This window comes from Macrobrachium rosenbergii, chromosome 5 (genome assembly GCF_040412425.1).
Source record: "Macrobrachium rosenbergii isolate ZJJX-2024 chromosome 5, ASM4041242v1, whole genome shotgun sequence".
Lineage (NCBI taxonomy): Eukaryota > Metazoa > Arthropoda > Malacostraca > Decapoda > Palaemonidae > Macrobrachium > Macrobrachium rosenbergii.
In genome coordinates, this window is record NC_089745.1 from 40520490 (window position 1) to 40639062 (window position 118573).

The 118573-nt window shown below is 38.5% G+C and overlaps 5 protein-coding genes across 11 annotated transcripts in view; 1 reads left to right on the forward strand and 4 right to left on the reverse strand.

The window, feature by feature from the left end:
* Window positions 1-3499, reverse strand: part of LOC136838703 (hematopoietic prostaglandin D synthase-like) — a 25682-nt gene extending 22183 nt beyond the window's left edge. The window contains exon 1 of one of the 2 annotated variants that reach the window (XM_067104106.1): window positions 3271-3499. The gene's annotated coding sequence lies outside the window, so the exon portion shown is untranslated. The remainder of the gene's footprint in view (window positions 1-3270) is intronic. The other variant, XM_067104107.1, reaches the window with a different exon arrangement.
* Window positions 3500-9816: 6317 nt separating this feature from the next.
* On the reverse strand, window positions 9817-27322 carry LOC136838694 (pre-mRNA-processing factor 17). Its single transcript, XM_067104101.1, has 3 exons — window positions 27091-27322; window positions 23637-23853; window positions 9817-14213 (listed from the first exon to the last, which is right to left on the reverse strand). Exons 1-3 carry the CDS (start codon window positions 27241-27243, stop codon window positions 12871-12873), a joined length of 1713 nt encoding a protein of 570 aa, XP_066960202.1. The 5' UTR covers window positions 27244-27322; the 3' UTR covers window positions 9817-12870.
* A 362-nt stretch (window positions 27323-27684) lies between these two features.
* On the forward strand, window positions 27685-67748 carry SCAR (wiskott-Aldrich syndrome protein family member 3 SCAR). 3 transcript variants are annotated; one of them, XM_067104108.1, is made up of 14 exons: window positions 27685-27775; window positions 39571-39699; window positions 40232-40424; window positions 41128-41275; window positions 49882-50035; window positions 53794-53908; window positions 54246-54275; window positions 55800-55958; window positions 57974-58075; window positions 58943-59108; window positions 59240-59424; window positions 61763-62044; window positions 62175-62268; window positions 63362-67748. In XM_067104108.1, exons 3-14 carry the CDS (start codon window positions 40251-40253, stop codon window positions 63529-63531), a joined length of 1779 nt encoding a protein of 592 aa, XP_066960209.1. In that variant the 5' UTR covers window positions 27685-27775; window positions 39571-39699; window positions 40232-40250; the 3' UTR covers window positions 63532-67748. The 3 variants fall into 3 exon arrangements, with proteins under 3 accessions (XP_066960209.1, XP_066960211.1, XP_066960210.1); XM_067104109.1 differs by having other exon boundaries at window positions 27738-27842; XM_067104110.1 differs by lacking the exon at window positions 54246-54275.
* Window positions 36983-37784, reverse strand: LOC136838918 (tigger transposable element-derived protein 1-like). Its single transcript, XM_067104609.1, has 2 exons — window positions 37251-37784; window positions 36983-37033 (listed from the first exon to the last, which is right to left on the reverse strand). Exons 1-2 carry the CDS (start codon window positions 37782-37784, stop codon window positions 36983-36985), a joined length of 585 nt encoding a protein of 194 aa, XP_066960710.1.
* Window positions 67749-70057: 2309 nt separating the features above from the next.
* Window positions 70058-118036, reverse strand: Akt (Akt kinase). Of its 4 annotated transcripts, XR_010853091.1 has the most exons (13): window positions 117849-118036; window positions 114562-114752; window positions 104540-104652; window positions 98559-98730; window positions 97623-97697; window positions 96562-96684; window positions 93908-94099; window positions 93092-93220; window positions 92444-92581; window positions 90053-90217; window positions 79381-79524; window positions 74903-75060; window positions 73236-74664 (listed from the first exon to the last, which is right to left on the reverse strand). XR_010853091.1 is itself a non-coding variant. In XM_067104111.1 (12 exons), exons 2-12 carry the CDS (start codon window positions 114745-114747, stop codon window positions 74965-74967), a joined length of 1533 nt encoding a protein of 510 aa, XP_066960212.1. In that variant the 5' UTR covers window positions 114748-114752; window positions 117849-118036; the 3' UTR covers window positions 70058-74964. The 4 variants fall into 4 exon arrangements, 3 of the variants coding, with proteins under 3 accessions (XP_066960212.1, XP_066960213.1, XP_066960214.1); XM_067104111.1 differs by having other exon boundaries at window positions 70058-75060; XM_067104112.1 differs by having other exon boundaries at window positions 70058-75060; window positions 117744-117866.
* Window positions 118037-118573: the final 537 nt, after the last annotated feature.

The window sequence follows — 118573 nt, forward strand, 5'->3', positions numbered from 1 at the left end:
AGAGAGAGAGAGAGAGAGAGAGAGAGAGCTGTCTGCTCCTTATTCCCAAAGAGAGAGAGAGATATAGAGATTAAACTTACAATCGTGCTAGCCCAATTTCCCTGCCATTGTATGCATATTCTCATAACAGACCAGCTTATACGAGTAAAGTAAATAAATCAAAATAGCAAATGAACTACTAAATATGAATTTTATAAATGACTACCTCTGGAGTGACAACAAAAATGTCGATGTCTTTGTCACCTGGTGTAGTCTCAACATCTCCAGAACTTAAATCCATTGCGTATGGAATGCTAATATTTGTAACCTATAGGTATAGCTCATCAAAGCTAGCTCATCAACGGCAGAGGAAATTGTTCGGAGAATTATTAAAAATTATATACATACATATATATATATATATATAATATATATATATATATATATATATATATATATATATATATATATATATATATATATATTAAATATTGATGAAGGTGAGACCAGGTTAGAAGTAGTAGTTAAGGCAATAAAACAGTTAAACAGTTAAAGAATTTTAAGGCACCAGCAGAGGATGGTTTATTCTCGGAAATGCTTAAAGTGGAGGAGGATGGATTAGTATTTGTCTTGAAGATATTATTCATTGAGATATAGGTGACGGGAATAATACCATTAGTTTGGACGAATGGTGTGATCATTAAAGTTCCAAAGAAAGGAGATCTGAGTAAGTGTGGTAATTGGCGGGGAATCACTTTGTCACCTGTAGCCTTGGAAATTTTCTGTAGAGTAATGTTGAATAGGTTGGAGCCAGTGGTTGATGGTATTCTGAGGGATGAACAGGCTGGTTTTAGAAAGGGACGGGGTTGCAGTGATCAGATCTTCATAGTAAGGCATTTAATACAGCAAGCAAATGAAATGAAAACTCCGTTGAGTGTTTGTTTTGTTGATTTTGAAAAGGCCATTGATAGTATTTCGAGACGGACTATGGGAAAAATCATGAGGCATTATGGAATACGTGAAAAGTATGTGACGGTTATTATGAACATGCATGAGGGCACATCTTGTGAAGTGGTGGTTGATGGGTGTTTGAGTGATCCATTTGAAGTCAAGTCTGGTGTGATTCAGGGTGGCATTCTGTCTCCTCTGTTGTTTGTATTGGTCGTGGATTATGATATGAGAAGGGTTAAAAGAGAAACGGATTCTCTATGGAATTCGACTCCCAGAAAGTGTCACCTAATCCAGATATGCCTAGTTTTCCAGTCCCATGATATTCTTTATGGCCTATCTCCCCTCACATACACCAAGGTCCATATATATCAACCTTGGCATACACTGGACCTCCTAACTGGGCCACGGGTAATGTTCTCTGGGGAGAAAATGTGAAACCTTCTGACCTGGATTATGCTGATGATATGGTTTCGATCTGCGAGGGACCAGAAAAGATGCAGGGTGTGTTGGATTGTCTAGTGAGTGAAGGTCGAAATGTTGGTTTGGTTATTAATAGTGGAAAGACTGAAATCATGAATATGAATATTGAAAATGCACAGGACTGTCTAATTGAAGGTTTGGTCGTAAAGCAAGTGGATAAGTTTAAATATTTAGGTACTTATTTAGATAAGGATGGTTCTCTGAGCACAGAATTTATGGAAAGATTAAAAAAAGGCTCATCAGGCAATGGGAATGCTTAAAAATATTTGGAATAGCAATTTTTCCGTGCATACAAAAATCAAAATTTATAAGGTAATGGGTAGGAGTACTTTGATTTATGGGCATGAGTCATGGTACAGTACAGTGACTTCGGATAATAAATTCTTGGCATTTGAAAATAAGGCGCTGAGAAGAATATTAGGAATTAATTGGAGGGATAGAATATCAAATAACAGAATTAGAGAAGTAACGGGGGTGCAGCCGTCGATGAGTATGTTAGATTCTCACGCTGGAAGTGGCTAGGCCATGTGTATAGAAGACAGGAAGACGAGATACAGGGTGGGTTGTCCGTGGTAGAAGAGGTAGAGGTAGGCCAAAGGAGACCTGGTTGAGACATAGGCGGGAAGCAGGAGGAGAGGTTGGGATCTTGAGGAGTTGCCCAGGACAGAATGTGGTGGCATGGTAGAAGAGGTAGAGGTAGGCCAAAGGAGACCTGATTGAGGACAATGAGGCGGGAAGCAGGAGGAGAGTGTTGGAGAGATCTTGAGGAGTTAGCCCAGGACAGAATGTGGTGGCATGAGTTCATCGGTGAGGCATATATATATATATATATATATATGCATCCTTGTATATATATATGTATATACATGTATATATATATATATATATATATATATATATATATATATATATATATATATATATATGACTCGCTAAGTAGACATATGTGAGCTCATGCTTACGTAAGTCTATCGAATTCATATACTTTCAACCAGAGCTGACTAGACCCATATGCACCATCCCATGTATGTAATATACAATATATATATATATATATATATATATATATATATATATATATATATATATATATATATATATATATATATATATATATATATACAGTATATATATAAAGTGAAATTCTATACCTTATAGGCTACACAAGTCTTTAGTAAATTTATAAAATTGTCCTACGCCAAAACAATTTCCTCGAAGTTGGAATGTAAAGTTTACCTTATCCATCATGGTTTCTACTATGAATACATTCAATATTTTCTAAGAAAAAATATTTTCAATAACGTCAGAAATCATGTGATAAAGCTTAGAATAGTGAGCACTTAGGAGTGGTTTGAACATATGGAAGAATGGAAGAAGATTCATGAGCCTAAAGGAAAGTATGCTTTTTTGATTGAGCATTTCTAACAAAAAATGGTAGGCCTTTCTTCTGAAAAAAAAAAAAGCAGAATCAGCCACCCAAAATCATATGCCATTATTAGTGAATATTTTCTTTACCGGAAGTCACCTCTCCGCGTGAGTAGCTGCTTCCGAGATACGTGAGTGCGTGTGCATGTGTGAATTGAAAACGACTTTGCGTAATTTTGGTCTGAATGCGTACAACGAATGCAGTACAGCAGAAACTAGCGGACATTTTTCGTGTCCGCAGTTTTCATTTCAGAGCAAAATTGTGCTTCTGGGTAGACAAAGCAAGCTCTTTTCATTTAAACCTTTTCTCATGTTTCTTAAAACTACTTAAGTACTCCGATTCAGTTATCTATCGGTCTTTCTAAAAAAGGGTCAAATACGGCTTAAGAAACCTCAGTACATACTGAGAGTCAAGCGTTCATAAGACCTTCTTACCTTTTCTTACTTCTCAGTTAAGTTTGACTCGAGGATCGTTTCTCTAACGGAAGCCCAGCGAAACGGCGATTGGCGACCAGACCCTTAGACTCCCGACGCTCTACTGAGATTTGGCGCCCTCCTTGTGCACTTAGCCGATTGATTTATTTCGAGCAACTCCGGTGAATTCGTATGCAGAGGGACGATCGGGAAGAGCATGCCCAGTGTCATTTTTGGCTGGTACTTTTCCGTATTCCTTCGCATGACGTGAAACCCAAATGTTATTTCCTTCAGGTCATAGAGGAAAGAAAGCTTGGTTTGCTGAGAACATTCGCTAAAAGATAAGAGCGGATTGCATTAGAGCCTTTAATGTCGAAACTCATTTTTTGGGTTTGTGTGTATATCTTTGAACTGTAAAGAAAATCGTTATTGGAACCCCGTGCTAAACTAGAAAAATTCGATGATTTAAATGTGCTCATCTGCGAGATTCTGTATTCATTTACAATTGATAGTAAGCCATTCCTGAAGATAACGCTGTTCAACTAGTCATCTTACCTTTCCGAGGGATAAAAAATGCAAGGGTTCGACCTTTCTCTGTGGAATTCGACTCCCAGGAAATGTCACCTAGTCCAGATATGCCTAGATTTTCCAGTCCCATGATATTCTTTATAGCCTATCTCCCCTCACATACACCAAGGTCCATATAATATATCAACCTTGGCATACAGTACATTGGACCTCCTAACTGGGCCACGGGTAATGTTCTCTCGTATACTGTTTCTCATTTGATAATGGCATTCAAAGAATTTTCAGAAGCAAGGATATATCAAAATTCCCGAAACTGCGTACCCTTCCGCAAACATTAGACAGACTATCATTAAGCTCAGTAAGGAGGTCCAAAGACCTTGGCCAAAAACAAGACTATTTTCACGTAGACACGTTCATGAGTAGGCCTACAATATGTCGTGAATTCCCAGCTGAAGCCAAAACAAGACTATATTTTCACGTAAACACGTTCACGTCGTTGGCTTTTATCTTTAAGGGTTCAAAATTTAGAATATAAAGGATACGTAAGCCCTCACATTTTTCTATTAGAGAAGAATAATTAAGATGATCAGTATACCGCAAGCAAGAAAGAATTAAGAATTCTTGATAGTTATCAAGAAATGCATGAAAATCTTGCGCACATCGGGTGAAAGCTATGTAACTGGATAAAATTAAAACTGTGCTTCCCTTAGATATATTATGTGCGTGCGTGTCTGTGTGAGTAAGGCACATACCTTCATTTGCAATTAAAAATGAGAAGCAGAAATAAGTTACGGACGCCATACTGGCTTGAATTGCTAAACAAAAGATGATGTTGATAAGGTCCTCAAGTGATTTAAATAGCCACTTGAAGGTAGCCTATATTAAAATAACATTTGAGATGAGGATAGCAATGTATATAATAATTTTCCTGAGATAATTACGTAATAGCAAGTAAGAGAAAGGAAAATAACTATACTTTCTTACACGCTTAGACAAAGATACAACAATATTCCTCTAATTTTCTTTTCAGGTTCACGAATAAAACATGGACTTACGGAAGGCTACTCTTCAGCGTAAGCAAACCCTACCGGAAATCGATAAACAACTCGTCATGAAACCTCACTCGGTGGGCGGCGATGCTCTACTTTCATTTATTTTTTTCTTCTTCTTTTTATCTAGCTTACGTCATGACATTTCCTGCGGTTGTTTTGCTTGTGTGTGTGTGTATTTTCTAACAGGTAATCATTGTAACTCACACTGTAACTCACCGTGCTTCTGATGTTTGTATATTTTCCAACAGGCGGTTTCCACTGAATTTTTTTCATGGGTTTTTGGAAAGCTTTGAATAGTCTCAATGGATAGTTCAAAGTCCAAAGGCCCACGCTAGGGTTATAATTAATCACTTCGACCCTTAACCACACTAGCCTCAGGACAAGCGTTCGCGTTGTTATAAGGCATAATTAAGAAAGGGCCATTTGTATGTACATCCCAAGTAGTGATTTGATTAAGTAAATGGCTGTTACTCGACCGTTGGAGTCGAAGCTTAGGTCAAGAAAAAAAACAGCGAAAATCTCTCTCTATGTCGCCCCAACACACACACATACAGATATATATATATATATATATATATATATATATATATATATATATATATATATATATATATATATATATATATATATATATCGTAAACTGATAAATTTATCATTTCTAATGTAAAATCGAAAGCGTTAACAAAAGTAGTCCTCAGTTATTGTTGTTTATTCTATAGTTATTTTAACTCTCAATAGATGTCTTTAGCGCCTTTGTGCCCCGCCCCTGCCCCCGGCAAATCGACGAAGCGATAACGAGCATAAAATTAAATATAAAAAACGTTATGAAACCTCTAAATAGGTAAATTAGCTAATATACTCATGTTTATAATGTGTAATTGCAACAGAACTAAAGTGGAACATAAATATAATTCTTGTCCATCCTGTATGCTATGATTCCCATTTGTTTTGACGTTTCTGTCTTTTAGTCATGTTTCATTTAGTTTTTCCCATAAAGGGAACCTAATCCGTCGAAGATATGTAAAGTTTATTTAAAGATTTATTGTTGTACTCCGTATCAGCTCCAAAATTGACATTTCTTCACTAGGCCCCTGTCTCTCATACTGTATGTAAGGTTCTTCCAGGGAATGAGTAGATTAAAGCAATATAAAAGCGTAACATTGTAAAAAGGCATTTTAAACATAGTAGGCTAAAGTGTAGCGAAGGCTCACCTTAACCAGCTACATTCCTTTATGAGGCGCTAGTATATCCTACCCCTTCAAATGTCAATTTACACACAAGGCGAAACTTTGCTTGGTTTAAAGTCCTCCTAAGATTTTTATATATATATATATATATATATATATATATATATATATATATATATATATATATATATATATATATATATATATATATATATATATATATATATATATATATATATATATATATATATATATATATATACACATACATATATATATATATATATACACATACATATATATATATATATATATATATATATATATATATATATATATATATATATATATATATATATATTTTTATATATATACGCCAGCCACCTCCCACATTATAATTTATATTTTTCTTGGGTAAAACACATCAAAACAAAAAGTTTTATCTCAATACATGACCTTCGCAAATGCTTAATAATATGGAAAAACAATTAATCAAATTACGACTTATAAGATAATACCGGCCCCCCACCCCCCTTCATAGCAAATATGGCAAAATTGTAACCAGTAAACACCCCTAGGTTACGTTAGGTTGGTATTTTTAGGTTCTTTTACTACCCTATCATTCCCTGGCCATTTTTGCATGAAAAACTCAAAATGTTTTTCATGCAAAAATGGCTAGCTGGGACCTTCCGAAATGGCTGGCTGAGTCTTCCGAAAAATTACCAAAGATATATATATATATTTATATATATATATATATATATATATATATATATATATATATATATATATATATATATATATATATATATATATATATATATATATATATATATATATATATATACACACACACACACACACACACACACACACACACACACACACACACACACACATTAGCCTAAGAAAATCTTGTGAAAATATAGATTAGCCAAGGGTACCCTAGACAGACCATGTTGCTTAAGGCTCACAGTCTTAGTCGGTGGCATAAATCTAAATCAGTCTTAGGTTAAGACTGCTGCACGAGATATAGAGTTTATTAATAATTTCCTTTGGTTAAACAATATAGAAAAAGGTATATAGGTTAGATAATTTAAGAAATGTATTGAGATAATGAGAAATTTACTGTTACCCCACTGCTGGTAGAATCGTTAGCTTAATTTCTGTTGGACACGATAGTAAATTGCTCTGAAGTGATTGTAAGGGTTTCAGGTGGAATCCTTGGCTGTTTTCAGACATTTGTTTGTCCAGGAACAATAGAAATTAGTGTAAGAGTAGTTATTGAGCTCCGGCAAATAATTATGTGCCCAGCTAAAGTACTGATGAAATTTGAAGCAGAATCAAATGTTTGTTCGGATCATGTCAAGATTAGCGAACCCACATCATGTTAAGAATAGTGAACCCAATGATCCCCATGTAAAGAATGGCCAACCCTTTCGGGTCCGAACTCAAATTCCACATGAGGGCTAGTACTAAACGGGGCGAAACAGTGATTCATCTACACTGTTTCGCCGTTTAGTACTACCCCCTGGGGGGTCAAATGTATTTCGCCTTGTTTAGTACTAGCCCCTGGGGGATGAAATGTCTGGTACCGAAGTGTTCATGTCTAGAACAGCGAACCCGATTATTCCCATGTAAAGAATAACGAACCCAATAATCTTCTTGTAATGAATAGCGAAGTCTTAAAATGATTCATTTGCTCCTACGGAAATACAAACCATTTTCTTTCGTGTAGGAATATTTTTCGGTAAAGTTTACTGTTGGTCATGAAGGTGAATGGGATAATAACTTCACTCACCTACCATCACTAAAGCACTTTTTCTCTGGTATGCTGGCTAGTCATTGAAACTTGATAACAAGGCAGTTGACTGGTGGTTACCAATAAAGGCAGGAGAGTGGCGGGAATACTGTACCCCCTCACTCACCTGCTGTCCAAAATATTTTCCTCCAGATGCTTTCAAGTGTAGCGATCTCTACTGCACTCTTGCTAGGTAGAGTTATTGGTGAAACCTCATTGTTTGTTTATTTATGAATGCTTTTGCTTTTTCATTAGAAAAATTTTGGTTGGTTGGCGGGGTGGGGGGGATGTGTGAAATACTCACCTGTGACACCTCCAAATCCTTCTGGTTTCCTTCCTTCCCACCCCTGCTTACCGCATCTCTTCACAATCCATCCATCCCCAGTTGGTCATGGTTGGGTACAAGCAAGAAGGTGGGTACTACCATTCTCACTCCTCCAATGACATGCTGGTACACAGGCTGGCCTCTCCCCTAGTCCCACCCTGACATGTATACACAGATGTATCCCTGTGGTGTTCAGCCTTCCATGGGTAACCCCTCCACTGGAGGAAGGGCTGGTATGGGTATCTCTGAGCATGCTCTGTATCCCATCCTAGCCTGCTCTCTTGTGAAAGAGACCTGCTTCCAATCTTGCACCTGTTTTGTCTGAAAGCACCTGGTTGAGCCAACAATACCCTTTTGTTCAGCAATTTTACGGTCCCTGAGCTGGACACGAACTGATGGATGAGGTTCACAGAAGACAGATATCCTTTAGGTACTTAATACTACCTGGGACAATCTGCGTGCCCACTCTCATCCTGCTCCCCACCTGGCCCATGGCTTGCCACTGGCTCGAGGGTTGTGATTGCGTGACAGCATGCATCCCCATTCACTTGTATCCTCTGCTTGTTCAGGCATCAATGGACATACAGAGCCATACAGGTCAGACCAAGGCTTGGAACTTAGTTCTTGGTACAGGTATTCCATGGCCCAGAACCTCAACAGTCCAAGTGTGAAAGGCACTTTTGGGTGATTATTGCACTCAGCTGAATGTATTAATCTTTGAGGGGAGGCTTTTGCAGCTAGCTCCAATCTCGTTCACAGAGCTCACCCTCTGGTGTGCTCCTGAAGCAAGATTGTCTGTTAAATTGCTGTGGTCCCAGCTTGTCTGTGGTGTTCTGTGTCAAGTGAATGGAATGATCTTTGGGTCAGCCAGTTCTTTGTTTTCTAATTGGTTTTGACACCTTCCACTCCCCTCCCTCATTGATGTTCCAAAAGTTTTGATGTGCCAGGGGACTCTAAGACTACTGTACTCCCTTTCAATTGGACTCATTAGTTTGTGGACTGACAAATAACCTCCCTGGAAAGACTCCATCAGAAAGGTAATTCCTTCTCTGCATTGGGGTCAGTAACCATGGAGTCTGTGGCCTGGCTACCTTGTGGCTTGACCTTTGGTTTGAACAAGTTTGCCGACATTGCCTAAGATGCTAAGGCAAATTTGAGGTTGCCGGTGTCAGGAGGAAAGGTGAAGACTTTACCCATCTTGTGGGTAAACTTTGTCCAGAGGAGATGGGACATAGTTCCAATCCGCTTCCCTTGATGGGTTTGCATTGTCTTCAGGCAATAACTGGGTTGCCGTTACGTGTGTTTAACAGGTGTTCCAGTTCTCATATGGGTCAACATCCCTTTATAATTATTCTTTTTGTGCTGGTGACTGCATACCTTACTTGGGGTCAAGTCTACCTTAATGTTAAACTGCATCATCATTCCACAAATCTTGTCATCATTCATTATAGTGGACTTGAGTGAAGTAAGAATGTTAATGGGAATCCTTAAATTTGATCTAGTACAGCTGTATTAGTTTGAAGACTGATACTTTATTTTCTGTTTTCATTTTTTTAAATGTCTACAAGTGTATGGTATAACATTAAAATAAGGTGTTTTTGAGGAGTCCCCATTACAGTTATTAAGTAATTTAACCAGACTATTAACAATCGCTAAAGGATATGCAAATGACTGTTTTACAAACTATTGTATTTACATTCATAAATATTCAAATACACACATTATATAATGTAATTTAATACAAAATTTATATACAAATATGTTCATTTGTACTATATACAATACAGGGGAGTAGTGATGTAGAAAAGTTCTGTAAAATATTAATCTCAAAAACTAAAATAAAGAAAAAATAGCAATATACTCCTTCCTCAATGATAATTTAGAATAAGTTCCAAAGTTTGCCCCCATAGCAAAAGACTTTTTAAATTGTTCCTTGTGCAGTGTTGTGTAGGAATCAGTGTACCCAATTTTTAATTTCACTTAGATGTAAAGTAAGTGTCCACACTCACCTATAACAAAATACTCCTCATGGAATCACAGTTGCCAAATCTTTTGAATCACGTCACAGCACAATTATGGCAATTAAAATACTACACAATACTCTGTCCTTTAAGTTTCAAACATTAAAATGATACATAGTCATAACTGAAACATTTCAAGTTAATCCTGAATTTCCAAAAGCATAAAATATTGTACCGACATTCGTATCCCATTAAACACAGAACTCTGAGTATTAACAACAGCATCACTGATAATGTCAACCGTGTAACTGTAGAAGAGCAAGATTTCTAGACCACTGGTATAACAACTCACCTTATACAGTATTCCAATAGTCACCACCATGGAGTCTACATTAACTATCATCTATACACAATATTTCAGTAAAATACTTGCAAAGCCAAAACATGGCATAAATTTCCACCTGAAATTAAAACTGTCAGTTGCTGTTTCACTGACACAAATACATTACATTCTCTTCAATCAGGTATAAGGTCATGGAAGATTTCAAATAAAGCAATATAAAAGTCTTTTTTACAAAGAAAAGCTTGTAATTAAGATTTATGACAATAAGTACAAAACATCTGTAATAAAAAGAATTGCTTCAATCTATAATCTTGTCCAGTCACTTAAATTTTGGGCCTCTGTGGAATCTCTTTCAATGACAGACCATCTTAGAAAATCTCTCAATAATGGACTGTCTATTAAAGGATAAATTCTGAAAGATTCAAGACCTATTTTTGTTAAAAAAAAAAAAAAAACTCAATTACACATATAATATACAGTACAAAAATAGTAAATGTATGTACATCACTTAGTAAAAAGAACGATAAATGTTCAAAATGATAAAAAGACTGTAACTAAGGGTTCTCAAAATAATGTCAAAATGGATGCATGAGATATACTGTACACAATAGCAATCACAGAGGATTCTTGAAACATACCTATCACAAAGTACATATGGGACTAATGCACATCTTAAACACCACACAATAAAGTGAACCTTAGGCATAAACATGAACTGTTGGCTCCAAACTTCCATCTGGTGTAGGATATACTGAAATATCTAGTAAAACATGTCAGCCTCTTTAACTGATAATGCTTCTGTTTTCACAGCAAAACTATCACGAATATAATTGGTAGTTAAGAGTAATAACCCAACCACAGACCTATGTAGTTTTTAGTAACAAAGTGCTTTGGAAGCTCTTCAAAACTGTAACACAATCCTTTTTGTTCAACAAATAGATTTTCAGTCTACAAATTATAGACATAACTATGTAATAAAGGAAATGATGTAACCACCATGACCAGATCAAATCTAACTATTATTGCTGGTAATTTTTTATTATCTCTAAAACCAGTTACCTATCATAAATGGTAGGCTTGGCAGAATAGTAACTAATCTATTAACAAAGTGGATCACATTATTAGATTGTGGTATTTTCATTTCAGAAAGAATGCCACACTGAAGTAATTTTATCCTGTCTTAGATTTGAACTGGTCAAGTCACACTCGTTTGACCAATGGGTACTTAATAAAAAAAAAAAAAAAACTTGTGAACTTAGTGAAAACAATCTTTTTACGACATTCTAATCATCACTAAAATTTTTCAAAATCTCCAACATTTTCAGTTCATTTAATCATAAGACTTTAAGGAACTGTAATCTACCAAATAAGATCTAATAATTATGTATTAAGAGCAAACCTGAGGGCCAGCCTAATAACAGTTAAGAATGTTATCTCCTTGGTCTGGTTGGACTATTTTAAGTAATGATGGCAATATACTCCATTTCTTAATACACTGCTAAATAACATTCCATTCCAGTTCATCAAACAGCTTCAACTCATGCTTATTTCTTATCTAAGTCAAATTAGAAACATCTTACAATTGCCAAGTTAGTCTATCAGCAGGCACTGTGTGTTATCTAGAGAAATCTAGTAATACTGTAATATTTTTTTTAATTGCAAGTTATTTCACACGTTTCTGAGATCCTAATTTACTTATCATTACCACAACCTAGTTGGTCATAAGAGCTATCAGCTCTGGCTGCTTCATCAATCAACCACCACTTCCTGTAATACCTACTTGGGAAAGGGTCTAGCACCATGTGATTTATGGAAGAGGAATGAAATTTTTTTATTAAGCTACAATATTCGGAATCACTGAACATTATTTTGGCAGTATATTTTCTATATCCTCAAATGTTGATAAGAAAAAAAAGAGAAAAAAAAAAAGGTCAAATGTGAGTAATAAAAAAGGTACAATTGGCTAGCACTAATTAAAAGGCTGTATTATCACCTACTACCCTTACTTAACAAAGGATCTTTTGCTAAAAATAGCATCTTGCACTGGTGTTAACCTCTGTCAATATTTCGAACTTAATACATCAAGAAGAAAGTACAATTCATCTAATGTATAGAGTACATGTTAGCATAACATTGCTTACCCAATAACCTTTCCATTTTTAACCATTCATATGAAAGGCATGATTCCAAAAACTGAAATGTCAGAGATACAAGGAATGTTAGCAAAACAATATTTCAAAACCAAGACCACAGCTCACATTAACATCTGCTATCATGAAACTTTAACGCACGGTTTACAACAAAGCTCAACATACACAATCGAAAAGCAACAAGAATTTGAGATTTAAATCAAGTAGACAATAAAGCATCTTCATAAAAAGATAATTATATTAATCCCAGTATTTTATGAGTCCTATAATTATATTAATCCCAGTATTTTATGAGTCCATCCCATCCAGCAGTGGCTATCTTACTGGTTTCATGTGGATGCCATAATATTCCAATGCAAACATCATCATGAGCTTTCCACTTCTGATACAACTTAGTAGTTTTCCAGTCCCAAACATAAGCTTTGCCATCAGCATCACCAGACACTAAGTAAGACATGTCGGGTGAGAAGTCGAGAGTGCAAGCATATCCAGCAACCATGTGTCCTGTAAAGGTTTTTTTGCGATTCATTTTGAAACGATCTAGGGCAGAGAATATTACAATCTTATTGTCCATACTTTGACACGCCAACCATTTTTTATTTGGAGAAAGTGTCACTGCTGGCATAGAATGCATAGTGGGGTCTGCAATATACTTGAAATCCACTGGAATATCCCACTCCCACACACGTAAACTTTTATCATCTGATGTTGATACAAATCTTCTGTTCTCATCAATAAATGTGATGGAATTGACTGCTCCTAAATGGCGATCATACTCCTGTACGATTTCACCAGTCCTTATATCCCAACACACAATCTTCTTATCTGATGTTCCAGCAACAAAAAGATTTTGTTTATCTTCATCAGGATGAAACTTAACACAGTAAGGGATTTTCCTACTTGTAAATCTAGATACACAATCTCCTGTTTCAGTGTCCCAAAGTTTAATAAACCTATCATACCCTGCTGAAAGGAACTGCTTGCCTTCAATATCAAAGCAAGCATCTCTGACTGCTTGCTTGTGACCCATATATGTTCTAATACAACGACGAGTGTTGTAAACCTCCCAGATTTTAATTTTTGTGTCCATCGAACAAGACAGCATCAAATGTCCTGACCTTGGGAACCATCTTATTGCTGAAACTCCTTTGTTATGTCCTTTCCAAGTATGAATCAACTTCTTGGGCATGAAGCATTTTTCTGGAGGATCTGGGGATTTCAAATTGACTCCCACATCCTGGGGAATGTGCAAGAAAGATCGACCTTGATAATCATATGCATCCTTAATGTGTAATAGTGACTTTTCTTCAATGGGTTTGTCATCTGTTTGCTTTCCTCTTTTCTGTCGTTTGGCCAAAATCTCATCTAAGGCATGTTGCTCTTCCTCTGATGGTCTCATTACTGTCTGTTCATTTTCATACTTGGCCCAAGGCCCTTGGAATCCATCAATGTCACTAGCATCATCGTTTTTATCACGCTTACGTTTTGGTGGTTGATCAGGTTTATGTTTGGTTTCAAATACTGTAATACCTGAAGTTTCCTTTGCTGCAGACACATCACCCACATACCTACGGCCATCGTCAGGATTTCCTGATATAGAGGGATCAATTGCGTAACCTGGAACATACAAAGGCAAATTTACCATACAGTACTTATAAACATTTTCCCCTTAAAAATAAGATTTTTCTGGAATTTTACACTTACATATGTATGTCTATTCAATGTTTACATTAAAAAACTACATTTCAATACAGTATTCCCTAATCTCCTTGTACAACAAATGACAGCCCGATATAATATGATGGTATGAACTATACAGTTACGACATACAGTATATAAAATGTAATGTACAGTATTCTTACTTTTTCAGGATATAAAATGGTATTCCCAAATCTATTCAGTTTAAGATTTCCAGAAGACCGTTCCACCATAGATTCTACAGAGATTGGAAGTCTTTTCTAACTGAAAATGGTATTCTCATAATAAAATTAAGTTTCATATAAACTTACCAAGTAATTACATAGCTATACTTTCCACTCGCACAGCAGTTAAAAATTTGAAGTTCACAGTAGCGATTCATTTGTTTATAGTGTAGGTAAATACCCCATCCTCTATCAGAGAACAATAGGTACAACGTAACAGCAATCGTCACTACCCTTGTGGGGAGGAGGGAGGGCTCTGATCTTGTAATTACTTGATAAGTATATATGAAACTTAATTTTATTATGAAAATACCATTTTCATTTATGTAACTAGTAATTACATAGCTGAATCCCACATTGATAGGTGGTGGGATAAATGGACATACAGTATTCTGTTCCATAGGTGGTGGGATAAATGGACATACAGTATTCTGTTCCAAAAACAATTAGATAAGAGGATGAATTTGCAACATAAAAATCTGTTAGGATTGATAAAATGCTTGTTGTAACCTTCCTGGTAAGAGAGCTGCAGTAGATGATTACTGCCTTGGTCTGTGCTCATCCTGACCTGTAGCAATTTAGCGGAATGGCCGTGATAAGTCCCTACTTTTGAGAGGGGGGCCTTAGAGTGAAGGAGACTTCCAAACACCCATAAAGTAAAACAGAAAAACTGCCCTTGCCCTAGGCACAGTAGCAAAATACAATAGACTCATAAAAAACATTACCAACACCAACAACAATAAAGATTAAAACCATCATACCACTACCACAGACTGGTGGACACTCCGGGTATAAGTACCCCCAGGCTCCCACCCCCCCCCAAAAAAAAAACTAGACACCCAAAATTTCAAGGTGAAGGAGTTACGAATAGGAAGGGTTGCTTCCTATGCTGCCTCCTCCCCCAATACCGAGCCAGCCACTGATAACGGACCTAAGGTACTGCAATTTTCGTACGTTTCAATTTCTTTAAAATAGTGTGAGGCAAAAATGGAATTGCATTTCCAGTATGTCGACTGGAGGATAGTTGACAGCGACATACTATGCTTAAAGGCATATGAAGTGGCAACAGCTCTATCGTGCGCTTTCACCTTAAAGGAAAGTAGGACATCATCTTCCATTTGAGAGTGTGCCTCGATGATGAGACTTCTAAGAAAAAAATTACAGAGCGTCCTAAACAACAGTTTTGAGGTTCTTGACAGAACACCAGAGGCTACTGGCAGGGTCTCTGATTCTCTTTGTCCTGTCTAAATAATAACTCAGCGCCCTCACTGGGCAAAAGGACCCTTTCCTCCTCCTCTGGTCCTAGAATGTCCATGAGGTTTTTAATAGAGAACGAGCATGGCCAGGGATTAGACGGGGACTCGTTCTTAGCAAGGAAGCCAAGTATGAAGGTGCATACAGCACCTCCCTTTGAGAAACTGATGCACTTATCTATAGCCTGCAACGGTGTCCGGACCGTTCGTTACTGGACCGTTTGTACCCGGACATTTCGTTACCGGACATTACGCTACGGGACAGTTCGTTACTAGGACCCTTCGCTACCAGGCCATTATGCTACCAAAAGGTCAAAGTTTTGTCTACTATTATTTTTGTAATTAAATGTTGATCACCTTGTTAATGTAGTTCCTAACTTGAAATACTGAATAGTTGTTAACATAATTACTATTATACATCTTACCTTGTTACTTAAATACTGGATACTATTATACATTTTACTTTGTTACTGTAACTAAACCAACGTATTTCATTTGCTAAGTATCTCTTTTTAAAAGTGACTGAACCCTTAGTCAAGATGCCCAGGACGATTGAATCCAGAAGAAAACAAATCAAGTTGGTGGATGATTTGAATTACATATACTGTAAGCAGAAGGAAAATAGTGATGGGACAAAACAATATTGGATGTGTGAAAATCGGACGTGTAAAGCAAGAGTACACACAAACGTTGAGGAGGATAATTATATATTAATAAAGGAAGTCGGTGAACACAATCTTCTGTAAGAGCAAAATGTGCAAGCAATTAAATCAAAGATAAAGCTCTTGGAACCCAGGACTCTTCACGTACTTTGATTGCTACTGAATTAAAAGAATTTACATGAATGTGCCATAGCTGAACTTCCTTGTCCATCAAATATAAGTAAGTCGTAATATCGCCCGATGGAGGCAAAAGGAAAATAAATCTCCTCCAATTCCACAAATAAGGCATGGTTATCTGATTCCCGAAGACTACGCCAAACTGAGTACTGGGTCATTATTTCTGCAATACGACAGTGGCGAAGACAATCTCGAAAGGATTTTGGTATTTGCATCTGCAGATGGATTAAGTGATTTGAAAAAGTTTAAAGTATGGGCAGGTGATGGAACATTCAAATGTTGTCCAATTATATACTATCAGTTATATACATTGCATATACAAACTAAAGACATAAGTATTCCCCGACTTTTTGCACTACTACCTGATAAAACCGAAGCCACTTACAAGCGCTTTTTTTCTGTAATTAAAGACCTCGTACAAAATCATGAGGCAGATCGCATTGTGGTTCATTTTGAAAAGGCTGTCATTAATTCACTGAAGGCTGTTTTTCAAGAAACAGAAGTTAGCTGTTGTTTATTTCATTTGTCTCAGAATGTTTACAAACATACAGTTCAAGCAGGGTACAAGGAACGATATCATCAAGACAACGAATTTAGTTTAAAAGTGCGCTGTTTCCCAGCACTGGCATTTTACCGCCAAATGACGTTCTTTCAGGGTTTGAGGAGTTGATCGATGATAATGAAATTCCAGAAGAAATAGTTTCGTACTTTTCTACAAATTACATTGGTGGTGAACGAGGCCGGGGATCAAGGAGAAGACGACTAGAACCCCTATTTCTTATACAGTTGTGGAATGTGTATCAGAGGACAGTCAATGAAATGCCCAGGACAAATAACAACTTAGAGGGTTTTCATAGCTCTCTTAGAACTTCAGTTACAAGCTCACATCCAAATATATAGAAATTGATTGATGCCTTGAAAAACGAAGAAGGACTAGCGAGGACAAAAATCATACAAGTAAATTGCGGCAATCTACCTTCAAAGAAAAGAAAGTATAAGAACTCTGAGCAGAGGGTTCTTAATGTTATTAGTCGCTACAACCCTGAATGTAAAATGGATTTTCTTCGAGCTATTGCTCATAATTTGAAGCTATATTAATAAAAACTTTCTTTTTATTTTATAATACATGACTAAACTAATATATGACCAAACTAGTACAGTAAATATTTTTAATATTTCAATTTTATAATAAATATATAGTATTACTATTGTATTATATATAACAAAAATGACAAACTATTATTATTATTATTATTATTATTGTCACATTTATCTAATTAAAAAATATGAGCTCACAACAAATCTAAAAAAAAAAAAACTCTTGGTAGCGTAATGGCCTGGTAGCGAAGGGTCCTAGTAACGAACTGTCCTGTAGCAAAATGTCCGTTAACGAAGTGTCCGGGGACAAACGGTCCAGTAACGAACGGTCCTAGCACCGCCTGCAACTCACTCACTCTTTTGGCAGTTGCCAAGGTTACATGACAAAGGGTCTTCTTAGTTAAATTCTTGAATGAAATGGTACGGAGAGGTTTGAAAGCAGGACTCGTTAACCATTTAAGTACAACATCCAGGTTCCATGACACGGAGTTGTCCTTCACCTGTTTATAAGTCTCGAAAGACTTAATCTGATCCGTTAGGTCTTTATTGGAGGCCAAGTCTACTACTCTATGCTTGAAGACTGATCCCAACATAGCTCTATAGCCCTTAATAGTCGATGGAGAGAGTCCTTTGGAAGTCCTGAGAAAGAGAAGAAAGTCCACTATTTGGCTTACAGTGGTTTTAGCAGACGAGATATTATTGCTACTGCACTATCTGCAGAAGATAGCTCACTTGGCCTGGTAGATTTGGCTGGTAGACTTACGTCTACATCTAGAAACAGCTTCTGCAGCTTGCTTTGAAAAGCCCTTCACTCTGACGAGTCTCCAGATAGTTTGAAGCTTGTCAGCGCTAGAGCGGACAGTCCTTGATGAAACTTCCAAAGATGAGGCTGTTTGAGAAGATGTGGACTTTGAGGAAGTAACCTTACGAAGGCCACAAGAAGCTTGAGAAGGTCCAGGAACCATTCTTTGAGAGGCCAAAAGGGCTATCAGGGTCGTCGATATATTTTTGTGACCCTTCAATTTGTTGAGAACCCCCCCTCACCATGTTAAATGGCAGAAAGGCATAGAAGTTCAGGTTCGACCAGTCTATCAGCACTGCATCTGTCACCCATGCCTGAGGATCCGCGACTGGCGAATAAAATAGAGGAAGACAATAATTCTTCGATGTGGCAAACAGGTCCACTGTTGGCCTGCCCCACAACTTCCAGAGGCTGTCGCAGACACTGGAGTGCAGGGTCCACTCTGTTGGAAGGACCTGACCCCATCGACTTAATCCATCTGCCAAGACGTTCATCATCTTTGCATGGATGAATCTGGTGATAAGTCTGACCTCATTCTGGTCTGCCCAAATTAGTAGTTCCTTTGCTGCCTGGCAAAGCGAGAACGAGTGGGTTCCTTCCTCCACTATCTCTAAGGTCTTCTTCCTTAGGAGGGAAGACACTTCCTTTTTAGAGAGCTACGAACTTCTCAGTGCTCTCCGGGTTTGCCATCAACGGGATCGGCGAATTCATGAGAGGAGGGTACTCTAAGAACAGGATTGAGCAGCCCTCTTTGAGAACTTTGATTATCCAAGGCACATTGCCTCTTGCACTCCACCTGTGCCAGAAGAGGGAGAGTCTGGCTCACACGAGCGCACGAAGGATAAAGGAGTCACTTTTTGGAAGAGGTTTTGGCTGAAGTCCTCTTGATGGACTTAGCTGGAGAAATACACCTTGGAGCGGGGTCTCGAGAAACCCTGTCTGCCTCCACGAAAGGGATGCTGTTGCAGAGAGGAGATAGACTTAGCAGAAAAGGCAGAAAGGTCCTTGGGGAGCTTTGAAGATTGTGCAAGAAGGTCTTGGGTTGATATTTCTGCAAATTGGTGGAAATCTCCTTCACCGCTGATTAAGGGAACAAATACTGCTTATCCAAGGGATAATATAAAAGCGCAGACTTCTGAACCGATGTCACTCCTCTCGTGGTGAAGGAACACCACATCTCTCTCTTCTTCAAAACTCCTGTGGCGAAAAGACCTGCAACTTTGAAGAAGCCATCCCTCACTGCCTTATTCGCACAGGATAAAACGCCTAGCCAAGTCAGGCACTAAAACATCGTGATCTTCTATTTTCCTGGCAAGAGCTCCTATTGACCAGTCCAGAAATCTGAAGACTTCCCTTACTTTAAACAAGTGCTTCACAAGGTGATCAAACTCTGAAGAAGCGACGAAAACTTTAGCTGAAGAAAAAGCAGAGTCTATCAAACCTGTGACGTCACCTTGGGAAGAGGAAGCACCTCCCAAGGAAGGAGCTTCTCCGGTCGAATAAGAGAAATATCTCTTGGCCATCAATCTAGCAGGAGGAAAGGCAAAAGCAGCCTTCCCTTGTTCCCTCTTAATGGACAACAATCTTCTACCTCTCTAAGTGCCTTTCTCGCAGACAATGAGAGAACCATCTGAGGTAGGCGCGAACTAGAGTCTGCTGGGTTTTTCATAGGAACGTGGAAGCAGGTGACACTGGAGCAGCTGGTTGGAAGTGAGAGGGGAAGGCTGCCAAAAAATATCTCATCAGGGAAGCATAAGCCGTAGGAGGAGGGTCTGGTACTACTACATCCTCCTCTAGAGAAACAGGAGTTAAAGTAAGGTCTTGAGAAGGCTTATGTGAAGGGGGAGCCTTATGTAGAAGGTCCAAAACATCTCCAACTGCTTCTTGATATGTGCGAAAGAAGAATCTTCAGGCACGCGCGAGGGAGACGATGATGAAGGTGTGCGTTCAGTGGAAGTCAAGTGGACAGTTGGCTTTGTGGGAGCTGAGCTGGCTCGAGGCGGGCACTCGGGGGAGCAAGGCAGGCGCTCTGGAGTCCGAGACGGGCGCTAGATGACTGGGAGGCGATCTGGCAAACACCCTGGAAGCTCATATGAGTGCCCAGAAGAAGAAGAGCATTTCTTAGAGTGATGAAGTTCAGCATGTGGATGCTCGGAAGAAGGGCGAACAGGGCTACGCCACGTACTTCAAACCCAGTTGCAGACTAGCCTGTCTTTAGCACACTTCGGAGAAAAGGTAGAGATGTCTCTTCAAGGGATGAGATACACCTGGGAAGCACCAAAAACACCCCTTATTAGCACTACAGTCACTATCGGAGTCAGACAATAACTGGTGGGCTCTCACTGAGACACCTTTCCAGCAGCTGTCAGAATTACGAAGCACCGAGTCGGATGAGGGGGCGACTGCCCGTGGGCAAACCCCACTAACCTCCTTTGGGCCTCCAGTGTGTCTGCTCCCAGGTTCAGGGGAGTGTGACAGTGACCTTCGTCTGGGAGTGTCAGCAGGACAGACAGCCACCTCCTCCACTGGCACTGACACTGACACTTGTTTAATACTCTGCACTTCGTCCATAAGGACTTTAGCGATTCACCCAACTTGGACACAGTAATAACTACGAGGTCGAATTCACAATCGAGATTACTTTCAAGGCTGGCTACGGTACCAGGATCAGAAGCATGGGAGCCAGGAATAGGAGTTGATGGAGAATTATTAAGAGGACTAAGGATGGGGGATAAAGCAAGGGCAGGAGAAGGAGGAATGTTGCAGTCAATGAGTTGATTGTTAGTGACAGGCTCTACACTCTGAGCTCTAATAGCCACCTCCCTTTTCCTATCTCTGTATAACTTATCCAAATAAGACCTGAGAACCTCCCACTTCTTCTCATCCCATCCAACACATTCATCACAAGTGAGACCTATTGAACACTCTTGTCCTCTACATTTTGCACAGATCGTATGACTTTCGTAAGTTACTTTGGTCATTCGGGTTTTGCAACCCTCCTACAATACCTAATACTTGATGAACTGGAATCAGACATCGTAAATAAACTAAAAAAAACCACTGGGCTAAGCTGAAATGCAACCAAAATAATGGGTACTTCACCAAATCCTCGGGAAAAGCGAAGAAAAACCTCAAATTCAACCACCAAACCATTCAATGTTGACGGTAAAGCCGGCAGAAAATTAGTGACGATTGCGGTTACATTGTACCTATTGTTCCCCGATAGAGGGCGGGGTAGTTGCCTACACTATAAACAAACGAACTGCTACCACGAACTTCAAATTTTTAACTGCCGCACGAGTGGAAAGTATAGATATGTAATTACTTGGTAAGTTACATATATGAAAACTAAATTTGAGAGAGAGCAAAAACTATACAATACTATTGTGACAATATTTAATAACATTATGATGACATTAAGTGCTCTGCCAGTAGCGGACTGAGTATATTTGGAATCTTTAAATGTGTATGTTCAAGGAGAATAAGTTCCTAAAAAGGCAAAAGGTATATTTCAAACTAAAATTTTTAAAATTTCCTGCCAAAAACTTCCAAACTTCATAATACAAAAAATATGAAGGTTTGGCTACAGGGGTCCTTACCTCTGCTGAATTGAAAGACACTGCAGTGGATCAAAGAGGGGACTCTGACCTTATCGTGACTAATGCATCAACAATACCTTTGGAAAAAAGTAACACCAAACCGCTGAAGGGAGGGGTCTTGGACTAATACCTCTAACTTTACCTCAAGGAGAAAGATGGAAGATGTGAAGGAGGATGGGATAGCACTTGACAAAGAAGAGGTGTACGGAAATGCTTGTGTATTTCTTTCTGTCCCTGGTTCGAGTCTGCTTCCCCCTTAGCAAGAGACCTGATCTAGGCTAGGTTTATTGTTGCTATCATTGACAAAAATATGATTAATACTGCCTGGGCATCTCCCACATTAACAGGGAAATGGTTTACTTGATTACTAGAAGCCAGGGAACACTCTGATCTGCAGATCAGACTGTTAACTTTATACAGAGCACCACAAGGAACCACAGCAGTCAGAATAACTGCTTCCCTCCTGAGTGACCCCTAAGAAACTCCAACAAAAGGGTTCAACAAAGAGGCTATGGTTACTTCCTGGAGATCATTAGACTCACAAGGAGCAAAATCATCTCTGCAGTAACATTACTGAAAGGAGGACAAACAACCACCAGGATTAAACAAACTCCCTAAAGCAAGGATTGAGATCTCCCAAAAAGAAGCTGACAACAACCAACCTTGAGCTCTCCCTCAGATTGTGGGCTTGAACGAAAGGTCTAAATGGTGCTGATCACCAAAAATAAACATATATGGTACACATAAGTTCCCAAAATTATGGTTCACCAACCAGCAGACTTTAAACATTAACAGTTTTAGGCTAACATTTAACCTCTTAAAAATCATGGCAGAAAATACATAAAACTTCTGGGTGATCAGTCGAAACCAAACTTACTGATGCACATTTGTTCACATGCATTAACACTTAATAACTAGTAAATGCACTAGAACATCTCATGTGAGTGTCATGACACATTCTCACTAAAGAGTGGTCCAAGTCAAGGAAAAGCGCTTGGAGACTGCAGGTGAGTGAGGGGTGAATCCCACTTGTTCCCCTTTGCCCCCCAGTTACCTTGTTACTCATCTGCTGTCACCAAGCACTCCAACTGATTTCTCTCAAACACCCAGAGGTGACTGACTAGCTTCTAGCTACATAAAAGGTGATGGTTTGTATTTCTGTAAGAACAAATATACAGCTATATGTAAACTAAATATGATGGTTTGTATTTCTGTACAACAAATGTACAGCTATATGTAAACTAAACTGGTCTGCTTGGCACACTAGTATTTAATAACGAGTACAGTAGTGTACTTAAGGGTACTTATAAATATGAATACTGTACTGCAAATAATGTGTATATATGTTCCACACAGAAATCCGCGAATAGGTGAAGCTGAGAATCTGGAACCGCGAATAGTCGATGGTCCACTGTATCTAATTTTCAGTTGTAAGCAGCTGTGTTCAGTTCTGAATATTAATTATCACCTCATGGTCACATAACATAACAAAACATTTCTGTTGTAAGGCTAATAGTACCAACTTACCATAAGAGGTGAAAGTACGTCTTTGGGATTCAAATTCAAATGAATTGAAGTGAGCTGGTTCTACATAGCCAGCAAGTGTGTTTCGAACTACTTCCTGGTATTTGGATTCTTCTGGCCTGTGTGGGCCAAGTGTTGGGGCAAATAGTTCTTCATATTTTGGGTTGTACTTCAACTCATTTTCCCGAGGGTCAATATGACGCCTGTCATCTAGCTCTTTCTGGAAAAAAAAAAAAAAAAAAAATTAGATTTTCCCTTCTAAAGAGATTACAATAAATCCTCATATTCTAATTAAGAGCCAATAGTCTACATAAATTTTTTTTAGCTATGTCCATGCTAGGTACCTTAAGAGGGAAGCCAAACCTGCCAACAAGGTGTTTTTTGTTGGATACGAGATCTCTTCGATAACCACTTTTTTTTTATATTATTACCTCATTAGGTCATACAAAAATAGTTGAAATAAATACACATTAGAAGTGAGCACAGTTTACAATGTGGATATCCTCAAACACACTTATACAATAACACGTTTTTAGAAGTAACGTGTATTTTTTCTAGATATACAAACCAGACCCTTTTATATAAGAGCTTCCTCAGTGTGAGCTGGAATGGTTGTTCCCCTAGAAGATGCAGGGGAATGAGCAAACCTTGCACACAAAAGGAGGAAGAGCTTAAGAGAGACCTATCCCTAGAGCAAGAGTGCTTGGTACACATGCTCCAAAGACTGCACATGTAGTGAGAGAGAAAGCAGTGCTGGCTCACCCTGGTGTGCCCCCCGGGAGGCGATAGGGGGAGTCTACCCTGGTGCCTGTATGTGAATGGTCTGAAGGCCTCACACACACTGAAAGAATGGATTCTCTCCTAAGAGGCATGAAGGAAGGTATGTAATCAGTCCTAAGACCAAGCAAAGAGTAAGAAGGAAGTGCAGATTCATCAACAGGTGATGCCAAAGTACATCACTTGGATTCATCAACAGGTGATGCCAAAGTACATCACTTGGATGAATCAAAAGCAACCTTCTTGTCTAAGTGGGTTTGCTTGATGCTCCCCTACCAGAGGCTGGACAGTCACCTGCAGGTGTCTGAGAGCACCTGCTTCCACTTTAGGGACAATGCTTGTATGAAGTCTGTTGGGACTTTTTGTGAGGAGCCGTAGGCTTCCCATTCTTCTTCCTCCTATGAGGGGGAGAAAAGGAGGTAGGCAAACTCAACAAAAAGGATGAGGAAGAGCATCGAAAATGCTTCTTCCCTTTCACCTCTCAAGTTTTCTTGGTCGTAAGACGCCAAAGGTGTGGCCCAGCAGGAAGTGAAGACATCAACATCAAGTCAGCAACAAGGGGTCTCCTTCACAAGAGCCAAGGGAGCAGCAGCAGAACTGATAGGCAAAGGAGAGAACTACTTTTTCTATGTAGCTAGGTTGTCCAGAATGGAAACAAAAGATGGACTACCATGGAATTTAAGCATAGGCCATATCTTTCACATATCTTGTATCTGGAGTCAGTTAAAAAAAAAAAGTGAGGATGGTAGTGGGGATGAAGCCCGACAGAGAGACCATTGGACCAAAAACTAGTGTTGTAGGCAGCGGGACAGGAATGGAGCAGGGAAAGAGGAAGGAATCAGAAGAATTCAGTGGAGCCACCAAGGGCATACTCATATTTCTCCCCCCTTCTCTTGCTGGCGAATGCCTCTTGTCCTTCCTCTTCTTCCTACCAAAGTTCTCCCACTGAGAAGCCCAGCCAGCACACTCCTTGCAAGGGGAAAAACAGGTGCACACCTTCCCCCCACTGAAAAGAAAAAGAACAGTCCTTATGGGGATCAACTGCTATGGGAAGAAGTGAAGCACCCCTCAAGGTCACCAATGTCCCTTGCAAAGATGCTGCTATGTTTCTGTTTTTTTTCTCCATACTTAAAAGAAAAAGCAAGTTCAAAAAACACAATTATACAACAAGGGCCAGCAATCAAAACACTCATCCAATTATGCAACAACAAGGATGAGAGAGAGATCTATTCTTCAAAGCGGCTCATGGAAAAGAGGCTAGTGACTAAAAGGTGAAAGAGGTATTCCCCTGCTCACCTCCCATAACCACCATTAATGAACGCTCCAGCTTGTGCTGAATAGTTTGTACTTCTGTAGAAACAATTGTGTTTGATATGATTTTAACCAGTATAAGGTTTTGCCATTGCTAAGACATGTGTTTAAACTGAAACCTTTTTACTTTATTGGCAGCCCAACTTGCATGAACATAGCGTTTCTACCAGTTACATGTGCATGAACATTGAAACAAACTTTAAATATTTTGGTTTTGGTAACAGTGAATCTGAGAGATTTTAGTATGCTTTCTTATTAAGCATATTAAGGAGACTTAGAACAAAGCAAAAAACTCTTAATATCAAGAGCTAGTTTTAAAGTAAAAATTACTGCAGCTTCAGTCACATGATACAAGAAACTTATATTTTACATCCTTTTTTGGTGAATTTTTACTTGAGAAATCACACCCATCATCCTACATTGGTATAGATTAGTTATATCACATATGAACATATTGTACATTTTGTGTCATGCTGTTTGAAACACTAGAAACACCTGTGTTTTGGGGATATCGAACAAACCTCAGTATAGAATAAGAATGAATAGCTCCTAGAACACTAAACAATCTATAAAATACCAAACAACCACATGCTTGTTAGCCTATTTCTATTTTCTGCAGTTGTGATTGTCATCAGCATAGGCTACAATAAATGTTTGGTATAACATGCATAAATATGTAAATTATCATAATCAAATTTATTACTTCAGTACCTACCAACTATGAAGATAGTTACTACAACATGCACACGTGTGACTTTAGTAACTAGCCCATCTTAATAGTTGGTAAGTCTTATTGCAAACAGCCTAACAGGTTGACTACAGAAGGGGAGAGGAGGGATAAACTATCTCAGAAACAGTTGAAAACGTAAAACTGAAGATTACTACTGTGGCCTCATCTTTGTTTTTATTCGTCTTTAGTGTGTATTCATGATATTTACCGTCTTTTCTTAGTTTTTATGTCCATCCCCAAGGGGCTGGTACTAAACAGCACCCATATTGCACACAGGCTGGTAGTTACCAAACGAAAGGGGCAAAACAGGCCTAGCTCTCTTCAATCTACGTGCAAAATGGACGCCTTGTTTATTACCAGCCCCTTAAGTAGGTAAAAAACCTAAACAAGAGACATACACATAAAATATACAGAAATGGCAATAAATATTTTGGTCGTCAATAGAACAAAGGGAGCAAATCCCTAACCCGGCCAAATTAGGCCCCATTGACCCAAGTTAGTTTATGTTAGGATGTATTAAGGTTTCGGGGAATTTTTAGCTAAAAAATATAAACCTATTCCATAAAAAACTGTGGCTGAACACTACAGTATCAGAAAATTAAATAAACCTGGCAGATTTAGCATAACCTAACAACTTACAGTAGAAGTAACCTGTGGCGTTACATCAAACTGCAGATCCGTAGATACTATATTACCACTTTCTATTGGTTTCAGGTGTTGTGTGAATTCCTCTGTATTAGTGTCACTATCGCTGTCGCTACCGTAATCTCTTAAATTCAGCAATGACGACATATTAACCGATATCACGGAAAAAACGTTAACTCTTAGTGAATAATGGTCATCAGGCAATTCTATGAGAAACAATGGTGTAGGATGTGGATTTCTTGTATTACTTCATATTGGAGGGAGTAGAAAAGAGATGATAAATGTTATAAAGAAGTATATATTAATAATATTTATTTAATAAAGTCAATAATTAATGTTAAATATTAAAATTTTTCTTTTAAAATGCCTGTTAAACTGTAAATTGTAATTACCATCACGGTTAAAATGAGAACTACTACCAGTAATACCTCCATGTAAAGAGCTGAAAATGTATTTGTTTATTTCCCTTCAGCGTCCGCAATAGACATCCACAATTGATTAATGCAATATTAAAATTATTATAAGTATATAATCAATTACGATATTTTAATAAGATATTTATGTTAATATTATAAAATAAAATGATTATTAATAACTTCGGGAATTAACTTTTTTTTGATGCGGATGCGCGTCGGGTGTGACGGCAGACGTTACTCTCCACCCTCTTATGTTATGGCAGGTTCGTTTTGTTATCATTAATGAATTAGGATATACCTTCTTATCAGATTGTAATTCGTCCGGTAAGGGTAAGTGAAGAGTGAAAGGAACATTTGTGTTAAGGAGAGGCTGGATTTTCGCCCCATAACCGGCGGTTTCGTCGCTTTTCGTAGAAAGTAGTGGTGGTTTCTCGAAAACAGACGCCATTTCCTCATTATTTTGCTGTGAAATTGTCGTAAAAATCGGCGTGAAAGTGTTACAGAACTGCGCTTTTATTCAGACGGAAACCACGCGGTGATAGTGTATTTCTGGCACGTTAACATTTGTGGAAGTGGGCTTCGATTTCATTGATTAATTCGCGAGTTAAACGATGAGTAATGGGATTGTTTATGTAGGATGGTGCCCCTCCCCTATCGAGGGCTGTCTGGCCCAAATGAGATTTGTGTTTGGCTTTGCGAAGAGGAGAATAGCCTCGGCCTTTGCATGTAAACCTCATTAAAAATGCAAGGCCTTTCATTACTTTAGAATGAGTACCTACTCAGTGTTGCTTGTAAATTTTCTGCAAGTTAATGTTGGGCCTAAATTTGGGTGGACTGTGACATCATAAGTCAGCCTGACTCGACTACTTAATTATTGATGGTATCGGTGATTCGTTACGACAGGAATAGAAAGCGTCACCCCCTATCCTATGTAGGAGTATTCAGTGCAGGCTGGAATAATTCGTAGGAACTTAACCTAGTAACTAGCCTAGCTAGTTTACTGGAGGTAGGTGGGTTCACCTGCTATAACCTACCACATCGTTTTTGGTTGCCACTGAGTGAAGACAATCAGCATAACTGAAGACGGTAGAACTAAGTATTAGCTCCGTGTTGGGTATTACCTTGGAAATTGACTATTTCAGTAGTATTTTGGTTGCTTATCAAGAATTTACTGCTATTTTTTGTTGCTCAACTGTAATTATCCTCAGAACTGATCATATTTTTCCTATTGTGTACGTGTGCATTGTTTGTAGCAAAACTTTCTGTAAAAAGTGGGTAATTCTAAGCCGTAGTTCTGCGGTGGGCTAGACTATGGCAATTGACGTTTTCTTGTTATTTTTACTGCTTTACAAGAATTTAAAGTAATATTTTGTTGGTCGGCTGTAACTAAACTGTAATTGACCTTTGAAGACTACACTACCGACGGGGTAGATCTAAGCTGGCATTCTGCGGTGATTCCCCCACCCCCTCCATAGCTAATATGGCAAAATTGTAACCAGTAAACACCCCTAGGGTACGTTAGGTTGGTATTTTTAGGGGCGTTTACTGGTTACAATTTTGCCGCGTTAGCTATGGAGGTGTGGGGAGGCCTCGCCGCAGAATGCCAGCTTAGATCTACCCTGTCGTGTAGTCTTCAAAGGTGAATTACAGTCTAGTTATGGCCAGCCAACAAAATATTACTTTAAATTCTTGTAAAGCAAGTAAAATAACATAGAAAAACATCAATTGCTGTATTCTAGCTCACCGCGGAACTATGGCTTAGAATTACCTAATATTTTGTTGGCTGCCTGTAACTAAGCTGTAATTGACCTTTGAAGACTACACGACGGGGTAGATCTGAGGTGGCATTCGCGGTAAGCCCCCCCCCCTTAGCTGATACGGCAAAATTGTAACCAGTAAACACCCCTAAAAATACCAATCTAAAGTACCCTAGGGGTGTTTACTGGTTACAATTTTGCCGTAATTAGCTATGAAGGGGGTTGGGGGGCTCCCCGCAGAATGCCAGCTCAGATCTACCACGTTGTGTAGTCTTCAAAGGTCAATTACAGTTTAGTTACAGCCGCCTGACAAAATATTACTTTAAATTCTTGTAAAGCAAGTAAAATAACATAGGAAAACATCAATTGCCATATTCTAGCTCACTGTAGAACTACAGCTTAGAATTACCAAAAAGTGGAGTTTCCTTAACTGGGGTTAACACTTCCTACTAGTTTAGGTTAGGTTAGGATATGTTAGGTTAGTATGGTTCATTACATAATGGGTTTCTGTAATTCTAAGCCAGCTGTCCGCGGTGAGCTAGACTGTGGCAATTGGTGTTTTTCTGTGTTATTTTACTTGCTTTACAAGAATTTAAAGTAATATTTTGTCGGCCGGCTGTAACTAAACTGTAATTGACCTTTGAAGACCACACAACTTGAATTACGTAACGCAGGATAGGTCTAAGCCAGCATTCTGCGGCAAGCCCCCCCCCCATAGCTAATACGGCAAAATTGTAACCAGTAAACGCCTCTAGGGTACGTTACGTTGGTATTTTTGGGTTGTTTACTGGTTACAATTTTGCTGTATTAGCTATGGGGGGGGGTGCTTGCCACAGAATGCTGGCTTACACCTACCCCACGTTAGGCAACTCAAGCCATATAGTCTTCAAAGGTCAATTACAGTTTAATTGCAGCCGGCCGACAAAATATTACTTTAAATTCTTGTAAAGCAAATAAAATAACATAGGTAAACATCAATTGCCATAGTCTAGCTCATCGCGGACAGCTGGCTTAGAATTACCTGGGTTTCTTTAGCCAATCCCTTCTTGAACATATGGCTCCCTAATGTGTCTCGTATTCGCAGAACCGTTCCGTACAGTCTTTGCAGAGCTAGTACTTACAAATACTCAGACTACTACTAACGCGTCCGCCTTTTTTGGTATCTACCAGTTTACCTGCAAAATGGACGCTGTGTTTAGTAGCCTACTAGGCTAGCCCTGTGGGAATGAGCGTAAAAACAAAAATGAAAGACAGTAAATACAGGCAGTCCCTGGTTATCGGCATGGGCTCTGTTCTGGCGGCAGGATGAAAAGCGAAAATCTCTGATAACTGAAAATCGCTGATTTTCGGTTATCACTGCCTCTGTTAGGTATGTATTGGTTCCAATATGCGATTATTGGTACCAATAAGCGGAAATCAACACATATCAGCACCAATACATAATTATCAGCGCCGATAAGTGGAAATTGGCTCATATTGGCGCCAAAAATTGCAATTTTTGTTGCTAGACAAGCGCCAATAAACCGGATCGCCGATAACCGGGGACTGCCTGTATCACAAACACAAACAAAGGGCATAAACAGGAAAACATAAATGCTGTAAATATTCCAGTCTGTGGCTGCCTGGAACCAGACACCACAAGTAGTCTTCAGTTTTATCAAGGATATCTTGGTGTGCTCCTGCCAACTGTCAGGTTGAAACTTTTTTTTTTTTTTTTTCTGTAGCCAGTGGTTTTTTTTTTCTCTCTCTCTCTCTCCTATGTAGCCAGTGGTGATTTTTGTTTTCTGTAAGGAAAACTATTGTGCCACTTCTGTCTGTCGGTCCTAACCTTTTCTGTCCATCCTCAGATCTTAAAAATCACTAGGCTATTGGGGTGCAAATTGGTATGTTGATCATCTACCCTTCGATCATCTAAAGTGCGTCTAGCACCAATATAGGACAGGCCACTACCAGCCTGTAGTTAAAGTTTCATAGGCTGTGGCTCATACAGCATTATACCGAGACCACCGAAAGATAGATCTGTTTTCAGTGGCCTTGATTATACATTTTGTAGCTGTACAGAAAACTCAGTTGCACCATTTTTTTTCAGTATGGATTTGGTTACCCTAAATGAGGGTTAACCCTTGACTGAAATTGGCATTCCAGAAGGAATAACCTACAACCTAACCAGGCCTACCATGATCTAACCTAACCTCAGACACCTTTGCCTTACCTGGCAGAAGGGGAAGGGCTCCCCCCCCCTTTAGTTGTGACCTCTCCGTCTGCATACTATCCAAAAGAATAAACGTTATGTGGTGTATATGCCAGTAATCATTTTCTCTCCATAATATTAGGTCCATGATGATGATGATGTGCATTAGTGCCTGGAGTATGCTAGCTGGTCTTGTTTGCAGAGGGGTTTGGTGGCACTGGAAGAAAGCCCAAAGATGTTGCTAGTTCCTGCAAAGGAATTACTGCACCTTTTGATACTGCCAAATCTTTTTGCCTCCTTCCTCTCAGAGTGCCTTATATCTGTGTACCTTCTGCTTTTGTGAGGGGATGAAAATTATAATAAGATAGGCAGCGAACCCGCACTCTCTGACAGTGCCATATGAGGTGTGCGTTCCAAGCTCTCTTCAGGTGAGACAGCTGCATGTGTTCATGGTTCACCACCTTATTACCAGTGTTTTGTGGCAGCTTTTGTTTTGTACAGTAGACATTTCTGTTTGGTATTCAAGTATATGGGAATGTGGACTAAGATTTTCAGTGGTTACAAATTGTTGCTGAATTGTTTTTTGATTATCAATCCGTTTGACTCTGATTGTTTGTGCCCATGGACTTAAAACACCACCAGGAGAGGGTGGTGTTTGTTCCAAAGGAGATACACTACCTTTTATGTAGATATATCCCTACTGAGTTTGCTTTTGTCTCTGAATTTTAGAAAAAAGGGTTCTTAAGCGTTGGTTCACACACACACATTACGCACACACACACACACACACACACACACACACACCACACACACACACACACACACACACACACACTCTGCTGCTGCCTCTTTTCTTTGTTTGTTTTGAAGAGTAGATGTCTCACTGCACTTGCCCACTTTTTTGCTTGTCATTCAGTGGTTGAATAATAGTTTATTTTTGGTTTTTTGCTTTGATGTTTATCTTTTTTGTGTATTCTGGAGATGGAAAAAAAGCATGACCACCATTCTGAGGGTGTGGGTGTCCTTTTGGGTGCTTTATGTACCCTATAACAATTGCAAAGGGGAATCTGTGCATCTGTTCTTCCACCTGCAAGGAGTATGCTGGCTGGTCTTCTACTCCATGGGAGAAGTTTGTTAGGAAGAGAAAAAAGGACCATGCATTTGCTGGCCTCTTGGGGGGGTGGGGCAATATGGCTTTGGTGACCCCACTGAATCTTCTATTCCTTCCCCTCTCCATCCCCCTTTCCTATCCCACTGCCACCTGAGGGTTTTCCTCCCCTTAGGGGTGGGGGTTGCTCTCTTTGGGAGATGACACGGTTGCAGAGACCAATGGCCTCCTATGGTGCCTCCAGTTCCAGCTGTGACCTCACCTTCAGCATCCAAGGCCAGCAAGACCAGGGGTAGGTTAGGGAAGAAACATTCTCAGCATTCTTCCTCAAGAGAGGAAGAAGAAAGGAAAGTGTATAGCCTCTCATAACAAGTCCTGTTGGACTTTGTGTGATTGCTCTCCCTTCTTGAGAGAAAGCAGGGCCTGACAGTCATTTACGGTGACCTTTTAGCCTCTGGCAGGGCAGGTGCCGGACACCTGCGCAATCCTTCTTAGACAAGAGGACTGCTCCAGACTGCCACCATTGGCTGGGTCTTCCTCTCTTGTAGGAGAGGAACCAGCTTCTGCTCTTGGAGGTATATGGGTCTGAATGGCCCCATTCTATGAGAACCTGAACAGGCTTAACAGCACCTTTGAGAGATTATGTTGCATGTTCATGAACATAATAGTATTAGGGAGGCTGCCTCTGTTCCAGTCTTGGTAACAGTCTTATCAGTTGAGTTTACCCTTGGGTGTGCTCCTAAAGCTGGTTGTTTTGGGCAAGCAAGTGCTCAGATCTGCAGGGGGTTTTGGGTCTGGCAAATGCTCAGATCTGCAGGTTAGGGAGTGTTTTGCAGTCTAGGGAATCAAACAAGCTCCTACCTCAGCTGCTCATATGCTTGAAGAAACAAACGCATTGACAGACTTCACTGTGACTGATGGCTCATCCCAGGACATGAGGGAAAAGTTCAGGAGGTTATTTTATCTTGAGGTAAGGCGTTGACTCTCCTAATGCTTAAGGGTTCAACCTTTTGTCTGGCCTTGTTTGAGAAGGAGGGACATGATTATGTCCCTTTTCTTCCAGCAAGTTTTCCACAAGAGTAGTCGTCTGCTCAGGAATGGTTTAGTGTTGGGCTCCTTACTCATTCTAAAGAGTGATGTGGAGGCAGTGAAGGAGAGAGAACCACAGTCCCAGGACTCCCTTATCTGGTATGCAGTGTTCTTCCAGTGTACTTAGTATTGCAATCATGGGGGATGCAGTGACTCCTGTATACCCCCATGCATGCTATCATGACTGACCCCATGGGAGGTAGTGCTGTCAGTACCCCTCAAGTGGTTTACTACAGGCATAACTGAAGGGTGCTTGCAGCAGGGTGTTAGCCATTAGTGTAACCCTTTAAACCTTTTATTTTACCTACATTTCTGCTTCCTTTCTTCGAACTTGCTGTCCACTGTCACTTATTTATTATGTTGTAATGCAACTGTGGAATTTTCTCCTAGTTCTGTATTTATATCCCTGTACTTCTTTATATTTTTTACTCTTCCTATCTTGCTGTCCAACCATTTCCACTCCCTCTTGCCGCTGTCTTAAGTGCTGAGTGACCGAAAGTGCCCCAGTGCTTGACTTGACAGGCTGAATTAAAAGCAAATCAGATCAAGCTATCACATCCAGTACAGGTATTGCCCTACTTACGATGGGGTTAGGTTCCAAAAAACCCATCGTTTGTTGAAAAAATTGTATCTCGAATATAGCCTAGCCTACACTAGGGTAATCAGTACCATCTGTACATATATGGTAGCCTAGCCTACACTACACAGTATACTCTATACATAAACGTATAGTAATTATTAATGTCAGCTAATTCTGCAGGTTCAATGCAGATTGACTAAGGATAATTCAGTGTAAAGAGAAATTGAATAACACTAACAAGAGTTAGCCTAGTGTACAGTATGGTTTATTGTATATGTAAACAGTAGCCTAGTCCACAGTATACTCTATGCAGATACGGTATACAGTAAACCCCCCGTATTCGTGGGTATGCGTGTCCCCCCCCCCCGCGAATAGCTAAAACCCGTAAATACTTGGAAACTATCTAAAATCACTTTGAACTGCCGATTTTGGTAGTTCAAACGCACACAAAACAAACCAAAAATGCTTATACAGGTATTATCTTACTTACGATGGGGTTAGGTTCCAAAATAAAAACCATCGTTTGTTGGAAAAAAGGCAAGAAAACCAAAACGTATCTTGAATATAGCCTACCCTACACTAGGGTATTTGGTACCATGTATACATATATGGTAGCCTAGCCTACACTATAAAGTATATTCTATACATACACAGTATAGTAATTACTATCAGCTAATTCTGGAGGTTCATGCAAAGTGATTTATGATAATTCAGTACAAAGAGAAATTGAATAACGAAACAAGAATTAGCTTAGCATAAACTATGGTACTCGTTTGCATATTCGGTACCGTAGCCTACATTATACTGTAAACTATATTTACTGTACATATCGTATTATACAAATGTCAACATAATGAGTATGCATCTCATCCATGGGTCTTTTTAAATGTTATGCCTTAATTCACACTATCCAGTAATATTGTATATATTCTTATGTTGCTTTTGTATTATAAATTGCAGTCATAGCGATCATTGTTTTGGTTTGGATATCGTGTACTCAGTGTTTATTTCGCCGTATTTAAGTCAGTTCACAGCACGTTTCTTGCTTCTAGTTAGCATAAATGGATCTCTAGATACTTTAGTTAAATGGGGCAAGGTTATTTTTCGTTATACAAAGTGTTTTTAAGTCAAAATATAACTTAAATACGTCTTGTTGTGAAATTGATTTAACTATTTTTTTCATTAATAGATGACGATGGCCGTTTGGGGTCATTTGTTTTGTGTAAAAAAAAAATCAAGATTCCGTTCGCTATTTTCACTTAATTTCATCATAATATGAGCTTTATGTATTTTATCATTTATCGGTGTAAAATTAGCAGTAATGTGTTCTTTCATGCCCAGTAGTGTTGATTAAAATACTCTCTCCAATTTTAATTATGATCAAATTTCATCCATGTTGCAGAGGCACGATAATTTATAGTCATTAGCAGCTTGAACATTGTTTTCTCAGCTTCAGCTACAACTTGCAGCTTAAATTTAGCAGTATATTTCCTTGCCGACCTTTTATCCGTACCGAATAAGGGCATTCTGTAATGTAAAAATATATCAGTCCTATTCTACTTAATGTCATTTGTACTATTAGCTGCGGTACTGTATGATGGTTGAAATACTAGGAAAACGGCTGTTGTTATCCTATTTGGTGATAAGCAAAACAGCAGTTTCTCAGTCAGTTGTTTATGGCTGTATGCATTTGCGCAAGAGTATAACGTTACTAACAATACTTTTATCATTCACTTTTACTTTTTTAACTAGAAGATGGGATAAAGAGATGGAGGAAAAGAAGTTGGTCTACTGTAATTTGGTCTCTCTCGCTGCCTGACTGTACACTGCTGCCTGCGCCTGCATGAAACTTAAAAATATTTTATAAATATCATATCAGTATTAATTGCTTATCCCTCTGCAAAATTGAATTATCGTAAGGCGAATCATCGTAACTCGAGCACTACCTGGGTATTTTAATAGTTTTATCACAAATAGTGCATTTAGTCATGAAAATGTAGTAATTAGTGAATATTTCTCGGTGAAAAATACCATGAACGGGCGAATTTTCAGTGTATAATGTGTATATGTTCCATAGAGAAATCCACAAATAGGTGAGTCCGCGAATCGTGAGACCGCGAATACGGGGGTTTTACTGTAGTAGTAATCATCAATATCAGCTAATTCTGCAGGTTCAATGCAGACTGACTTATGATAATTCAGTACAGATTGACTTATGATAATTCAGTACAAAAAGAAATTGAATAGCAAGAACAAGAATCAAACTGTACTGTAAGGGGTAGTCGCCAGGTTTGGTCCGTTGGTGGCATATGTGAACGGTGTCAGGCTGTTCATGGCTACATATCACTAAAAATCGGAAGAGGAGGGGGATGATAAAGCCGCAGGATCATCAACTCGCTCCTCTTCAGCTGATAGTCTTCTTCTTCTGTTAGTTTATGTGTTTCAAGAAATAGTTGTTAAGAGATGTAGGGGACTGAGGCTCAAATGTCTGGGAAGTGGTGCGGGTCGGGGTAGCGGTGGCAGAAGGTAATGCTACTGGAGTCGTTCTCTTAAAGAAGTATTCCATCGTCGTTTGCATAGTGCGTTTTTTCGTTCTTCATAATTGATTGAGTAACATGCAACAACGTCTTGATGTGCTCTGTCAACTTTAGCAAACCGTACCATGTTCCTATCCATTTCAGTTAAAAGTTTCAGTCCATGTTCAAATGAGGCAAAAACCTCTGCCAGTGCTTTTGTCGTAAACTTTCACTCTGGCTCCTCTTCAATTTCTTCTTCCTCTTTTGTTCTTTTTCTCATCTGCAAGTGCAATTAGATCTGCCATTAGCTCTACATCTTGCATATCTAAAAGATCTTGGATATCTTCCTCATCAATTTCTAAATCTAAACTTCTCCCAAGTGTCAAGATCTTTTTATTAATTTCCACAACTTCTTTATCTTTATCGAAACCTTTAAATGAGTTCACATACACTTGTAGCAGATTTTTCCAAACCCCATTCATACATTCTTTCTTTACCTCCTTCCACACCTTTCCAGTGCTCAGAATGGAGTTCAGAACATTGAATTCCTTGCAGAAAGTTCTGAGATCTTTCTCCTCATTATCTGTAGCCTCAACAGCTTGAGCAAACATGTTCCAAAGATAATAGGCCTTGAACATAGCCACAAATCCCTGATCCATGGGTTGTATGAGAGAAGTTGTGTTTGGTGGCAGAAACACAACTTTTACGCTCTCGTCAATATCTCCGATGTTCTGAGGGTGGCTGGGAGCATTGTTTAGAATCGACAGAATTTTGAAGAGGATTTTGTTTTCCCTACAATAATCTTTAACTTCTGGAATAAAGCAATGCACAAACCAGTCTTCAAATAGCATTGCAGTCATCCATGCTTTCTTATTATGATGGTAATGCACAGGAAGCATATGCTTGTCAATTCTCTTTAATGCCCTGGGAATTTCAGAGTGATAAATCATAAGTGGCTTAAGTTTATACCCAGCCACATTTCCTCCAAGCAGAAGAGTCAGTCGCTCTTTGTATGCCTTAAACCCAGGCATCGTTGTTGCTTCTTTATGGATGTAGGACTGTTGAGGCATACGCTTCCAATGCAGTCCTGTTTTGTCAACATTAAAGATTTGCTCCGGCAAGTACCCTTCATCAGTGACGATCTTATGTAAAAGTACTTGCACACTGGAATATAATAAATAGAAAATTTTAACCTTGAAATCAGACAAATTTTGGATGATAAAGAGATGTTCTTGATATGCTATGATTGTGTAGTGGGGGTCAGAAATTTATTGAGCCATTGGAGTTTGCAGCTCCAGTGATATACTGTATAGGTACTACCTGCGCAAAGTTGAGGGTGCAAATCTACCAGATATTGGTTGCTCAGGTGACAGTGATTTTGTTATCCCTGGCTCATCAGGTGAGGGTGGAGCTGTTACGGATATGGAAAAATGATTAACTTGAGCTGTTTACCACAGTGACATTGTTCCCTAATTATAGCTTCATGGGGAATTCTTAGATTTGCCTCCAATATCTGTTAAATCGGGGTCTGTAAAACGGAGGTAGGAGTGTGTAGTAAAAAACTGAAATTGATTAAACCTCCACATATGCCACTATGGTCTTTGCAAAACAGTATTCAGTTAGAAATGTTATGAACTTATTTACGAATGGGCCACTCACGAGTAAATCGTGGTATTTGGTATTAAAATCCCTTAATTTAAACCACCCCCACCAGTAATTGATATTTGTCATTACAAATCTTGGCAGGTGTATTTAATATTCAAGACCACAGCTTTTTTCACAGTATACAATAAGGTAAAGAAATATTACAATCATCAATCTCTTTTATGATTTCATGAACTTAGTTTCAACATTATCTGTGAGAACAATCTTAAATTCCCAAGCCAAGCTTGTGAGAGTTGTAGTTGTTATTAAAAGTGGTATGGTAATACTATATATAATAATAAATGAGTGAAAATATTTGTAGCAGCTATTGTAAAGGTCTCTATGGCAGAAGTCTTGTTTCGTAAGTCAAAATAGTTTGTAAATGTTTATTGTTGCTGGAATGAAAGAATTTTCCAAACCAAGCAACCAAATTACTGTATTTTTATATGTACGGTATTGCATTTTTTTCATAAGTTGTTGAATTGGTATCTTCCGATGGGGCCAGTATGTTTCATGTTTGTTTGTTTTGTTGTTTACTGTTGTCCTTCCATTTGTAAGATTACACATCATCTGTTTCTATACTCTAGAGTTGTATAAAAGGTATCCTATTGTGAAGTTAATATTAGATTTAAAGGAATTTTTTGTTTTTTGCTCAGCTGTTAAAGGAATGCAGTGCTAATAGGAAGAAAAGTCAAGCTCATGTGGGTGAGTGAGTCAGCCTTAGTGCTGTACATCCTTATTACCCTATTGTCCATAGGGCAAGTTGCCTTTTAATTCATGATGGACTTGACTTCAGATATATGGTGGTGATGTTTTAAAGACGATGTTTGTTTGATGTTGTTTTGTTTACTTTTTTCTTGTTAAATATGGGAGAGTTTTGTCCCTGCAAAGTACAGTAGTTGGGTACAGTAATTGTCATGCCCAGATAGATTCATAGGGAGGGGTTGCCAGGTTGCCTTAACCAGTGGCTTGTGTGAAGGGTAGGCAGCTCCAACATTCCTCTGCATCCTGTCCCTAAAGGAGGAAGTATCCTGGTGTGGGGAGGAAGTTACACTGGCTATGGGAATGATCTGAACCCCAAATTACCTCGTATTTTCATCAGTTATAATGGTTTATGAATTTTTTTCCCTGAACTTATATGTTATTATTATATTTTACATTTTTTTTCTCCAGGAAAAATGTTTTCTTCAGGTGACTGAGATTTTGTGTGACGGGACTGCTGTAAATGAGGCATATGCCACCATTCAGAGTGGCGGCCAAACACAAGGAGTTTGGCCACACACACTTCCTACATAACCATAGGTAAGGTTTGTAAATATTTTGTTTGCATTTGTTATAAATGTTGAAAGATTTCATTGCGTGATAATGAGTTTCTTTGAAAGTGATACTGTCTATAGTTTTTGGTTTTGATTTGTCTGGGCATTTTAGTATACAGAGTTGGTAAATTTTGTGTAGTCTGTTGGAGGATTTTTTGGTCTACCATCATGATTATTCTTTTGAATGGTAGGAAAATATTTTTATAAGCCTTTGCCTGACAAGCTAAAAAATGTGTATACAGTATAGCATAGCTGTCAACATGAAAATCACCCATACCTGTCATGCAGTAGACACTGCCACACCCAATTGGTCAAGTTTTATTGTATGGGTTTTTTTTTTTTTTTTTTTGTTTAACTGCTTTTGTGCTACATAACTGTTATTGTTATGAGAATGTCAAGAGAAATTTATGTTCTTTAAAGTAATGGAATTCTGGGGTGTAAAGTTTTTTTTTTTTTTTTTAAAAATGATTGTATATCATATTATTGTATAATTATCCACAACTGTTATTGTCTTTCAGAGTTAGAACGTAGCTCAAGATGCCACTTTTAAAACGTGTGGTGTCACCCGTGCATGTGTCACGGGTGCCTTTAGTTGAAGAGTTGGTAACCGATGAACATGGGAAGGTATACCCAGCATTGTTCCCTGCGACTAATCAACCACAAGACTTGGAATCATTCACCAATTTAACGCTTGCAAATTTAATTACTCAAGTAAGAATTGTGAAATGGATGTTTTTATCTTAATTTTTGCCTTTCTCCCAATGTACGTTCAGTTTTGCATTCATGTACATAAAATATTGAAGTGACCTCCGGTTCTCATTAGTTATATGGCATACAAGGCCTTTGTGGACTCAGAGAAATGACTTTTGCAATATTGTAAGCCTTTATGCCTCCGTAATTGTATTTCTGTTTGATCCCTTTGATGAAATATAACATTATTGCTAATTTATTAAGGAGTGATTCTTACTAGATTTTTGTGTCTGAAGAGAGTGATATTGATTGGCTTTTGTAGTTTACTGAAATTTGGTTCTTTTACAAAATACATTACAAGGAAATTGTCTTGTTAATTGTAATTGAACACATTTGATTGAATTATTTGTAAAAGTTGTATAGATTTCTCATATTACAGTGTATTATATGTGACTAATGTCCTTTTTTGAGAAAGGAAATGCTGGAGATATATATATTTTAGTAAAGATGAGATATAGCTTCTGAAATAATAATAGCACAAACAAGTTTGTGTCTGTTAAAAGATTTGTCTGCTACTTGATATTTGCCATTCTTCATGTTACTTGATAGTTCGTAGTCTGAAGTATTGGTCATATTTATCAACATTAGACACGAGTTTCCTAGATTGGAAGTATTTGGAGATTTTCTGTGAATCTTTGCACTGTTGATTCAATTTTGTTCACAGCTTTCTTCACTCTCTCGATATGCCGAAGACTTATTTGGTGAAATGATTGCGGAATCTACTTCAATACTAAACAGAACAGTATCATTACAAGGCAGGGTCGATAAGCTGTCAGTTAAGGTCAAGAACTTAGACAGCAGTGTGGAGGAAGGTGAGCTGACAGTTTTTCAATAAATCTAAGGTTTTAAATTTAAATTACTGTATAGTTATTATTTTAATAGCCATTTTTGTAAGGAAGGTGTTCAGTTTAATCTTTGCTTTTGTGGTAGTCCAGTAAATGTACCTTGTAAATGGTTAAATGATTATGAAGATTGTATAAAATATTGACTGATTAATCTGGTTATTAATATTGTTTTCCACATAGAACTAATGGTGAGTTTGGTTCAGGGATTTTACTTTATTATTACAGTAGTATTGTTTTATAGAATTATTTAATCGGGAGGAAATTTTGAAAACAACCTTTATGAACACGTCACTAAATCTAAGTAAATCAAAGTAAACCCTAGAAGTTTTTGAATTAGCTTATCTTTGATATCTGTGAAAGAGCAAGAGTTACCCCCCTTCTTCCAGCAGCATATGTATCTTGTTAGTTAAACTCTCGGTTTTGAAATTATTATACTAGTGGCTCAGCTTTCCAGTTAAATGATGAATCTTCCCTTGAGGACGGTTGATTGTTGTAATTATTTTAATAATAAACCCAGGCCAAGACTTTTTATAAATTACTGTGATTTTATTATTTTTTTTTTTTTCAAAATTTTTGTTTAAAAAAATCAGAATTCATGGGTATACGCAGGTATGAAATAGATTTTATATAAAGTAGTTAAATGAGATCACACTTTAGAACTTTATAGGGTTTGCCTGAAGAGGCTGTTCTTGCAGTTGAAGGTGACAGTTAGAGCATTGTAAAGTTGAAGCACAGCTTTTTGGCAAAATATCAAAGATAATGTACTGTAACAAGAACATAAGGGGCTCAGGCTTATCTTTAAGCTTTCATGCTATTTGGTTTGAGTTGCTTTGCTTTCTCAGGCTTTAGAGATAAATTTGTACCTTCAGGAGTATATAACTCTGTCATGTTTATGGATATACCTTTGGCTGAAATGGGTCACAATGAAGCTTGGTGACTAAGTAGTAAACCAGCATTTCAGATAAGTAACTTACCAAGTAATTGCATAGATATAGTTTCTAACTTGCATGGCGGCATTTGATTTAAAAATCGTGGAGCACTTCAATAGATTAGTGTAGGTGATAAGCCCCACCCACTACGGGAGTACTGAGAATCACTTAGCTGGTAGCAACTTTTATGTACTGATTTTCGCTTGTATCACTGGATTTCAGTGACTTATTTTTGCTTATTTGAGTAGCCTTCAAGCTTTAATAGCTTTCCGGATCATTTTTTTTTTTCTAGTTCTTTTGTTATTATGTCTTTTCAAGATCACCTATTTTTGCTATTCTGGCAAAAATTTGCATACCAGATTACTCTGTCTTCATATAATTCTCATAAAATTTACAGTTAATGCAGGGGGCAGAATATAGTAGGGAGAAAACTTGTGCTAAATGTAACAATTAGCAAGAGTAGAAGGTACTTAAATCTCAACTAGACACGGTAGAGAAGGATAGAAAGGCAAGCAACCTATAGAGCTGATAAAGTAGCTTCCCTTACCATAGAATTCTACCCTACCCTAGCTCTGCTATTCCTTCTTTTCCCCCTTCCCACCCTTTTCTCCTGCTACTAGCACTCCTACTTTTAATCCACCTACTCCCGTGCCTGGCTCCCTCGCTACCAAACCTGATGCCATAGCCAACTTAGAGTATAAGTTTCACAAGAAAATTATCCTTCTTGTGTATTCAGTGGCGAAGTCAGGTGTGTCACTGACGGCGTTTATAGGGAAATATTTTCATACGGTGCTACTTCCTGCAAAGTGACAAGTGAAAGTGTTATGCAAGTGGGGGAGATGACTTCTCGTCCCACCGGTTCTCCTAGGCGAAAGTCTCTGTCCTGCTCCCCTACACCTGGAAGAAGACATGCCGGAAGTCCAAGGGAGGCTGGTGGGTTTGCACAGGTTGCTACCCCCTCATTCGAACCAGTTGCACAAATATCCCAGGTTTCGACCGACAACCTCTGGAAAAGCATCTTATTTTTTATGAGAATGCCTTTTATTATAGTCTTGAAAAGCTCAATCCCAGAATTATCGTTTAAAACGTATCTTAAAAAGCTCGATCTCCGAGAATTATTTAAAACGTACAATAGTTGGTGAAGGTATCGTACGTTGTACCAGAGGCAGTTTTATCATACATGTAAGATAATTATCGTACGAATGCCACTGCAGTGACGTCACTTCTGACTGTTCTGACACGAACAGAAGGCACAGGAAATGATTCCTGGATTCTTCTATGCCGCTTAAGACTCTTCACTTGTTTTGAGTCATTGTTCAGATCCAATTCCAGTTAAGTGATATAAGAAGGCTAGTACTTCTTAGCCACCTTGTAGTTTCACTGTGGCTATATGGGACACAACACCACCTCTCAAGCACCTGGCACCATGTTACCAGATCCCATTTGCCTTTTGATGCTAAATCTATCATAGCGCACCCACTTCCAAGTGCCAAGTGCCTACTCCCAGGTATGTTTCTCCACTTCTGTTGTTACCTTTAGAGCAAGATGAACCATCATTGGCCCCTTTTAAGCAACAGTTAGCTGAAATAATGCTCTTACTTTGTTTACCAGGTTTTTCTCAAGGAGATAGGAGATTGGCTTTCAGTTAGAAAGGAGCAAGGGAAACCTTATTTCGCTTTTCCTCCCTCGCTTAGTTCAAAGGAGATATCTGTCGTCACTAGGGAAGCTCCTTTGGGAGTTGCTGCCTCCTCCCAAGGGGACTTCTCTGTTCTCATTCATATGTATTTTATGCAAGAAACTTAATACCCAATGTAAACTGAAGTGTGGAATAAAGGAATTATTATTATTATTTTTATTGAAAGGAATCGCTGCATCAGCTGCTTTGATCTTGTATAGAGTCTTCTGTATTATCCTTGTAACTCTATTATCCTTGTAAAAGTTTTCTCACTGTTACTACAACTGGCGAGAAACACGCCAGTGTGATTCATCAGGAGTTAAATTTCCAGTGATTCCGTATATTCTATTAAGAGTAAGTCAAATTTGGTGAGCATAGCCCGTAGGGTTTTTATACATGTAGAAGTAAATGTATCGAATTTAAATACAGGTCAAAATCTTGAAGTGGCCAACGTTTCTCCTGCATTCCTTCGAGTATGATCACTACTACTACTACACTCTGCGGTCTCGTCAGTGAAGATAAGTTTTTTCGTCGACAGAGTTAGACCACCTAGTTAAGATTATCTTCCTTGGCAGGACAGTGGGAAAATGAGCTAAGAAGACTGTTCACTTTGGGAGTACTTTAGAAAGAGAGCTGTAGTGCTCCTTTACCAGTAAGGGAGTCACTCAGACACAGAAATCAGCTGTATTATTTTCTCCCCTGGACCAACGTACCCTCTTCCCGCAGGAAACTATTAAGAAAATTATATCTGACCTTCGGAAGAAGTCGACACAACACCCTGTTGGCTCATTCCTAAAGATTCGCCTGCCTTTGCTTCCAATACGGAGTTTTCATCATCTTCAGAAGTCCCAGTTGACCCGGTCGCTAGAGATCCTGTGTTTGGGGATCAGTCTCAACTCTTGGACTTTTCGGGCTTCTCCATCTGCCAAGAGAATGGTTCACTAGTTTCTATCCCTTTCATCTTGCTCAGCCCATCAGTGGATAATCCTACTGGGGACTCTTTCATCCATGAAGACTGGCATCAAGTTAGGCAAACTTTAAAGGAAAGTTTTACAATTCTTCCTCGAAGACAACTGGGACAGGGAAACAGCGGGGGCTCCTGCATGTTTCCCATTACTCAGTAGTTCAAATTGGACATGCAATGGTGACTGTCTGAATGAGACCTTTGGAAGGGGAGTCCCTTCTTCCACTCAGCCCAGATCTAGACTTTTTGTCAGACACCTTGGATCTAGGTTGGGAAACCAGGAAGTTTCCAGGACATGGTCCCCGGAAGAGCAGGACCTTCACATTATTAACCTTAGAGAGCTGAAAGCATTCCTCTTAGGATTTTAGTGTTTCTCGTCCCTAGTTCGCAACAAGACTATGGTATTCCATTCATACATACCACAGCTAAAGTACATGTGGAAGCAAGGAGACATTCTCTCCTCTTGTCTTCCGAGTGTCCAGCTACAGCTCCCAGCACCGGCTCTCAAGCGCCTAGCTCTATCTCCCAAGCGTCCAGCTACAGCTTCCGGGCTCTTGACACCAGCTCCCGAGCGCCCAGCGGCAGCTCTCAAGTGGCTGACACCAGCTTCTGAGCATCCCGCGCCAAATCTTCAGTGCCTGTCTCCGTCTTCTGAGTGACAAGTTCCTGCATAAAGACATGGATCTCCTCCCTCCATGATGAGCCATTCTTGGCACCCATTCAACAGCAGTTAGCTGAAGTTATGGTCTTCCTCCAAGAAACTCTCTCCAAGAGGGTGCTGTCTTCATCATCTAAGAAAGCTCCAAAGGAAGTTGATGATTGACTTTGGCTAAGAGGGAGCAAGGCAGGCGTCCTTCACCGTTCCTCCTTCTCACTTAGTCGGTAGGAGATATCTGTCCTTCTTCATAGGGAAGCTCCTTCTATGGGAGTCACTGCTTTCTCCCAAGGGGGCTTCTCTGGCCTCATCTAATCTTCCCGACGTACTGAGTTTTCATCGGCTAAGGTTATTTGTCTGTCGGCCGCACTGGACCAACTTGTTAAGGACCTCTTCAGGGTGTTTGAGATCTTCAATCTCTTGGACTGGGTAGTTGGAGCTCAGAGGCCAAGGAAAATGAGAATTTCAAGGAGTTAAGAACTACATTGCCTTGGTCTGGCTAGGAGGACCACCTGGAGCAGACAAGGATATCAGAGATGGATATATTTAGCTTGCTGCTCGTTTCTCCTTGGGGGTAGTGCAGAAGGGGGATTTATGGTGCTCCTTTACATCTAAAGGGTTACAAGACCCAGAAGTTGACCCTTTTATTTTTGCAGTTGGACCCCCATCTCCTTTTCCTGCAGGGTACTGTTAGGAAAATTGCTTTGGACCTCCAAGAGGAGTCCACTCAGGATTTACTGTCAACAGCAAGAGACCTTCTACTGTGGACAGATCAAAATTGAGTGATTCTAGTCACTCGATTTGTTCAGGCCAAACTAAAGGTTCTGGTGAACGAACTGAGTCGTCGGAAGCAGGTCCTTCTCACTGAGTGGACCTTGCATCCCCTGGTCTATCAGGATCTGGAATCTATGGGCAGGCCAACTTTGGACCTGTTTGCCATCTCAAGGAACCATCGCCTTCCTCTCTTTTGTTCTCCAGCCACGGTCAATCCAGCATGGGTAACACAAACCTTGTCTACTCAGACAACCTCACTTCAAGAGATTCCACCAAAGGTTGTCCGCTCTTCCCCTGACAGGCTCCGGAGAGTTAGGAAGCTTGGCAGAGTGAAAGGGTTCTCTAGACATACTGCAGAGGCCATTGCAAAATGCAGGCATCAATCTTCTATCAACATCTACCAGGCGCTTTTCCAAAACTGGTGTCTCAGACACATGTCTATTCTTCTGAGACATCTGTGACCCATTAAGAGGTATCAAGCTATGCTTAGCTAAGTGTTTGAGCTGAAGGACCTAGATCTTTCATCAACCCAGTCCTAACGACCTCATCAAGTCCTTGGATATTTCGAAGCAAGGAAGGAACATTTGGTCTCCTGGAACCGGAATGTAGTGTTGAAGTGGCTGACAAGTCCCTCTTTTGAATCCCTACATTCCTCTTCTCTGAGAAACCTTTCCCAGAAGACTCTCTTCCTTGTGACCTTGACTGCTGCTAAATGCCAAGAACGAGGACCCATCCAAGCACTGGACCCATTCTTGCTCTGGTAAGAACTTAACAGACATCCTCAGCTGTGAGGAATAAGAGAGTTATTTGTCCTGTTAGGGCTTTCAGGTATCCACTGGAACAGAACTGAGAAGATCCAAGGGCCACCCATTAACCTCTGGTGTTCTGTTAAGAACCCGCCTCACCCTCTGACTAGAAAGTGTTATCCTTCTTCCGGAGGCACTTAATTTCTGAGGCTCACTCTCAGAATCAGGAGGACATTCTGCCTATTTTTAAGTGAAAGCTCTTGATGTCAGGGCAGTGTCAACCTCATTAGCTTTCAGGCACAGTATGTTCCTTACCTCCATTCCGCAGTCAACCTACTTTAAGTGTAAATTGAAAACAGTGCTAATTAAACATTGTTTGTAATTGCAGTACCTTGAGACGACCATTATCAGTGACTGGCATGGTGTTAGGTGAGGAAGCATAGGAATATCTCCTACTTCTCTTTGCCTTAAAGTGAGGTGTTGAATTTTGGGGACCCCCGGGGGTACTTTGTCCTTGGAGTACCCACCATTCTTAGTGGATGGGTAGTGGGTTTTTTTTTGTTAGTGAAGGTGACAGCATTGTCAGGTTATTTGTTGGTACTGCACCCAGGACAAGGGCTCTTCAGTATGTCTCGTCAGCGATCAGGCCTATCCTTTGCTGCAAGACTTCCACTTATGTAGAGGCGACCCACATCTGAACCGCCACGCCACTACAGGTTAAGATGAGCACCAACCAGAAGCATTTTCAGTTGCAGTAGCTCTCTCACCACACAAGGAAACAACAAGCATTGTTTCAATGCTGGCCATCCTTTCTATTTCAAGGTCATTATCACACTTTAATGTTTTGGAGTAATATGTCCATTCATCCCGCCCCCTATCAATGCTTGATTCACATATGTAATTACCTGGTAAGTTACTTATATGAAAATTATATTTTTATAATAAAATTAAGTTTCCTGTATACTTAACAGGTAATTACAGAATCAGAGCCCTCCCTCCTCCCTCTAATGGATATAAGGGCTCAAACAGAATGATGCTACCAGCTAAATCGTTCCCAGTACTCCCATAGTGGGCAGGCATATCACCTACACTAATCTATCAAAGTGCTACTGCAATTTTTTAATTAAAGGCTGCCGTGCTAGTTAGAAACTCTAGCTATGTAATTACCTGATAAGTACATAGAAACTTGGTTTTATTATAAAAATATCATGTTGGTATATAAGAGGGTGATGGACCTATCCATTCACCTGGTAAGTAGCATGGCTGTTGTTGGAGCTATTCAGTTGAGTATCTCCGTATCTGAATTATTAGGCAATCATGATCAGTGGAGGTAAATCAGTGCAAGAGTTTGTTCATGACCAGACCTCTTCCTAGGCTCAATCAGGTTCCCAGAAATCTTCATCCTTGGGAATGGGTCAGAAGTCTGCCAGCAGGGAAGGCAAGGAAGAAGGAAGGTGGTGATCCTTGCCGTCTGCTGCTCGAGTTAAGAGATGCCTGTCGTGCAATTTAACAATGTGACACTAATGGGAGGAGCCTTGCTTTGTCTGTGGCCTCCATGACAATTACAGATTTTGCTTCAACATCCTCCCCTTTCTCACAGACCTATCCTGTTTATTTCTTACTCTCCAGGATCATTTAAGAGGACCCTCTTGAAATGATAGATGACCTATCTCCAGGCTTCTGTGGTTGTCTTTTCTTGATGGAAACGATAACCTTGGCTGGAGACTTGTCATCAACCTCTTTCTTCTGAACAAATTTGTGTCAGTCTTTGTTTAGTAACTTCATGCTTTTCAGTAGATTTGTTCTTTGGCAAAGACTGATGTTCATACCTTTTCTGGCTTTTCCAGCTTAAGGGCTTAACTTTGCCTCAGTAGAGATTTCAGTGCACTCAAGGAGCTTGAAACAGTCTTGCCCACTCTTTTGACTTAGTTCTTTGGAGAGAGGTGTGACTTGCATCCTTCATATTCTTACTCATCTTACCCAGGCACTGTACAGACCCCTGAGTTTAACCAGACCACTGAGCTGGTTAACAGCTCTCCTAGGACTGGCCCGAAGGATTAGATTTATTTTACGTGGCTAAGAACCAGCTGGTTACATAGCAATGGGACCTACAGCTTATTGTGGAATCCGAACCACATTATGACGAGAAATTAATTTCTATCACCAGAAATAAATTCCTCTAATTCTTCATTGGCCGCTCGGAGAGTCAAAACGCTGGGCCAACAGCGTGCTAGGGTGTTCAGGAGGAACTTCTAGTGTCACAGGTACTGAGGCCAGGTGTTTGTTGGTGCCAAAGCATGTTTTCCTCTTTTCACTCTGAAGGAACAAATTTTTTAGATAAGGGATGGGTACCCACGAAGTTATTTGGTCAACTAATTTCATCAAAATCCCATCAACCAGTACTTTCTTTGTCCCTCTGCTCTAGGAAAAAATTATTTTTGCTAAATGAGTTGGTGGGTCCTCACCCCCTTACTCACCTGCCACTAGGCTGTTAGCAAGTTTGAGTGACTGGACCAGCATTCACCTGACATTTATCCTTATGAGTGAATTTGTAATATTCAGAAAGTACAAGTGGAGGATACAGTAAAGAGATGAATGAGAATGTTTAATCAAGGGATACACTCATACTGTTGGTTAACTTTAGGCATAAGTAGTCATGTAGTTTTGGTAAATGTTTTCATTTTTCAGCTGGTAACAAATATTTGCACCATTCATGGTGGTACAGAAGTAACGGATAGTAATTATTGTTTCTATTTATATTGCTTACTTTTAACTGTGAAGTATTTGAAATTGTATAGATGTATTCTCATTCCGTGAATTATTTTTTCAGTTTCATTGCAAGATATCCATATGCGAAAAGCATTCAAGTCATCAACCTTATTTGATCAGCAAGTGGTCTCAAGAGACACGGTACCAGCACCGATGTTAGAAACATACCAGACTTGTGAACAACCACCACCTTTACATGAGTTGAATCCATACAGGCAAGTTAAAAGCTGGTGTATACAAAATAATCAGGGGTGTTGGAAGGTTCTCAAAATTAAGATTCATTCAATAAATGTCCTCAAAAATGACAGTTTACTTCTTGCACACTATTTTTCAGAATAGTAGAATGTGATATCTTCACCTTTCACATCTTGATCAAATATTGAGTATAGTGAGAAATGTAGGACAGCACTTCTTATTAACCAATTTAATTTGCAAGTATTCTCATAGATCAATTGGGCAATTGCTACAGAAGATATAGGAAGTATTCTGAATTGAATACAATCATGGTACATATCCATTGACTCTAGATATGTAAGATCAGAGAAAGGTGCTAGTTCTTTCAGTTACATTGCCCATAGAACAAACCAGCCATAAGTGATTCTTGAGTGACATTTAAGAGCAAATTATAATTTCGTCATTTATTTCATTTCAAAGATTTGTAGAGACCCCATGCTGTATTGTGCTTATATCTGCTCTGTGCAAACCACCTGAATATATTTTTATGAAAAATCAAGTGAATGCATATTTCACAGTAGGCAGTGCAAAAATCAGTTATGTCTAACATTCTTGTAAGTCTTTCGCTTGGTGTTTTAAAATGCCATCTGTTTACTTAGTGGATATCATCCCTGTTGATTTAAGAAATAGCAACAGACTGTCAGAAGGCAAGAAGGGTCGGAGGTTTGTGATTGTCAGCATCGGGGTAGACACTGCATATCATAGAAAGGAATTGATTCAGTAGTTATTAGAATTAATTCCTTGTTATTCTTTATAAATAGTTTAACATACATAAATGGAAGCCATGGATATCATCCCTGTTGATTTAAGAAATAGCAACAGACTGTCAGAAGGCAAGAAGGATTGGAGGTTTGTGATTGTCAACATCGGGGTAGACACTGTATATCATAGAAAGGAATTGATTCAATAGTTATTAGAATTAATTCCTTGTTATTCTTTATAAATAGTTTAACGTACATAAATGGAAGCCCATGTCTTATTCTTCAGGTAGAGAAAGGTGTACACATTATACATATAGCAAGTTTGTTGCCATTTAAGTTTTCTCCATTCAGTTCTAAACTAACTACAATCACTCTTATTCATATAGTGGTGTTTTTTTGTTTTTTTTTTCCAATGGCATACAGTTTCTTGAGAGGAAAAAGCACTGAGGAAGTAACATGCTGATATCCTCACAAACTTTATTGGGATGTAGCTCTGTCTTTAGTGAATGTACCGTAATTCAAGTAAATTATACATACTGTACTTTATAGTGCATTCTGCCATAGTTATGAGCACCATCTCTAGGTAGAATATTTTTAGTTTACAGAAATCTACTTGCATTTTATTAATAATCATATTGTGTTTACTCTCAAGTCATTTAATTTTATAATTGAATTGAGACATAATTTGTTATTGTACTTCCCTTTTGCTTTAACCCATCGTAAGAGAAAGGGAAAATTATTTTTGCTGTTTTTTTACCCTTACCACAGATGTGTTTTAGATTGTTATCTGCATGTGAACAGAATTATGCAAAACATTGCATGGGAAGTTGTGTAAAATTTCACAAGTTGTGTGCCTCATGCATAGCAACAGCAATTAGATTTTTGGAGAGATGAGAATATAACTTTTAGGCAGATTGGTTGCTCAGCCGTATTTACCAAATCACTTTCTTCCAAGTAAGTCCTCTTGTCCTGTAAATTGTGTATGGATTCTCACAGCCAGTCATTGCTGACCAGTAAAAATGTGTGTTCATCAAGGTGCTGAGTGGTATTTTTGTTATAATTCTTAAAGTATTTTTGTTTTACAGTTTCATCATTTTGTTAAAATCACACTGCTATGTTTGAGATCAGTACTACTCTCTCTCTCTCTCTCTCTCTCTGGGGAATTGTCCTATCATCGTAGGGCAACTCTTCATTTGAGCATCGTAGGGCAACTCTTCATTTGAGTAGCTTACTGATGTCACCATAAGGGATCTCCTCATAGGACGTCTCCTTTGTTGACGTACGAAGGCAGTTGACAGTAGAGTGCTTAGCACGTTTCTACATAAAACATCCTATCATACGACATCCCCTGGGGCTATCCTTTCATCTCTGTATACAGTGCTGAAGAATGGGGTTGCAGTAACATGCTCAACACAGACGTCAGTCGGACACGTTCCAGGATGAGGGATGTATGTCAGGGAAGTTCCATCACTGGAGTCTGTATCCATGCGTGGGTACAGGAGTTCCATTTCTTTGGCAATGTGAAATGATTGAGCATGCCTACTTTCCCTTATCAGTTTCTTCTACCAGATTGGTTTTAATACCAATAATGTGTATACAAGATCTGACATGTCAGGTGTGTGACAGTGGTAGTACTCGGACAGACAGAACTGTTTTCGGTAAAATGATCAACAAGGAATCAAAAGCTAGATGGCACTTTTTCGATGAAATCAAGGGACAGGACGGTTGATCTTGACTTCCGGTTCTCGCTCAACCTCGAAAGGAGATTGGTCATACTCTTTCTTCTCTCAATTTCCTGTTGTTGGCTCTGTTCTGATCTGCTTTTCCTACATATTCGAAGGTGATCAGTTAGAGTGATCATAGGCAAAGGGATCTTTTCCCTGCCTAGGGAAATGACCTTCCAAATATACCCTGCAATTTCCTGGTGGTCATCAGTACGTTTGAGGCAACATCTGTAGGGGCCACAGGCATCCATCAATCTATGGCATTCAGGAAGAACTCGTCGATCTGGTACTAGGATAGAATGTAATTGTGCAGATCACATTCTTATCCTTTTACCTTGGATTATTGCCCTTGGGTCCTTAGATCCTTGTTGGGTGCTCAGTGAGTCATGTAGTTTACCCAGCTCTTAAGGACAGGTTGCATCTCCCCTAAGGTGTGCAGCTACAGGGAGAAGGTGTTGGCAAGACTGGCTTCCTACCTTCCTCCTGTTTTCCCGAAGAGAACCTCCTGTTTTCTGTTCTCTTTTAGTGGACAGAGGAAGAGTGAACAAGCCATCACGAGCTGGACTGGCATGCTTGCAGGTGATCTAAATGACTGAGTATCCTGTGTAATCCATTTTTGTTTGTATTAATAGATGCATTTCCTACCTTCTCTCTAGCAAGGAGAGAGCAAGACTGACTATGGGCAAGCCAGTTGTTACTTTTAGCTACATAGTCTTCAACATTGTGGGTTTGTCCACACCTTTCGAATCAAGGGTTTTCATACTTCCCTTTGATTCAGTGTCCAGAAGTCTGGCAGTTGAACATCCCACAAGGTCAGCAGATCAGAGGCATGGTATCCTTCCTTTACTCTTTCATGACCAGGAAGAAAATACCAGGTGAGCTGAACTACCAGTCAGTTCAGAGAATTACTTGGAATCCTCCTTCCAATAGTAAGTCTCCATATGTAAAGACAGGGTTTGTATTCGTTTTGGAACAAATGACATTTTTAATTAATTTGCATTTTTCCTAACGTACAAACCTGATGTCCTTACATAAAAGGCCCACCTCTTACCACCCCTCATTCTTTTACCTGGGCCAAAAGGTAAACTTGAAGAGATTGAATGCATACCGGTTGGGTGGGTGGTACTTCTGCCTATACCATAGGTAACTGTATTAACCACCTTGCAAAAGTTTAACAGTCAGACTTTCCAGCTTTGCAGAAAGTTATCTACATGTAAAGACCTCAGGTTTGTATGATATGAAAAATACAAATTAATTACAAGGTTGTCATTTTTACCCATCAGTGATAGTTAATTTCAAGTAATTTTATTTCAGGGACGATGGTAAAGATGGTCTTAAATTCTACACTGACCCATCATATTTCTTCAATCTTTGGAAAGAAGAGATGACCCAGGAAACTGAAAGATTGAAACATGATAAGAAGCAGAAGGTGAGGTCCCCAGTGATAATAAAACTAATGTCCCATGTCACATTTTCTCCCCCATGCTGTCATACCTTATATGCTATGTAAGCTGCTAAATTTAAATTTGATTTCTGATATTGCATTAAGTAAATTATTTTTTAATAGACGTGTATTTTGAAGATGTTCTGCATGCATAGTCATTACATGAGCATTCATATTTTTATTACATTTAGGCCTAATGTTTTGGTACTTATGATTTGCTAGTAGATTGATTTTTGTTCCAGTTATTGTACCAGATCAGTCACAACAAAATGATAAAATTTGATTTTATATTCATACCTCCATTATATATTTTCATTTTTAGCATGCACACGCAGGGGACCATCGAAATGAGGCAAGTGTGTCTGTCAAAGTGGGTGCATGAGTAACCCTATGGGCTCTGTTTATGTACAAGTATATTCTCTTATGTGCTGAGGGTGAAGAATCTTTTACGTTGCCTGCAAGGTGGTTTTAGGTCTCATTTCATACTTGTGCTATTTTTCAGATAGTTATAGGGTATTTCATTTAACCTCAACTTATACTTGTACTTTCACTTTCATACTGATTGGCCTTGTTTTTATCAGTGCCCACACACACACACACACACACACAGTGTGAACATACATGTACACTTACATGCACTTTGTTATTCAGTGTGAACATACATGTGCGCACATACACACATATTTAGTTAGTCAGTATGAGCCCCAAGGGTTTTTTTTTTTTGTGTGTGTGGGTAATCGTGTGGTCACAGTGAACTGGATGGTGTGGGAGAGACCCACCGTGACTGACACACTGCCCCACCTCCACTCTGTGTGCACTCATCTCTTGAGCCACCTCCTGTGAATCAGAAATTTGCCTCTTTTATCTTCTTTGTATTTCATCCTGAAACACTTAAAGTCACTTTGAAATTCCTCATTTATGGTGATGAATTGCAGTTCGGGATACTGTTTTTTCATATTCATTGAACGCTAATCAGTTTTCTTTCTTTTTGAATTAGATCATTGATAGTGCCTTGCTTTTGGTGTTCTTGGTGAAGAGACTACAGTACACTTAAAAAATTAATTTCAGCCTGAAAATGATGTGTAAATATGCTTTTCTATTGGTAGTAGTTTTTTTAACTTTGTTGTCATCACATGGTAGGATTATTACTTGAGAAGCCAGTCAGTGGGTATTATTAATACAGTTAGTTGCATCAAATGTTCATTACTCTGAAGTTGTTTTATGAAATGGCGAGTTGTGGTTACTCTTAGTTACTCAGATGTTACTCTTGTGAAAGTAAAAATCTTGGAAAGGTTGTCATTTTTGTTCTAGTTTGATTTTATATCAATTTATTGTTTGTGTTATCATGAAGTATTAGTGGCCAAGTTATTATTTGTTATTGTCTTTTCCTCTCTTTTAATAGGGTATGCATATGATTCAAATCCTGCAATTTTGTTGGCAGTTTCTCATTTTCAGTAAAGGCAACTACATAGGATTTGTGGATGGTATTGGAATAAAAAGCCGGTGTCAGTAAAGTTATATATTGGAAATAGTTACAACCATGTTAGATGCATATTTACACATCATTTATTTTGCTCTAGATAAATATAATGATAAGGTTGATTGAAAGATACTGCATTGTAATTAACATTGCATCTCATTAAGTTACTACTGTATGAGCTAAGAACCTAACTGCTTACGTATATTTTGTCATGATAAACTTAATAACAAACATTTCTGAATAGTGAAAATTGCATTCTTTATTGATAATGATTCTGTTTGCTTAATTAAAAATTGTTCCTTAACTGTTACATTAAAAATGTTTGTTGTATTGACAGATTGCTTCACTTGAAACATAGAAAACTTCGTGTAATGCTATGTATATTTTTTTAAACAGCCTAGTAAACCTAAAAGTGACGGCCGTAACAGCAAAACTAGGAAAATACCTCGTCAAGCTGGCAACACTAGAGAAAGGCACAAGCAAATGGCTATTGCCCAGGGTGAATACATAGGAAAAGAGGGTCAGTACAGACCACCTATGAATCAAATCAATGAGGTTAGTACTGTTTGTAGTTGTATAGTAGTTATACACTTTCTAGATAAATTGCATTTTATGTTTTGTTTTACATATCTTGTTCCATCTGTCAAGTTTTTTTTAGATTACAGAAATAATTTTGTATGGCCCCGTAGGGTTGCAGTATTGCCCTGCTAATATATTTTCCTAATGTATTTCTTTAAAAACTCAGTGAAATGTGTGCTGTGTAGTGTCAAACATACATAGTCATTGTAGCTGCCAACACCCCTCAGCATTGTCCTACACTTCACTCTTCTTAAAGCAATCTGTAGAAAAAGAGCAAGAAGCAGTTTATGAGTGCAAAACTGAATTAATACAATTTTGTGATACCCAGCCATCTTGGTCCTCCAAACATCAGTGAAAATGCAGTGAGGAACCTGCTCCAAAAATTTCCAGTGGCACAAACCAAATATAATCCCCCCCATCAAGGTTGTCACATAACTTAATTTGATCCCAGACCAACCCTTATGCATTTTTTATTTCCTCTTGCTTGTAATAGTACAGTTAACCCTTAAACGCCTGTTGGACGTAGCAAACATCGACTAAAATTGTCTGTTGAATGCCGAGTGGACGTAGCAAACGTTGACTACAAAAAATTTCAACCTTCGGTCAACTTTGACTCGACTGAAATGGTCGAAAAACGCAATTGTAAGCTAAAACTCTTACATTCTAGTAATATTCAATCATGTACCTTCATTTTGCAACAAATTGGAAGTCTCTAGCACAATATTTCGATTTATGGTGAATTTTTGAAAAAAACTTTTTTCTTACGCCCGCACGGTAACTCGGCCAAAAATTTCAGAAATTCTTTCGTCATTTTGTCGTAATTTTTGCACTGTTCTGTATTAGCTGTTACATAAAGTTTTATATATGAAAATGTGCGCAATTTCATGTACAATACAACAGAAGTCTCTAGCACAATATTTCAATTTATGGTGAATTTTTGAAAAAAAAAATTTTTTTACGTCCATGCGTTACGAATTCATGCATCATTTTGTGATAATATTTTCTCTGTGTTGCTTTGATCATTTTAAAATTTGTTATATACCAAAATCATTGCAATTTAGTGTACAGTACAGCTAAAAAAAATTAAGTCATTAGCTTTAACAGTTTTGCTTACAGCACGATTTGTATACAATTATATACGAGTTTTTTTTTTCGCTGTCATATATTCCAATATTTATATATGATAATGATTTTTTTTTTCATTTCTGATGGTTGCATACTAAACCTCAGGCAATGACAAAAAAAGTGAGCCAAAAATGAACTCTTAATCTTAAAAACTAAGCGTGCTGTGATTTTTTGAAAAAAACTTTTTTCCGCTTAGGCGCTAACTCACCGAACGCCGCCGGCATACGGGAGACGTTTTTGTAAATCGGGCTTCGGCGTTAAAGGGTTAATCTACCCTAGGTTGTGACATGAAATGCCTTCACTTTTCATACCTGTTTTTGAAGACTTTCTGATATAGTTAGTAGTAGCCAAATAAAACTATCCCTTCTCTCTTCCCCATGTAAACACGTAGGCCTACTATGGCCTTGCTATCACATATCATCAAAATCTCTATTCCTCTAAATAAGGATTGGGAAAGATAAAAAAGGGTCATGCCAACACCCTAAGGCCCCAGTATAATGTTGACCTTATAGCATTAGTGGGCCCCTTAAACCCATATTGCAATGGTATCATAGTAGTGATAACCTGGCAATTGATATTTTATGAATGCAGCCCAAACATAAACCAGCAGGAGCTTTTTCACTTTTTTCATAAAAGCATAAATTTTTTGTACATTTAGCATGCATTTTATCCTAAAAGTTTGTTGGCATTAATGAGTACAGCGTAGTTACCAGTGGTAAGTGTTCATAATCTGTAACACACATTAACATTAGTTTTATTGTAAAGGTATTAGTCTGGTTTGTATCTAAGCTTGACAAGTGTTTCTTGCCTGTGAATTCGCTCTTAAATACAGACTTGATTCATTGTTAGTTTTTTCTTTATTTTAGGGTATTTGTGATCAGCCAGTTGGAGTTAATCCTGCTGATGGTAGACCTCTTCGGCCCAACAGCATAGAGCTTCGAGGCCATCATGGCAATGCATATGCTGGGGTAAGAGAAACTTGTTTTTTCTTCCTTCATCAGGGAATAGAGTTGTTTGGGTTTTGAAATTTTGTGCTAGTTGGACGTTTGCGGAGGGGTTACAAGCAGATGTTTTTCTTTAAATATATTTAAAGTAAAATTAATTAATGCATACAGTTGGATGAAAATGAGGCCTGGGAGACAACCCAGCAAAGTTAGCAAGTAGACTAAGCTATTTAAGCTATCATGAATACATACAGTACATCAGGTTGTGAATTAAGGCCTTATGTAGGCTCGCTTTCACTTCTCATGTAGTCAATGGTGTTGGCAAAGAGGATTGAAAAGGTAAAGACTGTGATTAAGTGATTTAGTGCATACAAAATATTACACAAGTCAAATTTTATAGAGTACATAATTTGTTAGCAGTATACCAAATTAAAAAGAAAAATTCATCTTGGATTTAGATTTCAACATAAATCCACATCATTTTAAACTTTAATGTAAACAAGACAGTGAAATGTCTACAGTCCAAGTTCGGAACCTATCGGACACATAGGTTCACATTGGTAAATTTATACTGATGGTTCTAAACATTTATCTGTCTGGTGTAGGGTGTTCTGCCATATAACATGAAAAAACAGATGAATTTTCTTTACCAAACTGTGCTTCTGTTTTCACAACAAAACTGTATGCAGTAATTTGTGTACTTCACATTATGAGCAGTATGCCACCACAAATTTTTTAAATGAATAGACTGGAAGTATTGGTGTTATTGTTTTGTAGATTTACTGCCAGATCTAGCCGTGGAACCCAGTGCCCAAATGATATGTTTGGATAAACTGCTCGCCAAGATGAAAAAGATTGAAGGAAGTGTTTTTTTATTTAAATTCTTTACAGGAAGCAATCTGTGGCAATAGTGTACACCCACATGCTTACTCTCCAACCCACGATATTGGTCAGCCAGTTCCATCTGTTGATACACAAGGATATCCACCGCCATACCAAGACCAATACCCTGGTTATCCTCCTCCCCCCTATACCCCTGATGGGGCTGGTTCACAGGGTAATCATTCCAACTTTTCATATTAGATATGCATCTTAATTGCTTGTGTAATTTTACTTGTTGCACAGTACTGTATTATAATTATTCTGGAATATTGCAGTAATACTAATCCTTCAAGTTTATACTCACAGGTAGCACACCTATTCGAAATGCAGCACAGCGTCCTTCTAATCGACCTCTTCAGCCTCCTCCAGCTCCACCAAGTGACAACAATACACCTACACCACCTGGAGGATCACATAGTGGCACACCAACTCGATCCCGTGGTCCTTCACAGGGTCGTGAATTATTACCGCCCCCACCACCACCACCTCAAGTTAGTATTTGTCTTTAAGGAAACTGACAGAATAATTCATAAATATAATGAGCAACTGTGATTTTTTTTTTTTTTTATATCACAACCCCATATATTATATATGCCCATCTGTAATCTTTGGATATCCCCATTCCATATTTTTTTTTTTTCAAGACATGGTTAGTATTGGTAGTGCAGTACCGTACATGTACCACCTGGAATAACTTTTCTTGTCACAGTTGGTAAACTTTGACTAGTTCTCTTGGTAGGGTTTGTCCATAGAGGTTGTTGATTGTGTAAGCAGTTAAGATTAAAGGCTTGGGTGCTGGAAGTTGTCATGGATACCCCCAAACTTATTTTTATGGAGATGAAGCCACCCTTCTCATCATAGTTCATAAACCTGGATGTGTAAAGTCATGACCTCAGAGAGGTTACAGGCTTTGGGCAACAAAGTTATGAAATGTTGCAGGAGCAGGTAATTGAGAGGATGTAGGATGAATCACCTTGGTTCTGCTGTTTTCTGTATTTGGTACTGAAGTCAACAGAACTCTATGTGTCATTGCAGCAGTCTTCCCTCACAATGGAAATTAATGATTTCAGTGAGGCTACCCATTTGGAAGGCAGACTTCCGAGCATTCGCAGCCCTCAAGGATGCACACTTCCACGTTCAAGTTAATTTGGGTTTGAGGTGTTATGTTTGCTTCTTTTGGGGTTGTGAGTTGTTTTAGTTTAAGAATGCTGAGTTTTGACTTGCAACCTTGCAGAAAGTCTTTATCTACACCTTGACACCAGTAGCAGTGTGGTCACCAGGCATAGTGCAATACTTGTTATGTAGATGATAGTTGTTATGATGACATTGTTAGTAGAACTTTTAGTGACATCAGGCCCATTTGAGAACATCCCATTGTTGGATTTGTTTGCAAGGAGCCAAAATTTCAAGCTGTCAGCACACAACTCAGCCTAGCCAGACCAGGAAGCCTGGAAAGTAGATGCGATGCTGCTTCCCTGGGATGACACTGATATGTGTGCCGTTATACCATTTGGCCCTATAGGGTGGTAGCATCATCAGTGCACCTGACACAATGCACTGTAGGCATTACTTAGGCTCTTTGCAGCATACCTGCAACCCCTTTCATTCCTCTTATTATAACTCTGTTCATACTCTCTTCCTTCCAACTTACTTTCGACCATCTGTTATAACAATTGTTTCAACAGTATTTTCAGCACTGAATGACTTCATAGGTCTGAGTACTTGACTTGCTCAAATTTTTATTTTTACACCATTTGGACTCATTAGGAGGATTATAGAGAAACCCTTCAGTATCCAGGATCTTGGAGATAATACTAAAAATGCCACTTTAACCACAGCAGAAGTGGCATGCATTGTCTTGATATGCCTGGAAAAATGATTCAGTCAGCTGCATTTCCAGTTATTCCATTTCAACCTTGAGATGTTGCAACTTCATGCTGGGAGGTTATCACACAAGGTAGAAGAATATGGAGAAGTACCTGAAATCATTGCTAGATCATGGTAAGCATTAACCAATAATCCCTCCTAGGCTGAGTGGAGTTATTTTTTAACTAGTACAACAAAATGACCATTAATCAGGTCAACTTCACTCTTCATTTTATTGCAGATTTTCTTCTTTCCCTTTAGGCAGCAGCAGGTGTTATCATTCTCTACCACAAAGAACTACAGGGTAGCCATCAAGCATGTTTGTAGCTTCTTTTGTACTAGATATTGATTTTAAAATGAAACTAAAGAGAATCAAATTGTGTTTTTGAGGAGGTTCTGGAAGGCTCATCTGAACTTCTTATTGGGGATCTCTCCCAGGTCCTGAAGTGTCAGTAAATTTTGTGAGATTCCTTGATTTAAAAAAAAAATATATATATATATAGCCTTCAGTATGTTCTGCTTCCTCATCACTCATATTGAGAAATCCTTCTCTTTTAACTTCTTGCCCTAACCATAGAATGTACTTATGGTTTTTTGGAACTCATTCAGTAAAATTTTAATGGACAACTGTAGCAAAATAAAAGAGAATAGAAAAGTAATTGTAAAAAATTGGTAGCAATGTTGAACATTAATATATGGGAATCCTAAGTAATGGTAGACCTCTGGTACTTTGTATTATGTAAAGACTGTATTATGACAGTTAACAAAATGATGATCTGATGCTCTTTATTCTCAGTAGTATGATTGTCAAACAAATCCACATACACCATTTCAGTGTACTTTTAAGGTTTTGTAAATATAAATTTCATGGAATAATGTTTTGATTGGTCATGCAGGTCACCATCTAGATTTGTTAAAGAACTTATCAATTGGCCATCCTTATTAAAAATTTTCTTTCAACAGCAACCTGTGTCTCATGTTGGATTGTCAAGAGGTTCGTCTTTGAATCAAGAGCCGGAATCTCATACTCAAAACAACTTGCCACTTCCACCACCAACTCCTGATAAAACTGAACCTGAGCCCCCACCACCATCCCCACCACCACCTCCTCCGGTTGCAGGCATGCCTCTTCCAGGTGGAGGCTTACCACCTCCACCACCACCTCTGCCTCCTGTGCCCAATGGAAATGCCCCTGGAGCTCCTCCTCCCCCTCCAATGCCCATGCCAAATGGTGTCATCAAGCAGGTACATCTTTCTTTTTGGGTCCGAAGTTTTATTTCATGTATTACTTGGAAAAACTTAAAATTTGAAATTTTAATTTATATGGTCTAGTTCTAATCTCAAAATAAGTTTTTTTTATTATTATTATTTTCAGACTGTTCTAGCAAAACCTAAGAAGATAGAGAAGAAGATTGTTCCTCATGTGGAAACTGATGGAAGGAGTGACTTACTGAAAGCTATTAGAGAAGGTAACTATATATATTTTTGTTTGTATTTTCAGTACATCGGGATATTTTCTTCATGATAACTATTATTTAAAAAACTAGGTTTGGTTTCTTGGGTTTCCTGTTTATTATAGTGTAGCCATTTAGTTTGAAAGCTTGGTTTCATTAAATTACATAAGGATCAGTTCGGTAGTTGGGCTGGCAGATAAATATCCAAGAAAAAAAGGTCCTCTCTCATTTAAATACACAGTTAGGTAAACTGTCTTTCTGTAAAACAAAGTTTCACACAATACCGAGTGTCAGATGTATAGTAAATGTATGAAATGTTATAAAATAAGGAAAAGTAAAATTATGGAAAAGAACGATAAAGATAAGTAAAGGAAGAAGAGAGGGGCAATACATTAATAAATAATTGTTTGTAGTTAAATTTAATTCTAATTTTTTTTTAATTCATCCCTACCAACAAATGGAATGCTATGAAGTTATTTTTACCTCTTATATAGGTAAAAATAATGCATTATAACATACTAAAGTAAGAACAGTGAACCCTTATTCAAAATTTGCAGTTACTCTTGTCATTGTCATTTGACAAAATGTTCGCATAAACACAAAGCTGCAAAAAAGTATGAATTTTGCAAAGGAATGAAAAAAGGAAAAATTAATTTAAGTTGGTAGCATCACACTGTTAAAAGAGACAATTTTGTGATCAATCGCCTCCAGTATACAGGTAGATGGATGGAAGTGAATTTTGTGTTTTTCTTGTGCAATGTCTCTTTTAGGTTACGTTACGTAGAGAAGCACCTCAGCTTATCACATGCTTCTTGGCTCTGACTTTCTGAGAAGTAACAAAGTTTGTTAAGTAACAAAGACCCAATATTATAGCCTGTATATTAATATTTTCCATATATGTTACAGCCAATAGCCATTCCACTTACTTTCTAGTCTAAATTAACCTGTACTTTACACTTGAATTTCAGTTTAAAAGATTGATTTAAAAATGTATCAGATCTACTGTTGTAGCATAGCAAAAAATAATCATAAGAATGTAGCTGATGAATGCTGAATTCTGTCAAGTTGTGGTCCATTAAGTTGAGCTGTTACATTTGAATATTTTCAGGTATCAAGTTAAGGAAGGTGGATGATGTGAAAACCAGACCAAAAGAAGACCCAGATAGTGTGGATGTGGCCTCAATTCTTCAGAGGAGATTTGCATTTGAAGTGAGCGATAGTGAGACCTCTTCAGATACAGAGAGTGATAGTGATGAGTGGGATGAAACCAGCGCTTAGGAAGGTGAATACCAATCATTTATGGCTTTCCTTTTGATAGTGTTCCTCCATTCTTATTTAATCAAGTAGTTCTTGGCTATCATACCAGTATAACTTAGACAGAAAGAGAATCCAGTACCAGAAATAGGTCTGACAGGGTGTTGCATTTCATGTAACAGTAGTGTGATTATCACTTTCATCAGCATTGTATCAAAACTATTTTAGTATTGAAATTTGGAAGGTACAAGATAATTAACATCTTGTAATATTATTCAAGTGGAATAAATGCCAATAACAGGCAGAGGGCAAAGCTTGGAGCATTATATGAGATTGATTTGATAAGGTTTAACAGAGTTTGTATAAATCCTGCCTAAGGATGTTAAATATTGTTCAGATTAACGTCTTGTGTGACAATTCTGAATGATTTTGAAAATATTAATGTTAAATCTTGTGAGAGATTGTCATCATAAAATATTAATTGCCTGTTGCAGAATATTTCTATATGCCGTTAGCTGTTCATCTTTCCTGGAAATTGTGCAGTATCACAGTAGTAAATTGCACTTCTTGGTGTTAACACAGTTTTTGGTTGTGATTCCTTTCTATTGTAGTGTATTTTGTGAGCTTTTTCAGCCTCTCGAGAGGGTTTGGCGTCTTCATCCTCTGGGAAACCTCTTGTATTTGGGGTTCTAAAGAATGTTCTTATGTAGAACAAATGTTGATTGCTATTCATCTAAATTTATTAGTCTGACATTGTTAAAAGTTGTAGCTTTCTGTAAGTATAGCGTAGTTTTGTCCTTTTAGTACTTTAAACTTAGGAAAGTTTCCATCCTTGATTGCCATCTTACTTGTCATTCTAACAAGCTTTAATTGTTCATATTAACGCTGTTGGTTTGGTAAGTTTGTTTTCTTTCTTATTTTTATTCCCTCATCATACTTGAGAAGCATTCACTTATCTTGTATCAGTAAAACTTACTTTTTTGTTTACATGAAGACTTGGTTGTATATTTGGTGATATTGAAAAAGTATTTTTTATACCACTAAATACTTGTGGCGTATATATTCTTTTTGAAGCATCTTTTGGATTTTTGTAAACCTCAGAAAATTTCTTCACCATTTCTATGCCAAAAAATAATTTTTGAGGTTTTCTACAAAAATAATTTTCTGGAAGCTTTGTTATAGTGTCATATTCAGCGACAGGCAGAATGAAGTTGGTACTACATTCAGTAAATAGCTTTATTGATATTAGTGCATCAAAGCCAGTAGGCACGTAACACATTCCTACAGTTGTAATTTATTACTCTTTCTTTATAGATAATTTCTTAAACCTAACATTCCTCTGAATGGCTCTGTGAGATCTGTTCATTTGGAAGACTTGCTGTTGACCATTCATTGCAGGAAGCATTCAGGGAATGTGAGAACATCATATGGTATGTAATAGCTTCTTGCTGTAAAAAGTGCCCCTTTTCCTGCCATCTGGTGAAATATTATTCCTTCTTCTGTCATAAGCAGCCCTGGGGATTTTAAGAAAGAACTACTTGAATCTGGAGTGACTGGAACTTGAAAAGAGCCTGTTTATGATAAAAGAAAACTTTTTTGTATATTTGATGTGTATTTTTAAAGATACAGTCAAAGCTGAAACTTGGGACCGTGTGAAATGTTGGATGTGATATTAATAAATCCATGTTTTGTTGTTTAAGTGAAAATGAAAGAACATGTAAATTGTAGAACTGCTTTTAAGGTGTAGCTGATACCAATTTTGTAGTCAGAACTCTTTTTCATTCTTAGGGCAGTATTCACCTGTGACTTCATGCAGTTTTGTTAATTATCATATGTCATATACAAATATATATATATAGCCATACTAAGCTCACATTTAGTCTCAAAATAAACCTATGGAGTGAGAAAAGGCACATTGCCTAATGAAAGTTTGCCTTGCCTCTTTCTTGTACTACGATGCTGGAGAGGCAGTAAATGAAGAATCTTACTAAAGGAATTGAAATACTTTATACTGAAATATGTCAGGTGTATGTTTCTTCATCCTATTTTGTAGTCCCCCACTAAACTGTTTTGTGGTAAGGTCACTGTTCATAATCTTTTCACTAAAGAAATGAGGGAAACTGCTGTGTTCACAAGAATTCCTGTAATATATTAACAATAATTACAATTATAATATTGCAGTAAACTCTTAATTTACCATTCATTTCTTTTATGAAGGCCATCAGTGGGGGAAATTTGTATATATGAGTGCAGGTGCGTTAAAGTAAGTGTATCATACATTTAACTGTTTCTTTGGAAAAGAAATGAAGCTAAAGATTATGATTTAAGAACAATTTGTATATATCTACCCATGGAGAAGTTAAAGTTGGTCACAATGTTTTTATTACTGTGCGTTGTGCATATACCAAATGGCTTTTGTATGCTCTGTGAAAATGAACTACTGTCTTTTTGCTAGATTAAGGGTTTACTGTAGTATCTTGTATATGCTTCATTTATGTGATATCCTGATAGCCTATTTTGTCTGTGCTAAGACCATTAGTTGCTTAATTGTTCATGGTTATACTTTTTTTTCCAAAGATCAGACAATTTATATATATATATAAAATATATTATATTTGTAGACTCTGGTAAATTACCACCAGGAATATAATGAGGACATTATTTTCCTAACCTAATGAAGTGTAGGACAAAGCTTGGTTGCTTAAGAACTTCCTTTCTATAAAGATCATATGCATTGTTGTCCTATGCACAAGAAAATTATCTTTAATATAACAGAACTTTTGTACATTTTCTGTCTTACGTAATATTACTGAAAATCTTTGGCAGTGTTCAGTTTACATACTAGTCAGTTTTCATTTAGAAACAAGTTCCTCTTCTTGAAATGCTCTTAGAATGTTAGCGTCAGCTTCTCACAAAATTTCAATAAAATTCGTAATGTGTGAGCATACTGTAAATATTGCCTTGGAAATGTCCTTTATGGCTCTACTAGATTTTGTTCCAAAGAATGTCACATTAAAAGAATACTGAAAGTGGGTTTGGGTTCAGATGGTGTCTAGTTAGCTTTTTGGTACCTTCTAAACTGGCAGTGAAGTGCATTCAGTAGTAATTACTACCTTACCATCTGTCCCTTGACATTTATCCTTTGTTATTTGTTACTTAACTAAATCTGTCTGCAAAGAAGACATTAAGAATTTGCAAAGGCAGCAGTAGGCTGTTTTTTTTTTTTTATCCTACCCCAAATCTTCCCCAGTCCCATAGAAGAGGAACAGTAAGGATGCATGTGTCTTTGTGGTGTTTTAGTCTTCTGTCCTCTGATCCTCTTTACTTGAATTTTAATGGTGAGATCGTTTTTACAATGTCTGGTCTTTTCCCTAGAGTAATTCACCCAATTTACTAATGTGGTTTCCCATCTTAACTGATAGTCTTGGAATGTTTTGTTTATATGGGTATTCATTTCAAGTTGGTGTGGGTTTTATTTTTATCATCATCATCATAACTACTGCATCAGTATTATGTGAACTTCTTAGGTTTATTGGCAGTGAATTTTTCTTTTTGAAAATTCCAAAGGCATTAAATCCATTGGGAAAATGCTATGATTCAAGTATTTCCTGAGTGGTAGTGAATGGAGTCGTTAAACCTTTATTTTTTATTATTTCACTTAGGTACAATTTATTGTTAATGTAAGATAGAATATTGCTGTTAGCATCAATCACTTATCAACAGAAGTAACCTGAGTGTGTTCTTTTATGCACATACTTTCATCTTATGGTAAGAGAAATAGGTACAGTGTCACGAATACTCAAGGAAGGTGCTTGAAACGTGGAAGATTTTTAAAGGTTGCTGTGCATTTTTCATATTCCTAAAAATGAAGTACCTTTGAAAATTTGATTTCCTCAGAAGTCGAACTTCATTAACATCACTAATCTAGCTAGCCCCATGTTATTGCAATCTGGAGCTATTTGGTGTAGAATAATTGTGCCAGTCTAGCATGTGTATCAAAATCTGGTTTTCTCATCTTTGATTTTAGTATGTTTGGCTCCCAAAAACTGTATTTTAATGTCTGAAATTTTGTTAAGACATGAATGGGATTTATCAAATTTTTATTTTTTTTTTTCTCATCACACCCATTTAATATGACCTACACTCCTGACTTAGTTCCTGTATGTAAACAGTGCATATTGTAATATTAATAGTAAAACAGTCATTTTTAGTTAATTGAATTAAAGTTTTTGAAGCTGTAATTAGGTAAATGTAATTACAGTAATCCTTTTGCTTGTATAACAAACCATTCAACCCAACCCTGTGAGAGCTTCAGTATTCAGGTGATTGGATGATTATATCATTTTCATAATAATGTTCAAAGATTGATTGTGTTTCAGATGTGCATCTATTATAGAAAGTTGGATTACTGGTTGAAACAAAGCATTTCAATTTCATAAGCCTGCTTGTCAAGTATAGCTTCAATTTTCATCAATTCCACAAAATGGATATGCAAGCAGGATTTTTACAAATTTTTATTTCTGGTGTTATGGGAGCTTTTTGGTGTATTTCTCTTCTGACATGTTCTGGAAAATACTCATGTGACAAATTACATACGTACTTGTTCCGTAGTTTATGAAGCTAATGGTAAATGAGATTGTTGCATTATTGTTCAAGTAAGCACTGAAACATCACTTTTTGTCTGGATTGGAAGGCAGAATATTGAATAATCTAAAATACAAATTAAAGTAATTATAGAAGTAAAGCATTCCTACTTTTAAAAGAATGCATAATTTTGTCTCCCCCACAAGTCCACAGTACCCACAACAGAATCTTTTATTGCAGCATGTGCAACCCAGCCTTGAAAAATGAGGAATACATTATGAGTATGAATTAAAGATTTTTTGTGAATTAAATTTTATTCTTATATATACTTAAGTTGGGATAGCTCATAAAAAGTAATTTTGTTAGTGGTCCATTACTTGATAATGGTTATGCTTAGGTGCGATTGTTGCTGTTCTGTAACTGCAGTTGGCAAAATTCAATTCTATTTCATTTGCAGTCCCTTTTATATAATAATAAACTATCTTTTGTTGTGTAATCGGTTTTATAGCTTAGCTTCTCTAGTCAGTTACGCAATGACTTAATAGGGTTTGTATTTACATGTGTATTTTGTGTACCCTCTACTTTAAAGTAGTTAGTTGGAATGTGAACATTGGTAGCTAGCTAGCATCCTGATTACTTTTTTCCCTAAAGGTTTAGCTTGAGAAATTTCTTGGTCAACTCTAACCTTAATCATTATCATCTTAACACCATTACCCTGGACTGAGGAGCCAGATTTTATTAATTGATAGTTTTCCCCATAGTTTAACTATGATCCCTGGATGAGAAAACTAGTGTGATACAGCCTCTACTTACATATTTACATTCGGGTTTGCTTTACACTCATAGTGTTACTTCTGTATGTGTATGCTACAGATGATAGCCATAAACTGGTATTTCATCTTTTATTATTTTTCTGTAATTTCGCACAATTTATTAATGATTTCTTTAATGTGCTATTGACGTTATATATATTTTATGACTGAATAGGTAAAAAGTAAATTTCAGTTTAGTAAATGGTATATGTATTCATTTTATTTAATAGGCTCAAAAACCTTTATAATAAATGAGATTTCCTGGAGTTTACTTTTGAATAAAAAATTTTTTTAAGAATGTAATAAATGTTCTCATTATAATATTGTCTTGCTTTTCACCATTACCTTGAATTCAAGCCCTCTTTTGAGGGCTCCTCTTCTGTGATGAACTCATTGTTTTTTGGATTTTGTTGATTAACACTCAGGGACTTAAGACATTGTGATTCCTTACTCATGAAATTATTGTTTTACTTGGAGATGTAATAGCTCTACTGATATTGTCATAATTGGTGGGCTTGCTTGGAGCAGGGAATAACTAGGCAAGGGTTAAGGGGCAAGTTTTTTTAACCCCAGCAAGTTTAGCCATACCATGAAGGCCACTAAAAATCTTCCAGAAAATGACTGGACGAAATCTATCTTCCCTCATTATTATAATAAGTCTTAGAGTTGATGATCACTAAAGGAATTGATCAAGTTTTGCCTGCAAGCAGGATCTATATTAAATCTAGTGAAAGGTGCCTCTTACACCATAAGGCCCCTTTTTAATTATAAATTAGGATCCTGAAACTTCATTTTAAATTTTCATGTAATCCTCCAGCAATTTTCAATTTATAAAAGTTTGGATTTTATGGAAGGGAGGCATCTTCATGATTAATTCTTAATTCTGAGTAGACCCTTCAAGCACCACATCAAGGGTGCACAAGTCGATTTTTTGTAATTTGTATGACATTATATAGATAACGAGGGAGAAGATCAAAATTTCAAAATAAAAATTTAATTCTTGTTAATTAAACAGCCAATTTGCAGTTATTCAGTTACTGAGTTCTGGTTAACTACATAATAATTATATGGATAATACATGCCACATGTAAATATAAAATTTCAAGGGAAGTGAAAGCAAGCAAAAGGAGTGATTCCCACAGAAACACTCAAAATACTAGAGCAGCTGTTTTAATCTCCAATTTACAAAAGGGTGCAGGAGTCTATTTGTTGAAAGAAAAAAGTTTTGGAATTAATGAAACAAACTTATAAATAAAAGCCACATCTTACTCTGTCTGGGTTTTACATTTAAGTTACAAAATGAGTGTCCAGTAGTTTTGAAATTTTATAACTCCCATCTAGTTCCATAACTGCCTGTCAGGTGTCTCAGACACCAGTAATTATGATCAGACTATGTTACAAAAATGCCAATTTAATTTCACATACCTTTGTGCTCTATTATAACCAAATATACTGATTCTGCAATTTATACTCTATTCACATGTTCTACATTTTTTTGTGCAGAAGTGCAGCTTCCACAGTTTTCACTTTGAGGATTTTAATACTGCAAAAGTTTGGTTTAACTGCCAATAAATTCAAATGAAACAGGCGACAAAGACTAAGTTCTACTAGATGATGTTAAAAAAATTAAATTATAATTATCACATCATAAAATTATATATGCAAGGGCTAAATACCATTTTCACAATTACATAAAATAAATAACTGGAAATGTTCTACCCATTCATTTTTAATAGAATTTAGTACAATTTTCTTTAAAAATCTTATTCTACTAGGTCATCAGACCAAATCTCTATAAATACTATTTCTTCAACCTATGCACTCATCAAGGTAGTTATCACCGGACTAAGTAGGGCTAAATATTAGACCATTTCTTTTGAAACAAAGCATGTTTGTTTATATAATCAATGTCCATTTCGAGTTATCATTGGTTGTTCTTAGACCCCTTGCAAGTTCTCTGAGTGTAGTAGTACCACATGAAACAACCACAACTAATGTGACCTTATGTAAATAGCATCTTGAAAAGAAGAAAAGTATTGTGTGATATACAATTAAGTGATCCAACATAGGAACACTTGACAACAAATAGCAATGCATTACAATATGAATTTCTGAAAAAGGTTTATTAGTAAGGAGAAAAATGTTAAAATTAAGAATGGACTGCACTTATGACCAAAGTTGGAAATAAAACATGAATATCGGTTTACTTGAAAATACAAGCATCACAATATAAAGAACAAACTTTGATACACATAGGGGTATCTCTTGGGGCTTACTGTAAAATACTTGAACACCTTAATAGAGTCTAATGCAACTGCTACACAGCACTAGCATGCATGGCAGACTGCACAATTTCAAAAGAGGACAAACAGACATCCCCTCCGGATACAACTTTCAGATAAAGAAATGGTTTGAAAGACAAATATTCCAACAACATTTCAAAAGGACACATGAAACAACCATTAAATGATAAAATCAAAGGCTCCTTGTTACCTACATTACTACTCTCTGAATCATAGCTCGTACAAATAGAAGCTCTCACAATAATTCACGGACATTTACAACTCTGTGTACCATAAAAATGCCTCACTCACCTGAATTATAAACCAAGTCTGCTCACTGTACTAAAATTGAAGCTATTTAAAGGAAAAATTTATGAACTACATCCTCTGAACTAGGTATCTGTTACAAGTAAACAGAATATGCAAGTCATACACAAGAAAAACTGAATAATTTCCTTAATCAAATTACCAGAATCGGATGGCAGTATCACTCTTTGGTATGCTAATGTATCCTCTAAAGCCATTCCTTACCAAATGTTTATAAATGAAAGAATTTGGTTCAAAGTCAATACACATGAATGTTAAAGCAAGATAAGGTCATCTCTATGTTTTCATATATTGGATTCTTTTATCATTCAATAACTGACTAAAACATTTACAAATACTTAACACACATTCTGAGCTTTCAAGATTTGCTTCCCCAACAGAAAAACCCAACCTCTGGGTCAGAAGACTAAATATATGAAAAGAATTAAGAATTTTTTTTTTTTTGCTGATCTCCACTTCCATGAAGAAACATGATTTGGTCTATTAAATTTGATCTAACTGCAAAAACACATTTCATTTCTCAACAAATTTTGCATTCAAACTGAGGGCATCTTACACCTTGAAAGGCCCCATAAGTTAAGCTACAGTATCAAATTCAATAATACAAAGACCATCAAAACTCTACAGATATAATTTATCAATTCACCTACTAAATCATATACACAAATTCAGAAAGATATGTAAAATTTTAAGATGCATATGCACTTTTTTTGCCTACATTATCTATAAATACCCAAAAGGTAGTTTCCCACAAGGTAATATTTACAACTATATCAGTCGATCCCAGCAACTGTACACGACTAATACTATTTTATGTAACTTAAGTAAAATCACTGGGCTAAGAACTCTTTAAGAGTCATAAAAACCTTAATATGTAAGTCCAATTTAGAAAAAACTAGTAGTCCAGCAGTACCTACAACCACTTTGGCTTCTAAATGACATTTCATAAATCTAATTTTACTTTCATCTTCCAAAAAAACAAACCAGTTTCAAAGTTGGGTTTAACTAATTTCCATGATGCATTTGCAAAATATACAGCTAAAATTATGCAAATCAATCAAGAAACTAATACCCTATAATGAGCTACTCTCCACTTCCTTGTCTATCCTATATGTATTATTGCAGCCATGATTCTTTAAAATGATTTTTAGTCTACAGAAAAATTTGCATCAAATTATTCACAGAATTGTGTTAATAGACATCATAAAATAAGCATTCAATTTAAGCACTTCATGAGTAACTCTCAGTACAATGTTACCAAATGTAGAATTATCCAAGTGATTTTAATTCCTAGAGCTAAACAGCAAATCAGTATCCGAACTGTACAACACAGGTAAAAACTTCTTTCATCACCTACATTCACTAACTACAAAAGCTTTTAATGAGCTGCTCTGAGAGTTCATAAGATTGTGACAGAGTAACATCACTCACCTTTCACACAAACAACATTTCACTTTTCAAAAGTATGTCTCAAAGTCAACATACACAACAATGATTTTAACATATAATGCACAAGAGATGTATTATCTTCTAAACTGACCAGCACTTAACATTCACTTCACAAGTCCAAGCCTCCCAGTGAACATATAAAACTTATCTTTTATCAAGCATTTTTAACGTCATCCTGTAAAATTCTTTAAACATAATTTTCCAGAAAACATTTTAAAATTTGCCAACATTTCCTCTCGTAAAAGCTAAGGGGAGCATATTCAAACAAGTGTTGGGAGTAATTTTTCTTTTACACCAAAATGTGTGAAACTGAAGCAATATTTAGACCAATGATACCTCAAATTAACAGATACCAGGCTCTGAAAAAAAGCTAAATTACTACGGGAAGGAATTCCCAAGTACATGAAGGGTGCCATTACAATTTTACAATATGCTTGGGCTTCTTTTGCACATAGATGAAACTGCAAAAAATGTATAATAAAGTTTCCTGTTCATATAGAAATTACAAATGCGAAGATTAAAACTTAATTTAAAAGGTTAAAATTATTTTACATTTAGCAAAAACAATGACAAACTTTAATAGCCTGTGTCATCTAAATCCTGACTGAATGGCATAAAATTTTTAATCTGTCTAAAAATATGCTAATACAGTATTGCTATTGGTTCCCATAATCAATGAAAGCTGATAACATGTCATTTTTCATAAATTTTACAACAACAGTCAACTTCAAAAAGACTCATAAATACATCGCAAATCCCCCTAGTGTCTGTTAAATGAGGTATTACTGTCCTGATGCAGAAATAATCTACCATTAACTTGAAGAATTCATATGCCAGGTGTCCCCATCACAGTGGATTTCACTAGTTTAAAATATTTTACCATCCTACTAATGAAAACACGGGTTTAGTACAAACCCATACTTTTCATGGCCTATAAAGCAGGTCATTTCATAGTTCCTATCTTCTCATCCGCAGATGCTTACAGGTTGGAAAGCACCTGAAGAACAAGCATCCTCGAATACACATTCTCTAAAGACACTATAACATCCTTGTGGTAAAATCTTCAAGAGATTGTCAAACAGCCCTATTATAATTTCTTATTAGTCAATTGTGCGTGGAAAAGCCATAAGAAATGCAGCTTCATACATACTGCTTACCAACAAAATGTGACTAAATCAGAAAAGAAATAAGGAATACTGCAAAACAAGCAGTGACTTATGATACCAATTAATCACAAACATTGCTTTGGAAACATAATTTCACATTCATAACAACAGTAACAAATATAGGGTTTAAGAAAGAATTTTGCATCCTTGTTGACAAGACATAACTCCTGTGGAATGGTTGGGTTTAACCAAGGCAATTGTTTTAAAGGTTTGTAAAAACCACTTAAGATGAACAGACAATACTCATAAAAAGTAGAATACTATATATATGAATTACTGACTAGCTGCAAGACACAAATAACAACAGATTATGAATACCATAAACTCTGAGTACAGTAACTTCAAATTCATTTACACTATCAATGTTGATTCAATATGATACTGATCTGGTTAGAAGTAACTCATTCCATTATTATTTACATGAAGTAAAAAAAAATCCCCATAAAACACTTGCCTTAATTTCAATCATCATTTGGACTTGACTACGTTCTAATGAGAAGAAAACAAAAGCATTTAATCTTGTCACAGAGTACAGTTCTGAAAAGTAAAGAAGTTGAAAATGCAACATACTGCATTAAAATCTAGATGGCAAAATATTACTACATCCCTGTACGTGTGCCAGGTCATATTATGGCTACTAGCATATGTATGAGCATGTATACTGTATAGTTAACAAAATTCCTTTGCTTAAAAACTGGCTCTTACATGCCACCCAAAGCTCGCTTTTTTCATGAATTGTATAAATGTTTTTTCACAAAATCTGACTAATGCAAACCTGTTGTAGATGAAGAAGCCGTTTTCAGAATTCACAGACCTCAAATGACAGTTACTCTAAACTCAACCTTCTTCAGCAAGGCCTAAGGAGTTTAAACTCGATGCGAGTGAGCTGCCTCGGGTTGAAGAGATGTCTTGATATGAAAAGTGATTGAAGGTCTGGAACAGCAAAATAATGAAAATTCAATATCACCAACTTTTAAACATTTCAGGTATAATAAATTACGGTTTATTCCAAATAATTTAAATTTTATTGCTAAATAGATTAACCAGACCATTAAGTTACCATTCTTAACTTTCATACATCTGGCCCGAAGGATTAGTTCTTGATTATACTGGATCTTACTCAACATACTGTAACTCCTTAATTATTAAATAGTAGAGCTGAGAGGGAAACTGAGAGTAAAAGGGGTTTTAAGGGTGTAACAGGAGGAAAGCCTTGCAGTTGCACTATTGAACAACTGTCAGGATAGGGTGGAAAATAAGATGGAAGAAAGAGAATATGAATGGAGGCAGAGTAAAAGGAGTGAAAGGGATTGCAGCTAGGGGCTGAAGGAGTGCTGCAAAGAACCTCAAATAAAGCCAGCAGTGTACAGTGCGAGGTGCACTGACAGCATTACCCTCTACAGGTCACAGGGCTATGATTGGATAAACTGAAAATAATGAAGTTTGAATAAAATTTCTTTCAAAGATATTTCCCATATTTGATATATATTGTTGATTGATACAGGCACTCCATTCTCTGCATTGGATATTGGGTCATGTGGGTCATTCATCTAATATCCATGGGTCAGAAGAGTATGGTTTTTTTTCACGGTAGTGCTTGGTTACTTCTTTTCATTACTGCCTATATATTAACAATAATTTTCATATAAGAATCATAGCCAAAAATTTCTATGAGCCATATGGCTTGTCCTCTTGTGCTACAGTTTAGTATGCTAAACACAAACACAAAATACTTTTGATTTTCTAAACAAAGGATGCGCTTCCTATATTCCCAAAGTTAAATCATATATAGATATGGAAAACAAGTAGTGATTTGTTGTGTACTGAAGCAAGAGTGTGGCAATAAACCAACATATGAGATCTGGTGCAACTAAAACAATGTACAGTGGGCCAGAATTTATAGACTGATTTATCAGGTGTTATCTGATGTCATAACTGCTAGGGTCACTACTGACACTAGATGCATTACAGATACAAATTTCAGATGACGGAGGCCAAAATTCTAAAATAATCGTTGAAAGACTAATACAGTATATACATTACTGCTGTAAAATGTTAATTAATAAGAAACTCGAGAACTTGAATAACTTGTAGAAGGCCTGCCTCTGCATACATTTCAAAACCCCACTAAGTACTCTTTAACTTTTATTGAACTGAATAGAACCTATGTCTGAAACTGATATTTAATCTCATGATCAACTTTTATCTCCATAAAATCATTTAATCTCATGATCAACCTTTATCTCCATAAAATCATTTAATCTCATGATCAACCTTTGTCTCCATAAAATCAATGTGGTACATAGCCTAACCAATATATTGATGTTACAATGTTTCACAGTGGAAGTAGACTTTCCCTTGCCAATAAATACTGATCTTGTAAAATATATAAGTGCACCATACTCACCCTTTTAAGGAAATTCAATCAGATTCTTCATAATTTTTGGTTTACTTAATTATTAAACTTGCAATTGATCACTATGCATGGAAAATGGCCACATTAATGCAATTCGGCCATATTGCAGGGGTGCCCAAAAATGGCCCGAATGGTAAGGCTATAGCCTTGTGCATTTTTTGGGGGTCAAACGGACTTTTGACTGACTCTCTATCAAGGAAAACAACAGCCTGAACAGAGTGGATGTTGGACAACCACTCTATTCAAACAATAGCCAACATGCTTCCACAACCGGAAGTAGACCTGTCTGCCACATACGAGAATCACAGACTCCCAGTATGTGTATCTCCGAACTTGGACAATCAAGCAATAGCAAGAGATGCCCTCCAACAAGACTGGAACAAGTAGAGGACGATATGTCTTTTTCCACCATTGTCCCAGGTTTCGAAGTATTATCACCACTCATACTATCATTATTAAATAGTTTAACCATACCAGTGAGTTACCATTCTTAACTCTCACAGGGCTAAATGCAAGGCTTCTTCTTGGTAATATGTCTTACCTAATAAATTACAACATTAAAAATTTTACAGTAAAAACTTAAAATATTGGAAGAACTAAAACTTATCAAATAACCTATTCACAGCCCGTTAAGATATACTTCAACAATGGCAACTAATTAAATTACCTAACAATAATATTCCTCAACACTATCTGTATGCCAGTAATATAAAATGCCAAGGCTAATCAAAAATACAAAGCACTATATTTCCTTTTTACTCTGAAAATTGGAATATTCACTTTTATAGCAGAAGTACCAGTTCCCTACTAGCATAACAATACCTTTTGTGTTTATAAGAGCATTTTATAAGTGATGAGGATGAATGCTTTCTAACTTAGAACTCATGGGGCACAGCACTAAGTTCCCCAATTACAGTAATACCCAGAAGTTGTGCGATTCGAGTTGTGCGAATTCACAGACATGAGAACTTTTCATTGGAACCTAACTAATTGTCATACAAGAGTTTTTCACAGACACGCGAACATTTGCGAATCGTCGAGAAACCCTGCAAGTGATTATTTTTAATTTTTTATGTAAATTATAAGTTTTCAAGCTTTAAAGTGTAAATTAAACATCATTACATAACAAAAATAATAATTCTCTCTCTCTCCCTCTCTCTCTTTTACTGAGATGAGAGAATTTTTATGGTACATGAGTATGTTTATTTGTCTTGTATGATAAATAAATGATTTACCATAAGTACTAATTTAATAATAATAATAATAATAATAATAATAATAATAATAATAATAATACAGTAATAGATAATAATACAGTAATAGATAATAATAATAATCTTAATAATAATAATATAACTGTAATTACAAATTTTTTATATGATACGTATCTTAAACAAACAAATATATTTCCCTCATCTTTTGTTAACGCGTTGAAGAGCAGAAGCTCGTAGGCAAAGCTGTCAATTACGTCAGTTTAACCCTTAAACGCTGACTGGACGTATCATACGTCGACTAAAATTGTCTGTTGGGTGCCGAGTGGACGTACCGTACATCGACTACAAAAAATTTCAACCTTCGGTCAACTTTGACTCGACCGAAATGGTAAAAAAATGCAACTGTAAGCTAAAAATCTTACATTCTAATAATATTCAATCATTTACCTTCATTTTGCAACAAATTGGAAGTCTCTAGCACAATATTTCGATTTATGGTGAATTTTTGAAAAATACTTTTTCCTTACGTCCGCGCGGTAACTCAGCCGAAAATTTCAGAAATTCTTTCGTCATTTTGTCGTAATTTTTTCACCGTTTTATATTAACCGTTACATAAAGTTTTATATATGAAAATGTGCGCAATTTCATGTAAAATACAACAAAAACAACCCATGGTTGTAGCTTTTATCAATTTTTTGAAAAAAACTTTTTTTCCGCTTCGGCGCTAACTCCCGAACGCCGCCGGCATACGGGAGACGTTTTTGTAAATAGAGGCTCGGCGTTAGAGGGTTAATATGACAGGAAGGGGGAGTGTTGTCAATTAGCAGGTCAAAGGATTCTTGTAATTCTCTCTCTCTCTCTTTCTCTCTCTCTGTCCGTAATAATTCATAAATAATTTCATTCATTCTCTTAAGTAAGGACAATCTCTCTCTCTCTCTCTCTCTCTCTCTCTCTCTCTCTCTCTCTCTCTCTCTCTCTCTCTCTCTCTCTCTCTTGTTCGTAATTAGCACTAACACATATTTTACAACCTACGTATTACTGTTTCTCTGTACATCTTTACCTGTAAAGCAGATCATTTTAAATTGATCTAATTTTACGTGTACAGTACCTCTATGAATTGTAAATGAGCCATTCTAAAACATAGAGACAAAGAGAATGAGACAGCATAAAGAAGCTCTTAAAAACAAGGTTCAGAAGACTACAAATAGATCGGTGGAATGGAGAGAGAGAAATAGTATACGTAATCTTCACTCTCTCTTTTGCGTCAACCATTTATTTCTTTTTTTTAAAGGTAATGTATTAAGCTAACTTTTAAATGAAATTACAGTAACTTTAATTCCATGTAAAACTTAGCGTAATACTTTAGGAGCATAATTAGGGTCATATTTAGTGTTTAAACCTAGAAATAAGCATTTGTTAGCATTTTTAGAGATTGTGCCAAACTTATGCAAAAATTTTCCTTGCGCAAGGGGGTCTGGAACCTAACCTCGCTTAAGTTCGGGGTATGACTGTAATGATTTACTTATTAAAAAAAAAAAAGCAGGATTACCTGTCCATGAGCACACAGAATCTGAGATCTAAGCTAACTACCTTCACCATACTGCATTTCATCAAGTTCCTTACCATGTATTCAGACTCTTCATCAATAACATTAAGATGTTCACTTTGGTCGGGAGGTGTAAGCTGCACGGATTCTCCAGTAAACTCACGATCAAAATATCTTGTGTCTGTTTCACTGGTTACTTGTGGCTTAAACGGTGGTGTGAGCTGTTAAGATAAAATATATAAATACCAATTATTTCAACTCCCTTCGTGGTCAATTCAATAATGGCATGGCATCAAGAAGATACTTACCTACTTTGCATACCAAAAAATACTCTAATTCTAAATTTTTAAAAAAATCCTGTTTTCTGGATCGGGGTCCCGTGTCACCCGGTGAAATAGTCCATTCAGCACTTATTTCTAGGTAATTCCGTTGCTAGATACCAGAGAAAGCTAAATGAAATGCTGGAGTTACTACCCCCAGAGCGAGCTCCACTAGATGGAGTCGTGTATGGAAAAGGGTGAACTACAAAAACACGGAACCTTATCCTATAGAGATTCCCAATGTCAAAAGTCCCAACGAGAGAGGTGCCGATACAAGCCCATGCACTACTCGCGGACTGTATACAAGGCAACACTAGTCGCATTCCATTTTAGCATACGTTTTTCGTTCACACGTAATTTCGTTGTGATCCTTATTTTGTGCTCTATTTTGGATTTTTATGGCATCCTCGCAAGGTTCTTCTTCAATTACTTGAGTACCAGTGTTTTGTTGTTTTTAGGCGATTGAGGCTTCTTATTTTCCTTTAGTTTAATAATTAAAGGAATTTATAACGCCGTCTCGTTCTCCTCTCACGTCGTCTCTTGACCTCTCTTGGTCTTGCTCGGCATATTTGTTTTGTGTTTTTTATTTGTATCCCTTTTTATTTGGGTTGTTTTACCATTAATGATCCCTATCTTTAGTGGGTTTGATTAATTTTTGTTTGTTCTGTACCCATTTACTACGAGAAGTGCTGTTTACCGTTTAGGCTACGAGCTACCCCCTCGGGCCCATTCGCTTTTTTCATGACTTCATTACGAGAGTGATTTTATTATGGTAGTGATGTTTAGCGTTTAGGCTACGAGCTACCCACTCGGGCCCATTCGCCTTTTATCATGGCTTCTTTACGGGAGTGATGTTTAGCGTTTAGGCTACGAGCTACCCCCTCGGGCCCATTCGCTTTTTATCGTGGCTTCAATACGAAATGTTGTTGAGCGTTTAGGCTACGAGCTTCCCCCTCGAGCCCATTCGCTTATTATCATGGCCTCATTATGCTTTATTTTTGTCACTCACTTCTCTTAGCCTTTGGGGATCTTATTTTCATTGGTACTGTTACGACCACGGTTTTACTTTGTTTTCATAATTTTGTTTATTTTGTGAATTTTGTGTTCCCTTCCTGATCAAGTGCTGTCTTGCTGTTTAGGCTACGTGGTTCCCCCTCGGGCCTATTCGCTTCTTATTTTGGCTTTATTTTGCCTTGTTTTAGACTCACTTCTCTAAGTGTATGGGAACATGATTTTCATTGTTACATTTAATTTTTGACCTTGTGCTTGGATTTTGAATTTTTGAATTTTGGGATACTTTCATTTAACTGGAGGTCGGTCATGTCCCTTCACGTCCATGTCGTGTTGGGCCTGCCTATCCTCCTACATGTACCTTACAGACAATTTTTGTTTTATTATGATTTTTTTTTTTGAGTTATTTGTAGCCTTTACCCCTCTCCTAGGCTTCCTTCCTTTACATCGCCTCAGTTAGGTTAGCCTAGGGGTTGGCTGTAACACTTTTTCCCTTCGGGGAAAAATTCGTTTAGGCGGGGACGATCTCGATCTGTACGTATGAGTTTCATGTCGGTGATCTCGTTCTGTACATGTGTGTTTTATGTCTGGTGCTTCCCTTTGTTTGGTTTTGACTTGGATATATTGCCTCGTCCACCCTCTCTCCTGTTTCGGCTTTTCACTTAGGCTAATGTTCCTAATAAGTTAAGCTGGAATAGTGAGGGTTTACCTGCGTAGCCTATCCTAGTTCAGTCCTTCTTTGGGTTGCTTACCAGTGGTGACCGGGAGTGCTCTCCCCACTCCTGTTCACACTTCTTTTACAAATGACTATATATATGTTATTTTGTGGTTTCGAGAGTCCCCTTCTCTCCCTTTTATCCTTTGCTCTCTCTCTCCCCTTGGTTTTTGTTTTCAAGTTTGTTAACTTTCCAAGGCTTGAGAGCAATTATCCTTATTTTATGTCGTAGCCTAAATCCCCTCCCTCTGCATTGGTTGATTGTCCTTGATGTGTCTGAGTTGGCACTCCACCTGGACCTGGAGGTGACCAGGAGTGCTCTCCCCACTCCTGTTCACACTCCTTTTATCTTTCATTGCTCTCCTGGCCGTAGAGAGGTTTTTGCCCTTCCTCTCTTTTTCTCTCGCTCTTGTCGTGCGACTCAACTTACATAGCGAGGGGATCTATGAGAATCTCTGGGCGCCGGGAGTGCTGTCCCACCCTGGTCGCTGCTTTGGGTTACCAACCTCCTGGCCTGTCCTTCCCCCTTCCTTTTACGTCGACTATTTCCCTTCGTGGTGCTTCCTACACGTTCGCACCTCACTGTTGGGATCTCATACGAGGCCAGTTAGCGTTCTCCACCTAACTGTCTTCCGCTTTATTTACTTTCAAGCGTTCCCCCTCCTTTTTGCTACTACCTGTTGGTGTTTCGTTATCTTGTTGGGCGCTCTCCTGCTTACTGCTACGGCGGTTTTAGTGTTTAGCGGTCGGCGTTTATTCCCCCCACCGCTATCACTTCCGTTCAGGATATCCTCCTCCGGGAGTTTTCCTCTCTTGGCTCGGAGTGCGCCCACTTCCGAACAGTTCATAACCTTCCCACATTCTGTTCAAACATGATCGCTTCGGAATGTTCCGTTGACTCTGTTTTTATGTCTATGAGTTTTGTCCTGTTAGCCCGGTTTTCTCTCCGGTTTTCTCCGGGGTTTTCCTGGTCTGACTAGGCTTTGGCTGCTCGGTACTCTGCTCCGACATCCGTTCCAGCATGCCTTTTTCTCATACGTTTTCGACTGGTTTTGTCAAGTGCAGGAATGCTCCGCTATCCTACAACAAACCAGCGGTCACGAGTCTATAGCTCCCATTCGGTGCGCAGTCTGTTTTGGATTTATAGTTTGGCACGGAAGGTTATGAAGTACGCTATGCTCTCCTCGAGCAGGCTTCTTGATGAACCCGTAGGGTTTCATATATACCTGTCGGTTTCGTCTCCGCCAAACTCCGCCTCATGTGACTTATTCTTGACTCGGAAGGTTGTAAAATGTACGCTATGCTCTCTCCGAGCAGGCTACTTGATGAATCCGTAGGTTTTATTTACACCAGTCGGTTTTATCGCCGCCAAACGCCGCCTCCTTTGGCTTATTATTAGTCGTTTGGCACCCGGCAGGTTGCGTTTATACGCTATGCTCTCCCAAGCAGGCTACCTGATGGATCCGTGAGGGTTTCATATATACCTGTCGGTTTTACCTCCGTCAAGCTCTGCCTCATGTGGCTTATTAATAGTCGCTCTTTGAACTCCGTCTCGGGCGGGATTCTCGTTAATTCGGTAGGTTTCATATAAACCTATCGGTTCTCCGCCTCTTGTGGCTTATTAATAGTTAATCTTTGGTGTTTGGGCTCTCTCCGGGCGAGATTCTCGGTGGATCGGTAGGTTTCATATACGCTCGATTTCCTCCGCTAAACTCCGCTTTCCGGGCGAGATTCTCGGTAAATTGGTAGGTTTCATATACACCTATCGGTTTTTCCTTCGCCAAACTCCGTCTTATATAAATTATTGATAGTTGTTCCTCCGGTGTCTGGGGTTCTAATTTTTCCCCCTCCTGAGGCGGCCGCAAGTCTCGTAACTCTTCGCTTCAAGTTAATTGGTTACGGAGAGTTTTCTGAAGACGTTGCGGCCTTCTGTCTAAATTCTCGGACCTGTGAACATCGTCCCGGAGCGATAAGTAGGTGCGGGAATAATTGAGACAAGCCTTTTCCGCTTAGCTCGAATTAGGTGAGGCAAACTTTTCCTTTAGGGGATTCGTTACCTTCTCATCCCTTTTCGACGGTTCCTGGTCTACCGTCCCTAAGGTGAAGTCAGTAAAAAAAAAAAAAAAAAAAAAAAAAAAAAGACCACCCTTTTTTAAACCAAGAAGACCCGCTCCGGGGCCCCCTCAGGACGTCTCGGATCTCTAATCCGGTGCCATCTACGAGTTTGGCCTCGTCTTCTGGAAAGGGACACGGCCCAAGCAAAGCAAGCGGTTACCCCCTCCTTCCTTTGTTGAAAACTCTTTTACGGGTCTCCTTATAAGGAGCTCGTTATGAGGTCATTGTCAACCTATTAACTAACTATCTACGTCATGGTCCATGCCTTCCCTTTCCCAGGAGCTTAAATCCCAAGAGATTAATCTCAAGACTCATTGTCAATGGATCACCTGTTAAGTCCTGCTCCGTTCTGGAATTCTATCGTTCCGGACATCTCCACCTCTTTTCCCCTCCAGTCTGGGGAATCTTGGTGCCTTCCCTTTATGCTTCCCAGCATGAAGGCACCCTCCTGTCGGGGGTGTGGGCACACGGAGGTTGGTGGAAGGGCATTTCTTCCCTTCGGTCTGGTATCCTCTTATCCGGGTTTTACCAGACTGTCAGAACGAGCATGGCATCTGTCTGGCAGGATCCATAAGTGAGCCCTCAGCTAGGGGCTGGACACATCGTCTCCCTGAGGACTCTAACGGAGTGGCAGGCGGAGAATTCCAAGTTCACGCCAGCTGTGGGGTCTTACCGTGCTCTCTTGGAGAGCCCTGTTTCTTACCCCTTGTGCTCCGAATGTAGCCCCTCTTATCAACAGGCTTGTTTTGAAAATGTATCGCTGAGGCATTTCCGGGAGACAGATATCACAGATACATTCACAGTGAATCTTCTAACCCTGGACTACGCTTCTAATTTATTCAGCGCACAGCTCCCTAAGCTTCGGAGTCAATTTTTCGGAAGCTGAAACAGGTGTAGGTCAGGCTTGCCCGTTCCGCCTTGAGCTGAAAATTCTTATGAACGGTTTCACCTGGAGAATTAATCTTTTTCCCAGGTGGGCGTTATTACGCCCATCTGGGGCTACTATTGTTACCCAGAGCCTCCGTTCTCATGGGTGTCTACCCTACGAGCAGAAACGGTCTGATCTTGCTGGGACCTGCCTAAGTCCGGCAAAGAAGTTCATGTAGTTCAAGAGCCCCCTGCTCAGGCAGTGGTGCAGGCTCTTCAGGTCTCTGCCCCTAGACAGCCGTCAGCTCTCACTCCCAGCCTCCACCTCGATGTGTGCGGGTTCAGCCAACACATCAGCCCCTTGTAACGCCCGTGTGTCTCTGCCTCCCCACGGGAAAGAGATAGCAATGCCGCCGGGTTTTCTTTGCTTCATCATACGAAAACCTAAGGAAAAAAATTTTCACTAGACATTTGGCAAGAGGCTCTGACCCTCGGGGTTATCATAGGAGCAGGGATGCATCCTACTCCTCTCCGAGAAATTGGGAAGGCTTTCGCTTCACGGAGGCAATCAAGCCTCCTCCCTGTAGTATTTCTCATATGGGTGGGAGGCTGTACCATTTTCGGGGCCACTGGAACTTCAGTTCCTGGGCCCAGAGTATAGTTATCAGGGCCCGGGTGGAGCTGGACTGTTGTCCCCCCAATCAGGTTCAATCAGCCTCCGGCCAGAGTTCTGGGGTCTTTGCGAATGGCCTGTCGGGCTTTTTCAGTCTGCCAAGGAAGTTCCCTTCCACTGGAAAATTTTTCCGGGCGTGTCCCGTTTGTTTTCCTTATTCATGCGGCAAGTCTCGGTTGCTTACAGTCTTGTGGGTTCGGATCCTACTGCGCCGTGGAGCCGTAACCACCTCTATAGACCTTTCCGACGCTTTCCTTTCACATCTTGGTTGCAGAAAGGTCCTATCCCTTCTTGGGATTCAGACTGGGAGCAGGCGTACCCCTTCAGGTTCATGCCCTCCTCAATGCGGCTCCAGAGTCTTCGCCAGTTTGAACAATACCGTAGTTCAACAGCTCCGGTATTAGGAGGCTATGCTAGCTGCATATCTAGTTGCCTGGCTCATTTGGGCACCCAGCGTCGGGAATTGCCTGAGGGCGCGGTCATTATAATCGGTTTCTAGTCTTTGGGCTTCTAAGTAACCAGGAAGGAATCCCACCTGATTCAGGAGGGTAGCCTTCCGTAGTTATGAATCCAGTGGAAGTGGAAAGAGATAGCAAGGGCATCTTATCATTTCATCATCTCAAGCATACCTCTCCCCGTGCCCAAGAAAAGGTCCTGGTTTTCTCCAGTTTGCTTCAGTGACGGTTCTCCTTCTGAAGTCAAAGCTGGAGTTTATGACCGGGGTATGGTGGAGTCAGGGACGTGTCTCCTTGATTCCTCCTACTTGAATAGTGGCCTCCGGCCTTGCACAACTGTCAAGTGCTTACCGAAGTCAGTTCCTCTCCAGCTTTCCCCTCCGGCCTCAGTATTCCCACCGTCACCTCTCTGGCGGGTGAGGTGGTTATTTTTTGGCCCAATGGAGTACATGGTACTTAGTCGGTCACGTTCCGACAGTTCCATATCAACGCTTTGGAGGGCGGTGACAGTCTTCCTGTCCTTGGAAACTCCCCCCCCAAGAGGTTTCCTTTTAGGCTGGTTCTGAACAAAACAGCAATAGTGCGCTGCGTAAACAGGTGGTTTTGGACTCGAATTGCTCCGTTCAGGTTATGGTTCATTCTTCTCCATAACCAACAGACGCAGGTGCCGCTGTCTACCACCCTTCTCGTAGGGGTCCTAAAGGTCACTGCTTTTTCCCTATCCAGGGCCTCCCCCCTGGTGTCGGAATAGTCCTTAGGCGGAGCATCATTCAGGTAGTCTTGTGACCTTTTCCTGGGCCTGGAAGTAGGTCTGTTTGCAACCCAATTCAGCCACAAACAAACTATCAAGCTGTCCCGTCTGGTATAAACTCAGCCTGCGTCAGCCCCCTCAAACTCTGATGTCCTGGCTTTGTGGTCTTTGTGAATCTTACAGTTGAGGAGGAAACTGATATTGGTCCTGTTATTACTGTTTTCCTGAAATCAGTTAAGGGATCCTACTCTACTGCAGTATGGTTCTGCAGTTAAGTAACTAGCACTCTTCACATAGTTTTCGAAGCTATAGTACTGATGCGACCGCATTGGCCTCGAGGAAAGTGTTTTGTTGGAACCAGACTCACAGGCCCTTACTTTTTCATCCCTAAGGTCTGTGTTCGTCTAAGAACAGTACTCCCACATTCGGTTTCCTGGTCTTTGAGTAATGTATCGGAGTTAGCCGGTAACCAACAATCACCTTGTTCTTATCTTTCCTTGTTAAGGAAGTCCCAAAAATTTTTAATCAGCTTAGCTTCTAGTGTTAGTTTTCCTGTACTGTCTGCCCTGTCTGGCGGAGCCAATCAGTTTGGTTTGTCTGGCGGAACCAATCAGTTTGGTTTCCCCCCTTCAGGGGTAGTGTTGTGAATTCCTCACCCTAACTTTCTATCTACAAAAAAGGTCCTCTCCTTTAAAAAAGGGGGGGGCACTGTCATTGGGTCTGCTATTAGGCAGGAAGTATTTTCTTAATACAAGCCTATTCAGGTGCTATTCTAAGCTCATGATCTTAGACGGTGACCACTTACATTATTTTCATTACATGAACTTAGAGGACCTTACTTATGTTCAGGGTAGAATTCTCCTAGTTTTCAACGTTTCTATTTAAGTCTTTAATAGCATAAGAATGATGTTTATTTCTCTGTTACTATTTCACCGGGTGACACGGGACCCGATCCAGAAAAAGGATTTTGACAAAGGAAAAATCTATTTCTGGAGAGGGGCCCGTGTCACCCAGGTGACCCACCCCTGTTTTTCATTCTCTCCTCCTTGATAAACTTCATTCTAGTGAGGTGGGTGCTAACATGGAATGCGGCTAGTGTTGCCTTGTATACAGTCCTTGAGTAGTGCATGGGCTTGTATCGGCACTCTCTCGTTGGGACTTTTGACATTGGGAATCTCTATAGGATAAGGTTCCGTGTTTTTGTAGTTCACCCTTTTCCATACACGACTCCATCTAGTGGAGCTCGCTCTGGGGTAGTAACTCCAGCATTTCATTTAGCTTTCTCTGGTATCTAGCAACGGAATTACCTAGAAATAAGTGCTGAATGGACTATTTCACCGGGTGACACGGGCCCCTCTCCAGAAATAGATTTTTCCTTTGTCAAAATCCTTTAATTACAACCTACTTTAGATTGAATATCATAAACAGAAATTATTATACTACTACCTAAATCCAAAAGTAAATGAAAATATTTTCACTGTAACTTGAAAGTGTCCTCAAAATTACACTCTTTGTAGCCTCAAATGTGAAAAGGATGATGTCCGCAAGAACCACCTATGATATAAAATTAATTTTCTTCAGTTTCTATGATAAGCTAAAAATTATTTTTTATTCTTGGTCAAAACAACAGCCTTTCTTATTAGTTTAATATTTTGGTATTTGAATGGCACATCATCCAAGAATTTGTCTATGAATTCACTTGAAATTACAGGTGGGTGGAACCACCCCTTCTGTGTGGTTTAAACTTACTTTTCTTCACCACCTCCAACTGGAGCATTATTCAAAAAATTGAAGAATTTGTGCAAATACCATGCTACTACCTAACAAAAGCCAAATACCCACTTATATAGGTGAGAGATTTTAGTAGTGAACCCTCCAAGATGTAATGATTGCTAAAAAGTTAGCAAAAGCACTTTCTAGGATATACTAACCAATTTCTATTCGTATTCTGAAGATTGAATGTAGTGTTTTCCTTCCTTGCTTGTTTTGGGAGATATATGACAATGTTCAAGCATTTATTGATTGGTGTTTGTCTTTTACAGTAACCCACCAGTTATCTGCTTTTTCTGTTTACTGTAGTAAACAATTATTTGTGCATTTTTCAGTCTCAAGTTGGTACCAGAACAAAATTAGAAAGGTGCAAAAACTATGCTTTGTGTGAATGGCATGGGCATAGGAAACTAAACACTCTGTTGTGGGAGGAGAATACTCTTACAACCTCTGCTCAGTCAGCCAAACTCACTCAGTATCATAAGTATGCTGAACGGCTTAATGTAGATGTTGCGTGCTAACTGGCTTCTTTTTCTTTATGTTGAGTGATTGAGAAGGAGGGGTAATAGTCACAAGCTTTTGGTGCAGACAGAGAGCAATCCACTCAATTATCTTCAGTCTAGTAGCTTTTGGCAGCCTTAAAATTTGATGGGGATCATGTTTCTGCTTTTGAGTATTATCGTGTGCACTGAAAGCATCCGACCACCAGGCAACTGAAGAGGATATGGTGCCATTTTAATGAAGGGTGACCTCACTTTCAACCTTGTGCAGAGCATGGTGTGCCAAATATGACCTCAAGAGACATCACTCATTTTGAATAAAAGTGTAGTGTTATGGAGAAAAGGTTGCTATGAAAAATATTTTAAGCAGTTTAAGGTAGTGCAGAAGCATACTGTTTTCTGCACTTGCATTTAAATATTGTGGTTAGTGTGGTCACTGTAATTCTTATTTTACTGTTTTACTGTACACAGCATTTATTAGCTTCTGAGAATAAAACACACAGTACATATACCAATTATGGATCTCTTAATTTGAGTTATGTAGTTTTGGCAGGTGAACTTATCATGAAGGAGGTCTTGGGTGAGACCAACTGCTTGATACAATGTCATATTTATTGGTGTATTTCAAATAGGTTTTTACTGACTTAATATGTCCACATAGGGATTAGACTAAGACTGCTTAGTTATCTCTTTGTAGACTTTTTTTTTACATTAACAATTTCTTGTATTTTTGTTATGCAGCCACATGTAACTTATTCAGTAAATTTATTCATCCCATTACTAAGCATTTTTTCAGAGCAATAATGGTTTGCAATACATGTGGCTACATGTAACTTATTCCATGAATTTATCCATCCTATTACTAAGCATTTTTTCAGAGCAATAATGGTTTGCAATGTACTGTGTGTTTGTGTACTAGCAGCTCATTTTCACACTAATTTGTTGTGCTCTGCCAAGTGCTGCAATTCTGTGCTTAACTAATGTGCGCTGTCTTGTGCAAACAAATGTACTATACATAAATTATTCTGAGGTAAATACATTAAAGGGAACTTAAACTTAAAAAAAAAAAAACACTGCAAAACACCTCCAGTACCATTCACAGTGTGCATTACAACAATCACTTGCAGCAGTAACACCTTTCTTAGGTAGATAAGGTCTACTAGTGCCACCTCATATTAAAGAGCACATTACCAAATTGATAAATTATACAGTAAATGCCAAACTATTGCCATGGTAATTATTATTGGTAATACAGAGCCAAAATAAGGGACAGCTTCTTCGTGCTACCAATATCTATAAGTAGAAACCTCACATGAAAAGTATATCATCATCATCATCTTTAAATCAACCAAATGGTCAACATTATCAAAAATGATCTAACAGGAAAAGGCATGCTTGGGCATATTCAATTTCGGGACAGCATCCTCATACTACTACCGCAGCAGTGGTTTGGCATTACCTTTACACTGAAATATATGCTACCACTAGTCATGCAGCCTTCGCAAATTAAGGCGAAATAGCAAGGAATGTATCTATCCATAGCAAATAATGTTCAATTCCAATTTCCCTTACCTTTTTTTCTTCAAGGAGTTTCCAATTAATGGTTATATAAAATGGGTGAGCCTGCACCTCTTTTGCATCCCCTGGACCGCCACCTAATCGCTTGTTAGGATCTTTGTGTAGCAGGCCTTTTAGTAAGTCACGTGCCTCCTGTGATATTGTTCGTGGAAATCGAACCTACAATAAAAAAAAAGTCAATCAGCTCCACTTATTGGAAATAAATTCAATATTTGTAACTAATTTTAAAGAAAATTTCCACTAATCATCTAAGCATTATCCCTAGTTGGTGCTGCTGTTTTGACTAAGCCTATTCCAAGTGTTTCTATCTTGTGTCCTACTTTCATCTATTTCCGTTTCTCATGTTGTCTTGAATGCAGTCTCTTCATCTTCCCTTAGGCCTTCCTCTCTTTCGCGTCCCTAGCAACCCCACAGCCATACTCTCTCCTACATGTCGTTCATCATCTCCCCTCCTCATCAGGAGCCCAACCCACCTCATCCTTGACTCTTGACTCTTTTGCTTCTTTTAACGCTATGACTTTTGCTGATCCCCTGATGTACTCATTTCTAATGATATCTCTCCTTGCCCCTCCACTCACCCATCTGAGCATCGCCATTTCTGCCACATCTAATTTATTCTGTTCTACAAGGGTGCCACTTCTATCCCACACATCATAACAGGTCTTGTCACCATTTTATGTACAGTACCTTGCCCTAGCCCTAAAGGGACACTCTCCTTGCCGTGTGTGCCTGAGAACCCCATCAATTTAGGTGTTCACCTTGCAACTCTCAAAATGAATCCTAATGAGTATTTACATACGTGAAAGTAAAAGTTGCTACACAATGAACACAGAATATTTATGCTTAATCTATCCAAAAGGAGCAGGTGGATAACAATGTAATAAACAAACAAATTTCCATACTATGAGAAAATCTTTGCAGCACAATTAAAGACTAGAGCAAGGTCCACATGGACACGTCATGCAGAGAGAGAGAGAGAGAGAGAGAGAGAGAGAGAGAGAGAGAGAGAGAGAGAATTTGTCCCTAACTGAAGAGTATGGCAAACCTACTCAAACACTACCTCCTCTCTCTCTCTCTCTCTCTCTCTCTCTCTCTCTCTCTCTCTCTCTCTCTCTCTCTCTCTCTCACACACCATTAACAGTTAGTCCTATTTGTAATTGTAAAACATCATTAACCCTTAAGGGACGGCATAATTTATCAATGTGCAGCACCCCAGACTGGGGAAACTTTGAGGTCAGCAAAATAAAAAAAAATCACATCAATGGAAAGAGAATGACATACATTTACACTGTATAAATAAAAAAATTCTAAAAAATTTTCCCCATCTTCCATGAGAAGTTGAAAAATGACTATTTACAACCCCTTGTGGGGTCACATTTATTTTGTAAAATTATTATTACTGCTCACACAATATCAAAACAGATAACCAATAAAAGCAGTACAATTTTTTTTGCATATTTGTTGAAAAATATTCACGTAAATTCACGAGAAGGAAGATTCAGTAACTTTTTTTTTTTACTTTTACATGCTTTTTCTAATATTTCTTTGCATTTCTCTTTGTAAAATTACATTTACAACCTTCAAACTATTGTAAAAGACAAAAACAAAAAACAACAGCAACCCCTTCGTATATTTACAAGCAAATTTACAAAAAGACTCATGTAAGAGAGAGATGCAGTACTTTTCCCTTTGAAGTCACAAGCATTACTGATGGCTGTGAAAAGACGTCTATGGCAACTGGCCCAACTCTCACGTCTGTATAAAAGTTGCCATTAGTGAATTTATAGCATATAGAAGCACTGGCACCTCTGTTTCGACTAATTATTACCATAATCAGTGTTGCATAATACTGTTTCACACTGAGGCTCAATCCGTACACCTCCCCAAACCTGTTTTACTTCGCACTGAGGCTCAATCCGTCCCTTAAGGGTTAGTTTTAAATAAACCATTCGAATTAGCCCTTTTTTTCATTCTAACTAATGTTTATATTGTGTAGTATGACAAAGCATTCGATGCCCTGAAACCAGATCCCTATTTGAGCTGTTTTATTTCCTTACACAGACATATTCATACAAATACTATATATTTATGAAAAGTGTCAGCTCACAGTCCTAAATGACAAAAATCTAAACTGTTCTTTGTGTGCTTATCTGTTTGTAGACCTCTAACTAGCAGTAAAATATTATTTGCAGCAAAATTAAGAAAACTAGCAGTAAAATATTATTTGCAGCAAAATTAAGAAAACTAGCAGTAAAATATTATTTGCAGCAAAATTAAGAAAACTAGTAAAAGATTATTTGCAGCAAAATTAAGTGCCAGTCTGATAAAAACCTTACCTAATATAGCCTACTAGTATAATACTAAAGGAACAACTCAGACACTTACATCATCACATACAATTTGCTGGAAGAGCTTATCGTGATCTCTATCGTAAAATGGTAAGCGTCCAACCATCATTTCATAGAGACACACTCCATAACCCCACCAGTCAACACCTCGGCCGTAGTCATTTTCTTCTAATACCTACAATTGAAAAGGTACTTGGAAACTCTAAAAACTGTAAAACAATCATAGCATTAAAAACCAAGTGAAGCCAAGCAAATGAGCTTAGTACAGACAATGCATAATTCTATACAATTTAACTGTCTGGTTGTCAGCCAAAGTCCCACAACAATTTTCCTCAAAGCCTTATTTATTTTCTTTAATATCCATTATTTTGCTTTGGAGTTTTCCTTCGATAAGATTATAAAGTGAAACTGAAACACATCAGTTTTATTATAAGTATACAGACAACACAGAAAACACAGAAAAGGACTTGAGTGCTTAAATACTATAATGAGCAAGATATGCCTTCTACAACTTTGATTTCTTTGTACAAAGATAAAAAGAAGAATAAAGACATTAAAAAATAAGACGGAAAGAGAAGAATAGTCTAAAAGAAGCATACAGAAAAGTGTGCAACATTTTTAATAACCAACTGGATATAATACAATGCTGAAGATGTAATATACAGCTCTACATATGAAGTCTTACCTCAGGCGCTAAATATTCAGGTGTGCCGCAGAAGGTCCTTGTAGTTGAGCCATAAGATATATCTTCTTTACAAAGACCAAAATCAGCTATCTTTATATGCCCATCAGCATCCAACAGAAGGTTTTCTAGCTGTAATAATGACTATCTTTCAAAATTGCATTCAGTAATGAAAACAGGTAGTGTTCTGAAAAAACATTGACTTTTCAATTATTCCATAACGTACTACTTGAACCATATTTGACATGTAACTAAACAACACCAATTGAAAGGTTTGATAATTTTAGTAACAAGGGGAGGCACAAGTTTCCTCACTTCTCATACATACATACATAAAAACAAAAACGTTTTAATGAAACAACAATGACCAATGATTTCAACAATAGAACTGCGGTGCAGTGATATAGTAACACTACAGACTACTAACTGGTTTTACATGGAAGGCTTAACTCAACAATAAAAAAATATTTTCCATGGCTAAATCAAACTTATTTAGAGAGGAAACTGCAAACTTAAGTATTGGTAACTGATACAGAACATTTTTCTTAAAATCCTTTGCAAAGTATTGCACAGCCAATGGAAAATTTAACAAATTTTAGACTAAACTAATATGAAACACAGCCTTCCCTAATTTAGCATTAAGATCGTAAGAACCTAATAGCAAAACCCTCATTTAACAACCTTCTACTCAGTAGTCTACAGCAAAATACAATTTTACTTATTGTTACAGTAAAAATTATAATACAATATTACCTTCAGATCCTACAGCAAAATACAATTTTACTTATTGTTACAGTAAAAATTATAATACAATATTACCTTCAGATCCCTATATATAATATTTCTTTCATGGAGATATCCAAGTGCTAGACATATTTCAGCACCATAAAATTTGGCACGTTCTTCAGGGAAAATACGCTCTTGATTGAGGTGAAAAAATAACTCTCCACCATTGACATACTCCATAACAAAACAAAGTCGGTCATTCGTCTGGAAGGAGTACTTCAGATACTGGAAACAAGAAAAAATTAGCCCTTAAACACAGGTCTTAATGCTTCACTTATCACCTGAAAAGTAATGAAAACCAAGAGCTTTACAATCTGATACAATCATTGTTAATAGGAAATTTTTCAAAACGATCAATTTGAATTGACAGTTTATCTCTATAAATTTGACATGTCCTACAAGAGCTGAGATTTTTGGTTCAGTAGTCAGGTTTAACAGTTTTTTCATAACTATATATTTCTTAATGTTTACACATACAAAATGGCAATTATAACCATGGCAATTAAGCTTCTGATGCCTACACCTAGTGGCAATTAGTATCATCACATAAGGAGGTTTATAAGCAACATAAGTGAAGTCTACTGTGGAAGGAAAAATGTAAAGCACATCTCAAGGTATAGTATAAAAAAAGGTAAGGAGTACATTTTAGACAACATGAATGACAGTAATAAGAGGACAAACTTGCAATTACCTATGTGTAAAAGGTTAACAATACAACTTGCTTAAAGGATGGAGGGTTAACTCAACTGTCTGTGTGAAAAACTAGATCATGGCTGAGAGGCTGAGAGGCAGCTGGAGACATAAAAGTGGCAGCAAGTGGCCAATTCATATGCATGATGAGGGAGTACGTCACCAAACTTTTGGTTCTAAAGGAAAGAACTGAAAGTGTCAAACTCAAACCCATTAAAGGGAAGTTAAAGGGAAGAACTGGCTGAAGAAACAGAGTAAAGGGGTGAGATAAAAACCACACAGCCACAAAACGAAGGAAAGACTAAAGGCACAAAAACCTTTGTCTAAACAAGTTATCGAGTTAATGATCATTAACTGTATATCAGGTCCACAATAATATTCAGTGGTGAATTAGGTTGATTTTATAAAAATGATGCAAGAGCTTTCGAACCCTTCTTCAGTCTAACCAAAATCATCAGTACAAAAAGTAAATATGTAAGCTCCAGTTTTAAGGATGGAACAACAATAAATGAGGAGATTAAGAAGGATAGCCACACAAAATATAAGTAGAGGAGAAGCAATCACCTAGTTGGATAGTTGACCGTATTGCCTGTTGCCTCATCCATTAGAGAAACACATCGTCGAGGCCACCCACTGGTTCCAAACTTAAAACTGGAGCTTACATATTTACTTTTTGTATTGATGATTTCAGTTAGACTGAAGATAAACCAAGGACAGGGTTCGAGAGCTCTTGTAATTTTTATAAAATCAACATAATTCACCACTGAATATTATTGGGGACCTGATATGCAGCTTAGTGATCATTCTTTCATACCCTTGATCATACACAAGTGTCTCATGAAGGTATGCTGATAATCTCATCTCACCTACTATACCTGATCAAAATTCATTTAAGACCTAGTTACAATTTCAACAAAATAAGGCAGGATAGTTCTCCTATTGAGGCATAAGATTAATAACCCTTGTGCTCTCAGATATTGCATATTAAATATTTAAGCTACTGAATACACTTCCTTACCGTCAGTATGGTCAAATGAAAAAATCATGTAAATCATATCTAAAATAACTTTGACAACAGGTGCAAGTCTAAACTTATGTTCAAACTAATTTTAGAACCTATAGCCTCCTCTGACTTGTTTAAACATTATATAGTGTGATAAATTTCATAATTTAGGTGTTGAAGACTACAATTTTTTTTCAATTGAGCCTAGACTTCAGTCTCATTGTCATTACTGTTACTAAATTACACACACCATCGAGTTAAAATTTTTAATTCTTGTATGGGTAGCCCAAAGGGTCTGTTCTTGATTGAATATACTGAAAATGTTGAATAATGACAAATATTTCTATTCTGCACTCTACAATCTGGGAATCAAATACTTCCAATTCAAAGCAGGGATAAAATTACTTTAATGTGGCTTTCTGCATGGAATGAAAACTAACATAATCCAACAGTGGGTTCAATCCATTTTCATTCATCAGATTCTTCATTCCATATTTATCTATCTCCCATTTATTAATCACTAAGAGGAATAGGTATATTTGATCCGGTCATAACAGCTGCAGCTTTGAGTGTGTTCAGTATCTTCACTTCCATTGCAAAACTACGAAAGCAAGGACCCAGTATAGTTCAACTTCAACATTTCTACAATACTAGCTTCATACTATTTGTGGAATGAGAACTTTATCTGTTTGACAAAATGATCTCTAGGACAATTTTCAAGGGCTTTGAATGCACTTTCAAGTCGCTGAATTACTATGGTGTCATGTTCTCAATAATCTTCACTGCTAACCATGCTGACCACAACTATGCTGTGAAAACAGGAGCATTATCAAGCAAAAAGAAATACTGTATTTTGTAAGCTCATATATTAAAGCAATTCTCACAACAGACAACATTTGGAGACATTAGTATAAACCGCTTAGTGTGAGGCTTTTGTTCACACAAAAACACTGTTGGATCTAATCAAAATAATGACTTACTGCTTAAAACTTACCGTTAAAAATGGATGATCTACTCTTTGCAACACTCTATTTTCAGTTAACGTATGTGCTACCTCATCCCGTTTAATGATAACATCTTTTCGAAGAATCTTGATAGCATAGAAATGGTTGCTACTCTGTAGGTTCAAGAAACAGAATAAAGTTTAATGGTTTAAATTTGATAAAGACAATACAAATAATGTGAAATACACAAAGTATCCTACCACCCAAAGCCTACTATGAAACTTGTATCTTGGCTACTTTGTCAAGAATTCTTGAGAGCTGTATGTTCTATCTTTAATGAGTAATTCACTTTCTTGCTGCTGTGGAAAAAAATAATACTAGTAATAAAAATAATCATAATAATAAGATTACTATCTCATTACTAAGCATGCTACATTCTTCTATCTTGGTGGTTAGTTGGAGTTGCAGAAGGAATGGTTAGTTGGAGTTGCAGAAGGAATCTTCTGAAGCTCCTGGTTTCACTTTCATTGCAGACTGATGGGTCGTGCAGGCACAGAATAGTGTATGTAGGTAGAAGACTCTCTTTAAATTATGTAGTATACAAAGTGATAGCTGCAATAGTTGCATTCAATTTGTATAGTTTTCTTTCTTTCAGATAACTGACTTTTCATGTTTACTGCAATCCGCCAGTAACTTGAATTATTGGCAGAATGCAATAGCCATGAAAAGTCAGTTATCAGAAAGAGAGAAAACTATATATAAACTGAATGCAGCTGATGCAGCTATCACTTTCAATACTACATGCTTCAAAGAGGGTCTTCTGCCCATATATACTAGTCCATATCTGCACGACCCTTCAGCCTGCAATGAAAGTGATGCCAAGAGCTTCAGGAGATCCTTCTACAAAGCTAACTAACCAACATGATAGAAGAATGCTACATGAATAGTAATTATGCAAAACTTTGACATGATTTTCAATTCCAAAATTCTTGCCATTTGATGTGGTATTTCGCCCTTCACTTAATTCACTGTCATCATTAGAACTCCTGCCATTGTGGTAAGAAATACAGTATATTCCACAGAAAAAAACATGAGATACAAAACAGCTTACCTTCTCACGACACAGAATTACTTTTCCAAATGTTCCTTTGCCTAATACTTTCAAAAATTCGAAATTATCTAAAGTCTGAAAAGGAAGAAGAAAAGCAATTATCCATAAGGGTAGGTTTCATGACTCATGTACAATAAACATTACCAAAAAAAGCAAAATCAACAGTATTAGTTAATCAATGGCTTATAGGATGCACTTAGTATTTTAAATAGCCCAAAAGTCCCAAGAAATCTTACCCTGAAGACAGGCTTCAATTGTAATCTTGACACAGCTCTATTCTACTTTTTGTAATGCATTATTAATAATAAAACAAGGGTAATTATGAAAAAGACTAGTTTTCATATATAAAATTCCAGCTTACAAACATTATCAAACAGTGAACTTGAAGATGAGGATCAATGTTACACTGTCACTCACCTATTACCAAATATCCCCAATATTCAATTTAGTTTTCTTTTCTCACTTAGGATGCAAGTATGCCTACTTTGAATACAATTCCTATTTACATTACAATTTTAAACTCTAATATAATGCTGAACTTGAGAAGGTTATCATGAGCCCTGGAAAGACTTCATATAAAGGCTTCCAGAAATCAAGTTCTTCTTTTATTAAACTAGTAAATGTCAAACAATTTTTCATAGTATTTTCCCACTCAAACTAAAGCAAAATAATCATTCTACAATGTTACTGTTTTCTTAATAAATGAAATCAATGAATTTGATACTCACATTGTCATCAATAACTGATACTCCACTGATCATATATTGAGTCAACATATTTATGTAAACTCAATATACCAATTTCATTTAAAATTTACTTGAGCAGGCATTTGCAATTTGCATCCACGTATCTCACAAAAGATGGGCATTTGGTATTTACTGTGTAAAACCATAGGCAAAGACAAATGCTTGTATATCTCAGTGGCACATCACTTACAATTTTCCTCTTCTTTTTTGACGTCCTGGATCCATGAGAATCATCATCATCTTCACTTGAATAAGAAAAGTGAATACTTTCTACAGACTCAGCCACTTGGATAGGGACATCTTGAGCAGAATTATCTGCAATTCTTTCAGAAACTTGTTTGATGGCTTCCATCCAAGCCTCTCTGACAAAAACGAAATGCATTGTTAAAAATTACCATTCAGTCTACATTTCAAATAGTCACAAGAATTATAGCTAGAGATAAATATGACAATGCCTTATGAGGAAAACAAGTTTTATGCTTCCATTCTAAATGCATAATGACAAACTGCATACTAGTATCTACTCAAACATGAAGCCAGTAATGAGACAGAATGTATAGAAAACTATTCTCAATGGTTCTGCATATTTTAACAACGGTAAAATTTATTTTTTCATTACAAACCCCTCACACATTTACAGCCTAAATTCATGGCCTTCCTCTATCATGCAGAACAGTACCCCTTTGGGTAAAATCCATCTAGAAACTGGTATACCCATTAAGAACCTGCCTCACTTATTCATCTTCTGAGTCTGAGTCCAATGAAAGTGTCAGCAAATGCTGCAAGGAAGTTAGGTAATGTACGTATGGCCCATATGTTTATAACATTTCTTTACTAAAATACTGTTCTCTGTTGTGGATGTCTGCTTCTGCCAGATATTCAACTTTTTTAGATAGATTGGTTTATGATGGTAGATTTCTGTTTCTTAACATTAGCAGTCATGACTTGGGCCATCAACGGATGGTCTCCTTTGTCAATTCTTCATAAGCTGTATTTTAACAGAAAACTTTCACATTCACAATTGATCTCTGATCCACTTTTCCTGCCGAGAGTGACCAGATTTGCTACACAGCTGTTAAACTCCTCATTTCCAGAGGTCCTGTATTCCTCACACCACTCTTCTAATAACTGATCTCTTCTTTCTGTATTTCCTTTTGCCTTCTGTTGATTTTTCTAATGAACACGATATTCACTGGAAGCTTGAATTTCAAGTCAATGGCCCTTTTGGGCTTGGTCCATATGAATGAAGTTCATGCTCTGAAGAATAATAATAATAATAATAATAATAATAATAATAATAATAATAATAATAATAATAATAATAATAATAATAATAATAATAATAATAATAATAATAATAATAATAATAATAATAATAATAATAATAATAATAATAATAAATACAGCGCAGGAGTAGTGGAGTGGACGAAGGGTGAACTCCGCAGCATAGACCAGACAACTAGAAAAAACATGACAATACACAAAGCACTACACCCAAGAGCAAATACAGACAGACTATACATAACACAAAAGGAATGGGGGAGAGGGCTACTAAGCATAGAGGACTGCATCAACATTGAGAGCAGAGCACTGGGGCAATATCTGAAAACCAGTGAAGACGAGTGGCTAAGGAGTGCATGGGAAGAAGGACTGATAAATGTAGATGAAGACCCAGAAATATACAGACAGGAGATGAAAATCAAAACATGAGGAATGGCACAACAAACCAATGCACGGACAGTACGAGACAGACAAAAGAACTGGCCAGCTTACAGAAGGGAGAACTCAAGAAGGAAACAGAAGGAATTCTAACAGTGGCACAAGATCAGGCCCTAAGAACCAGATATGCCCAGAAAACAATAGATGGAAATAAAATCTCACCCACATGCAGGAAGTGCAATGTGAAAGACGAGACCATAAACCACATAGCAAGCGAATGTCCAGTGCTTGCACAGAACCAGTACAAAAAGAGGTATGATTCAGTAGCAAAAGCCCTCCACTGGAGCCTGTGCAAGAATTACCAGCTAGCTTGCAGTAATAAGTGCTATGAACACCAACCTGAGGGAGTGATAGAAAACAATCAGGCAAAGATCCTCTGGGACTATGGTATCAGAACAGATAGACTGATACGTGCCAATAGACCAGACGTGATGTTGATTGACAAAATCAAGAAGAAAGTATCACTCATTGATGTCGCAATACCATGGGACACCAGAGTAGCTGAGAAAGAAAGAGAAAAAATTTATAAGTATCAAGACCTGAAAATCAAAATAAGAAGGATAAGGAACATGCCAGTGGAAACTGTACCCATAATCATAGGAACACTAGGCACGATCCCAAGATCCCTGAAAAGGAATCTAGAAAAACTAGATGCCGAAGTAGCTCCAGGACTCATGCAGAAAAGTGTGCTACTAGAAACAGCACACACAGTGAGAAAAGTGATGGACTCCTGAGGAGGCAGAATGCAACCCGGAACCTCACAATATAAAAAAAAAACACCCACTCAAATAGGATGACTGTGATAGATAAAAAAAAAAAATAATAATAATAATAACTATAATAATAAACATGAGATGAACCAGCTGGGAGGAGGGAGAACATCAAATGGATGATGGGTATGTATTATAATAATCAGTTTTCTTTCATAAGAAATTTTGTTTCACAACAAATTCATCACTCATGCAGCCTGAAATGTAATACAGAAAGTACACCGATATGGTAGGTTCTGTGAAATGTTGTTAGGGACAATGACAGGTTGGGAACTCGTCACTAAACTTACCCGGGTTATATGAGTAAGAACAAATCTAACATAGGTAAAATAGTGCCCTCATATTACTCACAGCAAGATACTACCCATAAATAGGAGATACAGAAATAAGATCCACAAAGACATCTTTAAGGATGCCATAAATGAAGAGATGATAATGTCAGCTATGAAGAAATGATGCTGCTTCACATAAATACAGGGTATATTCCCACAAGGTAAAAATAAGTTACCTTATACATAAGTACTGTACTGCCCATTTTTAAGCTACATTCATGACATAAAAATTAGAAAATATAAACTAACACCTAAATTAAAATTCCATAAAATAGTATTTAAAACAAGGTTGCATTTAAAACCTTAAAATACATGAAAGGGGCACTGATATACTAAATTAAACTTACTCAAGACATTTCACCTTTCATTACATACCTATTAGCCCTATGGATAACTTGCTTGAATAAACAAAGTCAAATACAGAACAACTACTAACCAAAAAGAAACAATTCCTCTACTCATCAAAAATCATTCAATGACAGGAGGTGGAGAGAGAGAGAGAGAGAGAGAGAGAGAGAGAGAGAGAGAGAGAGAGAGAGAGAGAGAGAGAGAGAGATATTTGCACTCATGGTGGGCCAAAAAAAAAAAAAAAGTGAATGGTAACATAAGGAGAGTGAAGGGTATTCCCCCACTCAATTGCCATAACCACCAGTCAATGACCTTGTTACCTTGTTCACCAACTGCTCCATCTTGCGCTCAGGGTACTCCCATATACAAGGTGATGGTTTGTATTCCAAAAGGAACAAATTGTGTATCTGTCACCATTTTAATTATCCAGAGTACTGTATTCATTACATTATCAGTTTAAAATTTCATACCAAACTAATCCCACCTCTTTACAAGTTTGAACCATATAAATTATAAAGGTCCACAATCCCTTATCCAAAATCCTCGAGGGAAGCTGTGTCAGTTTTTGGATTTTTTCGAATTTTGGAACTGAAGGTTGCTCCTCAATACACAAGCACATTTCATTTCCAACAATTACATTCCTTAAAAATGACAAATTTAAATTACATAACTTGTATTTTTCATAGCTAACAAACCTGCAGTCTTAACATTAGGATAAATCTTCTGGCGCTAGCTGGAAACCGGTAAAAAAAAGAATTATGTATGGTGGCATCTGGCATCCGTCACAGAGGTGAGATGGGAAGTGGGCAACGCCCTAATTTCAACTCTGTGACGTCTTAGTTTTCTTCTTACCACCATTGCGAGAGGTTGTTTCTTTCTCTCCTTCCTCTCCATAGCCAGTTGTTTTTGTCTTTGCCCATATTTCTTTGCTGTATTTGTGTTCAGTGTTTGTTTGGTGTGCGTGTGTTTTGGTTTTTATCATACAACTCATGTATTATCTGATCTCATGTATCATCCAATCCTTAAAATTTTGTCCCAAAACATGATTTCACACATATAATACCATTTATGGTATAGTGAGAGATGCATTTCAGGTAGGTTGCATGAGGATACACTTAATGTACAGGTTTCAATCATTTTGGTAGATGATACAAGGCTAGACTTCCTATGTATCATACAAGTACAGTATGGGCTTCCAATGCCTGTCTCTGTTTTGGTAGACTTAACCGGTAAGGCATATATAAGTTAGCTTTTAATTAATACCCTTACGAGCAAAAGCTCAACAGGTTAAGTTCGAATTGTCTTACTTGACCAGGCTTACCAAATTGTGGGTTGTGCAAGAGTTCTTTACTATTTCTTATATTTACAATAACTTGCTACTCCATTCACAACAATGGAATAAACAATAGCAAGTACTGACATAAACAACCAAATCGAGAAACATCTGTTTGCTGAGGTTAGTTGCCATAACTAACACACGTTTATTAAGAGTTGCATTACAGTTGTCAACTTGTTAAAAACTTGCTTATTTTCAGTGTAATTCCATGAATAAAAATAAAATATATTTTTATTCATTCTTCACATAATGGAGAAGGTGTTAAGAAAGTCTGCCACAAAATTTAAGTAGCAAGTTACAACTGTAGCTTAAGAAACGAATAATGAACAGGCTACAAAATGTTTTGGAGGCAACAGCAATGTCTGAATCTGGTAAAATCACACATGTATTTAATTTGATTTACTGCATTTATTAATAAAGTAGTATTGTTTAAACCCAGCTATACATGAAACATATCTTCGTAGTATTAAGATTCATTCAGCATCTAATGACGTCGATGATGTTGGTAAAACATAATCAGCTGATGATTTTAAGAATGTAAACAGAACCAGAATGCAAATGGCGCATGGTCGCTTTGTTCATATTTTGTAACACGATAATATGACATGAATACATGCACTATAATTGGATACAGTAAAACAACAGTTTTATCAAAATTATCATTATTAACATTACAACTATAATTTGACTTTTGCAAATGGATATCTGTTAGTATAACAACCTATCCAGGACCAATGCTCTCTCTCTCTCTCTCTCTCTCTCTCTCTCTCTCTCTCTCTCTCTCTCTCTCTCTCTCTCTCTCTCTCTCTCTCTCTCTCTCTCTCTCTCTCCAGTATATATATTTCATGATGCGATGTTCCATCCTCCACTAAAAAATGTTGGTTTTTACACCTCCAGATGAAGGATTGCAAATCTGTACTGACGTAAACAACCAATTCAAGAAACAGCTAACTCCTGATGTCATTTACCATAACTATCAGGAATTTTATTAAGAGTTGCATTACATTAAAGTTGTCAAGTTGTTAAAACATTGCCAATTCTCAATGGTGGCTCCCATAAGTTAAAAAAAAATCATTTTTATTCGTCTTTCATGCAATGGAGAAGTCTCTTAAGAAAGAATAACACACAATTAAAGCTGCAGGTTATAGCCACAGCTGAATAAAACAAAGAAAAGATAGGCTGCAAAACATTTTGGAATTTGGCGAAAGCGATATTCAAAGCAGGCGAAACCCCACTTCTACTGCTTTTAAAATCAAGTAATCAGCTTGTTTTAAATGCAAATTTGTTAATTTACAAGAAAAATATCTCCAAATGATGCGTCTTTTATCAACTAATAGCAATGAAGATGTCTGGAATATTCAATCAGCCAGGACTTTGAAAATGTAAACAATATTAAATACAAATGGCGTGTGATCTCATTGATATCCTGTAACACAACAACAATATGATAATAATACATGCATTATACTGTGACTGGATACAGCAAGCAAAATAATTTTTATTTAAATCATTATTTTAAATATAGTGGTCTGTTTGACTTCTACCAATGATTACTTTTCACTCAAAAATATTTCGGTTTTAGAGATTTTCGGTTTTTAGAATAATGGATAAGAGATTGTAAACCTGTACTAGAAATACAATACATGCAAGAAAACGTGGTCTTTACCTATCACTTGCAGATTGAGCATTAAACGTGCGTTCTATGACTGTAGTCCAATGCAAACCCCTAATAATGAATGTGTTTGGACGCGGTCTTTCAGTCTTCAAAATCTGGCATCTCTGGAAAAATAAACAATTTTACATTAGTATTCAGTTTTCCACTCATTACCTTCTTTACAAAACGAAATACTTAATTTATATAATCACAACATGAAATTTTAAGTTTTCACTCTGGTCTCTTCCCATCTGTCTCTCTTTTCTACTTAACCTGGCTCGCATGGCTGAAAACAAAACTTTTGTTTTAGTGGACTCTTTAAAGTTTTATTTATGAATAGGACTCTATTTTAAACACAGAGTGTATGTTAGACAGAAAAAAACAGCAAAGAATATCTGAAGAAAATGCTAACAGCTTGAGGATGACATACTGAATAGTACCTTGTGTTTTTTATTGAGAGCATAAGAAAAAAACATAGAATTTGACACTTGCCTTGCTACGACTTCATGAAAAAATTTGTTTTTACAATGAATTTCTTATGACTTTAGTATGAAACCTTAAGGGAAGTAAATTACTTAGTCAAATATTTGTGGTTCAAAATTATTTTAACTACAATTTAGGGATGTAAGAAAAAAATGTGTCAATTCAGTTTTGTACAATACCGTAGAGTTTAAAATTTAATTCTGATGATGATTAGTCTTTTTTACTTGTCATTAATCATTATCATCATTAGTAGGCAATCTTGCCTGGAATCAGATAAGACAAAGCATCATACTAAAATTTATAACCTTGTATATTACAAAACTTTTTTAATGCATTTCTTTCCTACACCTCTAAATCACAGAAAAATCACAAATTTTTAAAGTAATTTTTATTTTTCCTAACTATACAAAACTGAGTTCCTTCACATTAGGAATTACTTTCAGCAAAGCTGGAAATCGCCACTAAACTTTCAAACAAGGTGGTTAGGCAATTAACTACCATCTGGGAAGCAGGAGTCCCACCCGTCCGGATGTAAGCATTCCAATTTGCCTTTCAACCCAGGTATCAGAATGAGGGATGGCATGTGGTGGGCATGAAATGTAATGTAAAGGACCTCAGGTTTGCATACAGTAGTTAGGAAAAATACAAATTACTTTAAAATTTTGCGATTTGTTCCTACACGATTTACAAACCCTCAGTCCTTGCATTAGGAAGACTCACTTGTTGGAGGGAGAAATCTGAGAGTGTCTCTGAACTGACTGACATTCGCCACACCTGGGATTCTCTTTCTGGTCGATAGAGCGAGGAAGACTACCATGCCTCTAACATACTGATCAAGTATAGGAACTTCTGGGCCTTTTTGAATGAGTGAGGAAATGTAACCTCATATGAAAATAGGCTAGGATGAATCCAAAAGTCGGTGACAGTAAAGCAAATACAAGTATTGGGTTTGTCTTATTGTCAGAGTCTCCTTACTCCCCTTGCTAGACGAAGGAATGGGTTTGCTTCTATAAATCTAATGACAGAAAAATAGAACGGATGCTCGAAGCGTAAACTTACCTGCATCAGCTGCCAGTTCCAGCATGTGTTGGCTCAAATCCCACTCTCTGCCCGAGGGAAGAGAAAGAAGGATGACGAAGAAGGAGGAGGAGGAGGAGAGGCCAGTCACTCAAGCAATCAATCTTACTTCCATAACCAAACACCTTATGCGAGATGCTACCTGTCCTCTTAAAGGAGCCAGGTAAGCTACACAACTTGTTGAGCATCCACCACAGGCCCCAAGGAAAAAGTGTCCAGGACTTGTGGGAAATGTCCCAAGGGTAGAATGATGTGAGGGTGGACTGTCAAGACCACATCCCCGCTTTCAGTACCTGAGGAACAGACAGATTCATCCGAAATGCGAGGATTGGACCAATGCCCCTGATTTCATGAGCTCTTGGGCGGAAGGTGCCAGCATTGTCTTCGCCAGCTACTGCTGCTGAATACATTCTCCTGATTGTCTCATGAAGGCAGAAAAAAATAGTGTTCTTGCACACGTCTTCCTTGGACGAGCCAGTACTAATGAAGTCATCGAAACTCAGGCCGGAGACGTTGAGTTCTCTTCAGATGCACCACAGCAATCTAACAGGGCAAAGTTGCATCCTGTCTGAATCATTATCAACAAAGTCCTCTAGGGAGGGGATCATGAAAGACTTGAACCTGGCGTCAGGGACAGACGGGTTCTCAGTTTTCGCAAAGAAATCCGGGACGAAATCGAGCATAACTGATCCCCATCCCCTCGAGCATTTAACATCAAAAGGAAAGTCTGTGAAGTTCGCCTACTCTCTTCGCTGATGCAAGGGCAAGCAGAAAGACAGTCTTGAGGGTCAGATCCCTATCTGACGACTCTCGTAAAGGTTCGTACAGTGCACGAATCAGGGTCCTCAAAACGCGAGTCACATCCCACACAGGGGGGCCTGAGGTCCCTGGGAGGTTAAGACCTTTTGAAGCTTCTCATCAGTAGCAAAATCTCCAAAGAGGAGATGTCTCCTTTTCAGGTGCAAGACTAGGCCAAGTGCGGCCCTTCAGCCTTTTATTGCTGAAACGGAGAGAAGCTTCTTTCGGTGAAGGAAGACAAGGAAGTCCATGACCTGCTGAAGAGTGGCTCTGACCAGAAAGAGACCCCAGCCGTGAAGACACAAGGATTGCACTGCCTTACAGTACTGGTCCACGTGGGGTTGACACAGAAGGCTGGGCCAGGGAGGAATCTATCTCGGTGCCTCAGCTAGCAGAGCTAGCAGGTTGGGATACTAAACAGCCTGCAGCCATTTGGGAGCCACCAGAATCATCCTGAGATTTGGGGTGATCAACAGTCTGCTGATCACCTTGCAAATCAGACAAAATGGAGGGAAGGCGTACATGTTGAGGTTGTCCCACGGGTGTTGGAACGCATCCTCCACAGCGGCCCATGGGTCAGGCATGATGGAGCAGAAGACTGGAAGTTTTCTGTTGTGCCAGGAGGCGAACAGATCAATGGCAGAAAGGCCCCACAGCTCAAGCAACCTCTCCGTGATGTCTGAGTGAAGGGTCCACTCTGTCCCTATCACTGGTGGCTGAGCTTGTCTGCCACTACATTCCTCTTGCCTGGAATGTACCTGGCTCACAGCTCTACCGAGTGAGCTACTGCCCACTAATGCAACTGCAATGTCAACTTATGCAGCAGGAGGGAAACAAGACCCCCTGCTTGTTGACATATGCCACTACTGTGAGGTTGTTGCTCATCATCACCACCGAGTGTCCCATCACTTGATCCTGAAACTCTTGGGAGGGCTAAGAAGGCTGCCTTGAATTCCAGGATGTTGATGTGAAAATACCTGTCATCTTGGTTCCACACTCCCAAAGTCAGCAACTCCTCCAGGTGTGCGCCCCATCCCTCATTCGATGCATCTGAGAACAGAAGTATGTCAGGAGGGGGAGTATGCAGGGATACTCCTATTAAGATGTTCCTGTCGTCCATCCAGCAGTCCAAATCCTGTCTCACTTCCTCTGTGAGGGGAACGGGAAAGGATTGAGGGTCTTGAAACTAGGACCAGTAGCCACCCATGAGGGACCAGCTTCTCCAATGACGACAGGTGACCAATGACTTGCCATTGCCGAGCTGGCTGCTCCCATCGAGACAGGAAGCTGCGTTGCCTTCCTGAACCTGCTGATACGAGTCCAAAGGAAAGACTCTTGCTGCTACCGTATCTATCAGCATGCCCAGGTACTTTATGCTGCAGCAGAACTCGAGAAGCCAATCCCTGTCCTGTAGCAGCTGTGAGCGGGAGCTCACCAGGATGAACCAGTCATCAAGATACCTCAAAAGACATATCTCATGCAAGTGGGCCCAAGCTGACACAAGGGTGAACACTTGCGTGAACACCTGGGGAGCGGTTGAGAGCCCTTAGCACATTACAGAAGTCCCTGGTTATCAGCAGGGGTTCTGCTCCTGGCGGCGCGACGATAACTGAAAATCGGCGATAACAGCACTAATAACCCACTTATTGGCACCAATAACCAGATATCTGTGCTGAAAACCCAATTATCGTCGTCGTAGACAAGTGCCGTAAAACCGGATCGCTGATAACCAGGAACTGCCGGAACCCTGAGTTGGAACACCACCTCCCTGAGGATAAAGCGAAGGTACTTGTGAGAGGATGGATGGATGGGTATTTGGAAATAGGCATCCTTCAAGTCCACTGTAAGCATGAAGTCATTCTCCCTGATGGAGGCGAGCACTAAGCGTGCTGTTTCCATCGTGAACCAAGTCTGGAGAGCACATCGGTTCAAGGGAGAGAGGTCTATGACTGGTCTCCAACTCCCTGTGGCTTTCTCTACGAGAAAGATGTGGCTGTAAAAGCCTGGGGACCGATCAGACACAAATTCTACAGCGCTCTTCTTCAGTGTTGCTTGCACCTCCTCGAGTGCGAGATCCTTCAGCGAGCCAGGAACGTAGGTGAGGAGACAGGCCAGGTTGTTGGCGAGAAGTGGCCCAGATTCGAAGGGAAGTAGATATCCCTCCAGAAGGACATCCACCACCCAGGTCTTGGCTCCATGTTACTGCCATGTTGCCGAATGGCTCGAAAGGCAACCCCCACCAATGGCAGCAGCTGAAGGGGAACGACATCCCTAACATCCTCCCTTCTTCTTCTTCTTACCTTTACCCCCCTTTTTCTCGACTGGAAAGAGGGTTGAAAGGTATGCGACAGCATGCCTTTCTTGGCTGAGGAAGAAGAGGAAGAAGGCTGGGTATTCCCACGAGCACCCTTCAAATCCTGGGTCTTCTTAGGGGCCTAGGAAGTGTTAGCCTGACCCGAGGGACGGGCTGCAGTGGCACACGAAGACCCGGAGGTCTTGGCCACTGCCTGGTGGACAAGGCGGTTGTTGTCTTCAGCCCGTCTCTTGTCCACAGCAGCATCTACCAACTCCCTGGAGAAGAGAGAGGCAGAACCCAGCAAAGGTCCGTTCCTAAGGGTCAATGTCAACTCGGGACCTACAGACCTGGAGATCTGATTCAGGACAGCATCCCTCCTCTTCAGCACCAGGTTTGCCCTATTTCAAGACTGGCACAGTCTCCCAAACATGGAGTCCTCTCCAAGGATGATCACACCCGAGGAGGCGGCAACCTTGGAAACCATGAAAGTCCTCAGATCCAACCAGGAGACTGCCTGTAGAGCCACCATGGTGGTGGCCTCCAGGTTCACTGCCTCTTGCTGCGAGAGGGATACTCCTTTTGCGGCAAGGTGGTGCAGCAAGAAACCCGGGCCTAGATAAACCAGGTCTGGGTCAACCTGCTTTGTCAGCATAGACTCCTCAGAGGGTTTGTAGAACCATTTCTGTTGAGGCAGAGGAGGGGAAAGGAGCTGGTCTGAGCGGTTTGACCAAAGCAAATTCTCTTGCCCAGAGACAAGGTTATTCACCTGGTTGAGTACCTCCTCGGCAAGCGCGGACCATGACAACCCCACCGAAGCCTTGGGTTCCTTCTTGGGACCCAAAAAGAATTTGAGGTGTGAAGGACAATCCACAGAAGAGGATGTGGCCCCTTCCTGAGACAGATCACTGTTCTGACAAATCAGCACAATGATCTCAAAAAAAAAGGTCCTCTGTTAAGTTAAGTATACCTTAGTTTAACCAGACCACTAAGCTAATTAACAGCTCTCCTAGGGCTGTGAACCTGAGGAAGAGGACCCTTGAGTCCTTCCAGGCTGCGGTCCACCAGAGCTACTCTCCCTGCAGGAGGGAGAACCTCGGCGGACCCTAGGATCCCTCCTTGACTACTCGAGCATACGACAGAGCCAGTCTGAAAACCGAGCCTGGGGCATAGGCCCTCATAGCCTAACCCCAAGAAGAAGCACTCTCATCAGAGACCCTCCTGTCCAACTCGTGCCTCTCTGTAAAACCCCAGGAGGTTGAGGGGACAGGTGAGGGGGATCAAGCGCTCCAACCTGTCCTGCCAGCAGAACTAGTATGAGAGGCAGGCTGTGGGCAGTCACCAACACACAGTGGTGACGGCGACACGGGTCTAGGAGAGTGCTTACGCCTCGGTGAAGTGCTTTCCCGAGGAGAGCGGAGAGGTTCATCCAAGTGCACCCAAGCACATGCACCGTTCTCCGGTGAGTGACGGCAATCCCATGGACGTGATTGGGGGCTAGCCAGAGTCAAGTGCTAGGGAGCTGCTGCATGTGAACTTTTGCCATCCTCACAACGTGCCCTAGTCTTCTTTGAGGCCAAAACCTCCTGAGAAGAAGACTGATCAAGGGACCTCCTCTCTGCATCCCCAGGTGCTCGGGCCCTCAGGTCAGAGACACCAGGTTGGGAAACCTGGCTGCACACTCCAAGCAGTGCTGGCAGGAAGTGACGAAACACCTGCATGTTTTGGAAACTCCTCTAGACCTGTGCCTGAACCAGACCGGGGAGCGGGGTCGCCAGTGCTGGTTCAGGGTACCTGAGACTCCACTGAATCTCGAGCACTTACGGAACCTCTTCTCCGATTTCTTCTTCAACATCTTCTTCAGGATGGCGGTCAAGTTCCCCATCCAAAAGGGAGGAACAGAAACCACAGGAACAACCGGGGCAGCAGGAGCGGAAACAGGAGCAACCAGGGCAGCCTTGCCAGAAGGCACAGCAGGAGTGGCCCAGCTGACCAGAACAGGGGGAGCTGCCTTGGCACCAGGACAGGTGGCACAGCAGGAACAGGAGCAGTTGTCACCACAGGGAAGGCCGAGGGTAGGGACACCTCATGCTGGGGTGCCAGAGCATGCACAGCCATCTGGTCCACCACCGATGGAGTCACTTGAGCCAGGATGTCGGTGGAAATCATCGCTAGTACTTTGGCAAAGGCCATCATGGTCACCGTGGTCGTGGTAGAGGTTGCAGCAGCATACGTCACCACCGGGAAACGTCTCAGGTGCTCCAAGATACCCTGCATCGAGGGAGAGCCCGAGAGACCCAAGGAGATCCAGGCATTCCAGAGCTTGGCTGCCTCCTGGTGATCAGCTGCCTCATGCCACTCGATCATCAAACCTGAAGAAGCAAAGTTGGGTGAGTGGAGGGAGACTCCTCACTCTCCAAGGGAAGTTTCCCCCTCGGAACAAGCTGAGGCCCCCTGAGAAGAGGTCATCTTGATCCCCCAACCCACGCCACAATCTTCACCCGACGAACCGAGCGAAGACGACGAAGGAGAGATCTCTTCCGAAGGAAAGACAGCCAAAAGGAGAAGTTTACCAGGGGGGAGAAATGAGGAAGAAGGGTTAGCTACCAAGGGTGTAGTCGGAGGCGTATATCCTTCCGACGACACCTTGGCAGCCTTCCTCATATACTGTTTCCTCCCAGGAACTTTGCCCGCTGTGCAGGCAACCAAGAGCAACAATCAGCACAAGTCGAAGCAGGATCACACTCATGCCCCCTGCAAGTGGTACAGAGGGCATGAGCAGCAACATCATAAGGGGAACGGAAGTGGGTACAATGCTTGCTACCAGCCCCAGGACACACATGCCGGGGGGTGATGGCCTTCTACACAGGATAAGATGATTCGTGTTTGCAAAACAATATCAACCGGGCAGAGAGCGAGCACACATGTCTGCATAGCACAACGGCCGAAAGCAAATTGAAAGGTTTAGATCCGGGTGGGCAAGACTCCTGCTTACCGGATGGTAGTTAACTGCCTAACCACCTTGTCTGAAAGTTTAATGGCCATTTCCAGCTTCGCTGAGAGTAATTCCTAATGTAAAGGACCAAGGGTTTGTATATCGTGTAGGAACAAATTCATTTTGAACCATATATACTTTACCTAATAATTCATTCCCTTTTGAGTTTCATGCAAAAGCAAGTCATGAGAAATTCATTTTCAAAACATGTTTTAATGACAACAAAGTCAGGTAACTTGTCAATTTCTTTATACAAACTGTCCCATTTTTCATATATAAATTTTGCCTATTTGTTTCACCAGAAAGAAGTAATGAACAAAGAATCTACACAAGGAGATAGACTTGAATGACTAAGAACCTGGTACAGTGATATCCTTTATATGCTTATGGACTAAACAGGCAAATAATGATTTATTATATCATCATTCCCTCTACTAAAGAGATAGTAATTACTATAAACTGATATTTTTTTAAAAGGAACAGATAGAATTGTTTACAAATTATAATTGTAATTCAATATCCTTCAGTATAACTCATCCTCTGTTAGAACCTCTTGTAACCAGGGGTCTCTCCAACTTTTATGTCTCCTGCAAGGGCGTAGTTGAGGCAAGCCTCCGTGAAGGAATGAAGGTTGCAGCATGAAAGACTACTGCAGAAGCAGAAGTGCACACCAAGACTGATATTGGTGTAGAACTCTTGGCCACAGCCAAGTGTCCTAGGGAGCCAAAAAGGGATGGATCTCCCATTAACCTATGCGAAGAAGGCCACACAGCAACACCTTCATTTTCTCAATGCACCTTTGAGCAGTTGGCAAAGCAGGGGCAGGTGGGATGGCACAGGAAGAAGGGTTTGTGGCCATAGCAGGCAGTGTTCACCCTCCCATACTAGGAAGAGTAAGAAGGTCAGTCACTTTCCAATCTCTCCATCCCTCCTTGAACTGAGCCGGGGGGGAATGTCCAAATACTCTCCTAGAAACAAAACCAAGAGTCACATCAGAAGGGGATCCTCAAAGGTGGGTCAGAGAGAGAAGACCCAGATGGAACCTCCTTAAGACAGCTTTATCTCTGACCCAAACTTCTTTCATTAGGAAGGAGGTCAATCAGATCACTCAAACCAGATTCTGAACCAGTATAAAATCCAGATCCCTAAACAGCAAACAAAATGAATGAGGTTCTACATACACTTGTAATATACAGGGCATGCACACAGTTGCATTCTTAGTGGCAACAATGAATACAGTAAACCTCCCGTATTCGCGTTCTCACGATTCGCGGACTCACGCATTTGCGAGTTTCTCTGTAGAACATATCTACCCATTATTCGCGGAAAATTCGCCCATTCACAGTATTTTTCACTGAGAAATATTCACTAATTACTGTATTTTCATATAATTTTCATGAATAAATGCACTTTTTGTGACAAAACTATTAAAATACTCAGGTGTAAGCATTTTTACAGGGTTTTTCTTGTGTTTAAACTATCAAAATTGGCAGTTCTATGTGTTTTTAGAGGGGTTTTAAGTATTCGTGGATTATAGCTATTCGTGGGGGGGTTCACTGTATACAGTCTGCTAGGAGAATCTGCCATCATCTTTTGGATTACAATTACAACCAAATTAAAAAACAAAGCCAAAGTTGTTAACCAAGGGAGTCAGAATAAAAAGGGAAACCAAATAAAAAAGAAAACCCATGTCTTAACAAGAAACATGATTCTACGAAGTTCAACAGTGAAGACATCTTTGCAGAATCAAAGCCAAAGAAAACTTGAAAGCAGACAGTCAACTGAATGGGTAGTCCCCTTATCAGCTCACTTGATAGCAACTATACATCTCTTGCTAAAGGTACAACTATATACAAGATGTGGTTCTGTATTCTCACAAGAACAAAGTCAGAAAAATTACACAAAAAGTTCTGTATTACTGGTTATGTTATCTCCATTCTTTTCGCTCTTCATACTTAAATCTCTATTTAGTATTAAGGTTGATTTATAAATCTTAATACTGTTTAATTCAAAACTTTTTGTTAATACGTCTAATGGTATTTTATTAAGCACTGTGATACAAAAAACCACAGCCCAAACCTGTTATTTAATCTAGTTCCAACTACCAAGCAGAATAACTTAATGGGTGATGGCAGTATAATTTTCTCAAGTGTGTTTACTGTGTGTCCAAATTGTTATTTTGAGGTCTTAGTTTTGACATCTGCTAGCTACTTCAAACACAGTGAACAGAGTTATTACCAGGTCATTGATATTCTAAACCATACTAGACATCAAGTTTCCTTACCATCACACCAGCAGCAAGAACATCACATGAAATTCTGTCACCAAAATCCAAGGCTAAACGATGAACTTACATTAATGAAATACTTATGTAGAAAATACTCTCACCTTGACAGTAAAATTATTTAAAGGGTCCGAGAGGTCGTGTTCTGGTTTTGTTTTGAATCCCAACAATGTCCCATTTTCAAGCAAGTAGAAATATCGCTGTCTCCAGTTCTTGATGTGTTCACCTCTTTTGTTAAGCCAGCCTTCTTTTACAATGGCTGGCTTTGCTTCTCCTCCTGCTTCACCCATTATGCCTGCAAACAGAAATGACAATGCTTGATACAACAGGGTCTTCTGGAACTGCAATGAACATTCTACTGATAGCTTAAAGAAACAAAGTTACACTGTCATAGAAAATAACTGAACCAAACACTAACAAAATAAATTAATACACTCGGAACTTCACAACACTAACTTCATCCCTTCATGCTCCCTTCTGCAAACAAACTGATGCCAGACATGAAATCACATACAATTTCAACAGTGCCTTACATTAAAAATCTTACTGTGTTAATAACATATCAAGCACTACTTATTTTTATAATTCCTCACCATCTCTTCCTAGTAGAATATACATACAAACATAAGTAGTATTTTGTCACATGCTATACAGGTGTGTAATTTTTGATTTTCAATTGTGGCAGCATTTTACCAGTAGTTAATGCAAACCATTTATATATTCATTTACATAAAGCATAAATTTTAGCACAGACTCTCATTATGTACTACAGTTACGTCAGACTGTACACCTGCCCCCTCAAGCCAGGATTGATGCTGCATCCTAGCTCATTAGGTTAGGATGTATCTAATGTAGATTGCCAAACTTTCATGCAAAAATTAAGGGGAGTTTAAGTGAGAAAAAAGGCATTGGATTTTACTGCTTACAGTATTGTTGTCAACCAAATACTGTGAAATCAAGACATAACTGTGTTTCACATTTAAAATTCATACAGACAGATATCAATGGTCTTCTTGAGGAAGGTGTACTTTAAAAAAAAGTACATTGCCAGGCATACTCACATTCTAGTTTTGCACAAAAAATAAAAATAAGTATTGATGTTGAAAATTCAGTCACCACTAATAAATTTACTCAGTTAGATTCACATCCCCACCCAAACACAGATGACTAGTTTATGAAATGGCTGAATACGAGGTCTTTATTTTCAAATTTAAAAAATGCTTATCATCTGGTCCCCTGTACCTGAGGAATATTGGCCCTAAGCAAATGGTGCCCTATATCAATTTACCAAATTATGCTTTGGTCTCACCAATGGAGATATGACTTTTTGTGGGACTGACATTATAACAAATGACCTTAAAGCAATGACCTAAAAGCTATTTATCTCTCATCTTGATTACATTATTGCTTGTGCCAACACTCGACTAGACAACGATGAAAACTTACAATGGTTTACAGATGCAGCTTGTCATTATTATTCTCAATGAAGGCAAGTCTGTTCTTCCTTCACATTCCATTCATATTAATATGACCTCTTGTCTAGAGGGTGTTATGAACATAACCAGTCCGCACACCAACATTTTGATCCAACAGGCGACAGGTTTACAATACTGGCTTATTAGCTTATTATCACTGGATTCCTCCCTTCTTTGAAAGGAATTCACCTCCCAACTGATGCCATACTTCTGTTCTCAAAGGAGGAATTTGCTGCTATGAATGATTTAAAAATCACCTTAAACGTATCTATCAAAGCTGCTGGCAATGAAAATTTACCCTTTACTGCTGAAACTGACGCTTATGAGCTTGCTACCGAGGTTTCATTAAACCAAGATGGATGTTCAGTGGCCTTTTTTCTCAATATTTCTCAGTAGTGCCAAAGCAAAGAATTGCAGTACTAAACTCATGCACGAACCTACCTACAATGCCCAGCAAAAGGATGAAGGAACTGCCAAAACTCCCTACAGAAAAGCAATGGCCCTAAAGAAACTTATTATATTATGCAAATGGTGTGTGACAATGCTGCTGAGTTCCTCTGAACTATACAGTATATTAAAAAAAAATGTTCAAACTAAAAATATGTTAACGTATTATTTAACGAACTCATTTGCATAAAATAATTTGGTAGAATAATTTGGTAGGGCTAAATACCGGATTTACATGTAAGAAACCTAGAAAACCTACACAATTCTATAAAAACTATTTATACACAGCAGCACACAGAGATTCAATCCATACATGTGCATGATTAGCCTATTGGCCTCTATGCTAATTGTTCCAGTTTGGGTACGAGTGAAAAATAAAATTTTTTGTAATTCTACAGAAGAGCTCTACATGAAAATATTGTTTATTTTTTTACTGAACAATATAGAAAAGGATGTACATAAATCAATACTTGTGAGATAATTTGAGAAATTTACAGAGATATCTAATTAGAGAAATTTACTTTTTTTCATTCATGTTTTTAAGTTCACCCCTGAGGGGCTGGTACTAAACATGGTGTCCCATGGAGCTATTATACATAAAAGCAAACATAAAAGGGGGAAAATTTCTCACATTATTCAAGTAAGTTTTTGAAGTTATCTCATATATACTGCATCCTAGCCTGTACACCCTTTCCTGTAGTCTTCTGTCATGGAATTATGATAATAGTCGATATATTTGTGCTGCCAGCTCCTTTACAGTTATCATACTTTGAGTATGGGGTCTCAAATTAATAGGTGGGGTCAAGGGAAGGGCAAAGCCTACCCAACCAGGCAAGGAGATAGCATCCAAAGTTAGGTTTGGTGAAGGTAAGTCTGGTTAGGTTATAGTCCCTCTGAAATGCTTACAACAAAAATACCTACTAGACCTAGCAACAGTAGACCTGAACCCCCTGCTCTGCATTCGCTCCCCCCTTTTTTTTTAATCACACAGTCAATAACTTTGCTGTCGAATCTGGTTGAACTTTGATGTCAAGTTGAATTCTGATGCCAGTGCATCATAGGCTAGGCTACTTCTAAAGTTTAAATCTGAAATTACAAAATGAAACTGCAGAACTTACTGAAAAGGCTTTTTAAGATGACACTAAGCTAAGAGAAAGAAAGCGAAAAAAAAGAGGCTCCATTAGGCTACGACACAGGAGTACTCATTCCCAGACACCCATTTGAGATTACCTAGTAACGTAGGGTATGGCGCTCATCAAAACCCCAAATACAACGAAACAGGTTAATTGTGAAGTACAGTGTAACGTGACGGTGAACGTGGGTTATTATTTCAAACATATTTACTACCCTGAAGGGGAATCTACCTCACTATCCTAGTCGGGGTTTAGCCATCCTAGTGCTCAAGGTCTTTTGTTGTTCTGTAGTAACTTCTTCTTCCCCCCTTATACGAAATAACAGCCTCTGCTCACCTGATTTCCAGTCGACTGGCAGAAGTACCTAGACTATACACCCTTCACGATCACTTTCCGTCCCTGAACAATTAAGGTGACACCATCGTGCGACGCATAACAATAATATCATAACATCACAACAATACGACGACTTGACCTCCTCACTCAGCTGTGATTGTGTGTGTGAGACCTTTCTAGAGACTGCCGAGAGGCAGAAAGCCTCTGAACAAACGTCAATTATTTTACCCTTCCGTTCATTAGGAGTCTTCGGTGCCACCTGAAATTTTTATAAATGAATATTATTCGTAAATATTATACTAGAATATCATATTCAAATTCAGGGTTTTTTTTCCAAAATAAGACGGGACGTCCCAAGGCATAATATTGGAACGATTCTCATTCTTCTCTACAGATGACCGGATGACCAATGTCACTTGATAAAAACAAATGCCAAATAATGAAGGTTGCCGTTCGAATAAGCAATGTTAAGGTTATTCTTCATGGTTGTTGAGATAATCACACACCCTCTGAAGTCTCGATAACTGAGATTCACCTTTAAGAGTGGAAAAGTAATGACGAAAAAATTGCCGGCCAAAGGTCCTATTATTGGGTTTTAATTGTAATCTCAAGCGGCATACATCGCAAGACTTCTTAGATAAAACAATACGTCTAGCATTGATTGTTAGTTCATCTTATTGGATAGCAGCTTTAACCCCGCCCACCTTTAACTGGTATTATGCATG

What these genes read in the sequence shown, in the direction of transcription:
- SCAR (XM_067104108.1), top strand. Translation starts at nt 40,251, where the DNA reads ATGCCACTTTTAAAACGTGTGGTGTCACCCGTGCATGTGTCACGGGTG. An exon ending in TGATGGGGCTGGTTCACAGG is followed by an intron (nt 59,109 to 59,239) that starts GTAATCATTCCA and finishes TTATACTCACAG; the next exon opens with GTAGCACACCTATTCGAAAT. An exon ending in CCCCACCACCACCACCTCAA is followed by an intron (nt 59,425 to 61,762) that starts GTTAGTATTTGT and finishes TTCTTTCAACAG; the next exon opens with CAACCTGTGTCTCATGTTGG.
- LOC136838694 (XM_067104101.1), bottom strand. Translation starts at nt 27,243, where the DNA reads ATGTCGTCATTGCTGAATTTAAGAGATTACGGTAGCGACAGCGATAGT. An exon ending in CGCCACAGGTTACTTCTACT is followed by an intron (nt 23,854 to 27,090) that starts GTAAGTTGTTAG and finishes TTTTTTTTCCAG; the next exon opens with AAAGAGCTAGATGACAGGCG. An exon ending in ACGTACTTTCACCTCTTATG is followed by an intron (nt 14,214 to 23,636) that starts GTAAGTTGGTAC and finishes TGTATGTTCCAG; the next exon opens with GTTACGCAATTGATCCCTCT.
- Akt (XM_067104111.1), bottom strand. Translation starts at nt 114,747, where the DNA reads ATGGGTGAAGCAGGAGGAGAAGCAAAGCCAGCCATTGTAAAAGAAGGC. An exon ending in TAAATAATTTTACTGTCAAG is followed by an intron (nt 104,653 to 114,561) that starts GTGAGAGTATTT and finishes TTATTTTTCCAG; the next exon opens with AGATGCCAGATTTTGAAGAC. An exon ending in CAAAAAAGAAGAGGAAAATT is followed by an intron (nt 97,698 to 98,558) that starts GTAAGTGATGTG and finishes CTTCCTTTTCAG; the next exon opens with ACTTTAGATAATTTCGAATT.
- LOC136838918 (XM_067104609.1), bottom strand. Translation starts at nt 37,784, where the DNA reads ATGCCTGGGTTTAAGGCATACAAAGAGCGACTGACTCTTCTGCTTGGA. An exon ending in CTGGAAAGGTGTGGAAGGAG is followed by an intron (nt 37,034 to 37,250) that starts GTAAAGAAAGAA and finishes TTGCACTTGCAG; the next exon opens with ATGAGAAAAAGAACAAAAGA.